Below are 144,179 nucleotides of genomic sequence, written 5' to 3'. Positions count from 1 at the left end.
GAAGACTTGGATCTTAACTCCCTAGAATGTTTTCTTTCCATGTGCCATATATCTTTAGGACAGTTTGAAATAGGTCTCAGTATAGAATTTGGGGGTGTTTTTCCCTATCTGAGTGCTTCCTTGGATACAAAGGCTGGTTAACTGTGCTCTGTCTCTCATTTAAAAATGGCTAAGTGACCATAATGGCCCTTTGGGAATTGTATACAGACTTTTGGTTACTGTAGTCAGAAAGAAATTGTGAAATGTTTAAAAATATTGAAAAATCATAAAACATCAATGTTTTGAAATGAATTTACTTCACTTTCTTCCTATTAAAATAAAAATTCTAGAAAAATTATTCTCAGATATTAATTTTAATGTCATCATTTTATGATAAAATTTAGATTGATAAAGCTGATTTAAAGATTTATGTTTTAAAGGAGAACATGAAAGAACAACATCTAGTTAGGGATAACTGGTCAACTAGTTGACAGGGCCACAACTGCTAATTACAAAACAAAAAATAAAGATATTTGCAATGCAAGTCTTTGAGAAGGGCTTGTATCCAGAAGTTAAAGAAAACTCCTTCAACTCAGTAAGAAAAGTGAAAATCTCTGTATAATAATAAGTATTTGAACAGACACTTCATGAAAAACTAATTCCAAATGGACCAGAACATAAGAAAGGATGCTTATCTTCATTAATCATCATGGAAATGTAGTTAAAATAATTCAATTAGATATACTTGAGAAAAAAATAGAGGCATATCTGGAAAAAGAAAAGAAGAAGAAGAAGAAGACGAAGAAGAAGAGCAAGAGCAGCAAACACTAGAAACCTAGTCCACTTCTTCAGAGTAGGAATTGGGGCAGAAATATTGCTCCTGCTCCTGAGGTACTACAATTTACTCACTGCCTGAAGAAGTCAGAAGCTACAAGAAACCTTGGCTGGGAAAGGACAGAGCTTACAGAACAGGATCTACTGTTTTTCACCTAGACCTAGAGGGCACTCGCTTTCCTCCAAATCAAGAGCTTAATTGAAGAATCAACTGACAAGTCCTCTAGCTTGACTGGAGAGGTCGTTCTACAAGCATATATATAAGTAAAATTTTCCCAGGCTATAGAATTAATATCTATGCACTACACTGTATATAAATTATTCCTCCAAAAAAGTTAGTTAAAAATCATAACATAAGAGTAATTCTCCAGCTGAAGTAACTTTGGGGGCAAGAAAGGAGCCTCCTCTAGGGGACAGCATTCATAAGCCTGAAGAATTTCACTAGGAAATAACAGTGACAGACACAGTAATATAGGGCTAACTGTTTTGGGGTTCCTGCTGGAGACGAAGACTTAAATCTTCGAAGCAGAAGACTTGCATCTTCAAAGCAGAAGGCTTGAATGAAATCTAAGGTTGCTTCGATTTCCCTATTACAAATAAGGGAATCCTATTTTAAAATATACTTTGGGGTGTCTGGGGGCTCAGTGGCTTAATTGTCTGACTCTACATCTCCTCTCAGGTCATGATCTCAGGATCATGGGATCAAGCCCCCTTGTGGGGGCTCTGCGTGGGATTCTCTTCTCCCTCTGTCTCTCCCTCTTGCTTACATGCTCTCTCTCTCTCTGTCTAGAATAAATATATAAATCTTAAAGAATAATACTGTGGAGGGATTCAGATCCCATTTAATATTGTGATGCTAGCAACAAGAGATTCAAAAAGGAAATGGAAATTCAGAGGTTTCTCAGAAACTAATAGAAAGAGGAATTTCTTTCTTTCTTTTTTTGTTTTTTTTTTTTTAAGATTTTATTTATTTACTTGACATAGGGAGACAGAGAGACAGAGAGGGAACACAAGCAGGGAGAGTGGGAGAAGGAGAACAGGCTTTCCTCAGAGCAGGGAGCCCGATGCAGAGCTCAGTCCCAGGACCCTGGGATCATGACCTAAACCAAAGGCAGACACCTAATGACTGAGCCACCCAGATGCCCCAGAAGAGGAATTTCTTAAATCAACTGTAGGCAATGTCTCTAAAATGTTAAGAAGACAGAGTTTTGCATTCTACTCCCTGAGAGATAATATATAGATAAAGCATAAGATTTCTGCTAACTTCTTAAAGGAGAGATTCCTTCTCGTTGATTTTTAGCTCGTGATTTGTGGACTATGCACATCTGGTAGAAATTGATAGTCTAAGCTGAAAACAATATTTTTTCCCCATTTTCCTACCTCTGTGGCTGGCAATAATAATAAGGGAATATTGCTTCTCCTCATTAAATGTTATTGCTCAAGGCAAGTTCTAAACTTGAGTATAGAGCATTTTTGTAATTTTTTTATGTGCTATTATTTTTTTTCTTCAAAAAATAGAACATATGAGCCACTCTGGGTGGACAGCGAGAGGTGATATTTTTTAGCTTTAGAGATTTAAGCATCGATAATTATTCAAGTGACAGACGGCTCAAGCTCAGTTACAACGAAAGGAAAGTAGAAGCCACTAGGTATCTGGTTGACTTGGATAAGATGAGCAGGAAATGAACTTGCAGAGGAGAGTAATTTGGAATTTGGAGTCTTTTTGGTTTTTGTGTGTTTTTTTCTTTTTTCTTTTTCTTTTTTTTTACATTTTAGTTCATAAGGCATGGAAACTTCTCTTTGAAAAATTAATAATAGGAGGCATTATTTTCTTTGGTGTTTTTCATTATAAACTTTGGGTTCATTTTGTAACTATAGTACCGTGGACTTGTAATGACGGTTTATGGGGAGAGAGGCTTGCTTACCCTTCGCTATACTCTTGTGTTCTTGTTCCCATGTTTCCAGTTCTTCATCCCATCCTCTGCCCACCCCCCTTTCTGTTCCCTCTCAGGAAAGGAAAAGATTTACTAATCTGCTTGTTCAGAAACAAAAATATCAGGGTATTAACTGGGCAATACCATGAGAATGCACTTTCTTGTTCATCTGTTTCCTGGAGTAAATCCTACCTAGGCTTATTCCCTTAAAGCAGACTGGTCATTTTCTCCCTATCATTTGGCTAGGTTAGTACATGAGGGTCCCCTCTTGGGCTCAGCCTTTTTTTTTTTTAAGATTTTATTTATTTATCTGACAGACAGAAATCACAAGCAGGCAGAGGCAGGCAGAGAGAGGAGGAAGCAGACTCCCCGCTGAGCAGAGAGCCCGATGTGGGGCTCGATCCCAGGACTCTGGGACCATGACCCGAGCCGAAGGCAGAGGCTTTAACCCACTGAGCCACCCAGGTGCCCCAGGGCTCAGCCTTTTTGAGAGAAAAGGAGATAAAGAGAGTCAGAGGCCTCACTAAAATCTCCATACTTCCAATCTAGTTTATACCAAACAGTCCTGTATTACCTAGTGCTTACACAGATAATTTCCAATGTTGCAAAGAAAGCTTTCCATACACACATTTAGTTTATCAAAATATTGTATTATACACTGATCATCACTTGCACTAAGTACAACCCAGCTGAAGAGAGTCAATGTATATTAACAAACGTAAGGAAATTTGTGGGATGGATTTGAAGAATTTCTGTGACAGAAAGAAAGAGGAAAAGAAAGTATGTTTCCTGTGGCCAGACATACCAGTGGTGATGGATTTGTTAAAATTCTTAAGAGACAGATTGAAGAATTAACTAAAGGCACAAAAAACATTGACTAACAAGGGCTTACAGGACCTGATATATAGTTGTAAAAATGAAAACAGGTGTAAAGTACTTAAACTTGAGGCATTTACAAGATTATCATGGGTAATTCTATCAACACACGTATTTTCACCTTGTGTTCTGACTTTGCTTCTTAATGTGCATTAGAGACTGCTCTAAAGCAATGTGCTTTTCTTTTGACCACTGTTCTTTTCATAGAAACTCCTTAGTCTGACCCCCGTGGCAAAACTGTTAGGGGCAGAATCCCGGATGACTGTTGTAATGCCATCTACAGCCACCAAATCTCACTCTGTCTTCTAGGAATGTTCCCTTAACAATCTTTCCTTTCTGCATCCATGGTACTGGCTTCAACTCCCTTTATTCTGCCTCATGACTCTGGAAAGGTCACCCTCCTCTCCACATGCCCTGAACATTCTGCCCGGAGATAGAGATGCCCCCTGATGATCAGCACAGTCAGCGACTGCTGGAACAATATCCCTGGCCGCAAGGGAGCCACACTGCTCTTGTTCATTACGGTGAACTGTAAAAATAGCTCAGGCCAGCAAACCTCACTGAGACAAACAAGAGGACCTGTCGCGGCAGGTGCAACAAATCGACCAGGAATGTGAGGGTAAAAGGATGAAGAAAAGAAATCGAGAAGCAGAGAGATGGGGGCAAGAGGAACACTGAGGAGGATGTCCAACAGTGCTAAGTTTATTCAAAGCACTAAGGCCATATATATAGTGATACTAGGAGAAGCAATACATCTGTGTGTAGTTAAACAACCATGAGTTCCCATAATAAGTTTCACATTTAACTATAAGCAGCCCTTGTGATGCCCAATGGCTGATGCCAATACAATTGTTCTGTATTGATACAGCCAACCTGAAAGTAATTTATGGGCTGTACTAGGGCAGCAAGGACCAGCAACAAATTTTTGACCCCAACCGAATTGTTCTCATTTGTTTAGCAAGCGTGTGGGAAATCACGTAGGCGAGCGCACAACACATAGCACAGACCCTTTCTCAGGGCTACTCAACTTTGCCCGTCCTAAACCTTTTGCTGGGTTATTCGGACTTTAAAGGAGGCACAAGTCAGGGTCTGGTTTGGTCCTCGTCTCAAGCCTTATTGCGGCCTCCCACAAGGACCATTTCCATGGTTCCTTGCCTTGACTGGAGCTCGGGTGTCTTTAGTCTGCCCTCAGTTCTGTCATCAGTAGCAGGGTCCTGCTCCTCTCTCATCTCTCTCCACAGGCAGGGTGGGTAGAGAACAGAGGATACTTTCTGTTGACTTATTTATTTAAAGTACCCAAGTCAGAAATCTTTGCCCATTTTGCTCACTGATATGCCCCCAGATGCCTAGAAAAGTGCCTAGGACATGGTGGGCACTCAGTGTATACCTGATAATTTTATATATTATTTATATATTAATTACAAAGTATATTTATTGCACAAATATTAATATAAATTTAAATATTTACAATTAATTATTATATATTTATATCTTAATATACACCAATTTATTAATATACTTATATATTATTTATATCAATATGTAAATACATAGAAATAGTTGTATATTATTATGTTATTTATCTATATGTTTATATTAAAAAATGTTTGGAACCTGGAGGCTATTTCTTATTGGCTCATCCTGGAATAAAACACAGAGTAATGACATAAGTAATGGAAGAATTTTTTTTTTTTTTAAAGATTTTTATTTATTTATTTGAGAGAGAGACAGTGAGAGAGAACATGAGCGAGGAGAAGGTCAGAGAGCGAAGCAGACTCCCCATGGAGCTGGGAGCCCGATGTGGGACTCGATCCCGGGACTCCAGGATCATGACCTGAGCCGAAGGCAGTCGTCCAACCAACTGAGCCACCCAGGCGCCCTGGAAGAATTTTTATATTCAATGATCTCTGATCAATACACACAATACACAGGAAGTTTAAATTTTTGATTTGTCTTTGACCATTCAGACCGGTATAACAAAAGACCACAGACTGGATGACTTATGGACAACAGAAATCTATTTTTCACAATTCTGGAGGCTGGAAGTCCAACATCGGGGTGTCAGCATGGTTGGGGAAAGGCCTTCTTGCGGACTGCAGACTGCCTCTCCCTGTGTGCTCATATGGTGAAGGGGGAAGAACTGAGGGATCTCCGAGGGATGTATCATAAGAACTCTGTTCCCATCCACAAAGGCTCCATCCGCATGACTTTAGCATCTCCGTAAGGCCCCATCTCCTCATACCATCACCTTTGGGATTAGGATTTCAAGATACGAATTTGAGGGGACACCACCACCCAGAACATAGCAGTTTCCTAGTGTACTACTTGCAGCCCATGAACCCACTGATGCATATTTGTTCCATTTTGTTCACCTCCCTCTGGATCCTTGCAACAACAAAAGCAAACAGAAGACCTATCCTTCTCTTTGCAATAGAGACCATGTGTCCAAAGACCTGACCTTCTTACCTGTCACTGTCAGATACTTTGTTTCATTTTGTAAAAGATAAAAATGGTAAAGTTTTGTTTTTGATTCTTATAGTAGAAACCATGGGTGTTCTTTTGTAACGTTTTCCAGCAGTTTAAAAGGCAATTACTGGGACATCTGGGTGGTGCAGTCAGTTGAGCCTCCAACTCTTCATTTCAACGAAGGTCATGATCTATAGGTCATGGGATCAACCCCATGTTGAGTTCCATGCTCAAGGAGGAGTCTGCCGGGGCTTCTCTCTCTAACTCTCCCTCTGCCCCTCTCCTATCCATTTTCTTTTTCTCTCAAATAAATAAATAAATCATTTTTTAAAAAGGTGGGGGGCAATTATTTTCCAGACATGACTTTGGGAAGATAACATTCTAGTCACTCTAACTGACCATGAGTATTTAAGTCTTTTGAGTGTTACATTGTCAAATGATTTCAGGCATTAAAGCCCTTAGTACAACTGTAATGCCTTTGTTTTAGCAAAATCATTTTTTTAAAAGATTTTATTTATAAGTAATCTCTATACCCAATGTGGGGCTTTAACTCAGGTCCTGAGGTCTTGACCTGAGCCGAAATCAAGAGTCGGGATGTTCAAGAGTTTCATGCTCTTCCAGCTGAGCCAGTCAGGTGCCCCTAGTATAATTATATTTTTTTAATCACTTGCTTCCTCTTTTGGTATGTAAGCTCCATGAGAGATAGGAGAATCTGACTTGTTCTATATAGTTTCTCTGGTACATTTTATATTGCCTAGAACCTAGAAGCACCAGATTAAGCTAGCCCTGCAAATGGTTAGACAATACTTATATACTGTGTGTATATTTGCACTTTTGGAGTGTTCTTTTTTTTCTTTCTGACTTTATCCCTAAATTCAAAAGGAATTTTAAAATTAGTCTTGGGGTGACTCAGTCAGTAATGCATCTGACTCTTGATTTTGGCTCAAGTTATGTTCTCAGCATTGTGAGATAAAGCCCCATGTCAGACTCTGCGCTGGGCATGTAGCCTGCTTAGATATCTCTCTCCTCCTCCCTTTGTCCCTCCTCCTGCCCCTGTGCACATGTGCACACTCTCTCTTTCTCTCAAAAAAAAAAAAAAAGGTAGTAAAAGATGGTGGATATGAGTTCAAAATTCTAGTAACAATCATAATAACAACATGATGATTTATTGAGTACCAGTTATGTGCTTGGGACAGTTCTGAGCTCTTTCAATCTAATCCTCACTAAAATACTTTGAGGCTAGTACTAAAATTAATAACATTTTGCAGACGAGAAACTAAGAGATGGGGAAATCCAAAGGTGATGCAACTCCTCTATAATTGAGGTGAAGTTTGAACCCAGACTGTCTTGATGTAGATTTTGTGCCTTTTTTTTTTTAAAGATTTTATTTATTTATTTGACAGACAGAGATCACAAGTAGGCAGAGAGAAGGGGGAGGGGAAGCAGGCTCCCTGCTGAGCAGAGAGCCTGATTTGGGGCTTGATTCTAAGACCCTCAGATCATGACCTGAGCCGAAGGCAGAGGCTTAACCCGCTGAGCCACCCAGGCACCCCAATTTTGCGCTTTCAATAGCTGTGTTAGAGTGGACATTAAGTTTACTCTGCTGTGTACTAATAGTGTGAAGTTCAGGTAATCCTCAAGCGTGATTTTCTCAATTTGATATTATAATGTTTAAATAAGACTTGTGGAGAGAATTTGGTGAGATATATAAATGTTTTGGAAAGTGCAAGATGATCTCAATATATATAGAATGACCTATGATAATTATTCAGTTTTACTCAGTCCAGTGTTTCCCTGATCTATTGATCAGAGATTGTTGGATACAAATATCCTTTCATTACTGGTATTAAGTGTGGTTTTCTAATAGCTGAGCCAACAAGAAATAGCTAGAAATGAGAATTACAATTAATAAATGGTTATTAATAATGACTAAGTAGGCATTGGTACCAGAATGGGCACATGCAACAAACTTCACCTCACAACAAGTCTTGGAAAATTAACTTAAAAGTAAGGAATAAATCCTTAATGATACTGGAAAAAAAGGAAGAATGTCATCAGGATAGCTGAGATGTTTATCTATGTCTAAAGGATAGAAATCAGACAGGATTGAATTGTGGAAGGAATTTCGGTACAAAGACAGCACATAAAATGGCGGATCTGGGTGAGATTAGTTATAAAGACTTTTCTAACTCTTAATTAATAAAAATAAAGAAGAAAAGGGAGCCTAAGACAACCATTAGGGTGACTACATAGAGAAGGAATGTAAAGCTGTCTGGCAGGCTGGCTCTGTTACCACACCAGTGTGTGCGTGCGCGCGCGCACACACACACACACACACACACACACAAGCATCCACTTCCAGACTCAAGAAGCCAGTGTGAATAACCGGGTCACAGCCTTACAGGTTCCAGGTGGCTGGCAGCTCTCAAAAGGAATAGCGAAAATCCTCATAGGAATAACAGGAAGATTGTTTACTGGCAGATTCCAATTGTCTCTACTCCAACACTGGAGGCAGGCAACCCTGAATCCGTCTGCAGGCAGGAAAAGAGGAATTCTCAAATGCAAATAGAAGCCTACAATCAAGATGAGCGAAACACCCAGGGGAAAAACAATTTCGTTAAAGAGAGGTGTCAAATAAAACAGCAATAAAAAGGATTAAACAAATAAAAGGAACAGATATTGAAAAGAAAGCAAGGAAAGAGTCAAATAACCATAGGTGATATAATTGCCTTTCCTTGAAATGCAAGAGAAATCAAATGACAGGAAAATTCAAGGGAGGAAACAAATTTGCCACTAAAGGATTTAAAATAATGCCTGGCACATAGTAAGTGCCATGGAAGGATTAGCTGTTTATATGGCAGTGACTAATTGAAAAGGCAAGTTTGAAAAGGAAACAACTATAAAACCTTAGTGTAAAAGCTTTAAAAGAAAAACATAAAATGTTACTGAAGGACATAATAAAGATGTAAATAAATGGAATAATAAACCATGTTTAAGAATGAGAAGAATAAATTACTATAAAGTTATTAAGTCTTCCTGAATTTTTCTATAAACTTAGCGAAACCTCAATCCAAAATCAGAATAGGATTGCTCTGTGAAATTTATAAACTAATGAACCATCATTGTGCACGTGGAGAGCAACGATCCCAATTCTCAGAACTAGGAATTTTAAATATAATCTGAAAAAAATTTTTTTCAGTGCATTCCTGAACTGGCAAAAATAAAAGGAAATGCTCATAGCTTTAACAAAATTAAGCAAAAGTAATAATCCACAGAAGGAAGTAAAGCCTGAAGTTGAGAGCTGCCCTAAGGCTCTCTGTCCAACCAGATAACAGCCTTGAGAAAAAACACCAGACACAAAACGAGTACTCACTCAAGTTCCTTCCTAATGAAAAATCATTATTCAAGCAAGCTGGAGTGTAATTAATGGAAATGAACCCCTCCATACACATGCACCTGGTACATAGAAACTACCCTCTCATTGTGAGGCAGAACAAATTAAAGCAACAACAACAATAAACCACTCCTCTCCTCAGAAAAAGGAACAGCAAACTTTAAGATTTGAACCTTGGAAATGAGGGGAGAGCGGGAAAGTTGAGAATTCTATAACCACAGGGGAGCATGGGTTGCTCAGTTGGTTAAGCATCTGAGTTTGGTTCAGGTCATAATCTCAGATCCTGGGTTGGAGTCCCACATCATGGGGCTCCCTGCTCAGCAGGGTGCCTATTTCTTTTCTCCCTCTGCCTGAGGCTCCCCCTGCTGTTCTCCCTCTCTCTCTGTCAACTAAAGAAATAAAATCTTTAAAAAAAAAAAAAAAAAGATTTCATAACCACAAATCATTCTTCAAAGATGTTTGGATAACATTTAGTTCTCAAAACCTCAACCTGAGAATTTCTTTTAAAGTGATACCATCAGTTGCCTCAGAGAAGCAGAAAACAAAACCGTTATGAGAGAAAGCAACTTGAACACAGATCCCAACTCATAGATAAATTGCTGGGAACTAGAAGTTGTGGGCAAAGTCAAACCCTAGCTCCATGGTTGCTTTCTTGCCTGTCTCATACACGCATGTGCACAAATGAAGACCTGGGCTGACAGAAAACCAGTAGAACAAAAAGCAATAATCTTTAACAGATCAGAGGGTGTTGTTGTTGTTCTTGTTTTCCTGCTTGCTTGGAAAGGTGGAAATATGATTTTTTTTAAAAAGGGGAAATGAAAATAGGGACATGCACAATGAATCAGGAAATACATATTAATCAGGTATATGCTGGGAATTCAAGCGCTCATGGTAACACAATTAAGACAGAGTCTTTGCTTTCAAAGAGGGCATGGTCGAGCTGAAGAAAAAATATATTCATGTTAAAATAACATACAAGTTGGGGTGCCTGGGTGGCTCAGTGGGTTAAGCCTCTGCCTTTGGCTCAGGTCATGATCTTAGGGTCCTGGAATCGAGCTTCACATCAGGCTCTCTGCTCAGCAGGGAGCCTGCTTCCTCCTCTCTCTCTGCCTGCCTGTGCCTACTTGTGATCTCTCTCTATCAAATAAATAAATAAAATCTTTAATTAAAAAAATACAAATCAGTGATAGACCCCCCCAAAAGAGATAGCCCTAGCCACTGTCGCCTGAAAGTCTCAAAAGAATGAGAGGAACCTGAAATGTGCCCTGAAGAAATGGGATTTGCACAGCATCTGAGATGGGGAGGGATATTTCAGAAAGCAGGCGGAATATACAGAACTGGAAATTTGCAAGGGATCTTCAGTGGATAGGCACAGGCTCTTGAACCATTGTCCAAAACTTCCACCAAAAAAAAAAAAAAATAAGAATGACAAAAAATGCTTCTGAAGAAAGAACATTGGCAGCACTCAGGAAGAGAGCAGAATCTCATGTAAATACAGTACTACATGGCAAATTAATTAACTGATCAACTAACTACCATCTATAAAATAAGCACATAATGAAAAAATAACCACTAGCAAACTGTAGATGTAAGCATTTATTGTGTAAGGGGGAAGTATGTTCAATTGGAAGTCAGGGACCTAAAATTCTCTTCCTGAATTGACTACTGGCCAGTGTGAAATTCAAATTATTGAGGATTCTGTGTTTATATTTAAATTGGGGAGGAGGGAGGTCTATAGAGGAGGATGGATTAATTAATGATTTCATTCCCTGAGGGTGGACCACATTCAATTTTATAAACCGAAATGGAACACTGAGTGTGCTCATTCCTCCAACGCTCAGAAGAGGGCGCTCACAATGATGATTTCAGTAAAAGGACAGTAACAACAATTCCCCTTTTAATTTCTCGGTCTGCTTCGTTACTCAAGAAATCCACAGGGTGGCAATAATCCTGAGCTTAAAAGTAAATTCAAAGATGAATTCTAAGAAAAAGGTTTCTTCCGTGGCCCATGTTTATAGATTTCTCTTCCCTGTTTTTTTTGATGTCACCAAGGCCAAAGAAGCTGGGAAAACAAACGCTACACAGAAAGCAGGCTGGGGATGATTTCCACCTGGGAACCAACTACCATCCAGACTTTCTGCTATCCTCACAGTCAAGCAAAGGGAACCTAACCATCCTCACCCTTATTTTGCAGAAGAAAGGACGCAGCAAGAAACAAAGTAAATTATCCAAAGCAACAGAGTAAGTGGTGGTACCGAAATTCAAAAGTTAGTGGCTCTGGTCAAAGTCCATGGTCCTTCCATCACACTTGCTGAGAGTTCTGGAAAAAAAAATCCATTGGACTAACATAAAGTTACCATCCTTCCTTCCTAACCACCTTCATCATTATGTAGAAATGAGATGTTTGCTATTTTCTTTATAACTAAAAGGACTTTTTAAAGATGTGTTTCATATTTTTGTTTTATTTTATTCTTCAAAAGATTTTATTTATTTATTTGACAGACAGAGATCAAAGTAGGCAGAGAGACAGGCAGAGAGAGAGGAGGAAGCAGGCTCCCTGCGGAGCAGAGAACCCAACGTGGGGCTCAATCCCAGGACCCTGGGATCATGACCTGAGCCGAAGGCAGAGGCTTTAACCCACTGAACCACCCAGGCGCCCCAGATTTGTTTCATTTTCAGCATAGGACAAGACAAATAACTTTCCCAGACACTACTAAATAGTAGATTCATTGCTAAAGCAATTTCAGTTCTAAGATTTATTTCAGGACCACTCACATTTATTTCCTGCCACTTAAATGGAGCAGGAACTTTTTTTTTTTAAGTTTTTATTTATTTACTTATTTATTTGTTTGTTTGAGAGAGAGAGAGAGTGTGCGAGCGCACACAAACAGGGGGAGTGGTGGAAGGAGAGGGAGAAACAGCCTTTCTGCTGAGCAGGGAGCCTGATGCAGGGCTTGATCCCAGGACCCTAGGATCATGACCTGAGCCAAAGGCAGATGCTTAACTGACTAAGCCACCCAAGCACCCCAGGAACATTTCTTCATTGGCTGTAATCTTGAGGCACCTTGAGTTAGTAACAGAATTTCATTCAAACTTAAAGAAAAAAAAAGAATGTGTTTTCAATGGAATAAAGGTGCATTTCAAAGATGCCAGGAGCAAGAAGTTTCTTTAGGTGATACAAAAGATTAGAATCATTATCAAATCATTGATCAGAATCATAATGAAATTATTATGTCAAAACTTAAACGCGGGGCGCCTGGGTGGCTCAGTGGGTTAAGCCGCTGCCTTCGGCTCAGGTCATGATCCCAGGGTCCTGGGATCGAGTCCGCATTGGGCTCTCCGCTGAGCGGAGAGCCTGCTTTCCCCTCTCTCTCTCTCTCTCTCTCTCTGCCTGCCTCTCTGCCTACTCTGCCTACTTGTGATCTCTCTCTGTCAAATAAATAAATAAAATCTTTAAAAAAAAAAAAAAACTTAAATGCTTGGTGTTAGTCTCCATAGGAACTATGGCAATTGCTCATACTTACTGTCTCTTTCTCTCCATGTTCTCCAGTATATGATTTTCTTGACATGTCTGGGCTACTGCTTTCAAATAACTGGGCTTTCTCTTCTCTACACTGCATAACTCCTGTATTCACATACCTTCAGCTCCTAGCAGAGACTAGCCCACATCTTTGAATCTGATTCCCAACCTCTGAGAAGAACTTCAACATGGTATGACTATGGTTATAGAGTAAAGCACAGGTAGGGGTGATGATTATCATGGAAGAATGTTCTGAGTGGGTAGATATCACAGAAAATGTATGTTGCAAATGGCTAAATATCTTTGTAAGAAATTAGAAAGGACATCAGGATGAAATTCTAGACTGTATGATATGTCCACATTCTCCCTATGCTGATGGTGAGAACTATCAAATCATAATTTAGGGCAAAGATTCTGATAATTTTTCAGAATATCTAAAGTTAGGCCAAAATTAGAAAATTTCGGTCTTATAATATCTATACCTCTGTCTGCCTATTTAAATGTGAATTGTAGGGGTACCTGGATGGCTCAGTCTCTGGACTCTTAGTTTCAGCTCAGGTCGTGAACTTGCAGTCATGATTTCCTAGTCATGGGATCAAGCCCTGCATTGGGCTCTGAGCTCATCGTGGGATCTGCTTCAAGTTCTCTCTCCCTCTTCCTCCTGCTCAATCTCTCTCTCTCTCTCAAATAAATAAATAAAATCTTTTAAAGAAATGAATTGTAAAAATAAAAATGTGTTTTAATGACAGATCAAGTAGCAATACACTTAAAATCACAAAAGATTAATTTAAATTTGACATACATAAAAATTTTCTGACTAAAGCTGGAGTCACTATAATAGGTTGTCACTTGTAAAGAATACCTCTTTCTGGAAAGTGCTCCTTGAATAATAAAGCAGATCTAGCAAGGATATTTAATATCCCAACCAGGTCAATGGAATTTTAGGCAACATCTTTAAGTTGCTTACAACCAACATTTTTTCTTTTTAGTAAAAAAGAAACTTGAAAGTTACCAATATGTTAGAAATGTTAGCTACTATCAAGAGCTAAAAATTACATGTTGCTTATATCCTACATCAGTGATTTTTAAATTGTAGTGCACTTCAGAATTGTCTGGAGGTCTTGTTAAAACACAAATTGCTGCCTGGTCCACCACCTCCTACCTCTCCAGTTTCTAATTCTTTAGGTCTGGCTAGTGTCTGGGAATTTGGAATTTGCATTTCTAACAAGTTCCCAGATGACACTGAGGTTCCTGGTTCCAGAGACTGCACTTTGAGACCTCCTGCTCTAAACACTCAAGGCAAAGGAATCATTTCTTCCTCTGACCTCCCTCCCTTTTCTTTCATCTTCCTTCCCTCTCTCCCCTCTTTCTCCCTCCCTCCCTTCCTTCCTCCTTTCCTTCCTTCCGTTGTAACCTTATGGTCCTTTTCTATGTTCATTTTAAAAAGTTCAGCAGTGGGGGCTCCTGGGTGGCTCAGTGGGTTAAGCCTTTGCCTTCCGCTCAGGTCATGGTCCCAGGGTCCTGGGATCAAGCCCCTCACCGGGCTCTCTGCCCAGCGGGGAAACTGCTTCCCTCTCTCTCTCTGCCTGCTGCTGTGCCTACTTGTGATCTCTGTCTGTCAAATGAGTAAATAAATATTAAAAAAAAAGTTCTGCAGTGGGGGCACCTGGGTGGCTCACTTAGTTGAGCTTCCAACTCTTGATTTCAGCTCAGGTCATGATCTCAGGGTTGTGAGATTACTCTGGGCAAGGAGGCTGATTAAGATTCTCTCCATCCCTCTCCCTTCATGCCATTCCCCCCATAACCCTCCCGCCCCCCTCCCCTCCTCCCTCAGCCCCTCCCCTTCCCCCGCCCCCAATGGGGAGTGGTCTCTCTCTCTTTAAAAAAAAAAAAAAAAAGTTCAGCTGTGTGATATGTCAAGTGTCAGTCCCGCTCAGACAGCATGATTTGGGGGCTTAGGTGATTAGGAAAAACTAAGGGGGGGATTCTCTTTGGCAATGCATTCATCCTACAGCTAACAAAGGGTCTGGAAAGGTTATATGGAATCTGGAATTTAATTCAGGTCTGTATTTTAGCATCTCAATGGCTGATCATCTTACTGCTCTCTTTATAGCTTTACAGGTTCTCCCCACCCCATTCATATCTGTCTGAGCTAAAGGTGTGCAAGTGCAGAATGTGGTTTAAAATGTGTACAAACTTCATCCAGATTCTTGGAGTTTACCCAGCTGTCTTTATATATAAATATAAATATAAGCTTAATTGAGCTATAATTGGCAAAATTGTGAGATATTTAAAATGTACTTCATATTGTCAATACAGGTAGAGACTGTGAAAGATTCCTCCTGTCTAGTTAATTATCATGTTCATCACCTCACATATCTATATTCTTTTTGTGTATGTGAGAACATTTAAGTTCTACTCTCTTAACAAATTTCAATTATACAGTACAGTATTAGAACTATAGTTGCCACGTTTTACATTAGAGCCTTAGACTTTATTCATTTGTAGCGGAAAGTTTGTATCCCTTTACCAACCTCTCCCTATTTCTTCCACCCTACAGTGCTTGGTAACCATGTTTCTACCTTTTTCTCCTGGGTTGCTTTTTCATTTTGTTGATGGTTTCCTTTGCTGTTCAGAAGTGTTTTAGCTTGATGTACTCTCACTGGTTTATTTTTGCCTTTGCTTTTAGTGTCAAATCCCAAAACTCCTTATCAAGACTAATGTCAAGGAGCTTTGAAAACTTCAAGAACTCATGCACTAAGCTCAGGACAGAAGATCCATTTCTAACTGGCATTTGTCTGGGCTCAGATATTTATACCAAATACAACCAAATGCACTCAAAACCATAAGCAAACAAACAAACAGCAAAATATGTTACTGGCTTCCTTCTTAGGGTCCTGGTTTATCCAAATTGGACATGGGGATAATGGCGGTTGGCAGAGTTAGAGACATGTACACACATTCACAAGTAATATCCCATTTTCTCTCAGAGATGAATGAAAACCCAGAAGCTGGCATCCAGGCTCATATTAGACAACTGAAAACCAAAACTCTAGGTGTCCAATTGTCACATGTCTGTGAAGGATCCTGGTATATTGGAATTGTTACAGAATTTGCTGCCAGGCCATCCAGAGTTTAAAGACTAGGTCGGCTACTTGCCGAGTATGGAATCATATACACAGGTTCTCATAATACCAGTTAAAAGTGAATGTTGAGAACACTATCAGGTAACATATGTTTAAATGTCTGGCACATAGCAGGCATTCCCAACTAATAGCCCCCATATATTAGAGTCCTGCTGTGTGCATGGCAGACCACTGGGCACGTTAGCTTGTCTAGTCCTCACGAGATCCCCTCCATTCATGGTCATTATCATCATCATCATTGTAAAAACCATCATTCGCACGTTGCAAACAAGAAAACAGAATCCCCAGATCACACAGGCCATATTTCAAGGTCAAAGCCTCAGCAGTTTGATACCAGAAGCTTGCCTTGCTACAAAGATGGTTTTTTCTTCTCCCTCTTAGCTTTCTCATTTCGAGTTGCCTGGCTGTGATTAGGAACCAGAGGTTCTCAGTGCAGAGCAACTTAACTTCCTCATTGAGTTGATTTCTAAGCCAAGCCCTCAGTTTTCTTCTCTCTAAGCAATGTTCCCATACCTGATATCTTAACCCATCAAAACCTTGTTGGCAGACCTAATTAGGCAAAAATAAGATGTGGGGGAAAGTTTACTTTTAATAATCTAGCCTCCACTTTTCCCTACATTACTCCAATAATCCTTTAGTCTTTCTGCTATTAGATTCTGTTTCCAGGGGGAAAAAAATCTGACCCTGAACTTCTTCGACATGTTGCTCATCCTCTCTGACTATTCAATACCAAAGAAACACTATTATAGCAGAACCGATCTGTATTGTATTATCAATGATATAAATTATAAAAAGACATTTTCATCCTCCCTTACTCTCCCTTCATAATACAGATACCTTCTCAGTGATAACTGCCACCTCTCCCAGTCAAATCTCATCTAATGTCATTTTCTTCATGACTCTTTGCCTTATTCTCAGATTTTTCTTAGCCTCCAAATCCCCAAAGCACTTTAAGTCACATTTTTTTGTGTTTTGCCTTGCCCAACTTTCTGCATTATACACTACTTGTTTTCTCTTATCCCCCACTAGATTGTGATTTTCTTTTTTTTCTTTTTTGAATTTATTTATTTTTCCTTTTTTATTTTTTTATAGATTTTATTTATTTATCTGAGAAAGAAAATGCATGGGGTGGGGGGCAGAGGACAACGGAGAAGCAGACTCCCTATTGAGCATAGAGCCCCTACCAGACCAGAGTTTGATCCCAGGACCCTGAGATTGCAACCGGACCTGAAGGCAGATGCTTAACCTACTGAGCCACCCAGGCACCCCCAGACTGTGATATTTCTTGAGAGACTGATCATTTATGTATTCATCATGCTTTTGATGCCTTTTTTTAGTCAGTCACTCTGCTGGTGCTGCAGACACTATATGGTAAAGGAGACCAAGAATCAGACTTCCAGGGGCACATGATCTGGCAATCTTAGAATATGGTTAGAGAAGCTGGGGAACATGTCATAAAGAAAGTGAAGTTTGAACACAGTGTTGAAAGAATAACGAAAGCTCTCAGATGCACAGAAAGGGAAGGTGTATTCCAGACAGATGAAATAGTCTGTAAAACATGCACAGAGATGCGACAGCACATAGAAAAAATAAAAAGGATTTCTAAGGGGTGCAATGCATTTATTTACTTAGAAAGGCAGATTGAGCTCAGGAATCCCCCCACAAACCCCTTATCCAACTGTTCTTGACATCACCAATCTATCAAGGTTCTCCTTCATACTGAGCTTAGCTATCTCAGAGTTCTTCTGAGCAAGGTGGTCCAGGTCGTCATTACCATCAACTGAAGTTCTCGAGGTATATGAAATCTACTGACCAAAGCTTCCCTAGCTGAATGTATTAACTTCTATTTCCGGTGACAATCTTCAGTCCATATGACCGATAAGAGCAAAAAGATGTTGGTATTGCTGAAGGTGGGTTAGGGATGGGGAGAGAGGAAGAGTGGTTAAAGGAACAAGAAAAGAACATGCTGAGTCAAGTTCTGAGGCTTCTGTTACATTTTTTCTTCCTCTTACCACTGAAGTGAGTGATAAGAAACAGACTGTTAGCAGGAGAGGGAGGGGAGCACCTTCCTGGGTGGTCTGAGTGCTTACCTTTCATGGCTTTTTTGAAATTTTGTTTCATACTCATTGAATTTTGCTTAGGTACAATGTACCTTGTTCCAGGAATATGTCTGCAAATATTAACGGTAACTTACACTCTTCAGTCCCCGTCCGTGGTCAGCCCATACAATATTCAGCAAAGCTCTTTACTGCCTCCACGGGTGCGTCATCAGAACTGCCCCCTCATTCCTCCATTCACAGAGACTGCAGTATTGGATGGGGCGGAAATACCGGGCATTATTTCCTTATTTTTATGAGCCTCTCCTAAATTATTGAAATCTTTTGTTCTTTTTCACGAGCTACTCCTCAGAGCAATACTGAGAAATAGATCAACGTTGTTCTAATGCTTTAGAAATAGGAAAAAGAGGTCTCAGTTTAGCAGGTTGTTTTCAGAAGGGCTGACAATCAAAAACAGAGGCTTTTTTTAATAACTGGGATCTCTTTTGCAGTTTGGTCATGAGCAAAATAAGGAATTAAAGAGAATAACGTTATTTTCTTAACTATCTTGGAATTTTAGTAAATCTTCATAATGGGTGAGGTGCTGCACAGATTACAAATCTGACATATGTTAAGGTGCTTAAGCAGCACAGTATGTCAAATGTATAACAGCCCATATTTACTATATACAATGTGATGCATATTTTAATTTGGGTGCTTAGACAGAGTAAGAGATTAACTCTCTTTCCTTCTTCGTCACCCTCATTTTGCTCCCTTCCTTACTCTGCCTGTTGACCATAATAATCTGATCATTACGGAGTTGTGATACTGTTTGCTTTTAGGCCTTCCGCTTCATGATGCCCAGCTGAGAAGGGCTCCGATTCTTCTTCCGTGCTGAGATCTGTGGTTTTATCATAGCAATAGGTCGAGTAATAAATTTAAAAAGTAAATCTGATTTGTAATGTCAGAAAAATGTATTTGAATGCATGCAACTGTATTTTTTTTTAAAGATTTTATTTATTTGACAGACAGAGATCACAAATAGGCAGAGAGGCAGGCAGAGAGAGAGGAGGAAGCAGGCCTCTGGCTGAGCAGAGAGCCCAATGTGGGGCTCAATCCCAGGACCTGGGACCATGACCAGAGCCGAAGGCAGAGGCCCCAACCCACTGAGCCACTCAGGCACCCCAGCTGTATTTGAATATATTAAAAAATGTGTCTGAACATACATAGAAACATTGTAAATACATACAAAAGGCATGAAAAGATGAAACCCATGTTTTTAAAATTGTTTTAACTTTTCATTAGCCAATACTTTCAAACATACAGAAAACTGCAATTAAAGCGTACAATTGCAATTAAGGAAGAGAGCCCATGTGCATTTTACCCAATTCCGTCTAGTAACGTTTTACCCCATTTGCTTTATTGTTCTCTTTTTGTCTGGATGATTTGAGGGTAAGTTACATAAATCATGACCTCTTACCCCTAACTTTTCAGTGTGTATTCCCTAAGAATCGTGATAATCTCTTCTAAAACCACAGTTATGTATAACTTCAATACATTTAACATCAATATAATAGTTTTATCACTAAGTCTACTGCCTGAATTAATTTTGCAAATTAACCCAGCTATGCTTTTATAGCATATTTTTTCTCCTCTAGCACACAGATACAATCTAGTGCTGTGTTTGGTTGTCATGTCTCTTTAGTCTTCTTTAATCTGGAATATTTTCACAGCTTTTCTTTGTCTCTCATAACATGGGCATTTTTGAAAAATACAGTCATGCCCTTTAAAAAAAAGATTTTATTTATTTATTTGATACAGAGAGAGAGAGGTCACAAGTAGGCAGAGAGGCAAGCAGAGAGAGAGAGAGAGAGAAAGAGGGAGGAGGAAGCAGGCTCCCCGCTGAGCAGAGAGCCCGATGCGGGGCTCCATCCCAAGACCCTGGGATCATGACCTGAGCCGAAGGCAGAGGCTTTAACCCACTGAACCACCCAGGTACCACCCAGGTGTCCCCCCCCCCACCCTGCCCTGCCCCGGTCACTCCCTTTTTAATGCAATAGTTCTTATTCTGGGTTTATCTGGCATTTCCTCGTTATTAGAGTCAGAGTACACATTTGCAGCTGGAGCACTACCTGGGCGATCCTGTGCCCCTCACAGCGTCCCTTAGCTAGAGACACAAGACCTCCATCTGCCTTCATGCGTGGTAATAGTTCTGCTCACTTGCTCAAGGTGCTGTTCAATTTCTCCACGACATCATTACTCCTTTTTCTCTTCTGACTAAAAAAGGATCTGCGGGTGGACACTTTAAATCCACAGAAATCTCTTGCTCCTCGTCAAATCTCTTTCTCCTCCACAGAGTATCCATGGATGAATCTTAGCTGATGCAGTTTGCACCATGACAATTAGAAAAGGCTGACTTACAACCCCCGCCCATCCTCCACCATCACCAGTCGGTACTTAGCATCGGGTTGTTAAGCAAGCACACTCCCTCTTCTCCATTTATTTGTTTTGATCAGTCTGATTCATGAACTCCTATTTTTTTTCAATGAGTTATATTTCATCATGGTACTTAATTACATAAAACAGATTTAATAGTGGTTATCTCTGATGAGTGGGATACATGGGGAAAACCTTTAAAGAGAGATTTTAACTTTTTACTCTTGCAGTTTATGCTTTTTAACAGAAGTAGTACATATTCCTTTTAAAAAAAAAAAAGATCAAATGGAAAAATAAATAAGTCGTGGGAGGAGATTTTCTTCGGGAACTCTAGAGGCACCATGTTGTGGCCTTGACAAGATGAACCCTCCTCATGTTCTCTTTCTTATATAAGAATCAAACTTAAGAAAGCAAATTTCTGGAATTCAAATTCCAGCTGTAGTAATGAATTTGCACTGATGACTGATGGCCTCTAAAAACCTTATGATTGACTGGTTAGGTGTACAAATGAGCTAGGTAGAACTGGTTTTACAGTGCACTGCATTTCTGCTTAAGAAACGCAGGAAGTGTGAACTGGTGCAGCCATCATGGAAAACAGTATGGAGGATCCTCAAAAAGTTAGAAATAGAACTACCCTAAGATCTGGTAATCCCACTACTGGGTATTTACCTGAGAAATACAAAAACACGAGTTCAAGGGAATGTATGCATCCCTCTGTTTATTGCAGCATTTTTTACAATAGACATTATGGAAATAACCCAAGTGTCCATTGACCGATGAATGGATAAAGAAAATGTGAGAGATATATATATCCTTTATATATATGTATATATATTTTGTATATATATTCCTTGTGTGTATACATGCACACACAATGGAATATTATTCAGCCATAAAAAAAGAATGAAATCTTGCTCTTTGCAATGAGCTGGATGGAGCTAGAGATTATAATGCTAAGTGAAATAAGCCAGTCAGAGAAAGACAAGTACCATATGATTTCACTGACATGTGGAATTTAAGGAACAAAACAAATGAGTAAAGGAAAAACAGAGAGAGAGATAGAGAGAGAGAGAATGAAACCAAGAAACAGACTCTTAACTATAGAGAACAAAGTGAGGATTACCAGAAACATTTTCTGCCTGTCCATTTTAAGAACTGAGTCTCTTGGAAAAAAGATCCTTTGCTTCTAGAACAGCCTCATGTTTGCCCATTGTCCATTGACAGAGCTGGCCTACGATCTGTAATTAGCCTCAGATAAATTGGAGTTTCAAAAAATGGAATAACTGTGTGGGGTGTTAAAAGATAAAATGAGGCCTATTTAACATTTAAAGAGTTTCTTTGAGTAAAAATCAATTCAGGGACACCTGGGTTGCTCAATCAGTTGAGTGTCTGCCTTCAGCTCAGGTTGTAATCCTTGGGTCCTGGGATCTAGTCCTGCATCAGACTCCCTGCTTGGCAGAGAGCCTTCTTCTCCCTCTCCCTCTGCTTGCTGATCACCCTGCTCTCTCTCACTCTGACAAATAAATAACATTTTTAAAAAACAATCCGTTCAAATCAGGCAGAATCAAATCAAAAGTGGTTATGAGCACTCCAGTGACATGTGCTAGGGACAAGACTTTTCTAGAGGAGACAGAAGCAAAGGAAGGAAATTGATTGGCTACAATGTAAGCTGTTCTATTATCTGGGAAAGCCTTGTTGTCTATCTATGATTGGTTGTCCATAGGTTTTAATTTCTCAATCTTGAGGCATTAACAGATTTAGTTTCTGGTTTGCTTATGTAGACTAAGAGACATTTTCATAACCTCAGCCTAATAGCCTCCTTGTTTAATTAATTGATCAATTTCCCTTCTTGGTCATCCTGTCATACATGAGAGATTAACCTAGAATTTGATACTAGTACCACTCTCGGTCTCCAACAAAGACTTGTCTTGTCACGAAACTAGTAGTGTATGATGTCAGGTCCAGGGAAGCATTGTTTCTATTCATCTTACTGTTCATCTTAAGTCTGTCCCTATAAGCACAGCATGACTATCTAATGTTCGTCACTGGTAATGACTGTGACCACATATTTAAGACCCTGTGAGAAGAGAGCACATCAATGATGACTATGAAGAGTATAATCCCAAGAGACTGAAGTATGCTCCTTAGTCAGAGCCCCCATGAACCAAACCAGTTGGTATCAAATAAATCAAAGACTGTACCTCAAAGAGGTCATCTACCTGTTTCAGTGAAGTGGCTGGTCTGTTCATTTCTTGTATTTGCTGTTATCAGAGGTGTTGGTCCAACAGGAAGTATTTACTATGGCACAGATTCCTCCTTGTTCAGACCTCAGAAGTAACCTTATTGTAATCCTTAAAGAACTGTCCGCCTTAAGGTGCTGTTTGATTCTGGGTGGGAATCTTCCTAGTTAACTCTAATATTAGATCTCCAGCTGGTGTGCAGTTCTAAGAATCTGGAGGGGCTCTTTTTAGTTGGGAGATATGCACACAAGAAGTTTGGTTGCCCACTAGAGAGTGACCTGGTATGGTGTTTAAGAGCCTCCCTTCTAGAGAGGTTCTTTGTTCTTAGTGATTCTAAGTTAGAAGGATGGGAGAAAATTGAAAATGTTAGCTCAGAGAGTCATAGACAACTATTTGAAGAAACCGGAAAAACTCAGGATCCAGTCTAATTTATAGGTAAATAAGACAATGAACAAGAATAGAATTTAATACTCACAAAACTATGCTAGCTTTCCATTGAAACATAATTTTTCTCTCTGCCAGTGTGCCTGTTTCTAGTAAAGATAATCCAAATTCTAGAGGGAACGGGCAGGGAGAAAAAAATGTTTCAATTCTACAAAGATATACTTTACCAAATTGCCTGTCATCTAATCAGATTTTTGTCATTTTTCTATCAGGTGGGAAAGGGTAGAAGGCTCCTTCTAGGGTGGTGAAAGTCCTTTTATGTGTGGTTTCCTCTTAGGGTGGGGGCCTCTTTCCCTGCCTGTTCTTCTTTATTCCAAACTATCCTTCATTATTAATTCTTGTTCTGGTTGAATCCAGCTTTTCCATTAAAGTTCTGATAATTCTCACCCAGTTCAGTGGTATGATCTCCAAGCATCAGAAACCTAAATCACGGAGTACTTGTTGAGGCCTTTCCATGAATCATGTAAAGATAAAACCCTGTTACAAAAGTGTCAGTACAAAACAGTAACTGTAAATGACAAAAAAACTTTAAAAATGGCTGTGGTTAAAGATCTGATGAGAGTTATTTGATAAGGAAACATAGTTATTTCCATGGCATACAAGAATTTAAGACAATAATTGGACAATGAATGTACTGATGAACTCCTGTGAACTTCAACTTCTAGAATACCTGTATTAGTAACATATACCCATACACATACAACCTAAGAAAGTTTATGATCAGGCGAGAGTAGGGCTGGAGGAGTTGATTGACGGATACTCAGGCAAGTTCTTGTAGGCGACCCTGCAAGTACGGGAAAAGACAGGGAGCAACTGAGATTAGAAGGAGGATTATGCATACAGGTCCCGGCCAGAAGGAGCAGCCAGGTTACCCAGTTGTAGGGGTCCAGGCCCCAGGAGGACGTGTCTCGCTGCCGTGTTTGGATCCGATCCCTGAGTTCTTTGATCCTGGAGGTAACTATACCTGATTGGTTAACAAAGTAACAACATTCTTCATTTAAGAATTGAAGCGCCTGGGTGGCGCCTGGGTGGCTCAGTGGGTTGAGCCGCTGCCTTCGGCTCAGGTCATGATCTCAGAGTCCTGGGATCGAGTCCCGCGTCGGGCTCTCTGCTCAGCAGGGAGCCTGCTTCCCTCTCTCTCTCTGCCTGCCTCTCTGTCTACTTGTGATTTCTCTCTGTTGGGTTCCACTGGAGATGAAGGCGGGTCCGTTGTCCGACTGGAGGGTTTGGAGCAATCCGAACCTCGGGATGATGTGCTCGATGAGTATTGTAGCCACCAGGTCCACTGTTTCCTGAGCCGTGGGGTATGCCTCGATCCAGCCCACTACCTGGAGCGTAACCCTGGGCTTGGCCTGGGTGAGAGGGGTGGCCGAGTCTGGGCTTCGTCAGTCGTCCTCCAATCCAAGCAGTTGAAAGGCCGGACTTACTGTCTCGGGGGGTCCGCCACGTTGAGGCGCCGAAGATACCCTGAGGTTAGGGCAGTCGGATTTCCAGTGGCCCATCAAATGGCATTGAGGGCAAGGTCGAGTTGGCGACTTTGGATTGGGGCACTGGCGAGCCCAATGTCCCTCGGCCCTGCATTCGAAACAGGCCCCTGGGGGGGTGCGGTTGGTTGCCCCTCTCTGTTGGCTCCCGGAGCCGGCTGGCCGCAAGGCTGCTACCAAAGCTTGGGTCTGCAACTGAACCTTTTGCTGGAATCTGGCTTGTCGTTTAAGCTCAGCCGCCTCCTCACGGGAATTAAAGACCTTAAATGCCATTTTCACCAAGTCAGAAATGGGGGTCTGAGGGCCCTCCTCAGCTTTCTTGAACTTTCTCTGTATATCCGGTGCCGATTGAGATAAAATGAGTAGCCAGTACCGTGGCCCCTGCAGGAGAGGTGGGGTCCAAGCGAGTGTCCTGGACTAAAGCCCCAGTCAATTGGTTAAGAAACATGGTGGGGTTTTCGTCAGGGGCCGGGACAATCTCCCTAATCTTGTCGTAATTAACGGCCTTATTAGAGGCTGCTCGCATGCTGGCTATGAGACATTGGACCATGCGGTCTTGGCGCCAGTGGCCATCTTGGCCATCCTGATAATCCCAACCTGGTTCTACAGCGGGGACCGCCTGGGCTCCAACTGGCATGGCAGCATCAGTGAGCTGGACCTGATCATCGTGTTCCCCGGCAGCAGCCTGGATGCGCTCCCTCTCCTCTGTGGTGAGGGTGGTGGCCTGGACCACATGTAAATCATGCCAGGTGAGGTCATAGGCTTGGGCTAGATATTGGAATTCTTTGATATATTTATCAGGATTGGCCGAAAAGGAGCCCAAACGTTTCTCAATTTGGGAAAGGTCTTGTAGAGAGAAGGGCGGGAGCATGAACTTCCTCAACTCCAGCAACCTCCCATAGGGGGCAGACTAACTCATGGGGTGGGGGGCTTTCGAGCCCTAGTGCGGGTGGAGCCGTACAGACACATTCACGCAGTCAGGCACTCTTCAGATTCAAACAGACTGGACACCCTCCCCTTTGGGTATCCCTGGCTAATGGGAGGTGATCAGTCTCCCCTTCCATTCTTTATGAAAGGAACTAGCTCAAACAGTAGCCCTGCGGCTGTTACAACAGAATTCAATTAAGCACAAAAGATGTTCACCAACAGATTTCAAAAGCGTAAACCTAGTTCCAGCGACCAGCGCTCTGGTATTTTATCCCATTTGGTTAACGGTTACCAAAGACTTTGAAAGCTACCTTAAGAATTACCCATTAAAACTCCAAGACACATAATTAACCATCAGTTCTAGTCATCTCTTTGCTAGCAGATTTTAACAAATAACAAGAGCCTATTTGACCTTCAGTAAACTTTGATTGGAGTTTCCCGTTTGCTGCGGATAAATTTGTCAGGAGTTCCGAAAGGAGTGGGGAAGGAGAGGGGGAGGGGGTAGACGAGGGTGCCGGTTCAGAAATCCTGAACTTAAGAGACCTTGGGGTAAAGGATCACGGTAAGGAGGAGGAGGAGGAAGAACCAGGGGCCCTCTTGTCGGTGGGTGGGTGAAGCTCTCTGGGGGTTCAGAGACAGGAGACAGGGAGGAGAGGTCCGAGTCTTTGGGAGCAGTGGGTGGCAGGGTAGGGGGAGGGGAGCGGGCCAAGAGGACCTGTGAGGTGGAGCAGTGAGAGCAGAGGAAGGGGCGAGAGTGCAGAGTCCAGAAAACCTGGACATAAGGGACCTTGGCCCATTTGCCTTGGTGTCTGCCGAGGTTATTTAGGTCCATGAAAATCTGATAATTAAACGTGCCTTCTGGAGGCTATTGGGACTGATTGTCCAATCGGTATTGTGGCCAAGAGACAGTACAGTAACGTCGTTTTCGCAGATCCTGGTCCAGTTCCAGGGTTTTAAGATTGGCCAGCAGGCCTAAAACACCCCCGGGATGTTTTAGGGTCGAATTTGGATTGGGAGGTCCCCACGATTCGTTGCCGGGCAACCCGAGGGTTGGACGAAGGCGTCCCCTCGTCCACCACTGGGTTGCGGAAAAACTGTGTCGACTGCTGTAGAGGTTAGGACGTCTCCTAGCCTCTCGGAGTCACGGAGGTCACCTGGTGACGCGGCCGCGATTAGGGCAGGGCTTTCCGGAAGGAGGCGCGGAATGAGGGGAAACTCACCACAGCTTCAGAAGTGGCGTTCGGAAAGGCAGGTCCGGTTCGGCCAGGGAAAGGAGAGAGCCTCCCCACTGTGTGGGGGCTCACTCTCCTTCCCGGGTTTCGGCACCAAATGTAAAGTTTTTTCCGGCGAGATAAACACAACACCAGGCAAAGTGGGTGCAAGATTTATTAAAAACGCTCTCCAGCGAAGTTTCAGGGCTCAGGAGAAGGGGAGCCGAGAAAGTTGCACCGGGAGGAGGTGGGCACCCTCCGGCGAGGTTCCGCGACTCTGGAAAGCAGAGTGGCAGAAGTCGCGCCCAAGGCAGGGAGGAGAGGGCTTTTAAAGGGTCTCGGAGGAAGCTCAGGGGTCTTTGGCAAGTTTCCCTTATTTGGATATCCCGCCTGCTCATCGGGATCCCATTGGTCCACTGGAGCCTGGGGCGGGGGGGGGGGGGAGGTGTCTCAGATTCCTGCTTGGGCCTTTGTTCTCCTGTCCAAGTTCAGGTCTTGTGGTGGGAACTTTCGCCATCTTTAGTAAGCCCTTCCTGCCAGCCCAACACCCCAGAATTTTTTTTCTACAAACCTTCTACAGTGTTTTTGCATCCATTTGGGTTTTGTCCTATATTTTTTCATTCTCAGTTTGGAACAACCAGTCATTTCACTTTAGGACAAAATGACTTTCTTTTTCTCTTAACAAAAGCATGTCCTTTACACCTTTCCTTATCCTAAAAGCACATTTTACTTTTCTTACCTACCTTTTATACAGTTTCCTTTCATTCTTATTATTTCTAGTATTTTTAATTACATACACTGATCAGAATTCTTAACCTTTAGAAACCTTCATTTCTAGTGAAAATTAAAAAATAAGCAATTATGGACTGTTTGTTATACCTGTATTCTGTGATTGGGAAATTTATAAATACTTTTCATACTTTCTAGAACTACATTCTTCCTCGTAGTACATTTTTCAGTGTGATACAGGCATTTATACTAACATTAGTTCCTTTTTTTCTTTTTTAAAGATTTTATTTATTTATTTGACAGAGACAGATCACAAGTAGGCAGAGAGGCAGGCAGAGAGAGAGGAGGAAGCAGGCTCCCTGCTGAGCAGAGAGCCCAATGCGGGACTCGATCCCAAGATCTGGGATCATGACCTGAGCCGAAGGCAGCGGCTTAACCCACTGAGCCACCTGGCGCCCTCATTAGCTCCTTTTTAACAAGAAAGCAAAAGTAGATAAACCTAGGTTCGGTAATTAACCTTTCAAAGCTTTATCTTATCTGGAATGATCTAGATAGTCAATGAATATCCATCATTTTACTTAACAGTATCACTTTAAGGTTTCAAGTTACCAAAAAGATTTTGGAAACTATTTTTAAACAATTATGTTTAAATTGCTCATGAAAATTTCGTAAGACACTAAACAGCTATCTTCTTAAGTTACTCTTCTTGCTGACAAGTTCTGTAATGAGATAAAAGAGCTAATTAGACTTTTAGTAAACCTAGGTAGGATAAAAGTTCTATGTCTGCATTGTATTTCATGTTGATAACTCTGAAGACATGCCAGTTTTTACTAAACCAACAAAACAAAGTGGATTCATTTACTGAAGGTTATCCCAGATCACTTGAACTTGAAATATATTTGAGTTATTTTTCATATTTCTGCGAGAATAACTGATGTATATAAGCCCTTAATTTTACTTCAAGCTAAATAAAAAGCTCTTTTACAAATTAATTTTGGCAATACCCTTTAGAGGTAGAAAAATCACAAATATATATATATATATATTATATATATATATATAATACTAGACATAAATATATATATATATATAAAACTAGACATAAAACATATAGATAGACACAAACAGACCTTATAGCTTGTATTTAAAATTTTTTTAGCCACAAGACAGGTGCAGTAGTGCAAAAATCACTGGTTCATAAAAGAAGAGTTCCAAACTGTGTTTCTGGCAGAAGGGATAATTTAAGTTTACCTCCTCGTTTAGCTTAAACTTTGTGCTAATATTTATGAACAAGATTTTTTTTTTTAAATTTTATTTATTTATTTGACAGAGAGAGAGCATAAGCAGAAGTGGCAGGCAGAGGGACAGAGAAAGCATGTTTCCCACAGAGTGGGAAGCCTGATGTAGTGCACGCCAATTCCAGGGTCCTGGGATCATGGCCTGAGCCCAAGGCAGATGTTTAACCAACTGAGCCACCCAGGTGCCCCTATGAACAAGATTTTTAAGATTTTTTTTCATTTGCTCAATTTCTACATAGCTTCTTCTCCACCCCCGACCCCCCACCACCATGGGAATTATCTCCCTGAAGTTTGCAATTCAAAGAGATGGCTCTGGGTTCTTACCAAAGACTAGGTCAAAAATTTACATCTCAAAGGCACGGAGAAAGGATGTGAGTTTTCTCCAAGAAGGTGTTTTATTTCCAATGTCTGGATCTTTTTCAATATCTGCAAGCCTTTTAAGACGAATAGGAAAGGTTTGGGAACTGTTAAAAAGGATTGGTAGGCCTTGAATTGCTTCTAGTGTTGCATTTCTGTTATTTAAAACAAGCACATTTTTTGTTTTTTGTTTTTAGTTTAGTTTAGTTTTGTTTAGTTTAATTCCTCAGATAATTGGGTTGCGACCTGAAAGATTATCAAGGGGCTGACCCACCCATCCAAACTATTTCTTAATACCAAGAAGAAGATTTCCACCTAAGATGAAAAATCAAAAGATTTAGAGCTGCATGTCTTGGAATGTTTTAGTAAATCCTTCCACAGTAGTTTGAGGATGTTTCTTTCCTTCTGAGCACATTGTCTCATGTGAGCTGATGAGAGGAGGGCTTGAAAAGAGTTCCAGTCAGGCTCTAAATATTAGCTTCCAAGTTGACCAGTTTTTGACCACAGAGCTCATTAAAAAAAAATCCTTTCAAATATTTAATTATCAAGTTTTAGCCAGGACAAACAGAAATATTGCTGACTGTACTGAACTCCTTAATTTTTTTTTCTTTTAAGCCAAAGTTATATATTCAAATGATCCAAAAACAAAATCAATAAGCCTTTTTTTAAAATAATTTTTTAAAATTTCTTTTCAGTGTACCAGAATTCATTGTGTATGCACCACACCCAGTGCTCCATGCAATACGTGTTCTCCATAATACCCACCACCAGGCTCACCCAACCCGCCCCCTTTCCCCGCCCCTTCAAAACCCTCAGATTGTTTTTCAGTCCATAGTCTCTTATGGTTCATTTCCCCCTCCAATTTCCCCCCAACTCCCTTCTCCTTTTATGGCTTAATCACAGACATAAGAGGCATCCTCAAAGAGAGTTTAAAAGCCATAGTCCTCTTAACATGCAGAACCACTCACAAAGATGACCAAAAGAAAGGAAGACCTGGGCAATTTTGGTAAGAGCTGCCAAGAGTCAGTAGGACATTTCTGCAAATGGGGTGAAATCCACATTTCATTAAGTATTTCTTTTCTTTTTCTTTTTTTAAATATGTATTTATTTATTTGAGAGAGGGAGAGAGAGAGAGCTCAAGGGCACAAGCAGGGGGAGTGGCAGGCAGAGGAAGAAGCAGGATCCCCACTGAACAGGATTCCAGTGGGGACTCAATCCCAGGACCCTGGCATCATGACCTGAACCAAAGGCAGATGCTTAACTGACTGAGCCACCCAGGTGTCTAAACATATTCTTGGGGCCTCAAACCTGGCTGTTAAGCTGCCTTCACACACAAGAGCTGGCAACATGGATGCCCCAACAGAGACAAAGCCAAGCCAAGTTCTCAGGACAGAAAATGAAACAAACAAGAAAAGAGTAGGGTCCTTGGTAGGGAAAAGATTGATAACTAATGGGCACTGAGGAAGCAAATCACTAGAATCTGAATTTGGAAAGGAAGAGATAAGCGAAGTTTACTTTTCTTTCTTGACCAGGCACTCTGGACAGAGATCCAGAAAGCTGACTTTAGTAAGAATTCTTGCTCTTTGACAGCTTCTGCTAGTTTTCCCGGGATCCCATCTGCAGGTTCCAGAAGGACTGGGGTGTCCCAGCAGGTCCCATCTGGATCATCAGAAACTGTAGGGGAGGGAAAATAATTTTTCCTCTACCCTTCTGAGTTCTTGGCTGAGACTCCTTTTTCTCTAGGGCACCTTATAAATGGGTAAATTTATCTAGGTTAAAAGTCTCCCACTTCCATTGTAATTCAAGACTATCTTTCGTAAGTTTAACCCATTTGTCCAGACAAACTTAAGTTCTGGGTTCATAATTTATGTACTTATAATTAACTGGACTCTTTGGACTTGGAAGCACCTCTCTCTCTCTTTCTCTCTCTCTTTTCCTTAAAAGAAAATTTTATTTACCTGAGGTCTCACACTGGACCAGTCTGGTTTAGGTAAGACCCAATCTGATTTAAGTTGGACCCAATCCAATAAAAGGAATGCTCAAATAAAGTATGGGGGCTCATAATGCAAAATTGTAGAGCTCATATATTTTAGAGGGACTTACTTGTGACCCCCAAATGGAGAAAGAAAGCAGTGATCACAATGAGCTCTGTGTGTGCCTATGCATGTTTACTGATCTTTGCTCCCAGGGGTCAGGGAAAGAGAATCCCACTACTGACACCAGAATTGTAAAAAGATTAACAGAGGCTTATTAATAATTCTGAGAATATGTTTGAACAAAAATTGACTCAAATTGGCCAAACCAGAAATGATTAGGAGCACTCCACCAACAGGAAGTAGGGGAAAGACTTTTGTAGTGAAGACAGAAAACAAAGCCAGGAAATTGATTGGCTGTAGGTTTAGCTGTTGTATTATTTGGGAAAGACTAATTGACTGTTGGTGATTGATTGTCCTTAGGTTTTAATTTCTTAACCTTGAGGCATTACAAGCTTAGATTTTGGTTTGCTTACATAGATTACTAAGGCATTAAAGCCACTTCAGTCTAATGGTCTCCTTGCTTAATTAAATTAACAGGGGATTAGGACAGAAACACAGGGTCCATTGGTAGAAAGAAATTTGAGTTTCTCACTCAAATCAAATCTTCAGCCAAGCCTCCTCATCCTTAGAGGCACCATCTCCCTCTTTTTCCTCTCAGCCTTTTGGTCAGAGTCTTCTGCTCACATTCATCCATGTTGAGGTTGTACCTCTCTTCCCTTCAAATTCTGGCGTATTTATTATTTCCCGAAATCCTTCCCCAAATACAGCACAGCAAATTTTCCGGGAGAAAGTCTTACAGGAGAGAAGTTATCTGGTAATAACTAATAACTCATTTTCTGAGAAGATTGTGTAGAGCTAATGCTATTTGATTCATGGGCACATAAAATAGATCATAAAAGGGTTGAGTTAAGGGGCTATGAGTCAAGAAAAGAGGTGCCAATTGCGTGTGACCTCTACTGAGATGACAGTAGCCTGATGGTGCTCCCTGGGAACTTCAAAACACACCTTAGCTTTTCCTTCCCAAGCACTCATTGTATACCCAATCATGGAATGTGCATCTTCCTCAAAGGCACAATAAAAAAACAGTGAGTGTATCCCCTAAACTATAAACAGCTCTCTTATAAATGTGTTTCTTCTGATGAAGAGGAGGAAGATAGACACTCACTGAATAGTTTCCATGGGACAGGTACTTTTCTAAGACTTTTATATACATTATCTCATTAAATCATCACAACAAGTTTATAAAAGAAGTACTATTATTATCTCCATTTTACAGATAAGAAAACTTAAGTAAGGAGAAATAAAGTTTCCCAAAGTTACACAGCTTGGAAGATTAAAACCCATATTTCCTGGGTTTTAACACCATTCTTAATACTAGCATACAGGTCAATGCTAGCCTCACAGTGGGGTCCACCTTTTTTCAGTCACAGGCTCTCTGTGGGTGCCTCAGTCCATCATACTGATTGCAAATTAAGGTCTATGAAAATTTGGTGAGAGAACCAGGTTTCACTCATCACAGAAGCTTGTTCTCAGGGGGAACTGGAGAAAGGAGAGGTAATCACCTCTTCCTATCTAAATCTCTGAAAAGTGTCTGGCATTCAGAGACTTTTCCTGCCATTTTAATTCCCCATATACTCTTGCCTGGTTTGGGCCAATCAACTGAAGAGGACCAGTTTTCCTAAACTCTACCTCCCTTCTGTGGAAGCAAACAGCTTTTTCTTATTCCTCCTTTCTCACCAGCCTCACCTTTGGGAAGAAGTTTGGAAAATGTTTGATTTCAGTCGGGTTAAGGTTTGCACAGGGAGAGATGCTCATCTTTTCTTCTGGCCACACTTGTGCTAAGTAGATCAGCTCCACTTTTCCTCAGCCTTTGAGGGCAGATTCCTTTGTAACAAAGTCTATAAACTTACTATAAGTATAGTCAGCTTTCCCTAGCTTTCTCACAATACTTAGAGGTTTGCCTACTATATTCTCTGGATTTAAACCCTTGGAACCAACTCTCAAGCACCTTCAACCGCAGCCACTGACACATTTAATTGAGAGGGCTAATGGCCTCCTCAGATTGACCTCCTCGGATATTCCATAGATCATGTTCTTTTCTCAGCTCCCTGCTATCTCAAGATTAGCTTTATCAAGGGGAGAACTTTCTTTTCTCTTGAAATGGAAATTGTCTCTCCTAAAAACACTCTCAGTTTCTGGTGATCATTTCCATCACAAGCTAAATGGACTTCCCTTAGCTCTATCATCTGCTCCAACATGTTAAACCATGCCTCAAATGGCATGTCCAGCTTTGGAGAATAATTTTAACCTTGTATCCAGGATTCTGACAATACTGCTCCTCCATCTTCAAGGAGTGATTTAATTTTTAACATTTTCCTCTGAAATGAAAGTCTTATATTCATGACCCACCAAAGGGTATTCTTGAAATGATTGTTGAGCAGAGTGGTATTTATCCTAATTTTTCATCTTCTGGAAATCAACTGGAAACATTATAATACCCCCTCGCTTTCCTCCTGACCTCACCCCAGAATGGGGAAGTTTCTAAAGATCTTAGGTCTGAGGGGACAAGGGGAATAAATGGTTACCAGAACCCAACCCAGAGAGATTAACTATAAGGGAGGACCACCAGGGTGCCTGGGTGGCTCAGTTGGTTAAATAAGTATCTGGCTTTGGCTCAGGTCATGATCCCAGAGTCCTGGGATCAAGTCCAGCATTGGGCTCCCTGCCTGTGGGGAATCTGTTTCTCCTTCTCTCATGCTCTCTTTCTCTCTCAAATAAATAAGCAAAATATTAAAAAAAAATTAGAGAGGGTCACCAAGTGGGATCTGCTTTCTTTAGTAAAGGGACCCAGTCAACCCACAAGAAAAGATCCTTGGAAGTAAATACCCCAGTTCATTCTCTTCTGATCTCCTCTGATCTCTGATCTCTTGCCCATGTCTCCCAATGACTGGACAAAAATGGAATCTAGGGGCAAAGATGTTAGCCCCTGAAGCACGGAACGGAGAAGAGAAAGGTAGAGAATGGATCTAAGGGACAAACAAAACTATAAGTAATCTTACTTAAAGAGCCTATCCCATCAAAGTTGTAAGAAATTCAGTCATTAGTGGAATTCATACAGAAGTTCATATATTAATCTTCTTTCCCTTCCTGCCTGCCTGCCATCATCCCAGCTAAGACCTTTACTGCGTAGGGCAAACTAGTCTACATTGTATTTGTGGTTGCTGCTGAGATGGGCATTATCTAAACTTGCAAGAATGTCCAACAGCTGGGACTGAATTATAGCATTTATGGGAGTTTTTACCAGAGTTGAGAACACAGAGGAACGTGATACTACTACCCAAATGTGTACACCATGCAGAGAGCCTCCACAATACAAAGCCCTTCCAGAAAGTGCTAGGGGGAGCAGATCCCAGTCCCAGTTACCTACAGTGTGCTACTGTCCCCTTCCCAAGCTTGAGAATCTTCTTGCCGTGGCCCCTGCTTTTGCATAACTTTTTACAAGGACACTAGCTCCTCTTCCACTCAAAACACCTTCACATATTATCTTTAGTGGATTTGGGTTTTTATAAAATAAAGAGAAGGCTTCTTGAGTCAGCTTCTTTCGTCAGTCTTGCAGACTACTACCTACCAAAAATCTTAGCTTTCTTCCTGAAACTAGGAAGAAGAAAACCACAGGGGGGAAAAAATGGTTAGTTAGAATTCTCTCTGAATCTTCTATTGCAACATAAATAACATACAGCTTGACTTATAGAAATCATACTGGAAATTTAAATTGTGTTGGGGTACTATAGAAAGGGAAATTGAGATGAATCCCAACATGTAAGATAGAAACCAGAAAAAGATATGTAAGTGAAGGAAATCAGTATATAAAAAGACAGGAAAATGGCCATAGCCTAGTCACTGAATTCACTCCTCATATTTTCTTTCCCTCTTCTCATTTTGCTTCCATGTGTCTGAGTCTCTGAGTGTGATAGAAATGGAGGGATGTGGGATGATACGAGTAACCACATAGTGATACGGCTTCATGTACCATTTTTAAACAAACTTGCCTCTCTGAATGAATGTCAGGTTACTTTTTGGAGCTGGTAGCCCCACATAATCTATATGGATAAGAGCTAGAGGGAATATCACTGCAGAGCTGAAGAGATGGTTCTGGCTTTAGACCTTGAAAGACCTGAGTATGAATTTCTGTTCTATGATGCACAAGCTCTACGACCACTCTAAGTTTTGATTTCTTCATCTTCATTTGTAAAATTAGGATAATAAGACCAACCTTGCAGAGCTGATGCTAGGGTTAGAGATGATGAATATGAGGCCCTGTTTAGTTCCTAGACCATGATAGATAGCAAATAAATGATGCCTCTTACTAGTATTTGAGCAATTGAGCCCCTGTCACTACTATAGATGACAAATGAAATCCTAAGAATGGCAAAAGGAGGGGCACCCGGGTGGCTCAGTTGGTTAAGCATGTGCCTTTGGCTCAGGTTATGATATCAGGGTCCTGAGGTGGAGCCCCGCAATGGGCTCTCTGCTCAGTGGGGAGTCTGCTTCTCCCTCTCCTTCGGTGCTCTCTCTTGCTCTTTCTCAAGTAAATAAATAAAATCTTCAAAAAAAATGGCAAAGAGAAAGGGTCAGCTGAAGAGAATAAAATGTCTCTAACTAGGAGCTATTTCTCTCTCTCTCTCTCTCTCTCTCTTCTTTTTTCTTTGTTTGAGGAATCCTGATCACAAAACTTGCTCTCAATATGAGTTTGGTCCTCATCTGGAGGAATAGGCATCAGTAATCCCAATTTAGCATTTTCTTGACAGACTTGTATTTCAAACGACACTGTGGCCTATTTCTGAAGGTATGTACAGCTTGCTTAAGAGTTTCAGTCATAATAGAGGTCAAGAAAGTGCCAGCTAATCTTAAGAGACTAGAATACATTGCGATCAGAAACTCAGGTTAAGGTGTGCCTAGTTATACTTGCTGAGCAGCCATAACGCATCTTGTTTTCTGAACTAAAATGAAGGGTCAAGTGATGGGGTGAATTGGGCATTGCCCACCAGAGAAGATTCCCACTCTTGTCAAATCTGGGTTAAAAATAGCAATTAAACACAAGACTGTGGGTCTTTCACAGTAAGTCAAGACTCTCTCCAACTACCAAGCAACCTCCTGCCTATAAAGATTGTTTCTGGAACCTTCCCAAATAGGAACACCTCAAAGTCATTTTGTCACGTGATGGAATTTCTCACCGTCTCAGGGTTAGATGCTATTAAACTGAGTTCCTTCTTGGTACGATTTCACTTGTGTTCTTTTGATTTACTCTTATTAGAGATAACAAAATAGCTGGCTAGCATTCTTATACATTAGTAAAATTCAAATAAATGGTCATTCTTCAATTTTGTAGGCCCCAGTAGTGGGTTCCTTTAGAAGTCAGGTTTCATATGTTAACTTTAGGACAATATTTAATTTCATTATAGTTATAGATTATGAACCTTGGCTCTGAATAAGATCTCCTAAAATTAAGATACAGGAGAATACACAGCAGTAACAGCATAATACATGTCTTTACTATTATCTTGAAGCCATGTTTTGAGCATAGTGGGATTTTTTTTCACAGTGGCAGAGTAATAATAATTATAATACATTTACATACACACATATGCAAACCATCACCCCAACAACCACCAAAACAAAGTAACCTGCTCAGAAAACAAACAAAATCACTCCACTTAATTCCTGCAATCTTGGTTTTAAAAATTAGCCTACCTGAATTTGTGTTTCTTGTAGATATTATATAACTCTTGAGTTTTTTTTTTTTCATTTTCCATGTAAACTCTCACTGTGAGGATTCCTAGTGTGGTGTAACTTTAAATTCAAGAACATCTGCTTTCATCTTTAAAAACTCTTAAATTGCAGGATGCCTGGGTGACTCAGTCGGTTAAGCAACTGACTCTATTTTGGCTTAGGTCAGGATCTTATGGGGTGAGATGGAGCCCTGCTTGGGGCTCCCACCCAGTGGGGAGTCTGCTTAAGATATTCCCTCTTGGGGCGCCTGGGTGGCTCAGTGGGTTAAGCCACTGCCTTCGGCTCAGGTCATGATCCCAGAGTCCTGGGATCGAGTCCCACATCGGGCTCTCTGCTCGGCAGGGAGCCTGCTTCTTCCTCTCTCTCTTTCGGCCTGCCTCTCTGCCTACTTGTGATCTCTGTCTGTCAAATAAATAAATAAAATCTTTAAAAAAAAAAAAAAAAGATATTCCCTCTTCCTCTCCCTTTGTCCCCTCCCTGATCTTGCATGTGCACTCTCTCTCTCTCACACAAAATAAATGAAATCTTCAAAACAATTTATTATTTTTTTATGAATATATAATGTATTATTTGTTTCAGGGGTACAGTCTGTGATTCATCAGTCTGACACAATTCACAGTACTCACCATAAGACATTTCCTCCCCAATGTCCATCATCCAGCCACCCCATTCCTCCCATACCCTTCCACTCCAGCACTCAAAACAATTTTTTAAAAAAACTCTGAAATTGCCGCATCCTTTTTAAGGTTTATTCTTATTTATTTTAAAGATTTTATTTATTTATTTGAGAGAGAGCAAGAGAGATCACAAAGGGAGAGGAAGAAGAAGACTCGCTGTTGAGTAGGTAGCCCAATGCCTGTCTCCATCCCAGGACCCTGAGATCATTTGAGTGGGGAGGCAGATGCTTACCTGACTGAACCACCAAGGCTTCCCTTAAACCAGAACATTCATCGTGTGACTAAATCCTGGAAATCCTTAAGATGAACTGGATGCTGTGACAGCTGGCCTCTTGGTTTTGGGTGTTGTTCCTTCGTGGAATTCAGGCCTGAATCTGTTTTTAGGTGCCTCACCCCACCAGCCAAGTGGTATTTTAGCTTTGGCACTCCAGTTACCCTTTCTCTTTCACTTGTCAGCATAGCTGCATGTGCTGCTGGTGACTTATAAAGGTGACAGGCCTTATCCACAGTGGCGACACAATGAGGGCGTCTTATTGGGATGCTTTCTAAATGATGAAGTCCGCTTCGTCCTCTCCTTTCTGCTGCCAAGACCAAAGACTAAGATCGCTCCACCTCTAACAATGAAACTACTCTCTTATGCGTCGCTTCTTTTCAAGTTAAACGGCATAATAAGTCAAAGAGAAGAAAAAACTGCCTTGTTGAGAGTCAAGAGGTTGAAAACCACTGTCAGTTGTCTAACCAGGAATGCAAATAAAGTAAAGACTCTTTTACTAAAAGAATTTTTGAAAATATATTTCATGTCTCACAAAAACAGCAGTAGGTGGGCGCCTGGGTGGCTCAGTGGGTTAAGCCGCTGCCTTCGGCTCAGGTCATGATCTCAGGGTCCTGGGATCGAGTCCCACATCGGGTTCTCTGCTCAGCAGGGAGCCTGCTTCCTCCTCTCTCTCTCTCTGCCTGCCTCTCTGCCTACTTGTGATCTCTCTCTGTCAAATAAATAAATAAAATCTTTAAAAAAAAAAAAAACAGTAGTAGGTGGATGTGTTTCTGGGAATTTGCAACAAGCTTGTATGTAATTGTAAATCGTAGTAAAATACAATCTAGTTAGGACACAGGTAACCCATCATAATACTGATTTTTGTTCAAACTCAATGGTGACAAAATGACTTTCAGTTACCTCTGTTTGGGGAGGTTCTAAAGACAATGTTTGTGAGCAGGAAGTTGGTGGTGGAATAGAGTCTTGACTTATTGTGAAAGGATGTGTTTAACTGGGATTCTATGACCAGGATTTGACAGGAGCGGGAGGTCTGCTCTGGGGGGTGATGCATACTTTACTCATCACTTGACACTTATAGCTCAGACTCAAATGCCCCAACATCCTCTATTTAGACCAACAGTGACAGGTGCAAACAATTCAGGTGAAGGCAGAATAAAAAGAAGAGGACTAGACGGGGCACCTGGCTGTTTCAGTTGGGAGAGCATGTAACTCTTGATCTTGTGGTTGGGAGTTTGAGCCCCACACTTAGCATAGAGATTACTTGGGGGGGGGGAAGGACTACAAATAGTTTTCTCAGAGTGCAGTGAGATTTCTAGAGATCTAAACACTTGAAAGAGCTAGATATTACTCTGTTTAGTTCCAAGTGTAAAAATAAGTACACATTCATATTATACTAGCAAATATTGCTACTTTATACTGAGTTTTTTCTTCAACATTGTGAACTCATCATATGGAAGTCAAAAGTCTGATGGTACTTAATTCATATTAGTCTTTCCCTCTTGCAGTTTTATTAGGAGCTACTTTTTCCGCTTACCCTTACAAGTTTCCTCATTCTCAGTTTCTATTCCAAAGTTCCCATATTCAGGGAATATCACAATCAAATTGAACAAGTGTCTCCAAAACCAAAATAGGTCACTACAGGAAGCAGTTACAGTTGCTAACAGAGTCTGACCGAGAGGAAGAGTTCATATTAAAAAGGAGAAAAGAAAGAATTTTGAAGAGCAAAAATTGAGGAAGAGATCTATTAAATGCTTTCCCTCTTCTCTTTTCTAGTTAAGGATTTATTTCCCAGAATTATCATATCCACCAAGAAAGGAAGAAAGGAAGGAAGGAAGAAAGAAAGAGAAAGGAAGAAAGGAAGAAGGGGAGGAAGGAAGGAAGGGAGAAAAGAGAAAGAAAGGAAGGAAAGAAGGAAGGGAGGAGGGAGGAAGGAATGGAGCGAAAGAAAAAAGAAACACCCATAAGGCATTAGAGTTCCCAGAGCTGGGATTAGGTATCCAATTAGGTTTAATTTTTGAACAGGAACAAGTAAAGATATAAATGAAAGTACTGAAGAAGATGAAAAGGAATAGGGAAAGTGGATTAGAACAGGAAAAAAAAAAAGTAATCTGCGTAGAAAGAGACAGAAGAAAGCTTTTTCAGGAAGAGGAGAATTATGCATTGTTTTAGAGAGTCAGTTCCAAATGCTATAAACTGAAATTGCACACAGCTGTTTGGTTTCCTCTCCAGGGGTCCTGGAAAGATGAATATCTTCTAGTGGCCAGAGAGCCTTGCACAGCTGATTCTTTCTCTCTCTCTCACTCTCTCTCTCTCTTTTTAAAGTAAGCTCCAAACCCAATGTGTGGCTTGTACACACAATGGGAAGATCCAGAATTGTACGCTTTACTGACTGAGCCAGCCAGGTGCCCATCAGTTGATTCTATTTCTGAGGTGAGTTCAGAGTGTTTACAGATTTCTGTGCATTTCTTACATTCTACCAGATTCCAATTCTTATAAGCTTAATCAAAGAGAAGTTGGGGCGCTGGGGTGGCTCAGTGGGTTAAAGTCTCTGCCTTCAGCTCAGATCATGATCCCAGGGTGCTGGGATGAGCCCCGCATCTGGCTCTCTGCTCGGCAGGGAGCCTGCTTCCCTTCCTCTCTCTGCCTGCCTCTCTGCCTGTTTGTGATCTCTGTCAAAGTCAGTGACACTGTCATACCACTAATCAGAATCATGGAATTATGATTCATGTAAGTTCTTTGGGTATTATGTCATAGGGAAGCTCATGTGAGCCTGACACCCAAACTTATCTTAATGGGTTACCAGAGATGGATGTGTGTTCAGATTTCAAGGCTAGGACATTTTCACAATGGGCTTGTGGAGAATTACTCAGGCTAAACTTCTCCATGTCTAGGAGCACCTGGCTGACTCAGTTACAAGAACATGTGACTTTTGAGTTCAGGGTTGTGAGTTTGAGCCCCATGTTGGATGTAAACATTAGTTAAAAAAAAAAAGAAAGAAAAGAAAAGCTTAAAAAATTAAACTTCTTCTTGTCTAGAATATTTGTACAGCTCAGTGTGGTAGCCACTAGCCTCACTGAGCACTTTAAATGTGGAAAGTCCAAACTGAGAGGTGCTGTAAGTTTAAAATACACATCAGCGTTTAAAAACAGTATCCAAAGGAAAAAAAAAAAAAACGTAAAACAGATAATTAATAACTTTATATTGGTTATGTGTTGAAATGATAATACGTATTTTGGATATATCCGGTTAAGGAAAATGTATTAAAATCAGTTTAATCTGTTTCTTTTTACTTGATTATTGTGGCTGGCAGAAATTTTAAAATTACACATATGTCTCATATTTGGGGCTCAAGTTGTATTTCAGTTATGCAGCTCCTTTAATACAGGGAATATTCTGGTCTTGATTTGCATGATATCTTTTTTTTTTAAATTTGTTTATTTGACAGACAGAGATCACAAGCAGACGGAGAGGCAGGCAGAGAGAGAGAGAGAGGGAAGCAGGCTCCCTGCTGAGCAGAGAGCCCGATGCAGGACTCGATCCCAGGACCCTGAGATCATGACCTGAGCCAAAGGCAGTGGCTTAACCCACTGAGCCACCCAGGCGCCCCGATTTGCATGATATCTTTAGCACCTAATGTGAATGTATAATAACGTGTTGAATGCGTTATTCAACAGTGAGTGAGTGCCAAACAGACTTACAGTCAAGCTATCTCCTCCCCTGGAAGGAGAAGAACATTGCTGAAGACCATGACTAGTCTTTTGCTCTCTAATTTCTGTATTTTTTATTCCAAACAGACCATTTGCCCCCCTCGGTTGTTTTAGCATCCATCAGGTTTAGAAGAGCACTGTTTTTCAATCTCAGATATGCTAATATATCAGTGCTTACATACTTTAAAGCTCTAGTTCTCTGAATGGCTTAAACTCTCCTTAATCTCTGTGAGTCAACTGTATTTTCCTCCCTAGGGTGATATGCTGGATAGTCTCTGGGCAACTCAACATCACCCTTAGCCTCTTCAAAGGCAGTACTGTATTTCCCAGAAGTTCCTTCCCTGTATGGTTCCAGGTTGGAATCTATCAATGAGACTAGTTCAAGATTTAGTTCAAGATCTAGAAGGCAGAATAGAAGGATGTCATTGTTTTCCAGTTAGTTACAGGAAGATGCCTGGACAGACAGAGGTTCAAAGCTGCTTAAAGATAAACTTCTTGAGGAACTCTAGCATCTACGTTGCTGATTAAGGTAGCTGTATAGGGTGGACACGTGTGGACACACGTAAGCTAAGGATGTATAGACCTAAGGGGCTTCTTTCTTGCAGGGGCTCTTTCAAGACTATGAGAGTAATTTTGTATTCATTATTATTATTTTTTTTAAAGATTTTACTTATTTATTTGACAGACAGAAATCACAAGTAGGCAGGCAGAGAGAGAGAGGAGGAAGCAGGCTCCCCACCGAGGAGAGAGCCCAATGCGGGGCTCGATCCCAGAACCCTGGGATCACGACCCGAGCCGAAGGCAGAGGCCTTAACCCACTGAGCCACCCAGGCGCCCCTTATTACTTTTTTCTTAAAGAGAGGTTTGTAAATTGCATAAGCTGTAAGTCTTCCCCAACCCAGCTGTAGTCTTGAGTGGTTGAGAGTCTTCTACTAGAGATCTTATAACTCTAGTGGCATTGGGAGGGTTCCCAAGAACCACTGGCTTTGGGGCTGGATTTGTTATCTTCAGTGGAGTTTCTTGGATTTTCTCTCACCCCCCAACCCTCCAGCTCTTGTGGAAGTTATGGAAGCTCCAAGTTTCTTCATCCTGGAACAGAATGGCTTTTATTTTCATCATCGTTTCTTTCTTCTTCTTCTTTTTCTTCTTCTTTTTTTTTTTTTTTTAGAAATGACATTTTCTTATAAAGGGAATGATAGTGAAAAAAATTATTTAACATTACATTAAAAAACCAGCCAAACAAACAAATAAAACTTTACTGCAAACTTCATTTTGGTCCACAGTGGAGTCTCATAATGTAGCATTTTGTCTGTTAGATAGTGTATGCTTAGTAACTACGTGCTCAGTGAGTGTGTGAATTAATGAGTGAGTGAAGGACCGGAAGACTTTATGTGCATCTGTATCCAAGTTGCTCTTGAGTTATGATAATTAAAATAACATAGCTCTTGGGGTGTCTGGGTGCCTCAGTCGGTTAAATGTCCAACTCTTGATTTTTGCTCTGGTCATGATCTCAGTCAGGGTCATGAGATAGAGCCCCAATTTGGGCTCTGTGCTCAGCATGGAGTGTGCTTGAGATTCTCTCCTTCTTCCCCTCCTCCTCCTGCTTTTGCATGCTCTCTCTCTCCCTAAAATAAATAAATAAAAATCTTAAAACAACAACAACAACACCATAGGTCTTGTTTGTTCTAAATAATCCTCTCTAGATTTACTTAGCACAATACCAAGAATTACCAGCTGCTCACTGCTTTTTTTTGGATGCAAATGATGAGTAGTTTTGGGAGCCATTCCAGCGCAAAATTCTAGGAAGTCCCAGGATGCATTTGTAAGTATTTTTGGATCTTCCAGAGGTTGGAAACCCCACCTGTTAACTAGGAATTATTTTCCAAGGGTGAATATATATACAGGTTTCTCCTGCTATTGTTATGTAGAGTGTTTCCATGAGCCGGAAATGGCTTAAAAACACACACAAAAAAACAAAACAAAACAAAAAAAGGTAAGTAAATTACCATTTATTTATATGAAAAAATTCTTGAGCATTCCCAGACCCAAAAGATAACCTCTCTTGGGCTTTTATGATACCTTAGGACACATCTTGCTAACAGATGCACAAAATAAATCAAGAAAGAACACAGATGCTCAAAGACACAGTTCAAGGCTATGGCAGCTTGATTCTGAGATGCTGAGTGGGCTCCTGGGGAAAGAGCTTGGCAGGGCCATCCTCACGGCTCTGGGTGCACACTGTTCTGTGATGACTTGCCACAAAACGAATGTAGAATGCTATCTTCGATTTTTGCCTTTTTTTTTTTTTAATAGAAGCAAAATCCTCTTTGGATTTCTTTCTGTTAGTTGAAAACTGGTATTAATAGAGGTTTTTTGTGAAAATGAAATGGCCTAATGTGAATTTTTGAAAGGTGGGGCATACGTGCATATATTTTTAAAATGGGCATGAGAATGGGGTTTGAAGAGTTCAAGCCCTCTCTTTTCTTGCGATCCAATTCTACATGGTAAACAGCATTGGTAATAACTTTGTTGGCTAAGAAAGTCAATGGCCAGTCTTTGCCAAAATCAATCATGCTTATCATGTAAAGACTAAAATCTTTAAAATTAATAGATACTTTAATCATGCTAAGTGTTTGACCAGGATTTTAAAAAACGCCCACAATTAACATTACCACATACTCCATATTGAAGTCAAGCTAAAATATGAATTTGACATTTAGGCGTTAATTATTTTGAAAACATATAAGTACATGGGAAAGTTAAAGAATTCCACATTTTGCTATTTTTTTAAAGAATTTATTTTCTTTAATTTGTATTTTTTCATGAATGGATGAAGGAAGTAATAAAACTATAGTTAACACACTTGATAACGGGTGTGTTGATAAGTTTGGAAAATTTTGGTCTTTTTGTTCATTTGTTTTCATTTAGTAAACATTTACTGTGTTCTAGCTCTCTGCTAGCTAGGTACTGTGTTAGCCAGTGGAGATACGATGGTGAATTGCACTTGATAGCACCCCCTTGATGTAGCCACAAAACAGACAATTCCAGGGGAAAACAATAGGTAAATGATTCAGGACACTATGAAATGAAGAAAATGAGCTTTTGTTGGACAAAAGCAGCAGTTAACATATGATGATCTGACACTGGAGTTAACGTATGATAAGCTCATCTCCTTTCCATAGTGCCTTGGAGAAACTTTGGAGGATACACCCTCTGTGACACTGCACATCTAGCCTAAGAGAACTTTCTCAATAAACAGCACCACTAGAATTTTTACCTAGGGTTGCCTGGACCCTCTAGGCAAAGAACGCCAAATACTCCTACTAAATTCCAAATAGGCGCAGGGAACAGGTAATAAAATAGTCCCTCTGGCTACGCGTTTTAGCATCACCCAGTGCATTCTTTAAAGGCCATGCGGACCCTTCAAACTGGGAATATGTTTATTCGGTGCTTTGTTTCTCTGTACCCCTCATCCCTGAAGCTAAGAGGGCTCAGTTGCTTCAGCTTTCACCAGCAAGAGATGCAACCCGAGCAGAAGGTAGGATGTGAATTTATTCTCTAACGTTTGCACTTCAGTTTCCTTACTTGTGGATTATAGATAAAATTATCCGTAAGTTACCGTTTAGGAATAAGCAGCCAAGTAGAGTTATGATTGTTTCATTCCTAAGTGTTGTGTCTGAAATAGTTTCTGGTACTTCATAAACGCTGAATGAATAAATAGAAGGGGTTTAAAAACAAGGTTATGGGGCAGAGAAGCGCCGCGTAATTCGGACCCCTATTTTACTTCGCCCACAGCTCAGTTTCAGGTGTCTAGATGTCGCGAGGAAGGAGCCCCGCGGCCCCGCTCCAACAAAGGGCCAGCAGCGCGTGGTCCCCAGCGAACCCCAGGCTGCAGTGCGAAGCTTACCCCGGCTTCCTCGCCTCTCCAATGCGGCCCCTGCGCTCCCGTCCCGGGCGCATTGGTGGCCTGTAAAGGGCACCGGGCGCCTTTAAATGCTAATGAGAGTCGTGCCCAACTCCAGAGCCAACTTTCCCCACCCTCTTCCCTCGCCCGCCCTTCCCTCCCAGGCCGGCGCGCCGCCTAGAAAAACTTGTGCGGGGCCATTTTTGGGGCAGTAAGATCGAGCGAGGAGCCCAAGACCGAGCGCGCAGCCCGAGAGCTCGAGCCGCCTCCGCCGCGAGACCCCACCTCGGCCGCCGCCGCCCGCGCCGCGAGATCCGCACCGGCCTCCCCGAGAGCGAGCCCCGGCCGCCGCGACCACCAGCCGCGCTAACCGCCGACCAACCGCCACCGAGGTGCCCGAGTGAGAGCAGAGGAGGCGGCATGAGCGAGGCGGGCGAGGCCACCAGCACCACCAGCACCACCACCCTCCCGCAGGCTCCGGCGGAGGCGGCCGCCGCGGCCCCCCAGGACCCCGCGCCCAAGAGCCCGGTGGGCAGCGGCGCGTCCCAGGCCGCGGCCCCAGCGCCCGCCGCCCTTGTCGCAGGAAACCCCGGTGGGGACGCGGCCCCCGCAGCCACGGGCACCGCGGCCCCCGCCTCTTCAGCCCCCGCCGGCGGCGAAGACGCGGAGAAAAAAGTTCTCGGTGAGTCAGGCGGCGGAGGGTGGGGGCTGCTCCGAGTCGGGCCGGCGGCCGCGGGCGGCTGCGCACGTGCGGGCAGCTCCCGGCTGCATTTGCCAGCGGGGCGGCAGCGTGACAGTCGGGGTGCCCGGCGCCGGTGGCCGCAGCCCGCCCGCCCTGCAGAGGCTCCCGGGTGAGCGCGCGGCGCCCTGCGCTCCTGTGTGCCCCGTGCGCGCCTCTCCCGGTCCCGGGCCAGCAGGTTGGGGGCTTCACTTTTGTCACCTAGGCGCGAGCGCTGTCACACACTCCCGCAGTGGCGAATACCTCGGTCCAAAGAGGAAAAGAGCGACGGTACCCAGGGTAGGGATGGATGTGGATGTAAGGGAGGGACAGACACGTGGGACGGGGACTGTGGAGCCCTTGCTTGGGATCTGGGTGAGGGGAGGACTTCCCTCGGGGAAAAGTGGGGGAGAGGGGCACAGGGAGGGCAAGGTGGAGAGGCTTCTTGCTGAGAAGGCTCAGGTGTCTGTCCCGGATGCCCTTCCCACATGGGCACGGGAAAGACGCCATGCTTCTGGCGGCCACATGCCGGCTCGGAGGTGTTGCAATCCTCTCCGGGAAACTTGGGTCTTGATCCCACGTCCTCCCTCTGCCCGCTGCTGCAAAAAAACCATTCCGTGTTTGCCAGTCGCTTACGCGTTTTCTTCTCCCCGGACTGTGGGAATGCGCTTGGGGCAGCAGCTGAAAAAACTTCGTCGATAGGGTGGGTATGACGTTTGTTCAGAATTTCCTTATCTAGGGACTTGTAACTTAGCAAAACAGATGGGAAGATGAGACGTTCGGGTTGGTGGGGCACAGCAGTGGAAAGGGTTTGTGCGGTCATTGTTGGTTTTGTTGCTTATTCAGCCTTCTGGAGGCTGAACGAACTCCCAGTGCAAGGCTTTAAGCAGGTGGGTGGTGAATAAACTGAAGGGTGTGTGCTTATGTCATTCACTCTTTTTTTAAACAGGAAAGTTAGGAGTTGGTGTAGGATGCTTCAGAGCAATTTCCAGTATTTTGGGGTGGGGCATGTTTGATCTCTCTGAGTCTTGCCTACCCAATTTCCTAGGAAGAAAATTGAAGAACTAAGATGAAGAAAGTGTAATACAATTCCATGCCCCGCCTCCCCCCTCCCCCAGACCCGTTTTCTTGTTCTTCCAGGGCTTTTTTTTTTTTTTTTTTTCCAGGGCTTTTGCTCAGTTACTGGGGAACAACATGCTAAATGTAACCTGTGTAGGTTAAGAAACAAAATTGCCCTGGTTTTGCTGGACTGAAAGTTACTCCAGTCTAGTCACTGTTGTATTGAGATATTGTTTCCAACAAGTGTTTCTTGGAACATGTCCATGTACAATGTCTGAGAGAGACAACCTTGGGGTTATGCAAAGGTTAAGGTATTAATATTCACAATTTGTTTTTATATACAGGAACGTTTGCAGGTTTTCACTTGATCCTTGCATCCTTCTGAATCTAAACTAAACTGCTGGATTTCAGATGGAAGCAGTTATCTTTAAAGATGAAAGGAACAGATAAATTAATTGTTTTTTCTTAGCCACCAACTACTCTTAAGCCTCTACCACATCCCAGGTGATCATTCTGGAGTTTTTTCATGTTTCCATTGTAACTCCAACTCTTAAAATGAAGAACAGCCTTCTGCGTGACATTTCAACACTGTTTGTCCCTGTCCAGTGTGTTCTGCCATCTCCTCTTCTTTGCCAGGCAAACACATGGGTGCCTAAAATGTGCCAGGCACAGTGCTGACTGAAATGGAATTCTGGTTTTGGATTCTCTCATTCTACTTCCTGCATACAGTCTTTAACTTCAGTGGATAGCCAGCCATAGCCCAGAGAAAGTAGTTTACTGAGTGAAAGAAAACTAATAAATATCCTGGAAGCCATATGGTCTTCCTCTGTACATGCCCTCCTCCCTGCCTTCTCTCTTTGGGTATGTGAAGTGAGTTTATGGTTATAAAGCAAGAGGTGTGCATGGATGTTGGATCCCATGATGTTGGGAGTATTTGTGGAATTAGGACATTTTAAAAAACTACTTTGAGTAGTAAAAATGGCCTTCAGCTTGGATTGAAGTTAGATTTGAAAATTTCATCTTTTTTCCCATAAACATTGCCTTTCTAATCAAGATCATTCCTTTGACAGTGTTAGACATTAAATACGAAAATGAATCAAACAGTTCCTGTCTTTATATTTTTCCAGGTCATTAATTTTTGGGCAAATGAAAGGAGGCACAAAAAGCCCATTATTTGAAATAATGTATAACTTAAAAGCATATGATTTATCAAAAATGAGCCTCTTCTGTGTACAGTTAGATCTAATACATTTTTTTTCTTTGACCTGTTGCTCTAATTAGAATGCCCTAAAACTGAAGATTCCAATGGTTCAATCTCTGCATTGGAGAGATCTTTGTTACTTGGACATAGAGCTGGAGATTTCTCATCAGTGGTGGGCTGAATGACTTTGGAGGCATAATGAGTTTTCTTTTCTTTCTTTTTTTTTTTTTTTTTACAAAGAGAGCTGACATACTTCTTTAGGCAAATCAATATAGCAAAACTGGACAGCATTTGGCCCACAACAAAGCAAGCACTAATTACTATTTTAGTCTTGAATTTAAAAACCAAATCCTTTTTGTTTATCCTTGGAAATTATCAACTTTGTATCTCAGTGTAGATTGTTGTTACTTTCATTCTCTACTAAACTTTTTTTTTAACCATACTCTTATTGTCATATTTCCTGTTTCATTGAGTCTTGATAACTGCTCTATGTATTTCCTGAACGTAGGCGTTTCCTAGACATTCTGAATTTAGCATTCACAATTGATTCAAAGGAGTCTTCTCAAATCGTGCTTGATGGCTGACAGATGAATCTCTGAAGGACAAGTTATATGACCATAGTATTTGTTTAGATTCTCTTGAATTCTGTTGAAGTCTGGTGTTGTACAGAAGTTGTCCTCATGATGGAAAGTGAAGGTAATCAGGTTAAAGAGGGGGATTTTGTAAAAAAATGCTGAGTTTGACTCTCACCAACTGCAGAGAGTAGGGTAAACAATGAAACAGAAGCCCAAATTCATCCCTCTGGTTTGGAAAGGCCTGTTACATCATGTCTCGGGGTGGTGAGTACAGACTGGGATTGAGACAGCATGGGTTCTATTATTACTCTTGACTCCTCTGATAGGCCCCCAGCTGGCAACTACACGAGATACTTTATATCTTTGTAGATTAGCTACAAAACAGTAGCTTTGTAGGAGCTACCGGATTCACTTACTCAAGTTTGCTTTATATGTCAAAGCTTTATATGTCAAAATGTGAAAGTGCTGTGTTGGAGTCATTGGTACTTACTTAACCTTGTTCATCCGTCTGCCTTATCTTTCACTGTGACCTTCTTTTGCACTTAGAAAAATTTTTCAGCATTGGGGCGCCTGGGTGGTTCAGTGGGTTAAAGCCTCTCCCTTTGGCTTGGGTCATGCTCTCAGGGTACTGGGATCGAGCCCCTGCATCGGGCTCTCCGCTCTGCGGGGAGCCTGCTTCTTCCCTCTCTCTCTGCCTGCCTCTCTGCCTACTTGTATCTCTCTCTGTCAAATAAATAAAATCTTTAAAAAATTTTTTTTCAGCATTAAAACTTGGATCTTAGAGTATTTTTTGTTTTTTGTTTTTTTGTTTTTTTTTTCTTAAATAACGCTTTCCAGTTTTAATGACTACGGAATTGTATAGACTTATGACCACTCTTTATCTTATGACTTTACTGAAAAGTTTAACGAGGAAGAGAGGTTTAGTCTTCTAAAAAGTGTTTTCCTGTGGTAGCTTCCCTTGCTCCATTTTCTTTTCCAAATATATTTTAGATTTAAGCCTTTAATGGTTTCCTCAGGTATGTTTAGGCTTTATATAATGCTATCAAGACCTTAGTGATATGAGCTTTATCTCTTTGTAGGTCAGATACTAATTTATCTGCTTAATCTTATTTTAGCCACCAAAGTCCTTGGCACTGTCAAATGGTTCAACGTCAGAAATGGATATGGATTTATAAATCGGTATGTGTGTATATCTCCGTACATGTTTTAAATGCATGTTTACTTTATGGCACCAGGAGTTTATAAATCTTTACCATACTTTTGAAAAGGCTTATGTAAGTTTGTTTTGTTTTATTTTTAACTGATGACTGGAGTAAGTTTTAAGATTTGTAAGTACTGTCAACATTCTCATTTGTAAGCTACTGGTGTTGAATATTAATTAAAATACATTTCCAGAATACTGATAAGTAACGTTTTATAAAGTTCCGTCATTAAAAGAAAAATGGTGAGGGAGATAAATGAGAAACAGGTAGGGACTTAGGATAATTGGGACCATATCCATAACTTCACAGCTGGAGAAATGGAGTCTTAGACTGGTTAAGCAACTTTCCTAAGGTCACACAACTAGTGAGTAATTGAGCTGGATCTGTAACTCAGGTCTGGCCTGAGTCCTGTGTAGAAAGTGTAGTGTTTTCTTTAAGTGATTGTAGCTTCTAACCACATAAAAACGAGAACACAGCTGTAGGCTGTTGGGAGTATGAGGCTATTTTACATGATATTGTCATTTTTTTTTTTTTTGCCCCTGCCCCCGCCCTTAAAAAATTCCTTAATTTCTTCCTTATCTGATTTGGTGGGGTGGGAGGTGAGTTAGGGCACGAAGGATGGAGGGGTGCTGTTTTAGGTTTCAGTGTAAGGAGAGCCTAGTTCACAGCTGTGCCCTGTCCTTTTAACTGTCTTACTTTGCTTTACTGGGAGGGAAATCGCAGGCTCTGATTACATTCCACGTGATTTAGGATGAAATGAGAGGGAAGGGGTGTTTCTGTAGAATCTGCACATTTGGATCTAAGCACTCTGGTAGTATGGAGGAGTAAGACAGGTATCTTGTAGGTTTGAAAGTTTTTCACAAGGGCTGATTCCAGGCATCTGAGTTAAGTTGAGAGATTAAACAAAAATTTATGTTGTCTTTTTGAAGTCTTGGAATCAAAACCCATAAAAACATCTGTTCTTTTAAGTATTTCCATATACCTAGTACTTTTATTTGTGAATTTTTTTGTCTCCCAACAGAAATGACACCAAAGAAGATGTATTTGTACATCAGGTAAGAGGAATAATAAATGTTACATTTGCTGTGTGAGGGGAGGGGTGTCTGTGATCTGCCCTTGTCTTTTTTCCAAAATGAAGTCCTATAAACTATTATTCTACTCTAAACTCTTACTGTGACTTTTATTTTTTTCAAGGGAGCTCATTTCCACATTTTTAAGATTGGCAGGTAAACTCTTCTATCCCACAATATTAACTGTTTTTAGTTTTTATGTTTGCAGTAATATTCAAATGGAGTAATAATCAGTGAAGACCAGTTTCTAATTTTAAAGCCTTTGAGGCCTTAACAAAATTTTGTTTCCATGTTAGCATCTTATTTTGCTGACTTTGTGGTTCCTCAGTGTTTGGCTGGAACTGATCGGACTTTTGCCTGGGTGGGTCTTGGTTAAAGCCCTTCTACCGGAGGAACTCTGACTTGAGGTAAATAAAAGCACAGTGAAGCAGATGGTTAGAGTGTGTGTATCCAAGACAGGAGAAAACTCCCCAATTCCCAGAATAGTCCTCACTCCTGTTAAAATGAGGCATGGTTGGGGCACCTGGGTGGCTCAGTGGGTTAAAACCTCTACCTTCAGCTCCAGTCATGATCCCAGAGTCCTGGGATCAAGCCCCGCATCCCGCTCTTGCTCAGCAGGGAGCCTGCTTCCTCCTCTCTCTTTGCCTGCCTCTCTGCCTACTTGTGATCTCTCTCTGTCAAATAAATAAATAAAATCTTAAAAAAAAAAAAATGAGGCATGGTTAGCACATCTCCAGGTCAAAAGGTCCACATTCCCTTGGATTCAAAGGAAATGTAGAAAACGGGTAAAATATGGGAACCACAGGCTTCTCTCCTACTGGTATCTTTGTCTCTCCTTACATTCCTGGCCTGGGATGCTATTTATTTCATCATGTATCCTGGACTTGTTTTATAATGTTGGTTCAGAGAAGATATGCCTCCCCTTGTTCTTTTTATATATTTAATTTTCAGTGACTTGTCTCAAATATGTGGGAGCTCTTAGCATATAACAGGAAGGTATAGAGCCAGGTACCAGCACATTGACCTCCAGGGCTGTCAAGTGGCTGTTTTCTGTTTTTGTTTCCTTCTGTTTGGTGTTGTCGGTGGCTTTGAGGTAGGTGTGGTGACGGGAGCCGGGGATATCTAAGATTAAGCTCTCTAGTTGTGGTTTCTCTTGTTTACATTTCTGCTTGACTGGATATGTATCAGTTGTACCTAGATAAAGGTGAATAGATTTTGTTGTTGAGATACAGTGACTTTTGAAATCATAACAGACAAAGTATTGCGTTTAATACCTAGAAGCTAATAAATAGACTTTTTGGGTAAAGAACTCTTGTTTCTGGTGACTGCTGTAGTAGAAGGACCTCCCAAGTTTCTGTACTGGTGGCCAGCATCACTAGCCTGCAAGCATATGACCTGATTCCAGCCCCCATGAGGTTGAGTGTGAGTCACCTCGATGTGTTGAGGCCTGCCCAGTTTAACAGGAAAAAGGGAAGGAGCCAGCAGGGAGGGGCTGTTTTTGGAATGGCTGAATGTTCTAACCGCGGGTGCATGTATCCTGTCCTGAGCTGCCTTTCTTCCTCTGTGGGTGAGGTCTCTGCCCTATTGGCTCATTTTTTTCCCTCCTCCCTCCCACTCGAGTAAGGGAAGGGCTGGATTACACATGCCTAATCGCTTTATAAAATAAGGTTGACCTAGTTCCACAGAAACTCCGAGCCCCTTTAACTATTTAGAGATACCAGCTAAAGAAATGGAAATTCATTGCAGAATTGTTCTCTCCCCTCCACGGACCTGAGATAGGGAGAAAGGGAGGCCTTTTAACAGGCAGGTGTCTCCTGCCGCATAACAACTTCATGAACCTTTTAATGCATCATCAGGGAAATATATGTGTAGGGATGAGTGAGAGATGAATGGTGTGATGGGGAAATACTGAACAAATATACAGTACAGGTACAGGGATATGCATTTCCACCACCCACTCCCCCTATACTTTCCCCACCAGGCTGTATCTTTTAGGTCTTCTGCTAAATCACTAACCAGGCTTGTGTCTTATCCATAAAGTGGTGGGGGTGGCGGGGGTGGGGGGGAAGGGAAGAGGCCAGATTATGATGATTAGTAATGTTTCATTCTTGAGATAATTTTGTGTATTCTGTCAGAAAATGATCCCTCTGGCATTTTTAAATTCCTTTTTTCTATTCTTCATCATCCCTCCTTTCTTCATATGTTTTACAGTTCCTCTTGAAGTTAGCAGTATCTCTTGTCTGTAGAAACCTCTCTACCTGCAATATGTATTTGTGTATTCCTTAAGATTTCATCACAGCAACTACCCCCCCACCTCCAGCTGATGGATGTTCAATCTGAATCTTAGATGCTTAATAGTTTGAGGGAACTAATAGTACCCAGTATCATGATCAGGTTGTAACAGAAGTGTGTGGTAACTAAACACTCTGTTTAATCCATCTATCAAGAAAAATTTCAGAAGATAGCATGAATCCAGAAAATAATGTGTAACATAGTTTTATAATGGCTTTTGTTGGTTTTGGAGATCAGGTTAGTGGGAGAATAATTTAAAAAAGTAATTAATAATACACACAGTAAACTTGAAAGATGAAATCTGTGGCCAGTATTGATGTATACTTCATTTAGAATTTTATGTTCTCTTGACAGACTGCCATCAAGAAGAATAACCCACGGAAATATCTGCGCAGTGTAGGCGATGGAGAGACTGTAGAATTTGATGTGGTTGAAGGAGAGAAGGTGAGAAAATATTGTGGCTGGGTATGGTGTGCAGGCCTGTGCTTTTCTTGCATAATAAATGGTGCCTCAGCTCCTTTTGAATTAACATTCCTTTGGATTTTTGACAGGAAGAAGTGACATTTAAGTAGAAAAAAATGTATTTTAAAGATTTTATTTATTTGACAGACAGAGATCACAAGTAGGCTGAGGCAGCCAGAGAGAAGGGGGGGCGGAATGCAGGCTCCCTGCTGAGCAGAGAGCCCAGTGTGGGGCTCAATCCCAGGACCCTGAGATCATGACCTGAGCTGAAGGCAGGGGCTTAACCCACTGAGCCATCTAGGCGCCCCTAAGTAGAAAATTTTTGATTATTGAATATCATTATAAATGTTCTTTGACTTGTTATAAAAGGGCATTTTAATTTCTCATTTAATAAATGATGAACCCTGTTTAGTTATGGAGGGAGAAGATAATTTTTCAAAATTTAAAGGAAATATTTTGTTTTGCTACCAAATATATACTCAAGTGTAGATGAAAATTTAATCTCTGTACCCAACGTGGGCTCAAACTGACAGCCCCAAGGTCAAGAGTTGCATGCTTTGCCAGCAGAAACAGCCAGGTACTCATAATTTTCATAATATTCAAAATAGATAAAAGTTGCTTTGGGGAGAAAGATTTCTTTTTTATAAGTATAAAATTTTCATACTCTGATTTATAAGCACTTCTGCAGAAATAATACACATTAAAGAATGCTTTATCCTCAATAAAAGAAGATTCAAAAAGTTATTTTAAAGATTTATTTATTTGAGAGAGAGTGTGTGTGTGTGTATATACAGAAGGAGAGGGAGAAGCAGACTCCCAGCTGAGCAGGGAGTCTGATAGGGAGTTCGATCCTAGGACCCTGGGATCATCAGATCATGACCTGAGCCAAAGGCAGACACTTAAGTGGCTGAGCCACCCCAGCATCCCAAGAAGATTCAAATTTTTAAAAAAGATTTCTTTATTTATTTGAGAGAAAGAGAGAGTGTGTGCATGCACACACCTGGGGCTGGGGGCAGGACAGGGAGGGGGAGGGAAAGAATCTCAAGCAAGAGACTCCCCACTGAGTCTGGAGCCCGTTGTGGGGCTCGGTCTCATACCCTGAGAGTGTGTCCTGAGCCCAAACAAGAGTCAGACTCTTGACCAACTGAGCCACTCAGGCACCCCAAAAAAGATTCAAATTTAACGCAATCACTCTGTTTTCTCTTTGGCTTGGATTTTGGAAAGCCAGAAGCATCTCCGTAGACTGTGTAACCGTTTTGGTCAGATCAGGAGCCATACGAGAAGCTAATGGATCATCTTGAAATGTATCTACAGAACTTTTTTTATACTGTTATGTATTTGTTCCAATATTAGTAATGTCCTTTATGCTTTGTTTTTAATCAACAGTCTATTACAGGGGCGCCTGGGTGGCTCAGTGGGTTAAGCCGCTGCCTTCGGCTCGGGTCATGATCGCAGGGTCCTGGGATCGAGCCCCGCATCGGGCTCTCTGCTCAGCCGGGAGCCTGCTTCCTTCTCTCTCTCTCTGCCTGCTTGTGATCTCTCTCTGTCAATAAATAAATAAAATCTTTAAAAAAAAAAAAACAAAACAAACAAACAAAAAAAGCCAGTCTTACAGATATCAGTAAGACAATCTAGAATCAGAAAATATTTTAAAACCATATGTGGGGGGCTCCTGGGTAGCTCAGTGGGTTAAAGCCTCTGCCTTCTGCTCAGGTCATGATCCCAGGGTCCTGGCATCTAGCCCCGCATCAGGCTCTCTGCTCGGCAGGGAGCCTGCTTCCCTCTCTCTCTACCTGTCTCTCTGCCTACTTGTGATCTCTGTCTGTCAAAAAACAAAAAACATGTGGTATAACTGCCATGGTCGCTTGTGACAGCTGAATTAGAAACTGAGAGAATGACTAGTGAAGTACTGTGCAAGTGCTCTTTCCACTTACATGCACATCATTTTGTGGTTCACATTCTTAACAGCTCTCAAACTGTTTTGCTGAAAGAGCAAAAGTTACTGCATTTAATAGAGAAATTTAAATGATTTCTTTACCAATGTGATCCCTAGGCTGTCTTGCAAATCTAGAGTTTCAAGTCATCCACCAGTGAATGCTGACCTGTAGTGATTTCTGTTACCTCACTGAATCCTTAAAAACTGTGTTGCCAGGTTATTTTTACCTTGTATGTTTTCAGAATGTGAGGTTTTACAAATTGATGTAGAGAGCGAAGTAGACTGTTTTGAATCTCTTGTCTGAATTTTTTATGTTTTTGAAGCATTATTTTATCTGCCCATTTGAGAAGGAGAATGTTAGAGGTCTGTTTCAAGGATAATAAGGAGGGCTAAAGTGGCACTACATTTGTGGAAGACTGTGTCTTGCTAAATCAAGGACCCTTTTCTGTTGCTGCCAAGATGGGAGAAGTTTCCCTCTCAAACACTGTGCTGGACAGAGCCATCTGAGCCCATGAATAGCTATTCTCCTAGTGCCTCTTAGAATCATACAGGTTTCAACATTTTTCTTTTTTTCGTTTTTTAAATAAATACGTTTTTTATTTGAGACAGAGAGAGAGAGAGCATGAGGCAGGGGGAGGGGCAGAGAGAGAGGGAGAAGTAGACTCCTCACTCCGGGCTGGATCCCAGGACTCTGGGATAACGACCTGAGCCGAAGGCAGACAACTTAACTAACTGACTGAGCCACCCAGGCATCCGGTTTCAGTATTATTCTAAGAAGATAATTTGTCAGTTATTTTCCTTTGAGGAACATTCTTCCTGGCCTGGCATTATTTCTTTTATAATCATATTATATTTACCAGTTTATGTTCTTAGAGAGGTACATCCTGTCTTGAACTTAGTATAGCCAAACAGGAAGGAAACGTTGAGGTTGTGTGAGCAAAGAAACTACATTCTAATTAGTACACCAAGCACCTTGCTCACCTTTTTAATACCTGGGTGTATTTTTTTGAGGTTCTCATAGGAATTGTGAGTATGTTCTGCCAGTCTTTAACATTCTGACTGTCCCAGGCTGTTTTTTTGCGGGGGGGGGATGGTGTACAGCATCTTTTAATTTTGAGGCCATCTTTGTTTATTTTCTTACTCAGGGTGCAGAAGCAGCCAATGTGACTGGACCGGATGGAGTTCCCGTGGAAGGGAGCCGTTATGCTGCTGATCGGCGCCGTTACAGACGCGGCTACTATGGCAGGCGCCGTGGACCTCCCCGTAATGTATGTTGTCTCTCCTCTTAAATGGTGATGAAAAAAATTTTCATGTCTGAAATTAAGTGTGCATCCTTGGAGCAGATAGATGTATCTTTTCTTAGAGGCACAAAATGATTTTTTTTTTTTTTGGGTGGGAATTTTTTTTTTTTTTATTTGACAGAGAGAGATCACAAGTTGACAGAGAGGCAGGCAGAGAGAGAGAGAGAGAGGAGGAAGCAGTCCCCCGATGCGGGACTCGATCCCAGGACCCTGAGTTCATGACCTGAGCCGAAGGCAGCGGGTTAACCCACTGAGCCACCCAGATGCCCCTGGGTGGGAAATTTTTAATGTCCAGCATTTTTCCATAGCCAAAGGTCTCTTTGGATACCTGCCATGCAGAAGTTGTATCAGTTTGTACGAATTTGGCTGCAAGTAACAGACAATTATCTTTTAACAAGAAGGCTTAATTAAGATAAGCTGTGCCAGGGTTGTCCAAAGGGCTTTCTCTTTATTTGGCTCTTCTATCTGGCCAGAACCTAGTCATGTGGCATTTACTGGCAAAGGGGAATGGGATTTCCATGATTGGTATAAACCTGTTGTTCATCTCTTGGCCCTGGCACTGTTGACCTCTAAGAAAATAAGTGTTTGGCTGGCAAGGGAGAATGACTAGCTTGGGAATAGGCAAAAAAACTCTACTGACCACAGACATACTAATTTGCTTTGACCAAGTAACTATTTTATTTAGCGTAGCATTTCCCCCATTATTTTTAAGTGAAGAAGCAGTAAGTAATTCTCCAAGTTTTAGTTCTTTAGATTGGTACCAATCCAGGTGAAAGGGTTTACAACCAAGTGTTGTCTGCAGCTTCCCTTAGAAGGCTCTATTTAAAGTACTTTCAAGGATCTGAAAAGAAGCCCATTCGTTTGTAGTCATGAGGATCCCATTAAATTTGAGTTATTTTTGATGTTTTAAAAATTATGACGTGGGATTGGCACTACAGAATAAAACTGAAGATGCTTTGTGAGCACTAGATTGTGGCTGTGTATGTTATCCAAGAAAAGCTTTTGAAAAATCTTACCAGAATAAAATGTCTGCAGGATGAGAATGATTTATCCCCATGCTTTGGTAGGTTTACATCCTTCTGCTTACCTTAATGCTTTCCCTCTTCATTCTGTCATCTTAACACCCTGCCCAAATTGGTTTTTATCAGACACTTGTTACTTAGTTTTCTGTTTCTGTATTTTTTTAAATTTTATTTTACTGTTTCTCTAGTTTTTTTGTTCGTTTGTTTGTTTTAAGTTTTTAAATTCCAGTTAGTTAACCTAGAGTGCTGCATAAGTTTCAGGTGGATCATACAGTTGTTCAACACTGCGTACATCCCCAGTGCTCAACCCGACCAGTACCCTCCTTAATCACCATCACCTGTTTCACCCACCCATCACCCCCATCCTCCTGCCTAGTTCTGTTATTTTCTTACACATATTTTGCTTATCCTATTCAATTTTTAGTAAAAACCCATGCAGGGGTAGAGATAGGAGTGAGTTACTGTAACATTCATTACATCGAGTTAACTCTGTCATGTTCATCAGAGTCACAGAACTCTAGTTTTGATGGCAGTTGACCCTTGGATAACACGTGTTTGAATTGTGTGGGTCCACTTAGCTGCCGACTTTTTTGGTGAATACAGTACAGTAATGTAATGTATTTCCCTTATGATTTTCTTAAAAATACTACTTGTTCTTACTTTGCTGTAAGAATACAGTATATCATATATATATATATCCATATAAAGTGGGTATTAATTGACTCTGTTATCATTAGGCTTCCAGGCAACCATAGGCCTTTAGTTAAGTTTTGGGGAAGTTAAAAGTTTTGGGGTTTTTGACTGCATGTGGTTGGCACCCCTGACCTTCACATTGTTCAAGGGCCAACTGTATTTTGATTAGTAGGTTAATCAGAAGTAAAAATGGTAGACAAACCTTTTAGTGAGAAATTTTTGTTTTCTTTCTTTCTTTCTTTTTTTAAGATTTTATTTATTTATTTGTCAGAGAACAAGAGCCCAAGCAGGGGGAGTGGCAGGCAGAGGGAGAAGCAGGCTCCCTGCTGAGCAAGGAGCTAGATGTGAGGCTCTATCCCAGGACCTGGTGATCGTGCCCTGAGCCGATGGCAGCCGCTGAACCGACTGAGCCACCAGGCGTCCCAAGAAATTTTTCTTCAAAGACTTTTCTCCTTAGCTGGAAAGAACTTGTTTGGCAATGGCAGTGCCATTATTCTTATTTTATAAAACTCTTAATGAAAGATTTGGCTGTAATAAATAATGATTTATGCAGTCTCACACTTAACTATTTTGGTGTATATTTTCTATGCTAGTATGTTTTTATATAGCTGGGCATTGTGTCTGATACAGGTTTTACGAAGTGTAGAATGGCGTGATTTCTGAAATTAAACTATAGTTGAGACTTTTCCTCTTTGGGAATTTAGTCGCCCATGTGGTGGTTCTGGAGGGTTCTAAATCTTAAAGAAATGGGTCATTATTTTGTTAGTTTTTAATTTATTCATTTTTGAAAACTATAGTTAAATTTCTCTTGACTACCTTTGGCATTTGCATATCTTTTTCCTTTAAGATTTGAGGTAAATTCTTTGAGGGATATTTGGCTTTTGCTTTTTTTTTTTTAAGATTTTATTTACTTATTTGACAGAGATCACAAGTAGGCAGAGAGGCAGGCAGAGAGAGAGAGGAGGAAGCAGGCTCCCTGCTGAGCAGAGAGCCTGATGCAGGGCTCGATCCCAGAACCCTGGGATCATGACCTGAGCCGAAGGCAGAGGCTTTAACCCACTGAGCCACCCAGGCGCCCCTGGCTGTTTGTTTTTAAATATAAAACATTAGTATTTGATATGGTAGCTTAAATATGGGAAAAAAATATAAGGTCTAGTTTCCTTTTTAATAAGGCCTATATTTAGAAACTGCCCATATCTGTTACTACTATAAAAGTACGATTAAAACTTTATTCCAAAACACATGAAAATAATCATGCCATAAGTCAGTGGTTCTCAAACTTTTTGGTTTTTAGACCCATTTATATGCTTAAATGTTATGGACAATCCCAGAGTTTTTGTTTATGTGTTTATATGTATCAATTAGAGCAGCTATTTAAAAGATATTTAATTGATTTAAAATAAACTCATTACACGTAAATATAAATAACATTTTTAATGAAAACTGTTTTTAAGTTGAGTAAGAAGCGTGATGTTGCTTATATTTTTGCAAATCTCTGATATTTGGTTTAATAGAAGCAGCTGGATTTTCATATCTCGTTCTGCATCTAGTTAGCTAAGAGGTTTTATCTCATTGTAGCTTTTTGGCACCCCTCCACATACCCATGAGAGAATAAGGGGAAAAGGCAAATAGTGTCTTAGTAGTGTTATGAGAATGTTTGCATTTAGTGCCTGTCTCCCACTTGGGAAGGTTTCGAGACCCTGTGCACACTTTGAGAACTGCTGTGGGATGGTTAGACTCTTAGGACAAACCTATTGAGAACACCACAAAGTACTTTTTTTCTTCTTGCTTTGTCCTGACTTCACCCCAGTGGACGGCAAATGTTGGGAAATACTCATTTGGCAGAGCTAATTAGTACCAACCTTGTGGTTGTTTTTTGGGGGGTGGTTGATCAACAGATAGTCAGTGACCAATTCTAATTAGACGACTGCTAAATTCATTATAGATTGCTCTCGCTTCTCTGCTGCTTGGTATTTTATCTGCACAGACCTACTTTGATCTCAATGTTGTTTATCCCCGGTAATCCCACGAAAACCTGGGTTAAATGCATTCTGCCTGTGTAATAGAAGGAATTATTCTTTTGGGGGGGATTTTTTTTTTTCTTTTGGTGATACTCAACCTAAGTGGTATTCTGTGGTTCTGTCCTTGCTGAAACTTCTTCTGAATCTCTGTTTCTTTGCTTGCTAGTACGCTGGGGAGGAGGAGGAGGAAGGGAGCGGCAGCAGTGAAGGATTTGAGCCCCCTGCCACTGACGGGCAGTTCTCTGGGGCCCGGAGTCAGCTGCGCCGCCCCCAGTATCGCCCTCAGTACCGGAGGCGATTCCCGCCTTACCACGTGGGACAGACCTTTGACCGTCGCTCACGGGTCTTTCCCCATCCCAACAGAATGCAGGTAAAATGCACCTGGGACTTGTCTTCAGCAGTCCTCACCCCTCCGTCCTTCCTCTGCCTCCTCTTCCTCCTCCTCCTCCAACGTCAGCCGCCGGGAATCCAACCTTGCCTGTGGCTTCCCGATGCTGCAGAAGCTGGGGCAAGGCCTTTAGTGTCCGTTTCCAGAGCAGCCAGGCTAGTAATGGTGCCACAAGCATAGCCACGGGAGCCATGCCTGTACTTGGGCACCCTGGTGAATAGCGTGTAGGTTAAAGTTAGAGACATAGATGGGTATGCATTAAGAGCTTGAACTCTGAAGTCGGCAGACCTGGATTGGAGTCTTGTCTCTGCTGTGAGAGAATCTGTGAGCTTTCAAGAAAACCAGTTTAATCCTCATCCATTAAATGGGGGTTAATAAGGTACCTCTTCCATGGATTTATGATGATTAAATCAAGGGTAAAGATTTTAGTGCACTGCCTCAGGATAGATCAAATCTCTAAATAAATATTAATATTGTGAGATGGCATTGATTATTAAGAAAACCTAATGTAGACGTGGAGATTGTTGATTAGTTGTTGATTCTCCTTTTTTACTGAAAAATACTGATACAGCTATTGTGAACTTGACCTGTAATTAATAAACTTGTACCAATTTCACAGTCCCCAGGAAATTTGGAAGACTTGGGATAGGATATCATTTTTGCTATCACTCACTATAACGTCTTCCTCTTCGTGTCCTTGTTTTTTGTTTTCTGTTTTTCCACTAAGTGTTTTGACTGAACGCTATGTTCAGTCTGTTCTTTGCTACCCATCTCCTATCCCTTCACGCATGACTGTGTTCTTTCTACATTGCTTCTTGTTATTTCCCTTCCACTCTTTAACAGCTGTCCCTGACGAATGTGCTAAAAATAACGAGTAGACTTGCATATATGGAGAGATTGGGTCCACGAGGCATAGTAGGTTTCTTTAGAGCAGCACTCAGGGCTTCTAGGAAATGAGAACAGGAAGAGTCAGTGAGATTGTAATACACATTTATTTTTAGGGCATTAGTTGTACTTTCCTGAAATTATCTTTCTTAGTATTTAGCACGTCCGTATGTGTCATTTTTTTAAGAACATGCTGGTTCTTTTTTCTGTGTTTTTAAAATAAATCCTATTTCATCTTAGGAATTGAAGATTGAGAGCAGAATGATTCTTCAGTGCTAGGGGCAGCAGCATTTGCACAAGCTGGCTGAAAACGAATTTTGAGAAATGTATGCTTATTCTGATAATTGCATGGAGTTGTTTTAACTTGAGCTGAACCTCTCATCCATTCCATATATGAAATAAAGACTGTGCTTAGACTCCTTCAACATCTTTTCCTTAACAGTCTTTCTAATACTAATCTGCTTAAGGCAATCAGCAGCATCAGATGAAAATCCCTAAAACTCTTCCATACAGCTAGGCTACCTCCAGGCTGTTAGTGTAATGGCTTAAAAGTGTAGAGAGATCTCTAGGGTGTTAAAATTCTTGCAAACATTTTCTACTACATAAATACTGAAATTTATTGGACGCAATAGGGAAAAATGATACTATACAGGACAATAGTGTTTCCCTTATGTACAAAGGACATGTATAGCATGATACATCAGTGACCAAATGACTTCTGTTTTTTTAAAGATAATATTCTAGCTTGATTTTAATTTAATTTGCACTTGGAAGTTAAGTAGAACCGGTTACTGAGCGAAGAGCAGCTATTTGTGGTCTTTGAGAAAAGAAGTGTATGAGGAAAGGGCATATAAATTATTTGGCCTTGACCAGGTGACAGATGTTTGAAATCAGTGCTCATTCAGTCTTCCCTGTAGCTTTATAAAATTGGCAGTGGTTTCCATATTTTTTACTGGTGATGTTACAAATGAAGAGATTTGAGTATTTTTAAAACTGGCAACTTTTACTTAAGGTTGCGTGGGCAAGAAGTTGTAGAGCTTGATTTAAACTCAGTTTCTGCTGATGCTCTTCCCATCTTACCATTCTAGTAAATTCTGATCCTTCATACATGTTAATTGCTCCTTCTGTCTGTTTTTTGTGAATCAAAGTTCCTGGGGGAGAAGCAGCTTGGCTTGTTAAGAGCACTAAAGGGAGGCTTGTGTGGTTAGGACAGCTGTGAGGGAGGCTGCAAGGGGTGGCTGGGAGGGGAGGTTAGGGTAGTGTTTTAGAGCAGCTCCAGCCTGCCTGGTAGACTGGTGAGGACTGCTGACCTGCTCTAGATGGGACAAAAAGCCAGTAAAGGGATATAAACAGGGAAGACACATATTTAAGAGCTCATGGGACTATTTGTGGAAGCTAGACCACAGGAGGCGGGAGTAGGGAGACCAGCTGCTGTAATCTCCCCGTGCAGAGCTGGTCACGGCATGGATAGGAATGCTAGCGGTGGAGGTGTGCTAAGTGGCCAGATTTAGAAAATGTTTTAAACCCAGAAGCGACGGCATTTGATAATGGAGTGAATGTGTGTTGTGAAGAGTAAAGGATACCTCTGTGACTTTTGATTTCTTAAACAAATAGAGTAAGACCGAAGAAAGATCAGGTTTGGAGGAAAGATAGAATTCATCTAGAGATCTCCCCCTACCGTCCCTTCTCCATATTAGTTTTCCTTGGAGATGTGAAGTAGGCAGAAAAGGAAAGCACAGTCAAGAGGGATAACGTGGCTTAAGTTAGGAAGGTGTCATTTTAGATTAGGTGTTTGTCAAAAAGCCTTTGGGGTCATAAATGAAGGGAGGGAATGAGTCTTTCAGGTACTGGGAAAGGCTGATTGGCAGGGACAGAGGCCTAAGGGAGTCCAGGAGTTGTGGGGGGACTAGGTAGAACTTCAGAGTCATAAGGACTTATTAAAAGGCCTGGCCCGGGATGGTATTAACTATCAAATGAGTGTTGGTTGAAAGTTGATCCTTGGACTGAGTCCTGGGGCACAGTGACAATGCAAGACGAGGAAGATGAAGAAGAACCAGATAGGGAGAACATATTTCAAGGAGGAAATGCTGTGTTAAATGCTGTTAAGCATAGGAAGTTGGGCTGAAAAGTGATTACTGGGTTTGGTAACTTGGAGGTTAGTGGTCTGGTAAGAGCAAAAGTCTGGTTAGAATGCATTGAAGAGTACAGAGGCTGAGGAAGAAAAGGTATTAGATTCTCCCTTGAGGTTGGTGTGGCGGTAGCGTTAATGGTTTTCTTTTATGTGTGTGTCTGTAGAGGAACTCAAGTGGGGCAGTAGCTGGAGAAGGATATGGGATCACGGCAAGGTTTTGTTTGCTTTTTGTTTTGACATTTAGTGAATTCTTTCCTGGCCTCCCTAACCCTTCCCTCCCCGACCGCTTACTCCTAAAGCCATGATAGAGGGGCGAGTCAAATGTGCTTTACATTGACTTCCCCACACACACACACGCATAGATGTGCAGCTCATACTGTGTATGTGTGTATCGGTATATATTACCATGTGTGTGTCCCTTGTTTCTGTCTATAGAGATGGCCTGAAAACACAGACTCCTTAATAACACTGAGCGTACCTGATCCCTATTTTTTCATTTCTAAGTACCATGCTCTAATAAAAAGAAGCTCTCTTGGAGAAATGGCTGATTTCAGAGCTGGGCCAGAGAAAGTACAATATGAGCCCGGAACATCTTGTTGTGCCAAAAAGCAAGAAAGTACTCAAAGAATGTTGGAGACATGTCAGAGGGACACGAGCCAGCTTGAAAGGCTTCCCATTGGCCAGTAATGATAGTAACAGATATAACTCATTGAATAAAATAGAAAACCATGAGCCTATACAGATAGAAATACATAAATGAATATGTTGAGGATTTGATGAGGAGGGAAGTACTTACAGACTTTGAAAGTACTTCTCCAAATCCTCATTAAGGACAAAGAGAGAAAGAGTAAATTTACCACGAAGTAGCCTTGGCAGATACGACCTTAACTACTTCTGAAAGTGAACATGGTCAGTAACGGTACAAATTGAAACCATATGGCTTCCAGCAGGATGCAGTGAGAAGAATGCTATATGACTTCTGTGGCTTCTCTGCCAAAGATGCACAAGCTAAATCATGAGGAAACACCAAACAGCCCCATATTGAATAAAATAACTGGCCTGTAATCAAGTGTCAAGGTCATGAAAACCAAGTAAAAATGGAAGAACTGTTCCAGGCAAAGAGACAGCTAAATTCATTGCATGTCCTGCGTGGGTCTTTTTTGCTGTCAAGGACGTTATTGGAACAACTCATGAAGCTTGAATGGGGCCTGGGGATTAGGTTCTGTCCTTCCAACTTTTCTGTAAGTTTGTGATTATTTTTTTAAGCATTGCCAAGTATGGGTGCTATTTTCAGCCTGTTTTGTGTGCCTGGATAAAATGAGGGTGTAGAGAAGAGGGAAAATTATACAGTGAAGGGGAGGAGGGATAGCGAGTCAGAGTTGTTCGAGGTAAGAGAGGAGTTGGCTTTGGACCTCAGCATGGACCAGTCACCCAGGGTTAGGAGAGAGGAGAAAATTACAGCAAACGCAGGTTTGTGGGCAGATTGGAGAATGAAAGAATGTGGAAATTCTTTGCCATCTGCTTCTCTTTTCTTAGTGAAATATGGAGCAGGAAGGGTTGTTAGTGTGGAGGAAAAGAAAGTTGAGATGTGGGTGTATTATAAAGAATTCCAGAGATGTCTCTTGGGTTTTGTTAATGGTTTTTAGTCCTTCCTTTCTCTGGGAGTTCTACAGTAAACTAATTTTATATCCCCAACCTAAAATAAATTTACCATCCAGAAAGTGTAATTTTATTATTTTTTAAAGGGTATACTTCAATAACACAAAGAGATGAAAGGAGGAAAGTAGAGGTGAAGTTGTAGTTAAGAGGTGTGGGAAAACCTTTGAATATAGAAACCATGAATGGTTGAAGGGATACCCTGTTCATAGAATCAGTGGGTCTGAATTGAAAAATGGAAAAGATTCTCATAGGTTAAATGTGGCGTATCATTGTCTTTCTTTTATAATGTAGAGGGTTTTTTTTGTAAGAGATGAATGGGGCACTTCAAAATGTTAAGTTAGTATTATAAAGTAAGGTGATCTGTGATAGGCAAAGGACTGTTCTAGTGGAAATAAGTTTTTCTTTGCTATCATTCATGAAGATCTAAATCAGTAAACAGTTCACTGGTAAAGTTGATGGTTCTTGGCTTTATAATGAAGCCTCTTTTTACTTAAAAAAAATTCTGAATTAACTGTAGGCTCTATGTCTCTTATATCTGGTAGTATGACATTCATTTTCAGCTCTCACTGCCTTCTTGTAGGCTGGTGAGATTGGAGAGATGAAGGAGGGAGTCCCAGAGGGGGCACAGCTTCAGGGACCGGTTCATCGAAATCAAACTTACCGCCCGAGATACCGGAGGTATGTGACGTTTTTCACTAACGACCAGTTGAAGCACTTGTGAGTACGGTGGATGAGAGTGTTGTGGGTCTGTTCTATGGATCTCTTATATATTTAGAAGAAGTGGCTGCATCCTAACTTTTGGGGGAACTCTGCAATAAGCTTTCAGATGGCCGTGGGACATTTCCCCCTAATCTAACAAAGTATTTAGGTGCCTCTGTACCAAATATTATTTGTATTTGTTAACCTTCATTGCTTCTTGGCCTTTTGGCTAAGATCAAGTGTATTTGTTAACTTTCATGTGGTATGAATTAATACTTAATTTTTTATTACATTTAATGATATAAGCAGTAAATTAATTGATCGGTGATTACTGGTAGAGCTACAAATGGAGGAAGGAGTGCATGCCAGGAAAGTATTTGGGATGTTGAATTCAGATAACCAAGGCAGTGTAGGTATTAAGTCAGGCTACAGATCAGATTGTGTTTAAATTCCCATCTTGCTGGCAATTAGGACCTGTGTCTCCTTTCGAGATTCCTGGACACTTCAGACTTATACCAGGTCTCTTAAGATGGAGATTTAAGAATATTTTACAGGGGCGCCTGGGTGGCTCAGTGGGTTAAGCTGCTGCCTTCGGCTCAGGTCATGATCTCAGGGTCCTGGGATCGAGTCCCACATCGGGCTCTCTGCTCAGCAGGGAGCCTGCTTCCCTCTCTCTCTCTCTCTGCCTGCCTCTCCATCTACTTGTGATTTCTCTCTGTCAAATAAATAAATAAAATCTAAAAAAAAAAAAAAGAATATTTTACAATTTTTAAAAGTACGAATGAATCTAAGATAACGGTACCTGGTATATAGTAAGCCCTCAGTGAGCACGAGACATTGTTACTACCAGTGATGTTCATATCAGTGAAGGAGTAGGTTGTTTGTGCTTTATCCCTTGTGAAGACTGAGTTGGGCTAGACTCCTTAAGATCCTTGTAAAGCTCTTTATATCAGAAGCCTTCCTGTTCCTCTCCCTGGTCCTTGATGTGAGTGAAAAAAGTGGATCTTCACTCCTTATCGACATTGACACCATCTTGAGGTTTGGCAATAGGGGTTTATTGAAAGGAGAGTAAGTCTGTCATTTTGAGATAGGATTTGTACCACTGTGTGTCCTTTTTCCTTGCAAGATTCATTCCAGTTTTAGAATAATCACTCCTAATGATTAATTACTAAGGACTTTCAAAAATAAGAGACTTAATGGAGGTGTCTTAAGGAAAACAGAAAGGAGACAGTGGTAATGTCGGCTCCAGCTCTGTTGATCCCTGGCTGTGTGTGAATTTGTGAAAATTACATTTGACCTTTGTCGACCTATAAAAAGCAGCATTCCTTAGGGTTCAACCAAATACTTGCCCTCTCTACACTACTCTTGGTATTCTCACCATAAATCCAGTTTCGACTGCATTGAATCCACCTGGACTCAGTTGGCATTGAAATGAAATATTTAACACCAAATCATCCAGCCCAGGGTCTGGCACATGGTCATATGAGTTTTCCTCCATGTGTAATCCCCGTAGCCTCCACTAAAGTGTTCAGGGAGGGCAGATACCAGACACCACTTTTCTTTATAAATCTTCTTGTCCTTGGGGCCTGGCCAGTGCCTGGTGGGGTCCTGGTATGTGTCCAGTGTAGCTTTGGTCACTACAAATCGGTATTGAGAAGAAAAGGTAAAATAGTAGAAAAACAGGGTTTTTTCACAAAACTCTCGATTCTGTTTGCTGCATTAGCCTGTGTGTAATTCTTGGAATGAATACTGAATCATTGACTTAATCTTTTTTTTTTTTTTTAAAGATTTTATTTATTTGACAGAGATCACAAGTAGGCAGAGAGGCAGGCAGAGAGCCGAAGGCAGAGGCTTTAACCCACTGAGCCACCCAGGCGCCCCTCATTGACTTAATCTTAATTTAATCTTAAAAAATAAAGATTGTACTCAAGGTCCCCTATCCTTCGCACCTGTGCTCTTTCCTTTTGTGTTTTCTGCTGTAGAGGCCCTCCCCGGCCCCGACCTGCCCCAGCTGTTGGTGAGGCTGAAGACAAGGAGAACCAACAAGCAGCCAATGGGCCAAACCAGCCATCTGTTCGCCGTGGATACCGACGCCCGTACAACTACCGGCGTCGCCCCCGTCCTCCTAATGCTCCTTCCCAAGATGGCAAAGAGGTAGATGGAGACAGTCGGAAGGGGTGGGGCCAGGTCGTCCTTTATCATGTCAGACCCTACTTTACCAGCCTAACAGTGGTTTCATAACCTGGTAACTGATGATTAGCATTTTTTATAAAATGTTATTTTTAATAACATTTATAGGAATTTCATATCCAGCACTCTATATCTCATATAGATGATAATATATTTTTAATACAAAATATTTTGCTTAAGACCTTTATCTATATAGTATATGTTATGGAGAGAGAATGGCCTGTACATAACACAAATGAAATATTTGAATTTGGCTAATTAACATTCTCTGAAAGAATTATGCATACTAATGGAGATTCAGAACTAGCATGTTTAAGTCCCTCTGTACAAAGGACAGCTTTTAGGGAGGAGCCTTTCTAAGTATGGATTGAAAACAGTTGGTTATCAGGGACTTTTTGTTGTGGACAGTGGTGGTGCTCTGTTGTCATTTATGGGCCTTTCTTCTGTGGTGCTGGTTTTTGACTCCTACTTAAGAATAGTTAATTTTGCATGGTGATTTACCCTCCTAAGCAGCAAGATGCCAACTTTTGAGGCCTTTTAGTCTTAAACTTTGTCATTGGACAAATTGTCCAATTGTCATGTGGACGGATCGATTCCTGACCTGTGGTTTTGTTTTGTGTTTGAGACCAAGACAGGCGAAGCGCCGTCTGAGAACCCCGCTCCAGCCACCGAGCAGAGCAGTGCTGAGTGATGCCAGGCTCCCCAAGCACCTTCACCATCACCAGGTAGGAGCCCCCAGGCTTCTGGCCTGGACCAGCTCTGTGGCTCCTCTGGGCTCACCTTTTGTCTCCTTGCGGGTTCTGGAGAAAGAGGACTTAATCTTGTAGTGGTTAAATAAGGGATTTGACCTTAATTTGCTAGGCCCTTGGGGGTGTTAACATTCTGAGAGTTAGTGAGAAAATATATATATATGACAATTTTTAATACTAATACCTCTTAAGAAAACTTTGGAAGTTTTACCTTTGTGACACCTACTGGCCAGTTTGAACGAGACTGATTTGCAGAATAAAACGTAGAGTGTTTTTTTCCTTCTCTTTCATAACCAACAGAGTTATTTTGAGGCTGTGCAGTAGACTGTGTGAGGGTCGGGGTTTCTGTACTCTATGCAGGATCTCCTACGCCTTTGCCGGATGCTACCGGGTGGTTTGTTTATCTTCTACCTCGGCAGAGTGGTTTGTTTATCCTTTACCTCGGCAGTGTCTGCTGCTGATAAAACAGGGTGCCAGCTAGACTTACTATGGTTCTGTCGAGATTTAGCCAGAGAACAGGTACGAAGGGCTTGAACAGGGCGTGGTAAAGTGCAGCCTCTGGGTGAAGGTCAATTTGCATCTTTATCGACATCTGCTTTCCTGTTTTCCTGGTGAAGACCTTGGAAACTTGATGTAGCGGGAAATATAACTGGAAAGACTAACCCAATTGTGAAGCCACTCTTAAAGGAATTTAGAAGCCATGATAGTAGTTCTTACTCTGGGTTTTTTACCTGGTAACTCCTGGGACTTAAATTTCTGAGTATTTCTTGGTTATTGCCCTTTTCATTAAATAAAGAATTAGTTTTTAGTTAAAAGAGATTGTTAAACTTGTAACGTTGTGTCAGACATTTGTTATGCTGGCTTTGTTGTATTTTCTCTCTAGGTTCTGTTGGCAGTGTATCAGAATTAAGGTCCCTATTTAAATTTGCTTGCATTAACTGACTTAGAACTGTGTTTCCATCATTTGGCTGCATACTCCTACTTAGTAACATTATTTCTAGGTCTTCTAAGGAAATAAGCCAAAATATAGGGAAACAAATATTTCTACTCCCTGTAACCTAACCTTGGGAAAGTGTTCCGTTTGGGGGTATATTCATGTTAGGAAATACTATGCAGCCACTAAAATGATTATGAAGAATTGGTGATACTGTAGAATCATTTATTTGAAAAGGCTTCATGATGGTAATTTTCTCTTAAATAATTTTATAAAAATATTACTACCATGTGCTGAATGTTCTGGTTTATAAAAGTTTTTACTAAATGTATACTTTACAAATCTATAAATGCAAGGATAGATTCCATTTAGAGCTTCTGAAACACTGTTTTTTGAATTACATTTTGCCTTTTTATTCTTGAACTTTTGGTCATTTTGTCACTCTTGGTTTTAATTTTTTTCCAGGTGACCTAAAGAATTAATGACCATTAAAAAAAATAAAGCAGAAAGCAGAACATGACTTTAACCAACACCAAAGAAACATCCAAGCAATAATGTGGAAGACTAATAACCAAGATGTGGACATTAGAATGTTTACTATTATTCTTTATGAAACAGACAACTACAAAAGGAAAACATCAGCCAATTTTTCTAGCAAGCTGAGATCCCGGGAATGCCTGCACAAAAGACAAGAGAGCAACCTCCCCAGTTTCAGCAACCACTAGGTTTATATTTTTTTCCTGGTTTTTACTGTTTTGGTAATATGAATTGAAAGAAGAAATATTAATACCACGTGGGGAGAACCCCAACCAAAGGAATCTGAAATATATAGTAAATGCTTTTTTTCCCTTTTTTGTTCATTTTGGATGCTGGTGCTAAACTTCCAAGTGTCGTGATTTAAAAAAAGAAATTTTATGCCCTTCTTATTTATTTCTAGGATGAGGGGAGGATAACATTTTTGCTTTCTTATGTGACTCTTTAAAAATGTGCAGTATGAAGTTCCTCAAAAATAAAATTTTTACCCTTGAAAGGAAAAAGGTATATGACTGGAGCATGCTTTCCTATCTTAGCATTTGTTTTGTCTTTTCACACTACTTAAATCACATAATAGTAAACTCAGAACCAAACGTAAAGGTGCCTGAATGCTATTTGATAAATGGAGGCATATGAGCTTGAGACCATGGGATTCCTCCTGGAAGGTACAGCTGGAAAGGAACACGTTCTTGTCTGAGTTCGGCAATAGGCATGCTTCATTCCCTTGCTCTTGCATGATCTTCGCTGAGATGACATGATGGCGTTTAGATTAACAGTTTTCTTTATATAAAGGAAGGAATTTGGAGTTCTGACCTTCTTGAACATCCAGCCTCAGGTTTTCAGCACCAGCTGCCATGTTGTATGTTTACATGTTGTATGTTTACATATTTCAGAAAAGAGGAAGGGGGCCCCTTTCCAACCACGCTAAGAATTTCTTCCCCCAGCAAAGATGGTGCCCTCGAATTGAGAAATGTTACAGTATGTGTCAATGCTATGTGGTTACTTCTCAGATACACTGCACCTTTCATATTTATTTATCCTTTAAATCAGGTACATTTGAGCCCTAGGTTTGTGCCAAGCATTATTCTGGTGATGAGGTGGGAACAAACCAATAAAAGACTCTAGTCCCACTGAGCTTACATTTTAGTAAGCAAATGTTGGGAATGAGTAAACATTAAATAAATGTGAAATTTAAATGTCAGATACCAATAGATATGATAAAAGAAGAAAAACCGTAAAGGGATAAAGATTGTCATAATTGTAGGAGGTTTATTTATTTTAAATGGGGGGCGGTCTCTACATGATAACAATCTATAAATGGATTCATGAGGTGGGAAAGCTATAAGAATATCTAGAGAGAACGTTCCAGACAGAGAGAAAAGATGTAAAGACCGCAGGGAGGGAACGTGTGTGCTTGGCCTGTTTAAGAAATGGCAAGCAAGGGAAAGTGGATTGTTCAAGAACCTTGTATTGCCTTGCAAGTTAAAAAAAAAAAACCCAAAGTTGGTTTTTTGCATAAGGCAAAAATACTCAAAGGTATAAAGTATTTGAAAGTATTTAAATACTTTCAAGTATTTGAAAGTATTTAAAGTATTTTAAGAAGAAATGTCATCTTAGTTCTGATTCCCTCAAGACAACTGTTTTTTGTTTTGATCAGTCTATTTCAGATCTTTTATGTTCATGAGTGTGTGTGTGTGTGTGTGTTTGGCAAACTGATGCACTTCAGGGAAGGGGAAGAGGTTTTAATTGTTATTCTTACAACAAACATTAGATCTGTTTCTAGAATCCTATGGGGGAGTTTACTGCCCAGCTGGTGTTCTAACTGTCCCTCACCCCTTCCTGCTCATTTAAAACAATTTTGTTGTGGTGTCTTTCAGATATTGTTTAAGTGTCCTAACAATATACACTTGGCAGTGACATTTTTTGCCCATGTGATTATCCTTACTGTTACGCATTATCAAGCATAGGTAGAGTCCTCCCCTCATTTGTACTGGCTGCACAACATTTCAGTTATAGAGCTGTCCATAGTTGTGTCAGCCCTCTTTCTGGATATTGAGACCTTTTTAAACATTAAAATTATGAACAGTATTTCACAGTTAAACATCCTTACCTCTAAATTCTATCCATTTGTTTCCAGGTTTACTGTTACTCTTTCTAGAGAAAAAAAAACAATGTCATGATGCATGCAAAGAGTTGGGGTGAAAAATCTTTGGGAGTGGGTATAAGTACAACCCTAAAACACTATAGGTACCAAAGAAAGAATATGAATTGGGTATGATGTGAGGATGGGCCTGAACTAAGTTGGTTTTGTTTTTGTTTTTGTGTTTTTGCTTCTTTTTATAACAAGGGATCAGGGATTTGTATTGCTTTATCAAGATACAGAGGCTGGATGGGTGGGAACCAAGCCGAGATAACTAGAAGGTTGTCATCCTGTCCTCTGATCCCACAGTAGCATAGGTGATGGAACAGCCCCCACAGAGAAACCCTACGCAACTTGATATATTTGCATGCCAACTATGTGCCAACAGTGATGCTTGGTGCTTTTTTATCACAAATAGCTCAATTGAAGCAGTATTCTAAGGGGCTCCTGTGTTTATTGCAAAAGTGCCATTTTTGAAAGTACTTTGGCTCTTTAGTGGAATGGAATGGAAAAAGGTATTTAAACAGGCTAATACTTTGAGATTTTGAGTAATAGAGTTCTTTAAGTCTTAGAGTGGATGCAGATTGAAACTTCTGGGAAGCTAGTACTTGGTTTCAGTTGAAAAGAGAAAATAAATGTAATCTCTTGACTCCACAGAGGAGAGATTTTATATATCATGGCATAGGAACCTTATTAAACAGGAGAAATTTAGAAAGGAAACAAGCCATTAAAAATCTCTAAAAATTAGTTAATCTTGTCCCACAAGGGTGATACTAAATTAGTTTTGTCATTATCTTAGGGTAAAAGTATTTCATTTGACACTCTAGCTCCAGAACCACCCAGATTTTCACAACGGGGATGGAAGGCTGAAATCACGGAGCTGAAATCCATGCTGGTCATGTGACAGGTTGCTTAGCTTGTCCGTGCCTCCCTATACCTCTGGAGTATGCTCAGTATTCTGTTAAGAGAATTATGGAATGGAGGCATGTGACAGAGGAGATGAGAAATCACTTCTATGTTATTACCATAGTATCTTCTCGTGCCTCGATCTCACTGTTTAAAGAGGACTTCATGTGGGGTTCAAAACTTGACTCCTGTGCCTACTGCATGGACATGGCACCAGGGGTAAAAGTCCCTTTCATCAGTTGAGAACAGAACTCAAGTAATAAAAATACTGGCAATAGGGTGTGTGTGTGTGAATTTTTAATTTATTTATTATTTTATTATTATTATTATTTTTTAAAGATTTTATTTATTTGTCAGAGAGAGGGAGAGAGAGCGAGCACAGGCAGACAGAATGGCAGGCAGAGGCAGAGGGAGAAGCAGGCTCCCTGCCGAGCAAGGAGCCCCATGTGGGACTCGATACCAGGATGCTGGGAGCATGATCCAAGCCGAAGGCAGCTGCTTAACCAACTGAGCCACCCAGGCGTCCCTTGTTTTTTATTTTTTAAGATTTAATTTATTAGAGATTGAGAGAATGAGTGGGAGGAGGGCTAGAGGGAGAAGCAGACTCCCTGTGAGCCCCACCCGGGATTTGATCCCAGGAACTCAGGATCGTGAACTGAGATGAAGGCAGATACTTAGCCCACCAAGCCACCCAGGTGCCCTGAATCAGGTTTTTTTTTTTTTTTTAAGATTTTATTTATTTATGTGACAGACAGATTACAAGCAGGCAGAGAGGCAGGCAGAGAGAGGGGAGGAAGCAGGCTCCCCGCTGAGCAGAGAGCCCGATGCGGGACTCGATCCCAGGACTCTGAGATCATGACCTGAGCCGAAGGCAGCGGCTTAACCCACTGAGCCACCCAGGCGCCCCTCAATTGGTGGTTAGAGCGAAGTCATTTCAGAATTATCCTCAGCCTTCCCTCCACTCTAATACACCATTGTCCTTTGTGCGTTACTCTGCCACTGGTCACACCTAGGGATGGGACCGGAGAACTTTATTTCACTGGTTGAGATTCGTAATCTATATCTGTATATAATTACAGGGCAAAGGTTCGTGGAGGCAACAGCCAATGTAGGTTCCAGGTGTGTGGGAACAGCCTTGCACTGTGAGTGTAACTCAGTTAAGTGAGAGGCTGAACGTGGATGGCATACTCTGCCCTCCACTCACTTCGTGTCCGCTTAGAATAGTTTAAGTTGTTAACACTAGAGTTTTTGACAAGCATAGTTTGAGATAACCCCGAAGCTGTTCAAAGTAAAATAGACTAGTAACGGTTAAGAATTGACTGAAGTCATATTCTTTAAAGAGCTGAACTTTCCAGGTCTTTCCCTACCTGTATCTCTGCTTCGCCCTCTCCCCCCTCTTTCTTCATAGACATTCAGTTACTGCTGGTGCTGTGTGCAGTTAATCATTTCCATCTCCCAGATAAGCAGCAATCGGTAGACATCAAGATAGTGGTTGTTAATCATACCAGTACCATCTTCCCTTACAGATACCAGGGCAGTTGAAAGAGAAAACCCAGGAAGACTTTTCCAGTGCCTTTGATTTGCATTTCCTTTCTCAATCTCACTCCTCACAACCCCTGTTTGTATATTTCTAACCTGGAGGGTGCAGGGGGCTTGTTTTTTTCTCCTGCCACCCCTCTCAGGAATAAATTCCCTGAAGTTAATAAGCGGAAAACTCCACCGTGCAGTTTTTCTCATGATACTTTGCTAGTGATTCCATGTGAATTTATTTAAAATTTAGATAGCATCACTACCATTGAGAGCAGTCAGCTCCCTGTTCTTTGAATCATCCATTCTAATAAGTCAATTTGAATCAATTTTTTAAAGTGAGCATGCACCCCGATATATCTATATTTTTTTATATAGACCCCATGTATGTATGTATGTATGAGTATACATGCATAGCATATGTTATAAAAAATAAAGATGAAAGATGAAATACTGGGCAAAAGTTTGTATTAATGTACCAAACGTCTTAACTAAAATATTTTAATAATAGTATGGTGATTTAAAATGTTTCAATATTTGTAAAGGTATTGGCTTACTCTATTTCTTTGTTCAGTGTAACTTGATAGTTGGTTTCCATGGCTCTAATAGCTGAAAAGAATATATGGGCTCGAATGGAAGAGAAGTATTTTGCTGCTGTCATATATAGTTTTTACTGCATCCACCAATTATTGAAAAGTTTTTGTTGAAATTTGCATAGAAAATTTCCATTTACCTGGCATCAAAATACTTTATGTAAACCAGTTAGAAATTGTTATATACCAATATCTTTCAAAATAAATGGAAACTAGATAAAGAGGTTAGTAAATTCTTTTAAGTTTTATAGTATGTAAGTGTGAGAGAATTCATAGATGAGCAGTACTTCACTTCAGCAACAAAAGACGAATAGGAACATTTCCAGAAACCTATTTTGAAACCCCATAGCAAAGGTTATTTAAAAAAAAAAATCCATTTTTGCTCACTGTGGACACTTTTACTCATTGTAAAGAAAATCACTTTTGCTTTGAAGATGTTAATTTTTTTTCTAAAACTATCTGCTAGGGGGCACCTGCCAGTACGGATCACAGAAAAGATAGCAAATCTAGGAGACCCGCCTTTATAGAAAAGGAAAATGGATAACATTTTAAATGTGACAATTCTCCTAAGTACTTTGATGGTTGTTAAAACAGTAAGCACCTGAATAGGACAATTTTTTCCCTTTATTTTCCTTTATTTTTTTTTTAACTTGTAATTTTTTTGAGTAGAGCTGACATACAATGTCACATCAGCGTTGGGCGTACAGCATAGTGATTCAACTTCTTTGTGCTATGCTCACTCTAGGACAAATGGTTTTCAGGATTACTCCCCTTTGCTTTCCAAAGTATTGCTATGTTTATACTACTTAATGGTTTTGGTGCTACAGGATATCATAGTTTGTATTATGTTTAATCTACCTGAACAAATACATCTTGCAAATGACCAACTCCTTTGTTGCATGTGATTGCCATTCTTTTCCCCAGGAACCCCCATCTTCCATTTGTGATATGTGGACCCCCTGACAGAGTGTACCATTGTCACTTTTATATGAAAACAGTGAATTTTAATGAAAGTTCATTTTTACACATTTCAAGGGAAAAGTACAAACATATCTTTGTACTTTTCTCTTATTTATATAACTCTCACTCAAGTAACCTCAGTACCAAGCATTGTACATATATTATCTTCTACCTTTACTGTAAGACATACTACTTTGCTTTTACTGGCCAAAAACCAGTGGCTCTGAAAAATTAGGATACCTGCATTTGTCAAGAGTAATTAATATGAGCTGCTGTAACAACCAATCTTAAATTTCAGTCACTTAATATAATTTTTTTTTTCTTGCAGGCATATTTGGTTAGGTGGCTCTCCTGGGCAGGTTTCCTCCCAGGAGCTACTTAAGAATAGTCTCATTCCAGGCTGTGGCTCTGTCCTCTTTAATATGTGGTTCCAGCATTTCTTGCTGTCATCCAGCCAGAAGATGGGGCAATGAGACAGAGTCTGCTTCAGACCATGTGGGACATATCACTACTGCTCTTGTCCATGGGCAAGAGCTAGTTACATGACTGTACCTAGGTGTAAGGGGGCTGAGCAAGCCCTTAATAGCACCTGGAGAGAAGACATAGGTTAAGTGAACAGAACCCACCACAGTCTGCCACGATTCCAAAGTATGAAGTGTTAAGAGGCAAATCTGGTCTTCAATCATGGTCTGATTGGCTATAGGATCTGTGTTTTTCTCTTTTGCCCCATAACAGTGCAAGGCAAAGGAAAGACCTACAAAAAGACTAATTGGTTCTTTATGCTGCACATGGTGGGTGCATAGTCATGATGAAACCAGGTCCTCAGCTTTGCTCACTCATAAACTTTCTATTTTTAGCTCACCGAGGATTGTTTAGTGCTAGGTTTACCAAACAGGATTTGTTAGAAATGACATCTTAATAACCTAAACTTTTCCTGGGTTTATTGATAATTTTTCTCCTCCCTATTCTAGGGTGAATTACAGTGGTATAGGACACAAAAAGATCAAACGAGGGATAAATTGACAAGAGAATGGGGGAAAGGGCAAATAAAGCTGGAGTCAAAACAGAGGCAGAGTTCAGTCTGTTAGCCAGGAAAACTTATTCAGAGCAGAGTGGGCAATGAATCTGGCTCAAGATAGGTAGCAAATATGGTTCTAGGATGGAAACATAAATAGCTATGAGGTGCACTACATCTGTGAGAAGAATTAAATCATTTGCTTCAAAAACATGTACAACCACAATACATATGTAAACCAGAAGAAAATATAACCCAACTCATGGACCATTGATTCATCCATTTATCATTTCATGAATACCTACTGAGTGACTGTTATGTGTCAGATGCTGTTTCAGCTCTGGTGATACATCTGTGAATAAATCAAAATTCTGTGCCTATAGTTAGGGAAGAAAGATGATAAATAAATAACTTTTTAGTGTGTTGGGGGCTGACAAGTCCTAAGAGGAAATTCAGTAAGGGTGATAGATGAACCAAGCAGGAGTGGAGGAGAACGTGGAGGAGAACCAAGCTTCACTGACCAGATGACATGGGAACAAAGAACCAAAGGGGTGGGGTTGGTGCTTAACTGTGCTAAAATCTGGAATGTTCCAGAAGCACTAAGTGGCAAGGGCACTGGTCTGGAAACATCTTTAGAGCTTTTGAAAGACATTAGGAAGCCAGGGAGGTGCAGTCAGAGAGATACTGTAGTACTGTGATATTTCCGTGCAGTAACAATGACAGTACAACATGTTCACATCATCTGATCAAGGCATATTTTCCCCTAGGCTATGTTGAACGCACTTGACAGATTTTGCTCTTTGGTTTTCTTTTTCTATGCTCTATTCAGACCACTGCATTATTATTATAACAAAAATGAGTTCTTAATAAGATTTGGATTTCCTATTCCTATTCCTATCTGCAGTGCATTTCTTATTTTATTTTATTTATTTGACACAGAGAGAGAGATCACAAGTAGGCAGAGAAGCAGGCAAAGAGAGAGAGAGGGAAGCAGGCTCCCCGCTGAGCAGAGAGCCTGATGGATCTCTTTCTTCTATATAAATTGTGGTTTGTGCTCTCGGGAAGAATATAGCCTAATAGAAGAAACAGATCCTAGGACCCTGAGATCACGACCTGAGCCGAAGACAGAGGTTTTAACCCACTGAGCCGCCCATGTGCCCCTGCAGTGCATTTCTTAATCATGTCTTAGAGACTGTAGTTATTTATAAATATATTTTTAAAGATTTTATTTATTTATTTGATAGAGAGAGATCACAAGTAGGCAGAGAGGCAGGCAGAGAGAGAGAGAGAGAGGAGGAAGCAGGCTCCCTGCTGAGCAGAGAGCCCGATGCGGGGCTCGATCCCAGGACCCTGAGATCATGACCTGAGCCGAAGGCAGCGGCTTAACCCCCTGAGCCACCCAGGTGCCCCTTATTTATAAATATTTTAGGGTTGATTTTTACTAATAGTGTTCAGATGTTTGAGTACAAACATGTATTTAATAAAGCATTTAACTTGGAAAGAGAAGATCTTGGTTCAATTCCTGACCCTGAAGCATACTTTCTGTAACCACAGATAAGCCACAATCACTGAGTCTCAATTACCCTGCAGTACAATAAAGAAACACATGTTCTTCACAATATCTCTCCTCTGTGCCTCATAAAGCTGTTCTAGGTAGGGATCAAAAAAATGATCAGTCTGGAAGTATGTTGAGACTTCAGTTTAAGACCATTGCTTTCTCTGATCCATTTCCCATATTTGATAACCTTGTGCCAGGTATTTCACTAGGGTCTAGCTACAGTGATAAATTGTGGTCTGTGCTCTAGGGGAGAATATAGCCTAATAGAAGAAACAGACAAACTTCTACCAGGGAGAACCACTCTGGGTGCTGAGAAGTTGGAGAAGGGCAGACAGTCTATGTGAGAGAGAATTCAAAGTGAAGGTCAGAGACACTTCTTAGAGGTGAGCGGAACCCTAAAGAACGGGGAGGAATTGTTAGGAACATTAGGAGAGGAAGGGCATTGCAGGTATGTGGAACTGAACATGCAAATGCTTGTAGAGTCAGAGGACTTAGTACTTCTCATTTACCTTTTCTTATTGTAGGGAATATGGATGTATGACTGGAAGATATTGAAACATGGAAAGAGAAAGGCATTTATGGACATCATTAAAAGATTTAATTAATTAAATCATTAAAAGATTTAATTCTGTAATAGTTTAAAGATTCCAGAGGGGAGGAGGTGTTCTGCGGCAAGACTTGCTTCTTGGAGATATTATTCTGGTGGCAATATAAAAGATGAGAGGATCGTGAGACTGAGAGATGGGGACCAGTTAGAAGACTTACAGAGATTCAGGCAAAAGAAGAGGGGATAAACCAGACAACAGAAAAGGGGAAGGAGGGATGCTAGAATTGTATAAGGTAGAAGAACTTTCTTTGATGCCGTTTGATGGGGTGGAATGGAGTGAAAAGAGTGATAAGCCATGCAGCATTTCTTCAATGTACTGATAAGCCTCAAAAGCTGCAAAAAGAAAAAAAAAAAAAAAGATTTGAAGCATATCTCCCCCTTAGGGAGACAGGTAACTTCTTGGAAAATCATATCCAGATAGTGTTTGCAACTAATTAGTATCAATCTTTAAGAATTATTTAATGGTATGTACTAAAATCCTGTTCTTTTGGGGCGCCTGGGTGGCTCTGCCTTAGGCTCAGGTCATGATCCCAGGGTCTTGGGATCAAGTCTCACTCCTGTCAGGCTCCCTGCTCTGTGGGGAGCCTGCTTCTCCCTCTTCCTCTGCCCCTCCTCCCTGCTTGTACACACTCTCTCTCTCCCTTTCTATGTCTCAAATAAATAAAATCTAAAAAAAACCAAAAAACAAAAAAACCCACAAAAAATCAGAGATAAAATCCTGTTCTTTTTACTGTTATCAATGAGGGACATAGAAAAGAAAATTAAGTAGGTTATACACCCATTATGAACTCACAACCCAAAGATCAACAGTTGCACATTCTACCAACTGAGCCAGCCTGGTCCCTCAGGAGAGATGTAGAAATTTTTTAATAGTTTTTTTTTTTTTTTTTATCAACTTGTAGTTGACCGTGTCTCAATAATATAGTCAGAAAACTGTAAGTCAGAGGTTGATTCAGGATTATCTTTAATGTTTTGCCTGAAGGGGACTGAAATAAACAAGATGAAATTAAAAAGATATAAATGTAACCCATCATAGATTGCACAGAGGTTAATAATAATCTAGACTGTTACTATCATAGTATCAGATAATAATATGGCCATTAATATTTATATAGTGCTTTTGATTTTTGAATATTTTCAAGTGTATTTTCTTACATGAACTACTCAACAACTTGATGAGATCAACATTTTTCACCTCCATTTTACAAATAAATAAATTGGGGGTTTGGTGAAGCTAAGTCACATTTTTTATTTAGTATGAGGAATAATGTTCTGGTAGTCAGAGCTTCCATGGATGGAATGAGGGGCCCTCATACTCCTCATACTGAGGAAGTTTAGACAGAACTAGTCAGTTCCTGCCAGACATGGCGTCCTGTGAGAAAGGCATCAGTGGGCAAGAATTTGGGGCAGAGGAGTTTTTTGTGTTTAAGAGTTAGGGAATCATGGGATGCAAAACTTGACAAAAGCTTGGAGCTAACTTTACTCCATCCTCTTCATTTCCTGAGTGAGAGGACTGACACCCAGAAAAGTCAACCTGTCCAAGTTGGCGCAAGCCGTGGAAACTCGCTGTAGGTCACTGATCTCTAAGCTACACTCAATGATTCTATGAGAATCTTGGGAATCTCACAAGGGAAGGAAGGGAAGAAAGAAATGAGTGGAGCATATGGTTGGCATAAAGCCTCAAACCATCACATTTTCTCCCATGGGGAATATGAATATTCTTTCCCAGAATAAAAGTAGTTGGCAAGTGAGAGAGTTCTTTTGTGGTCAGCAACCCTTCACTGATCTCTCACTATTTGCAGGACTATAAAGAGGTATGAGATATGGGCCTTATGCTAAAATCTTGTCCAAGCAAGTTGTGGTAGGCAGAGTAATACCCCCTACCCCAGACAGTTCATAATCTAATCCTCGAGAGTTGTGATTATGTTATCTTACACAACAGAAGGGACTCTACAGCTGTGACTAAGATTATAGACTTTTTAGATGGGAAATTATCCTGTGGGCCCAATCTAAACATCACAGGAGTCCCTACAACTACAGAACTTTCCAAGCTGTGGTCAGAGACCGAGAGATAATGACAGAATAGGGGTCAGAGAAACACACAGGTGATGTGGGACGGACTAGACTGGTCACTGCTGGCTCCGCTGAGAAATGTGGGAGGTCTAGAAGCTGGGAAAGCCAAGGAAACAAGATTTTCTCTAAGTCTCCAGAAAGGAACACAGCCCTGCCAATACCTTGGTTTTAGCCTAGAGGGATAAGCGCTGGACTTCTGACCTAGAACTGTAAAATAATAATTTCGTATTGTTTTAGCCACTGGATTTGTGGTAATTTGTTACCTCAGCAACAGGAGAAGAAACAATGTATGCATGCAAAGTTAAATACACATCATCCACATTCCCTGGGACATAGCAACCTAGGTTAAATGTGAGGCCAGACTGATAGGGCTAGCCCATGTTCTTTTGTCTTTGTCTTTAGTTAGTTGCAAGACCTCAGTATTATTTCAAAAAAGCAGTTCCTCGGCTGGCCCTGGGAGCCCTCAGGGCAGCGGAATACCTCATAAATTTTTTGCGTGGAGTCTCCCAGTTTCCTTCTCTGCCTTTGATTCACCCTGCTGATGTCTACTGTTCTCTTGAGGCCTGAGGAGCCTGAGGAGCCCCAGTTAGGTGCCAGGCATGGGACTGGGGTTCTATCGCTGACTCCATTTACAACCTCCCACCAGGATTGCCTGTTTCCCTGTGTTAGCCTTCCAGGTCTCCTTCAGCTTCCTGCCGCCCTCCTGTGGTGAAGCTGGGCTGCCTTTTCAGACCAAGTCTGAAAACTGTCTGCCTCTTGTCTGTGCCTTTGAGACAGTTCCAAAGCAACGCTACCCAAGGTCTAATGCCGTCTGTTGTTGCTTTGTGCAGTAACTCTACCACTTACTGTTCCAGTCTCCTTCAGTTGTAAGTCCCGCCCCGGGTCTCTTTTCTCCTTGTAATTAATGATTTCCCGGGGGTTTCTCCATGCCTCCTATAAATAGATTTCAGGAGTATCCACTGCACCAGATTGCAAGTGGGGATCCCTCACAATTGCAGGAATCGTACAAGAGAGAATGTGCTAAGTAATACGGAAATGGATGGCTGTTGCAGGAGTTCCAAGGAGAGCAGAATCTAGCAAAGTCTGGTCTGGAGTAAACTGCAGGATGGAGAGGTCCCCGTGGGTATTCAGGGTGAATTCCTACCGTTCAACACTTCACTTGAGCAGCGCAGATAATGAGCACTGAAACCAACAATTATGAAGTAATTGTGATGCAGAAATAACCAGCTGGCAGGAATGGCTGGAGGGGAACATTGCTGAAAATGAGTCAGAGGGCCAGACATTTGAGAAAGAGGCAATAATTGAAATTATAAGGGAATGAACACTTGGAGAGTACAAAAAAAAACCACACAGATATCTAGTTACTTTATTTATTTATGAGTATAAGCATGGGACCTCCTGTTTATACCTTAACTAGCACTGTATCTAGAATGTACTTAGGTGTTTCTGTGTCTCAGCGTCACTATTTCCAGAATTTTCTCTATTTCAGAAAGTTAAAAAATGTCCATCTTTTGTTTGAACTGCTCAATAAAATTGGAGAGTGAATTCTGACCTCTTTCACTTGGTTGTATTTTGCTTAAAAAAAAATCCCTATATATGGGGCACCTGGGTGGCTCAGTGGGTTAAAGCCTCTGCCTTGGGCTCAGGTCATGATCCCAGGGTCCTGGGACTGAGCCCCACATCGGGCTCTCTGCTCAGCAGGGAGCCTGCTTCCTCCTCTCTCTTTCTCTTCCTGCCTCTCAGCCTACTTGTGATCTCTGTCTGTCAAATAAATAAATAAAATCTTTAAAAAAAAATCCCTATGTCCTAGAAGTGATAACTTCTATCACTGTAATGGTTCCTTCACAGTAATGGGATTTTTAAATAAAATTTTATAAATTAGAATGGGGATGTAGCAGTCTAGTAGGGTGCTGCATAAATTAAAAATATAAGCCATCTGCAGCCTCTGCCTCAGGAGATTCTTATGCTTGGGAAAGCAGATCGGAGACTGCATAATAACTAATAGTAATAATAATGGCAATAATAATATTGCTCAGATCAGTTCAATTGGCTTTTTAAAATCAATCATGACCTAAAGGATGGGAAGAAAAGTTGGCTGATGAGATTCCATCCTTTTTATCTAAAGAAAATTAATGTAATATTCATATACCATAAAGTTATGCATTACCCATTTTAAATGTACAGTTCAGTGACCTTGAGTACAGTTCATCCGATTTTAAAAGAGCTCTGAAGGAAGAAAAATTTCCATAGAGAAGCTTCTAGCTCCACATTACATTGCACCTGAAGTCTTTCTGTTTTAAATAGGTGTTTCTTTCTGTTTGGTATGCTATCAGTGCTGAGCAAACTGGTCACCTATTTAAGGTATCTGTGACCCGCATTTCTTTGAGAGAACTTGTGTTAAGTGTTGGGTATCTGCTTTGGAATTCTTTCAGCCATGTATTTTCTGTGGTGTTTCCTCTGATTGTAAATTCCATGTGGGCAGGTAATATGGCTGCTTTCGTTTATGCTATATCCTTAGAGGAGAACCCAGGATGTATTTAGAAAGTATATGCTAATGAATGGTTACCTACTACTGATACTTTTATTTCCAATATTCCTTAGCGATTCCCCAGCAAAGGCTTGAAGTTGCCAGTATTTCAGGAGAGGACTCACCGAGCTAAATCCTGATCAACTAGGGACCTTTCAGAGCATTCATGAAGGTTGCTGCTAAAAAGTCGGACATGAGGTGGCGCTGTTGCGCTTTATAATGACTTCCTCTTTTTCACCAGGACTGACGTCTCCTTTATATCTGACCATGCGGCAATCACTAAAGGAGGAACTCAGTAAGTAGATCAGTAACAAGTGCAGCTTTTACAGTTTCAGCAGAGGTTTCCTGCTGGCTAGTGTGTGGTGAGTCCCGGAAACCTCAGTGCCCACAGACTTCCCTTTGTGGGGAGCCCGCCCAGACTCCATCCTTTGCTGGCAGCCACGCCCCACCAGTGGGAAGGAGGGACTGAAAATCATTTCCTTGAGGCTGGCACACCTTGTCGTACCCAAACTGATCATTTTTTCTCCCCTCTGGCTGGGCCAGTTGCATCTGAGAGCAGAGCGGCCGGAGAAGGGACACGGTAGTGGACGGGGATTGGGGGGCAGGAAGGGTGGGAGCTGGATGCCAGTGATGCAGCAGGGGTGGACCTGGACACTTGGAAAGAAAAGAGGGAGGCCCAGAGTGGGACGGTTGTGAAGGGAAGTTCCAATTTTATGTGAACGAACAATAGTCATTACGTGAGTGAACATGTATTTCTTTGGAAGGAACATCTTGTGGGTTTTGACTTTTATGTATTTATGACTACACAGTATGATATGCTGTTGGTGACCGAATTTCTCTAATTTGTCTTCTCTTTTTCTGTGCCTCTTTTCCTTCTCCCTATCCCTCAACCCGGTCCCCATTTTGTCTCCTTTCCTCCCCTTTCATTTCGGGACCGTGGACTCATTTAGTTAGGAATCCACTTGCCATGTGAGTTTCTCATACATTTCAGACCAAGCTTTCTTCCTGATAGTTAGTGAGAGCCATCAGCAGTTGTGGAAATCAAACACTAGAGCTCTTGTAGGGTGCAGCACACACATACTGAAATGCACCTGGAGGTGTCCTTCACCTGAATGAACCTCCTCAGCACTCCTCACCCCTGCAAGGGGCCAACCTGGTCTCTAGTGAGAGGAACAGGTGCCCCATGAACAACCTGGGTTTGAGTTCTGTGCGTCCAGTTATATATGGATTTTTAAAAATAAATTCAGAACAGCACTGTAAATGCATTTTCTCTTCCTTAGGATTTTTAAGTGTTTTCTCTAGCTTACTTTATTATCAGAATACAGTATGTAATACATATAATCTACAAAGTTAGTGTTGCTCGACTGTTTATGTTATTGGTAAGGCTTCCAGTCAACAGGCTATTAGTAGTTAAGTTTTGGGGGAGTCAAAAGCTATATGCTTATTAGCTGCTGCTCGGAGGATCGGTGTCCCTAAACCCTGCATTGTTGAAGGGTCAACTGTACAGGCAGACTTCAGAGATATTGCGGGTTTGGTCTCAGACCACTGATATAAAGTGAGTATTGTAATAGAGGGAGTCAAATGAAATGTTTGATTTCAGTGCAAACAAAAGTTATGTTTATACTGTACTGTAGTCCATTAAGTGTGCAATAGAATTATGTGTAAAATTAAAAAAAAGTGCATCCCTTAATTAGAATACTTTATTGCTCAGGCATCAGTTGGTTGAATTTTGCTTTCTTGTGCTGCAAAGATACTGTGTTTTTTATGGTCATTTAAAGTGCCAGGCTCTTGTTTTCCTCTCAGATCATGATCTCAGAGTCTTGAGATAGAGCCCGGTACCATGCTCCATACTCAAGTGTGGAGTCTGCTTAAGGCTCTCTTTCCTGGACCCCTGGGTGGCTCAGTTGGTTAAGTGTCTGCCTTCAGCTCAGGTCATGATCTCAGAGTTGTAGGTCCCTCAGGTGGGAGCCTGCTTCTCCCTCTGCCCACTCCTCCCCCTGCTTGTGATCTTTCTCTCTCTTTGACAATAAACAAAATTTAAAAAAAAATTATCAGGGGCATCTGGGTGGCTCAATCACTTGGGTACCTGCCTTTGGTTTGGTCATGATTCCCAGGTCCTAGGATCCAGTCCCACATCAGGCTCCCTGTTCAGCCGGGAGCCTGCTTTCTCCCTCTCCTCCCCACCTGTGCTCTCTCTCACTATCTCTGTCACAATCTCTGTCTCTCTCTCTCATATAAATAAATAAAATCTAAAAAAAATTATCATTATTAAAAAAAAAAGACTTTCTTTCTCTAGGGGTGCCTGGGTGGCTCAGTGGGTCAAGCATCTGCCTTGGGCTCAGGTTGTGATCCTGGGGTCCTTGGATGGGGATCCAGCCCTGCCTCATGCTCCCTGCCAAGCAGGGAATCTGTTTATCCCTCTCTCTCTACCCCTTCCCACTGCTCGTGCTCTCTCTCTCATGTGTATGCTCTCTCTCTCTCTCAAAGAAATAAATAAAATCTTGGGACACCTGGGTGGCTCAGTCGATTAAGCATCTGCCTTTGGCTGAGGTCATGATCCCAGGGTCCTGGGATAGAGTCCCACATCAGGGACCTTGCTCATCAGGGAGCCTGCTTCTGCCTCTGCCTGCTGCTCCCCCTGCTTGTGAGCATTCTCTCTCTTTCTCTCTCTGACAAACAAATAAATAAAATCTTAAAACAATAAAAAAAATGAAATCTTAAAAAAAACTCTTTCCCTCCCCCTTGTAATACAAAGAAATAAGTCTTTTTAAAAATACTTTACTGCTAAAAACATGTTTAACTGTTATCTGAGCTTTCATCAAGTCCTAATCACTGATTGCAGACCACGGTAACAAATAAAGTAATAATTCAAAAAGTTTAAAATGTTATGAGAATAACCAAAATGTGACACAGAAACACAAGGTGAGCAAATGTTGAAAAAAAAATGCAAGGTTGCCACAAACCTGCAATTTATAGAAAACACAGTACCTGTGAAGCATGAGGAAGCGAAATTCAGTAGGACTGCACACAACCGTTTTGCTTTAGAGAGAATTATGCACTTTTTTTTTTTAATTATGCACTTTTTTATCACTGTATTAGTTTGCTGGGGCAGCTCTAATGAGGTACACAAGCTGAGTGGCTTGAGCAACAGAAATTCAGAGTCTTATAGTTCTGGAGGCTAGAAGTCTGAAATCAAGCTGTTGGAGGGGTTGGTTCTTTCTGAGCACCAGGAGGGAAAAAGCTGTCCCAGGCCTTTTTCTTTGGCTTGTAGATGGCTGTTTTTTTGTTCGTATGGCTTCCCTCCTGCATATATGTTTTCAAATTTCCTCCTTTTTTTTTTTTTAAAAAAGATTTTATTTATTTATTTGACAGATAGAGATCACAAGTAGGCAAAGAGGCAGGTGGAGAGAAAGAGAGAGAGGAGGAATCAGGCTCCCTGCTGAGCAGAAAGCCCGATGCGGGGCTCAATTCCAGGATGCTGGGATCATGACCTGAGCGGAAGGCAGAGGCTTTAACCCACTGAGCCACCCAGGTGCCCCAAATTTCCTCCTTTTAACAGGATACTAGTTATCCTGGATTAGGGCCCCCTTGAATGACCTCCTTTTATCTCAATTACCTCTGCCAAGACTATTTTCAAATAACTTCACATTCTGTGGTACTGGAAGCTAGGACTTCAACATCTGAATTTTGGGGTGGCACATTTCAACTCATAATAGTACCTCGTTCTTGAATTATGTATACATTCAAAGTTAGTCGAGTGCATCTATTTCAGGTGTCTTCTGCAGAAACTTTGTTTTTCCACCTTTCCCAACCAGCTCCTGCAGGCATGTGCTTCAAACTCCTCTGGGGAGTTTTGTGATTCTGCAGCTCTGTTTTAAACTGAGCATGTTAGTTTCCTTTTTAAATTTTATTTTTTAAAGAAGAGAGAGAGAGAGAATGTGTGCTGAGCAGAGGGTGGGGTGAGGGGAAGGGCAGGACAGAGGGAGAGGGAGAAGGAGAGAGAGAATTTTAAGCAGGAAGCCTGACACCAGGCTCGATCCTGCGACCCTGACATCGAGACTTGAGCCCCAAATCAAGAGTCAGACGCTTAACCGATGGAGCCACCCAGGCGCCCCAAGCAGGTTAGTTTCCTATTGTTGCTGTAATGAATCAGCACACATTTGTTGGTTTCAACCAACCCAGATTTTTATCTTACAGTTCTGGAAGTCAGAAGTCTCAAGTGGGTAGACAGGCTTGCATTCCTTCTGGAGGCTCAGGGCAGAGGCCTTTTCCTTGCCTTTCTTCAGCTTCTAAAGACTGCTTACATTGCTTGGCTTGTGATGCTTCCACCTGCAAAGCCATTTCAAGTCATTCTCACATTCCCTATGCCGGCAGTGACACCTGTGCCTTTTTCTTCCACATTCAGGGTCTTTGTGGTGACATCAATCTCACTGGATAACCCAGAATAATCGCCGTGTTTCAAGGTCAGTTGCCTAATTCTGTCTGCAATCTCTATTCCCTTTTGCTATTTTGACACTCTTAAAAAACTAATATATTCATAGTTCTGGAGAATTGGACATAGATGTCTTTGATGGTTACCTGCCAGCCACACTGAGCTTTCAATGACTGGGTTCCATTTATTCGGTTTATTGTCCTATTTTCACTCTGGGGGAATCAATGTTTTGCTTGCTATGTGTAGCAGAGAACTACATATCCCTGTTATAGAGACAACCAGCATCCTGCCTAATGATAGAACTAAAGATGTGTTCCCATTGAGCAGAGAGCTGGGCACCCTGTTACTTCCTATCTAACACTGTCAGAAACCACTTCCCAGCCCTACTGTAATTTTAGCATTACAATTAAATTCTTTATACCCAATTTATTTGTGTAGGTTATTTTTCTCTAAATATTTTTCTTTTGGATCTAATGCTATTTTAATTTTTTAATTTGTTAAAGATTTAAATATTTTAAAGATTTAAAATTTGTTAAAGATTAAAGATAAAGATTTATTTATTTATTTTAGAGGGACAGAGTAAGAGGGGAGTGCTGAGGGAGAGAGAGAATCCAGGTGCACTTCTCCCAGGTGGGCTGCCTGATGAGGGGCTTGATCCCACAACCCTGAGATCATGACCTGAGCTGAAATCAAGAGTCGGACTCTTTTTTTTTTTTTTTTAAGAATTTATTTATTTATTTGATAGACAGAGATCACAAGTAGGCAGAGAGGCAGGCAGAGAGAGGGGCCAGGGGAAGCAGGCTCCCTGTCTAGCAGACAGCCTGATGCGGGGCTCGATCCCAGGACTCTGGGATCATGACCCGAGCCGAAGGCAGAGGCTCAACCCACTGAGCCACCCAGGCGCCCCAAGAGTTGGACTCTTAACTGGCTGATCTACCCCGGCGCCCCCCCCCCAAGTATTATTGGTGAAGTTAGCAATTTTTTTTCATTAAACAAACATATGAATTTTGGTATGTGTTATACACTGGTCTAGATGGAAAGGACACAGTAATGAAAAAAGAAAGTAGACGGAGGCCTGAAATTCTTGTTCCATAAAGGTGTCTCTCTCTCTCGCTTCATTCTTGGCCTTCCTGCCAGCCTAGGTTTAGCCAGTCTCAATGCCCACCATACTTCTGACTTCAGATGCCCTCTGCCTGATTCTTGGCTGTGCTAATGAACGGCCTAAAGAAGCTGACCATGCCCTCCAGGAAATTACCAGCTGGTTGGGAAGAAACAGATAACAGGCGAACCGATTAAGCACTGAGTAAGCAGCTTGGGTACTCAGTACTCTATATTAGCATATCATCTATTGGACACAGTTTCTTTCTTTCTTTCTTTTTTTTTTTTTTTGGACACAGTTTCTAACAGGGAAAATGAAAGTAGAAGGGAATGAGCCCACACCCACCCACCCATGAAGCAGTTACTTTCACCAACAACCGTGTAGGATGCAAAGAGTCTGGTCCGGAATGCAGGGACCTGAAATCTGTTTTAACTCTGGCACTCTTTTCGTGCTCACTTTTTTATGATTTACCTCAGTGTCATTCATTATCTCCCATTTCCCCCCCTACCCCTTAGCGAATGAAGGGTTAATGTAGACTGGGAAACCTCAGGGGAATCTTCCTGGGTTGGAAAAATGAATCTCTTATTTTTGAAATTCTCACCATTTCTTTCAGTTTCCACCAGGATAATAATGAGGGGATAGGTTAGAATTTAGCTGGGGAGACAGTCACTCTGGGCAAGAAAGGAAAGTGGGGGTGGGGTGAAGGGGTTCCCACCCATCCCCTGATTTCAGCCTCTTTTCCTGAGCTGACTACTCTTACCTCCTCAGCTCAGGTGGCCTTCACTACTTGCTCCTGCCTAGAACACCCACTGAGCTGGGCAGGGTAGATCCCAGTGAATGTGACTTTGGAAGGTTGAGTTTTCAAGGAACAGAAGGATCTCCCGATGCTCCTGCCTTCGTTAGCCCTCATCAGTCTCTGTCATGTCCCAACTTCTAAGAATTGTCTCCACCCCATAACTCAATCTGTTTTCTCCATTATAATTGCAATCTTTCTGGCAGTAGCCATCTAACCATATAGCTAATTTTTAATAATGCCCGTGGTCAAATCAACTTGAAGGTAGTGATAACATTTTTCACAACATTTATTGTCAAGAAGTAGAAATGAAAAGGAAGCCTGTTTTAATTTTCCTGCTGTAGCTGTTAATCTCCTATAGCCCCACATAGTAAACTGTCCCATTTGTATATATTTAGCATGGTTTTTAACATTGTCAGGTAACAAAAGTCAGAAATATGGTGCTATTTCTAGAACACTGGCCTAAATTAAATTTACTATATGCACATAATTCTAGGCAATGTTAGAATTCTACTAAGAACACATTGTAGCAGAAGCTAAAGGTTAAGAAGAAACTGTATCAAAATATACATTATGGCCATAGGTAAATCTCAGTAATGAACATATAATACTCATTTTAAGCCGGTTTGCTTTTTGGAGAAAGCTTCAGAATTATTAACTTTTGTCTCAACAGTTTTGAATGATTTAAGCAAACATATCGTGTTGGGTAAATGCAGAGTGTTGTGTTGAAGAACTCCAGGAGACAAAATGTATGTTTATATTCATATTATGCTGTTAACTGAATGATGAAAAACATTTGTGAAAGGTGATAATTGGAGTTTGGAGAAACTGATCCTAAGCATGTTTTTCTTTGCTCTTTTTTGAAAATATTTTAAAAATTTATTTGAATTTATTTTAAAATGTATTTATTTAAAAGAGAGAGAGAGAGCATGAGCAGGGCAGGAGTAGAGGAGAGAAAGGGAGAAGCCAGCTCCCCACCGAGCAGGGAGCCCAATGCAGGACTCGATCCCAGGACCCTGGGATCATGACCTGAGCTCAAGGGAGATGCTTAACTGACTGAGCCACCCAGATGCCCCCTAAGCACATTTTTCTGATGGTACTCAGCTATTAGGGCCAGTCGTATGTCAAAGCCTCCCCTACCCCTACCCCAGTTTGTATCCTTTGGGTCAGCTTTTCCAAATCCCTCTTTAGTCAGTTGGGTCTGGCTTGGCTCAGGCAAGAAAAGCTCCTGTTGGCTCTTGCCACCATGCTCAGTTGGGGCCCCAGTGTAGTGCTCCTTCTGGCTGGTTGGAGGCTAAGGCAGCAGGAAAGGGCTTGTTGAGCTGAGTAGTAGAGGTGACAGGCTTGCTTATAGTTCAAGGAAGGAGGAGGAAGTCTAAGAAAATGCTAAATATTTATCTTTATTGCCTTGTTTTTCATCAGATTTGTAAGCAGATTCCACAAATCCAGCCAGTCTTGTCTGTAGCTGTCCTGCTTCCTACCTCTGTGGTTTCTTCCTACAGGTTTCAATACTTGGTCCCTTTAGTTGTTCCAGGGGACTGATGTCTTATTATGAGTCAAAATGAGTTCTGGCAGAGGAAGAAGAAGGAAATAAAGCATCCACTAGAGTGTTCTTAAAGCCCTGTAGTACCTGCAATGAAAACACAGCTGGAATGTGAAGTCTCTAGTCTTCAACCTTGGACATATAGGGCATAGATTTCCACAGGCTGGTCCAGACATATACACAACCCAAGATCCAGCAGGCAGAAGAAACCATGAAAGTATGTGCGCATTAGGAATTCTAAAAACTAGTATCCTTTTCCTCATCCTTGCTCCTACAAAACTTAACTGAATGACAAGGGGTCAAATTTCCAGCCAGCCTTATGAAGGGTGGAAAATGGTAGCAAAAGAGAACCAGGGGGAGATTGAAGACACACAATAGAAGTCTTAGCTTAAGTTCTCATTGACTGTTGAAAGACATCTCTCTTGTGTGACTGAGTTTCCTCATTGGTAAGTTGAGGAGGCAAGTTTTTCCTGTTGCTTTTAGAGGGCTCTGCTGCTTGTTCAGCATTCTGTGGCATTTCTGGAGCGTGTGTTGCCCTCCATAGCATGCTCCTCAGGCAGAATAAGAGTGGAAGGCAGGGCTGCTCTTTTGTTACTTTAGTGGGGAGGTATGACTATAGCAGCCCAGAAGGCCCAGCAGTGGTTACTTCCTTTACAGCATGGAAATAGAATGGCTTGTTGATACTGAAAGTTGAACCTGTTTTATTTGCATCTGTTCTTGAAGCCCAAGCATCTCATGTATCACCACCAGGTGACTCGGGTTTCACTGGCTGTGCTTCTCATCCTCACCCACATTCCATTCATAGGATGGTCCAATCTAGAATTCTAGATCAGGAGCATTCACATCTGATTAGATCTCTGATTTATCTTATGACCTTGGGCCAGTCACCTTAGCACTCAGACCTTAGTTTCCATGGATGAAGTTGTTAAGAGAGCTGTAGGGTATTCGGAAGTGGCTTTCTATTATAAAAATGAAGAGGGACACCAGGGTGGCTCAGTCAGTTAAGTGTCTGTCTTTGGCTCAGGTAACGATCAGAGGTTTCTGGATCAAGTCCCGTGTCAGGCTCCCTGCTCATTCAGGAGTCTGCCTCTCCCTCTCGGTCTGCCACTCCCCTAGTTCATGTTCTCTCCCTCTCTCTCTCTCTGTGTGTCAAATAAATAAATAAATAAATAAAATCTTAAATAAAAACAAATAAATAAGAATGGAAATATTCCAATTCTGTAGGACTGAGGAAAAAGAAATACTAAGTAAACCAAATGTGATCTTATAATGATCTATAAAGAAATACCCCTTCAACAACACTGCTTTTATCTTTCCAAGTCTGCTTTTCTTTGGCTGATATTAAAATTGACTATTTTTAAGTCACTGAGTTAGCATTGGCTGGGGAATGGAGTCAAGCCGACTTAAAAATGGAAGCATGAGCTCATGTTAACTACAAACAGATGGCCCATAAAGATCTGATAGTATCAGCATGGACCCAGGTTGTGGGTTTATAGATATTCAGATAGCATATGAGATAAGTCCCTCACAAAAAGAAATTCACTGAACCTTGGGATAGAACTCTTTGTGCTAGATGGAAATCCTTATTATTTTTACTCTGAGTTATAGGATTTAACAGTGATATCGGGGTTGCTCCTTTGTGGCTTTTGTTTAAACTTTAGTAAAACATATTTTGGGTGTCCAGGGAGAAGTGTACTCCATAGATTACATGTGCAGAAGCATCTAGGTGGATAGAAATTTAGAGATATCATTCTTTGAATACCATCTCCAGTCCCACCAATACAGGGAAATCTGAGAAGCTAGGTGAACTCAGGCTCATCCAAGAAAATAAACTGAGTTCTGACAGTAAGAGCTACAGAATGCAATGTTCTGTGGTCTGTGCATTTATCCAAACATGAGAAGGAACAGTAGTGGCCTTTTAGTATGCTACGGTATTAGATATAGATAGGATGTCTGGCCAGTCTCTATGAGGTAGATATTGTCCAACCTGTTCTAGAATGAATTTTCTCAGAGACAGAACATTCTGTGATAGCACCACGTCAGACACAAATTCTGGCTTAATTTTAGAGGCCACAGAACTGTGAATGTTAGCATTGACAGCAAATGAGACTTGTCCACTGAAAACTACAAAATATCATTGAGGGAAATTAAAGATCTAAATAAGTGGAAAGACATCTTGTGTTCTTAGTAGGCAGACTTAATATTAAGATGGCAGTACTCCCCAAGTTGATTTATATAGTCAATGTATTCTCTACCAAAATTCCAGAAGGCCTTTTTTACAGAAATGGCCAAGTGGATTCTAGAAGTAACGTTGGAATGTAAGGATCTTACAATATCCAAAACAACCATCGAAAAGAACAAACTTGGATGACACATATTTAATGATTTTAAAACTCACTGGAAAGCTAAGTAATTAAGACTGTATACTATTGGTATAAGGATAGACATATAGACAGATTTAAGAGTCTTGAAATAAACTCAGACCTATGGCCATTTGATTTACTACACAGTGCTGAAACAGTTTATTGTGCAGACACATTGGATATTCATATGCAACACTAAGACACTGAAACTGTGCTGAAACAACTGGATATCCACATGCAAAGGAATGAAATGGAATGCTTACTTCACAACATATGTAGAAGTTGACTCCAAATAGGTCTTAGACCCAAATGTGAGAACTAAAACCATTATTCAGCCACAAGAAAGAATGAAGTACTGATTTATAGCTACAGCATGGATGTGATGGTTAAGAAATGGAGTTCAGATGGTGGAGAAGCAGGGGGACCTGGGGCTTTCCTCATCCCTCAACATAGCAGTACTGAGGTCTGGTCACTTGGAACACTCAGGAAACCCATCTAAGGATTGGAAGAAGGATTTCCGTAGTTGGAGGGAAATGACGTGGCAGGTGTGAGGTGTGTGGAACTGAATTGGGAGACAGAAAAGCTGCCATGCTGCGGAGGTGAAGAACCCCTTTCTGCAGGGAGAGAAAATGGAGAGAGGGAGAGACAGGTTGAGAGAGTGTGGCATCAGGTGTGCACAAGAAGAAAACTTCTCAGACCCAGAGTGTCATGGTTAATTTTATATGTCTATTTGACTGGGCTGTTGAGTGTCCAGATAGCTGGGGAATGTTATTTCTGGGTGTGTCTGTGAGGATGTTTCTGGAAAGGATTAGCATTCGAATCAGCAGACTGAGTAAAGACCTGCCCTCATCAGTGTGGGTGGGCATTATCATATTTGGGGCAAATATGGTGGAGGAAGGGTGACTTCCTCTCTCTTGAGATGGGACTTCTGTCTTGTCCTGCCCTCCAACATTGGAGCTCCTGGTTCTCTGGCCTTTATGCTCTGGGACTTACACCAGTGGCCCCCAGTTCTCAGAACTTCAGCCTCATAATGAATTGTACCACCAGCTTTCCTGACTTTCCAGCTTGCAGACTGTGGGACTACTTGGCCTGCATAACTACATGAGCCAATTCCAATAATAAATCTCCTCTTACATATCTGCATATCCGTGTATATTTATCTATCTACATCTATATATCTTATTGGTTCAATTCTCCAGAGAACCATACAATGGGTGACTTTAAAAACATGGTAAGTGAAAGGAACCAGACACAAAGCTACAGATTGGATGATTCAGTTCATATGAAATGTTCAAAATAGGCACATACACAGAGACAGCAAGTAGGTGAGTGATTGCCAGGGGCTAGGGGAGTGGGCATTGGGGTCTAACTGCTATTGGTACAGATTTCTTTTGGGGGATGATGAAAATATTCTAAAATTATAAAGCAGTGATGGTTGTACAACTTTGTGAACATAAAAACCACTGAATTGTATACTTTAAGAAAGATGAGTTTTATGGTTATATGAATTATATCTTGGTCAAAAAGAAAGCAATACTGAAGGTAATTCTAATTTTGCAAAAAAAAAAAAAAAGGGAGAGAGAGCGAGAGAGAAAAGAAAAGAGCAAAGATTTTCAAGGCTCTGCTAGAAAGATGGCATAATGTAAGAAAACAAATTCCAAAGCCACACAACCTGGAAATTCCAAATCCCTGTTACTAGCTGTGTGATCAGGAGCAAGTTACTTAATCTTTCTGTGACCCAGTTTCTTCATCTGTATGTGAAGTGCTTAGAACGGCACCTAATACATGGGGAGCACTGTATGAACGTTTGTCATTGTATCTACATGCCATCAAATGCACTAGGCTGGAGCGGGAAGCTGTGCTAACCCATAAATGACCATTAAGGAGGGGCACAGCAGGGCAAAGTCCAAAGCAGATGGCTTCACTTGGTTTATTGTTTGAACGCTGCTCTGTGTTGACTCATGGAAAGAAATGGAGTTTAGTGGGAGAGGAGGGAGAGAGAGTATGGGTCCAGGATGCAGTATCTATATTTAACTTTTCCTGGCTCCTGAAAAAGATCTAAAACTATGTCAGGAGAGACATTCAGAGGAGGGAACCCGAGAAAGGTATGGTGAAAAGTACTTTAAAAATTTTTGTTGTTCAATTTAGATAAATATTAGGCAAAAATTTTGAGGGTTTTCCTCTGGATTTAGATAATAAACAGGATCTTTGTTCTTCCCTTCCTGTCTCTACTGGGATGTTGTTACCTCTTTTGTTACAAAATAAAATCAAACAGCTGTTTCAAGATTTTATTTATTTATTTATTTAGAATGTGGAGGGGAGGGGCAGAGAGAGAGGCAAGGAGAGAGAATCTCAAGCAGACTCTGTGCTGAGTGCAGAGCCTGTTGTGGGACTCGATTTGATAACCCTAAGATCATGAGCTGAGCCGAAATCATGAGTTGGATGCTTAGCGGACTGAGCCACCCAGGCACCCCCAAGCATATCTTTAAAGTTCATGCCACTCCCACATTTTTATTCCCAAGACAATCAAGAAGCCAGGGCCGTGTCAAGTATTTCTAACAATATTCACGTCCCTTTGTTTTAAACTGCTTTCTGCATCCTTGTACGGTGTATTTACTCTTCCTAAGTTTTCTGTAGATCTGATTCTTTCTGTCAACATGTAGCAAAGAAGGACTAGATTACGCAGCCATATTGAAGGGATGGTATAAGGTATTAGATTTCTTACTTAAAAGGATAGAGAAAAACTCAGTTGTCCATCTTTCCTTTGGTTTTACACTTCTGAATTCTCTTCTATGTGAATATATGTTACAGAGCTTCAGATCATAATTTTGATTTCTTGGATACTAAATAAATAATTCTAATGCCTTATATTTTTACTTTATATGTTTCATGATGCTTTGTATACAAACTTCTGACAAAGAGATGTTAATTGGCTTATGTAAGGCCACACTCAAGATGGGGCTAACCCAGGGCGGTAACTGAGATCTTATATCCCCTTTGCCTGTATGAGCAGAGGATCCTTTTTTTTTTTTTTTTTTTAAATATTTTATCCATTTATTTGAGAGGAAGAGAGCACTCATACACAGAGGTAGAGGGAGAGGGAGAAGCAGAATCCCTGCTGAGCAGAAAGCCCTATGCGAGGCTCAATCCCAGGACTCTAGGATCATTACCTGTGCTGAAGGCAGATGCTTAACTGAGCCACCCAGGTGCCCTGAGGATACTCTCTTTTCATTCTACATTTCTCCCAGAACTTTCTATTAATAAATAATCTAGGGATGCCTGGGTGGCGCAGTCGGTTGGACGACTGCCTTCGGCTCAGGGCGTGATCCTGGAGTCCCGGGATCGAGTCCCGCATCGGGCTCCCAGCTCCATGGGGAGTCCGCTTCGCTCTCTGACCTTCTCCTCGCTCGTGCTCTCTCTCACTGTCTCCCTCTCTCAACTAAATAAATAAAATCTTTAAAAAAAAAAAAAATAATCTAGGTGAAGGGTCACCTGGGTGGCTCAGTTGGTTGGACGACTGCCTTGGCTCAGGTCATGATCCTGGAGTCCCAGGATCGAGTCCCACATCAGGCTCCCAGCTCCACAGGCAGTCTGCTTCTCTCTCTGACCTTCTCCTCGCTCATGCTCTCTCTCACTGTCTCTCTCTCAAATAAATAAATAAAATCTTTTAAAAAAAAAAGAAAAAAAAAGAAATAATCTAGGTGAGAAAAATATGACCAGTGCTAGGGCAGAAGGCAGCTGAAGCCAAGGTGAAGATTAATGCCAGAGCCTCATTATACTTGTTATTATATATCCATGCTAATATAGAAATAGTATTATTTAATGTTCATATGATCCCAGGTTTTTCTCCAAAGGGCATCTCATATATGCATTAATCTGTCTTCCTAAAAATTATTGGCATCAATATATGAGAGAAGAAAAAGTATGATCGACAAATGATGGAACAATGAGTAGAATTGGCCTGAAATCTCTGAAATACCAAAGACTTAACAGTAGCTTAACCCTATTTCCCAATCATTTACTATCGAAAAGTTCTAACTGTGGGCTGCAAGGGTACTTCAGACGAAAGAGCCCTAGGCCTGTGGGGGAAGGGGGAAAGGGGTAACATGATAATTCTACCTTAGACCTCTGAAATCCATTAGCTTTCCTTTAGTCTAAAATTTTAAGTCCTGTTGTATGTTTTATCTTATTTGTCTTGCCAGAACGTCTCTGATTAGGTGGTTCAAGGATTATGATCCATTATTTTATGGATTAGAAGTTAAAACCCAGGGATGTGATAAAACTTGCCCAAAATGATAGAGTCAGAGAGAGACAGAGATAATGTTAAAACATGGATGCCAATTTAGAACTTTATTAAACTAGGGCCTGATAAATTTTAAATCTGACTACATTACTTTACCCACTAACTTAAAAAGTCATTTATTAAAAACTTCAGCTGAATATAAAATTGAGCATAAAATTAATGAACTTGAACATAAAATTAATATATTTATAGCAGTCCATTGTCCAGTTATATGAAAATTTGACATCCCTCTTTGTATTCATTAGGGTTTTCCAGAAAAAATAGAATGAACAGAACATTTATGTGTCATCTATGTATGTAGCTATCATCCACTGAGATTTATTTTAAAGACTTTGTGGATAGTTGGCAAGTCCAAAATCTTCAGGGTAGGTGAGCAGGCTGGAGACACAGTGAAGATATGCAGTTTAAGTGCAGTATGGTGGCAGAATTTCCTCCTCTTTTGAGGAGGTCAAAGACCTTCAACGGATTGGGTGAGGCATACCCAAATTATGGAGGGTAATCTCCTTTACTCAAATTTCACTGACTTAAATGTTAATCTCATTTAAAAATTCCTTCACAGAAAGATCAATGTTTGATGAATTATCTTGGTACCATGGCCTAGCCAAGCTGACACATAAAATTAACCATCATACTCTTCTTGATGAAAATTTTTATTTCTACTTTTTAAAATTTTTTTATTGTAGAAAATTTCAAAATTATACAAAAGCAAATAGGTAGGATGGTAAGATGACTTCTTATGTATTTAATAACCCCAATTTAATTATTTTCAACACCTGGCCAACCATGTTTCATATTTATCTCTGCACACTTCCATTGCTTAAATCCTGGGATTATTTTGAAGCACATGCCTATTTCTGCTTTCAAAAGAAATAAGTAACAGTACAATAATTTTTTTTTGCATGTTCAGACTCATCTTCCATTAAAAAAAATCCTCTTAAGGGATGCCTGGCTGGCTCAGCTGGTGAAGTGTGTGACTCTTGGTCTTAGGGTTGTGAGTTTGAGCTCGATGTTGGGTGTAGAGATTACCTGCTTCTCCCTCTGCCTTTGCCTGCCTCTCTGTCTGCCTGTGCTCGCTCTCTTTCCCTCTCTCTCTGACAAATAAATAAATAAAATCTTTTAAAAAAAAAATCTTAAAAAAAATCCTTTTATAATTAATTCAGGGAGAGAAATTCCTGGGTCAAAATTATGAATGTCATTAAGGCTCTTTTCTTACATGTTGCCAAATTTGTTTCCATAACTATAGAAATTTAGATTCCCTGTGGTTCTTCAGAGTATCAGAATTCTCTTTCATTTTTTTTTCTTAAGCGGATAGGCAAAAATAATTGCCTCTTGTTTTTACTTGAATGAGTATTATTTAATTACTAGTTAAGGTAAACATCTTTGATCTTACATTACCCTTCTTCCATATTTGTTAAATATTAATATTTTAGTTTGGTGTGTTGAATTTCTTTCTTTTTTTTTTTAATTTATTTTCAGCATAACAGTATTCATTATTTTTTCACCACACCCAGTGCTCCATGCAATCTGTGCCCTCTATAATACTCACCACCTGGTACCCCAACCTCCACCCCCCAACCACTTCAAACCCCTCTGATTGTTTTTCAGAGTCCATAGTCTCTCATGATTCACCTCCCCTTCTAATTTCCCCCAACTCCCTTCTCGTCTCTAACTCCCCATGTCCTCCATGCTATTTGTTATGCTCCACAAATAAGTGAAACCATATGATAATTGACTCTCTCTGCTTGACTTATTTCACTCAGCATAATCTCTTCCAGTCCCGTCCATGTTGCTACAAAAGTTGGGTATGCATCCTTTCTGATGGAGGCATAATACTCCATAGTGTATATGGACCACATTTTCCTTATCCATTTGTCCATTGAAGGGCATCTTGGTTCTTTCCACAGTTTGGCGACCGTGGCCATTGCTGCTATAAACATTGGGGTACAGATGGCCCTTCTTTTCACGACATCTGTATCTTTGGGGTAAATACCCAGTAGTGCAATGGCAGGGACATAGGGAAGTTCTATTTTTATTTTCTTGAGGAATCTCCACACTGTTCTCCAAAGAGGCTGCACCAACTTGCATTCCCACCAACAGTGGAAGAGGGTTCCCCTTTCTCCACATCCCCTCCAACACATGCTGTTTCCTGTTTTGTTAGTTTTGGCCATTCTAACTGGTGTAAGGTGGTATCTCAATGTGGTTTTAATTTGAATCTCCCTGAGGGCTAGTGATGATGAACATTTTTTTCATGTGTCTGATAGCCATTTGTATGTCTTCATTGGAGAAGTGTCTGTTCATATCTTCTGCCCATTTTTTGATATGATTGCCTGTTTCATGTGTGTTGAATTTGAGGAGTTCATTCTAGATCCTGGATATCAACCTTTTGTCTGTACTGTCATTTGCAAATATCTTCTCCCATTCCGTGGGTTGCCTCTTTGTTTTTTTGACTGTTTCCTTTGCTGTGCAGAAGCTTTTGATTTTGATGAAGTCCCAAAAGTTTATTTTTGCTTTAGTTTCCTTTGCCTTTGGGGTGTGTTGATTTTCTTTTGTTTTTCACTTTTCATGACCATTTATTTATTGTCATCTTAGTAATTTTCTTACTATAGTTACTAAGTTATATAGAATTTCCTTGTTTTTATTCATTGGTTGATCCTTTCTTTGTGAGTTTTTTTCCCTATTGGAAGGTGTCTTCTCACTCTCTCTCTATTTAAAAATATTTAATTATTTGAGAGAGAGCGAGCACACAAGCAGGGGAAGGAAGAAAGACAAGTGGACTCTGGGCTGAGCCTGGAGCCTAGTGGGGGCTCAATTCCATGGGGGAGGGGTCACTACTGGAGCTGAAATCCCAACTGCGCCGCTCAACCAATTGAGCCACTCAGGCGCCCTAGGAGTCTTTTCTTTTAGACTTATCAAATCCTCACCAATCCAATATAACTTACACTGTTATTTTTTGTTTCTTAAAACATATAATCATTTTTACAACTAAAATTTAATTTTGCATAGGAATGAAGTAAGGATGGAAATTATAATTGCCAAACGAGTAACCATAATATGCATATTATGCATAATCCACATAATGATAATCAATCTTAATAGTTCTCAACCTAGCTGTAATTTAGTATCTCCTGGGAAACAGTCCCTTTTTTCAGCGGTGATAGAAATCATAATTATGGGATTCATAATCATCACAATCTCTTCCAAGATCCACATATATAAATGTTTTGATAATAGGTGTTTTGTTTTCTTATTCAGAGCTATGGATGGTTACTTATAGGTACAGCTACTCCCCAGCCTGGGAGATAGGTGAAGGAGGGAGGAAGGGAGGAGAGACTGCGACGGATTGACTGTTTGTCATGGGTTGGGCACCATACTAGACTTTTTACATAACGTATCCCGTAGAGCTCTCAAATGCCTTGACAGATATTATGGTCTCTCCTTATAAGTGGAAAAACAGGCTCAGAAAGGTGACAATGACTTATATGCAGTTATGATGAATGGTGGACCTGAGATTCAAATAGTCTGATTCCAAATCTCCTTCTCTTACCACGATCCCATAGGGAATTATAGGCAGGGTGGGATAGGGATGAAACTTGAGAGTTTCTGGGCCTTCTGTGATATGGGTCAGAAGAAGCCAGTCTGAAGGAGTCTTCAGAATTTGAGAGGCAAGGCGGTAGAGCTGCGTGAGGGGACTTGCTGCTTGCCCCGCCCCTTTACTGGTGGGATTCATTTCTTGCTGCTCTCTGTGGTTCTTCCGCTGCCTCAGGAGAGAAAGAGGCGTCCTGCTCCCTAAATGAGGAAGGGAAGGCATGGCAAGTTCTGGTGTTATGTCTCTGAATGCTTGATGAATAACCTATCAAGCCAGACCAGGACCTCAGACCTCCGACTCTGTTATCATAGCACCAGCTCTTTGCTGATTCCACGTCTCCTAATTTCCAAAATGCTCAGCTCTGCAGCATGCGGACCCACTCCTGAAGAGGGACTCTGCTGTTTGCTTCTTGAGGTGCCAAATGACATTCCCAGAGGCATCTTTTTCATCTTGCCAGGCCTTTGTTGTTATTTACCTAGGATTACCTTCTATGTATAGAATCTTCAGAGGGACACACCCTGATGGCCTTGAGGTAAACGGCAGTTGAGCTGATTTCCTGATTGTGAAATCCCCTGCCCATTTTTCTCCCAGCCTGCCTGGGTCTGGGACTCCTTTATTAGACTATGAGAAAGTGTGTGTGTGTGTGTGTGTGTGTGTGTGTGTGTGCGCGCGCGCGCACACACACACGTGTTCCTTCAGTCTTTCACAAAATGTCTTCCTTCTGTCCTGTTCAGTGTGGCTCTCCTCTCTGCCAGAGGGCAATGTACTAGGATAGGCTGGGGAAGTGGCAGAGCAACAAAGGACTTCTCATTTATGGGGGAAATTGCCAAGATTTTAAAAGTACCAGAAGTCTCCCCACCACCCTGAAAGAAAAGTCTAGCAGAGTGAGGGGGACTGATCCTTGGAAACACACTGTGACTGAAGACAGTTGAAGAGAGGTGTTGAGAGAAGCCCCCAGCAGGTGTCTTCTGGTGTGTCCATCAGGTAGGACAAAGGGGACGCAGGTGGAACAGAAGCGATTCTGTGTTTGGGGCGGGCGGTAGTTGTGTGTCCTTGGCTTTTCCCTGATTGAGAAGCCTTATCCTGGACTGGGGAAATGGTTGTTTATTAGTGATCTCGGGAACAGAAAGCAGTCAGTGTGAGAATATCTAATTTGAAATATTTATGTTATTTCTGGGCTTTTGAGGTTCAAACATGGTAGATGGAGAATAATGGAATCAAGAATGTGCAAAATAGAATGATCCTTATAATAAAAATAAAATGTCTTGAATTTGTACAACACCTCAAAGGAAATAAAATGTAATCTCTGTAATCATATTTAAAATCTGATGGGGCATGTAGGGTTACTGTAATTCTTACCTAGATGTTAGGGAGCCTGTCTTGCAATCACATTGCTCCTCTATAAAGCAAATTTTTTGGGCTATACCAGGATGGAAGTTAAGCTTTCTTGTCTCTACCTGTGTAGCACATGCTTTAGGAATTCCTGTAGATATGTAAAAATAAGAAAAGTTGATAACACTCAAGCTCATTGTTAAAAGAAGGTCAGGACCTTTTTTTTTTTTTTTTTAAAGATTTTATTTATTTATTTGACAGAGGGAGATCACAAGTAGGCAGAGAGGCAGGCAGAGAGAGAGGAAGGGAAGCAGGCTCCCCGCTGAGCAGAGCGCCCTATGTGGGGCTTGATCCCAGGACCCTGGGATCATGACCTGAACCGAAGGCAGAGGCTTTAACCCACTGAGCCACCAGGTGCCCCAGAACCTTGGTTTAAACAAGACCAGGATTCCCAGACACACAGAAGACTCTCTTCCAACCATTTGTAAGTGCATTTCAAACTCCGGGTTTCTAGGAAAGCATGGGAGGCTGAAGATCAGAACAACCACAGTCCTTCAGCATCTGAGAACGGGAGAACAAGGGATTCCTTCTGGGTAGCCTCCTCCTCTCTTTGTCTCATCCACACTATGTGGTATCATGCTGCACAAGGCAAGTTACCTACACTGGTCAGGTTTTCTGGATTGCAAGAGGGTCTTTCAATGTGCCTTTCTCTTTACTCTTTGTCCTCTGACCAGTGTGCTTCAAGAGAAAGGTGGAGGCTTGGGTGCTGCGTGGTGATTCTGCCCCTGAGGCCAGTGCCCTGTCTCCTGGGAGTTCTAGCCCCTTCCTGACCCTCATGCTCTCAGTGAAAGATTGCTAGTTCTGGAAGCTAGACCCTTTTTCTCAAAAAGCAGAAGGTAGAAAAAGGATTGAGATGAGATCCAGGAATGTGAGCAAACAAAGAAAATGATCCAGGATTCTATGATCTGGTGAGTCCTGGGAAAAGTCTCTGATACCACTTTTATTTTCTGAATACGTTTTGAAGACAGACATGCAGACATTGTCTGTGCCCCTTTAAGATCTTGGAGAGCTACTCACCTGCCCTTCCCAAATTATGTTGTATTTGTTGGTAAAGTTTGGTTTCAGCATTATTCTTTCTTTGATTCTCTTGGATTCTGACATAATTCTTTTTTGACACTGCTGGTCTTGTCCATTTGAATGACAAGTACAGATGCGTAGTAAAGTAGTTTAAGGAATATTGGGTCTGTAATTAAAAGACTGGGGCATGAAACCTTGCTGGGTCATTTACTTGCTTTTTTGTGTTAAAGGTTTTATGCATTTATTTGACAGAAAGAAAGAGAGCACATGAGCAGGGGGAGCATTGGGCAGAGGGAGAAGCAGATTCCCTGATGAGCAAGGAACCAGATATGGGCCTTGATCCTAGGACTCTGGGATTGTGACCGGAGCCAAAGGCAGATGTTTAACCGACTAAGCCATCCAGGCACCCCTGTTTTATCTTTTTTTTTTTTTTAACCCTGGCTTATTCAAAACATGATCTTGCTGAACTGCGGTTTCCTCATTTCTGAGAAAATGCCTAACATATACCTGGGACATTGTAGTTGCTCAGCATATGTTTATTAGAGCTGAAAATAGGAAGGACAGCTTGCTTTTCAGAATGTTCAAGATTAAGTCATTTTGGAATCCTGTAGATAGAGCTGAGAAGTTCTTTTCTATCTCATTTCCAATTTAAGATGTTCATTCCAGGGGCACCTGGGTGGCTCAGTGGGTTAAGCCTCTGCCTTTGGCTCAGGTCATGATCCCAGAGTCCTGGGGTCAAGCCCCATATCTGGCTCTCTGCTCAGCGGGGAGCATGCTTCTCCCTGTCTCTCTCTGCCTGCCTCTCTGCCTACTTGTGATCTCTCTCTGTCAGATAAATAAATATTAAAAAAAAATCTCGTGGCAAATTACAACCTAAATATTAAAAAAAAAAGATGTTCATTCCAGTAAATGGTTTTTGGTTTTGGTTTTGTTTTGTTTTGCTAGACAGCTCAAGGGTGGGGATGAAGGGGGAGGGGAAGAGAAGGTGAGTGAGGTAGAAAGTGGGCTGCCTCAGTCTGGGGGCTGCCACTTCCATATATTTTACCCTCCTCACCTGAGGCCTTTGAGCTGTCTGCCTCATAGCCCACAGCTATTAATAGCTACCTTACCCAGCGTGGCATCCATCTGGGCGGATGGGTTGCTTGTCTTCATTAAAAACATGGCTGGTAGACCCACTTGTGTTGACACACAGATGAAAAGTTTGAGGGTGAGGCTGGTGTAACATTAATCATATCTTATGGGAACGGGGCCAGGTGTTATACAGAGGTCAGCTGAGGAATTTCTCATAACACGTAGGCAGATGGAATACAGAAGAATGGATCTAATTCTTAAAGTCTATTTGTAGATGTATTTTGGTAAGAATTTCTTCTGGACACTTCTGAGTAAATTGCTGACTATATCTGGGAGATTATATTGTGCTCACTGGATAGAAGTGTTGCTAGTAGGAGTTGTTCTTCTTGCAAATAGAACTGTGTTTGTGTATAATGAAGCAGGTACAAATATGTGGCATAGTGTTATGATTGCATTGTGCCTACGTATAAGAGTTTGGAGAGTTTGGGGCGCCTGTTGTGGCTCAGTGGGTTAAAGCCTCTGCCTTCGGCTCAGGTCGTGATCCCAGGGTCCTGGGATAGAGCCCTGCATCAGGCTCTCTGCTCAGCGGGGAGCCTGCTTCCCCCTCTCTCTGCCTGCCTCTTTGCCTACATGTGATCTCTGTCTGTCAAATAAATAAATAAAATCTTTAAAAAAAAAGAGTTTGGAGAGTTTATGTTCATAGTTAGCTTAATTTCAGTTATAACCATTCACTTGTCTGGTCTCCAGATGGTAATCTTGCAAAGATTTGGGCTGAACTTTACCCCCCATTTCACTCTCATTTTCTTCCTATCGAATCTCCTTCTTCGTTGTGCTGTTTCCTCTTCTAGATTCTCAATTCAAGAAGGGAGCGGAACTTTGCAGTATGCCAACAGAAAGCCAGAAGTGGTTGAGAAGAAAGAAAATAAGGAATGATAACCACAAATGAGGCGATAATATTGTTTTAATTGGAGCCCTACCTGAAGAGATTTGGCACTGTTAGATGTAGGTATATGTAAACTATAGGCAAGCTGTGTACATATTTTCCAACCATTAAATGGAATTATCAGAATAAACAATTTCCCAACTTTACTGGATCCTTGATTCTAATGACTTGAATCTAGTAATACAGGGCATAGGGAGAGAACTGTGGGATAATGTTTCATATATGTAAGGACTTCTTCCTTCTCTTACAGTCTAGGTAAGAGAAGGAGTAGCCAACATACATTTTTTCTTTTCAAAGATTTATTTTAGTTTTATTTTTTAAAAGATTTTATTTATTTATTTGACACAGAGAGAGAGATCACAAGTAGGCAGAGCAACAGGCAGAGAGAGGGGGAAGTAGTTTCCCTGCTGAGCAGAGAAGCTGATGTGGGGCTCGATCCTAGGACCCTGAGATCACGACCTGCGCCGGAGGCAGAGGCCCAACCCACTGAGCCACCCAGGTGCCCCTCAAAGATTTTATTTTTAACTAATTTCTACACCCAACATAGGCTCAAACTCACAACCTTGAGATCAAGAGTCACATGCTCTGTGGACTGAGCCAGCAGGGTGCCCCTACATCTTTGTCTTAACACAAGGAGAAAACTGTCTAGACGTAATCAAAGGGGATCGAGTATTAGCCACATGCACATAAATGTTGGTCAAGAACACTGATAAGTTAGAATCTAACCAAGAGGAAGAGTCATCCTAGAAGGTTCTGGCATGAAGGCACGTCTTTTCTCAGGTTGACACGGGGCAGGCAAAGTGGTGTGGTAACTGAATATTTTGCTGCAGAGAGGAAACTGATGTGGAGAAGGATATTGTTGCTACAAGTGAATATGAACATCTTCTAATAGAAGTGCTTTGGTGGGCTCTAAAGGTGGTAAGGCTTCCTGTGTAGGCTTCCATGCCCCTGGGGGCGGGAATGCCTGGTGTGTTTACCTTAAAAATTCTAGACTCATTTTGTATATTCCATATGTCCGTAGCCAAACTATAACAGTTGGAAAGAGCTTATTGTACAAATGCCTGGAAAGAAGTCTACGAGTGGCCCTCACCATAGCACCCCCTCCCCGCCTCCTGCCACGTTTGTTTCCCTGCTCCAGCATCCAATTACATTGGGCTTCTAGTTGTTAACTACACCCAGGTTCTTCAAAGTGTCCTTGCCCAAATAAAATTACACAAATGAACCTTGTTCGGGAAATGTCATAGAAGGTCATAGTGTATCCAGATGACCACCCTGTGCTCTGTAATAAGTGTGACATGCCGGTGCAAGGGGATAAGCATGATTTATTTGAGTCACTGGGTGTGGGTGGGCATGTTTGGCCGCATGCCTGTAGTTGTGTTTGGCCTGCCATGCGCCATTCTAGCAGGATGCGTGTGCACGCAGGCCTTTACATTTCTTCCTGCTGTAGGTAGCAGTGGGTGTGTAGTTTGGTTTCTGGGCGGAGCTTGCAAGTTGGAGCTGGCTGCCGACCGACTTTTTTTTCTACTTGTACTGTGGTTAAGAGAGATTATGTTCACGGACACTCCTGGGAGAACCAAACTCGTTAAACTGGCTGCTCCCTAAATGAACACAGTTACATCTGATAGTGCACTAAAGGGAAGTAAGAGCAAAGGAGAACAAGAATGAGAATGGCGGTGAGAAATTTCCAAGCAGCTTTGGAGTTCTCCTGACCGTGCTAATGTCTTGTCATTTAAGATCCTCTCCTTCTCTACCATCTCAAAGCTCCCTGATTCCTGCCCTAGCACCAGTGCTATGTGGTCTTGTGGGATGTGGAAACTTTCCCAAATGCCTTTCACCTTGCCTTCTTGGGTTATAAACTAGAAGAAGACGGACATTGTTATCTTCTAATTCACCGACTTTGTAGATCTCTTGTTCTGCACAAGCCCACAAGCTGCCTCTCCTCTCCCAGGTCTTCCTCTTGCCTACTCCTCTGTATATATGAGCTTCTGTCAACCAGCCACACACCTGTCTTTCTTCTGAGTTATAAGAAAATTGTCTACTTCTCATCTCACAGTACAAGCTCATGGAGCTCCAAGAAGAGTGAGAATGGGGGCGAGGCTGAAACTGGAAAACTTTATGTATGTGTTTCAGGCACTAAGAGACTCTGCCTCAATAAGTCGTATTGTGGTTCCTAGTATCAACAATAAAGCACAACATGTGATAGAAAACCACATATATGGTATAGAGCACATATGTACAATATAGTGTTCTGTAATTCTGATTTGTAAAATTTTTCTTATTAGCAAATCACTATAAAACTAGATCACATACGGGGCGCCTGGGTGGCTCAGTGGGTTAAAGCCTCTGCCTTCGTCTTGGGTCATGATCTCAGGGTCCTGAGATTGAGCCCTGCGTCAGGCTCTCTGCTCAGCAGGGAGCCTGCTTCCCCCCCGCCCCTGCCTGCCTCTCTGCCTACTTGTGATCTGTGTCTGTCAAATAAATAAATAAAAATCTTAAAAAAAAAAAAAAACTAGATCACATACTTAGGATGACTTGGACAGTTTAAAAAAATCACTTTTTTTTTTCAGATTAGTCAGAATTAATTGGAACCAGGGAAGACTTTTGTTAACCAAAAGCAAAATAAAGTTTGCAGACATCTATAATATATCTATCTACAAGTTTACATATATGTGTGTATGTGTGTGTATACATATGTATGTATAGACACCAGTTCTCTTCAGAAAGAGCGAACTGGGTTTTAGGAGATGTAATTTCATATATATGTTGACCATACAGTTAAAAGTGATGCACCTGAAGAATCTGTGGCCCAGTAAGCAAGAAGCTAGTTTCCTTGGATGACAGTTGGGAACTGAATAAAAGGAGAAGGATGCGGTGGGAGAAAGATTTTTATGGTATATCACTTTAGTTTTTTTTTTTTTTTTAGTTTCGAAACTTATGAATATATAAACATAATATATATAATATATATAAAATATATATATAAAATATATATATATATATATTTTTAAAGAGAGAGACACAGAAGATGGCTTGGTTCTGAAACTCCCTTTAATCTACATACTAGTAGGAATGAATGCCTGTGTCTGTCTAAATATAATGACCAGAGGAAGATCCAATTAAAAAATAAGGGATACACACACAAAAAATTAAACCTGCTTACGAGTAGGGGACGTAGATCAATCCTGCCGACCACAAATGCTCACACAGGTGCTGGGAACGGTGAATTTGAGCACTGGAGCAGGGGTCTTGGGTAGCAGGGGAAACTTTAAAATACTTTGAGAAACAATGGCATGAAGAGATAAGGCCAGATTAGGGCTATATTTGCTGTATAGTAAGAAAGACAAAAATGCTAGGAAAAAACAAAGTTCTTCACACTTCAATATCAGGTAGATGGACAGAGATGAATGGATGACTCAAAAAGTTCCAGGTAGCCATGTACTTAATACCTAATGATTTTTAAAAATTTTTTTAAAATATTTTATTCATTTATTTGATAGACAGAGACACAGAGAGAGGGGGAACACAAGCAGGGGGAGTGGGAGAGGGTGAAGCAGCCTCCTGGCAGAGCAGGGAGCCCAATGTGTGGGGCTTGATCCCACGATTCTGGGATAATGACCTGACCTGAAGGCAGAAGCTTAATGACTGAGCCACCCAGTAGCTCCCCTAATGACCTTTTGAGGGGCCTTAAAATTATCTGCATGCTCCGTTTTATTTTTTTCAGAATAACTCCATTCTTGGGAATTATTCTCAGTGGTGCTCTGTGCATTCTCTGAGGGCCAAGCAAAGGAGTGGACAGCTGTGTGGCCTGGGAGATGAGAGGGGCATGGCACGAATACTGCTGGAATGCAGTCTCAGTGACAAGCTGTGTGGTAAGGGCAGTCACCAGAGATGCCTATCTTCTGATTCCAGGATGACAGAGACTAAGGTCTGCATAGATTCCAGAAGGAAGATGAGTTGACTACTAGTAGAAATGAAGACAGTGTCCATAAAGGAATGGGCACTAGGGGTCATTGTCTTTGAAGAGGGTCAAGTGCCAAACAGAGATCCAGAGGCTACATCCTTCATCCTACATCACCTCAGCAGGAAAAATGAGAGATAAGACACAGAGCACACTTGATAGACTGAGATGTGGGGACACTGGGGTTTCTGATTAGAGAGCTGCTCCCAATAATGGTTCCATTGTATGGAAGTGAAGGGGAAGAAGGAAGGGATGGTCATTTCATGAATGAGGAGCTGAGGACTGGTGGGTAGGGGAAGTTGTGTGGATGTGGGATTGGGGTTCTTCTGCAATCTCTCCTCTCCCTGCTTGATTTCCTGCCCAGTTGTCCGGGAGCAGCAGTACGAGATTATCATCATCCCAACCATCCTGGTTGGCATCTTCCTTATCCTTCTTGCCGTCATCCTGTGGCTTTTTATCAGAGGTCAAAGAGCTCAACAACAGTCTCCTGGAATCCGAGGTAAAACTCAAACTGGGGCTGGGAGGAGGGCCAGGGAAGATAGAGATTACAAAAAGGAAGACCCAAGTCTCAGTAAGCCCAAGTCTAGAAGGTGAGGTCCTTGCTACGGTAGAGGAAGTATGGGTCCTGTCTCGTGGAGTTGAGGAAAGGTGAGCTCTTCTCTAGGAATTCATGAGTAGAAACTCTGGAATGCTTGTTAGTTGAAACAACAGTGGGCAGAAGAGACTTCATGTGACTGGTTTCTATCTTCTTTGTCCTATTGCTCTATCAAATATTCGGCCATGTAAGCGTCTACTTATTGGGGAGGAAGTTTAGTAGGTAAAGCCCTAGGCTTTTTTTAAAAACCAGCCTTGAAGGATGATATTTTACTCTGTAATACATCCCAGCTCTGCTCTGTGTTCTGGACTGTACAATGAGAAGGGGTGGCCTTTACAGCAGTCTTTGGAGCATTAAGTAGGAGACAATGTCCTGTTCTGAAGTACCACTGAGTGTATAATGAAAGTGAATTAGTTTACATGAAACTAGGGGTAAAAAGAAGAAAAAAATATCCTGACAGGGATCAGAAATTGTTTGGTGGCTGATCCCCATTACCTCTCTGAAGGGGAATTGGGTGATGGGCATTGATGTCATGAACACTGGGTATTATAAGCAACTAATGAATCACCAGATTCTACCCTTAAAACTAATAATGCACTATATGTGAACTAAATTGAATTTAAATAAAAATTTAAGAAATTAACCCACTTCTCTTCTAATTCATTTACAGAAAAACTCTCAGAGAAGTGGTCTAACTTCACTCCCATGACTTCTACTTGTCACATTCTCTTTCGAACATACTAAAATAAGGCTTTTATCCCCACCACTCCACCAAAACAGTTCTTTCTGAGATTGCCAATGACAGCTATAACTGAGTCCTCTTCTCAACCTGTCAAAAGCATTTGGAACAAATTTGCACCTTCTCCTTCTTGAAACACTCTTCTCTTTTTAAATCTACAGTCACTCCCTTAATGGTCTCATTTTCAGTCTTATGGATTCAAACACTTTCTCTCTTCTAATTGTAGTCCCCCCAAACTTCAGATTCCTATGTTCAACAATTAATTTCACAGTTTGGATCCAATACACATCTCGTATGTAATATGTCCCACAGCAAAGGTCGTGAAATTCCCTCAGAAATGTCCTCTGATTTTCTATGTGTTCAGTCTAAAATCTTGCAGATGTCCTTGACTCCTTTATCTCTCATACTTTGTATCCAATGCATAAGCAAATCCTGTTAACTCTTATCTTCAAAAGAAATGCAAGCCTCTCTCATGTCTCATAGATGATTGCAATACACTTCTAACTGGTTTCCCTCATTCTCTCCCTATCCCTTCATCCACTGTTCTCCACAGAGCAGTAGAATGATTCTTTTAAAGCCTAAATCAGTCCTGGCCATTCTCTGCTTGGAATAAAATGTAATATTTTTTAGAATAAAAAAAGACAAAATTCTTTCAATGGCCTTTAGAATCTGGGCCCACTCAGGCCTCATCTCTTGTAATTCTCCAATTATCCCACATGGCTCAAGCTGTACTAATTTCATTCCTCTTCCTCAGATATGCCAAGCGTGTTTCTTCCTCAATACATCTGCTCTTCCTGTTCCCTCTGTCTGTAATATCCTTCCTGATACCAGTGTGGTTTGGTCTCTAATTGCTTCCAGGCACTTCTCAAATGTCATCCTATCAGAAAGGCCTGTCCTGGCCTTGAAATATAAAATAGCATCACAGATAGCCTCTGATTCTCCTGTTTTCCTTTATAGCACTCATCCTCTGGTATGATATTATCTACTTCCTCTAGCCTACCACAAGAAAGTAATCATAAGAATCTGGACTTTGCCTATTCCCAGCACCTAGAATAGTTCCTGGCATGCAGGATGTGATACCTGTCACATAAATGGATAGATTAATGAGTGAATGGTGGTTTAATGAGCATTTCTCTTTCCAACGGAGAAAAATTGACTAAGAAAAGGGGAAAGTACCAGAAGATTTTTTTTTTTTTTTTTTTTTTTTTTGGCTAAGACTCTAGGAAATACGCAATAATTTGACTTTGGGGACATCTTAAGGGAGGAAGAATAACCATGACTTTGAGTTGATTGACTTAAGCATTAGTCCCTAGTGATAGTTACCACCACTTTATAGATATCAGCGGTTTGAGTACCTATTCAGGAACGTCCTTAATTGTTTCTATACTAATGCCGAGCTGTAATCCTGAGAAAGGTAGAAAGAAAATGACTTTACCACTTTTCAGAGGTCCATCTTCAGTTGTCTTAGAAGTAGTAGGGTTATTATAAATGTTTTCCAAGGTTCGTGTTGATGCTGGTTCACACAAGGTAACACCACATCGCGTAGAGAGAAAATTGCTAAAGGAACTTCCTTGTCATCTGCCTGTGTGTTTCAGGCTCTGCTCTCCTGGAGCCCCTAGGGTAGGGTAAAGGTGACTAGTATCATCTCTTTGTTCTAGGAATTGGCCCTGTGCCTCCATCTAGGGGCCTAAGCTGGGAGGCGGCAGGGCATGGAGGAAGTGTGTTTGTGCCACTTAAGGAGACCTCGGTGGAGAGCCTCCTACGGACTACCACTCATGCTTTGGCTAAGCTGCAGGTGCCCCGGGAGCAACTCTCTGAAGTTCTGGAGCAGATCCACAATGGTAGTTGTGGAACCATCTATCGAACCAAGATGTACACGGGGGACCCTGCTAAGCCAAAGAGTGTTGTCCTCAAGGCTTTGGAAGGTAAGAGGAGAAGTGTTTGACTTCCCTATCTCTTTTTTACTTTCCCACAGTGAGCCCCCAGCCCTGAATGCTGACAAGCTTATGGACATTAGGATGTTAATCAACGGGGGCACCTGGGTGGCTCAGTGGGTTGAAGCCTCTGCCTTCGGCTCAGGTCATGATCCCAGGGTCCTGGGATAGAGCCCCGCATTGGACTCTCTGCTCAGCGGGGAGCCTGCTTCCTCCTCTCTCTGCCTGCCTGTCTGCCTCCTTGTGATCTCTGTCTGTCAAATAAATAAATAAAATCTTAAAAAAAAAAGATGTTAATCAATGGATAGCTGTGATCACAGTTATGTGCGGAGGAAGAAAAAATAGAAAGTGAAACTGGAGGCAGAACTATTTTTCTTGGGGTCTTTCCCTAGCTCAGTGTTGCCTATTGAGGCTGCTGGAACTGATTTTTTCATACTGAATATTAGTGCATGAAGATTTTGAGGTGGTTCCTTCATTTGTCTGCACTATCACTTTCCCTAATATTGTTTCCTTCCTTCCTTCCTTCCCCCCTTCCTTTCTCTCTCTTTATATGGACCAGTAGTAATGGATACATAAAACAGAACAAGAATAGGCTAAGCAAGAATGCTAATCGAAAGGCCTAGGCAGTGATAATATTTGAATGTGAACACTTGTCTATTTAGGCAGATGAAAGTCTATCCAGTTCTAAAGCCTATGATTCTGTTTGCTTTGACAAAAAAATCATGACATTGAGAATTGTCTTCTAATTAGTTCCCCTTTTTCTTTACCTTTTGTCAGTATTTCTTCTCCTATGGAGTCTTGAAAATTACCATCGTCTTCCCTCATACCTCCCATTGTATTGATCATGTTCTGACTACTTCCCATGGCTCATCTGTCCTTCACAGAACCGACTGGGCTCCAGGAGGTACAGGATTTCTTAGGGCGAGTCCAATTCTATCAGTACCTGGGGAAGCACAGGAACCTGGTGCAGCTGGAAGGCTGCTGCACGGAGAAGCTGCCGCTCTATATGGTGCTGGAGGATGTGGCCCAAGGGGACCTGCTCAGCTTTCTCTGGACCTGTCGGCGGGTAAGCAGCAAGGTAGAGGTGTTGGGAAGGAAAGGCTTGACCTGGCTGATGAGCTGTTCACATGTCAAGTAGCCTGGCCAATGATAAAGCAGAAAGATCTTATAGCAACATAATAGTGATTGAGTATTACCATCCAATAGAACTTTTTACCATGACAGAAAAATTATCTTCTCTGTTCAAAATGGTAGCCACTAATCACATTTGAAGCCCCTTAAATGTGGCTGATGTGGCTGAGAGACTGAATTTTTAAAATTTTATTTAATTTTAAATGATAAACACTTAAATAGCCACATGTGGCTAATTGCTATCATATTGGATAGTGCAGACTTGCAGTATGAACTTTGCACTTTATATCCTACGAGCTATGTGACTTTGGGCAAGCCTGAATTTTCTGCACCTGTAAAATGGGAATAATAATAAGTTATTAAAGTTAACAGAAATTATGTATGTAAAAACTATTGTTAGTATGGATTGTAATTTTACTGCTGTTTTAGTCTTAAATGTGTCTTCTGTTCTATACCATCACTCCAATGTGCCAGGGTCGACAAGGAGAAATCCAGCCTGAAAGTTACTGTACTTCATATTCATATTTAAATTTGTATTTAAACAAATTTAAATGTTCAGAAATTTCCAGAGTAAAGTGCAAGTCCTTTTCCTTGCAGTTTTTCTGCTTCTCTACATATTCCTCTATCTGAAGTACTGCATGTTTTCCTAGTTAGTTCCTCACAAGTTTAATATTAACCAAGCCTCCTCCAAAGACTGATTACTTTACTACTAAATGTGTATGATAAATGGACCCTGTTAATACCTTACATCTGGTGGTGCAAATAGGACAATGTGCAAGTCTTGAGGCATTAAAACCTTTGTAAGAGGTTATTCGTCTGTAACTTGTTCTCTGCTCTAACTTTGCTATTCTGTTTTAAAAACGATTATGCTTCTCTATTTTAGACCATCTACACATGCTTCTCGCATTACACCAAATGTTTCCCCTTTCTTTTTTTTACTTTTTTGCATAGTCATTGTCCGCTCATCCTTCAGATCTTTTTTTGTCACCATCATCTGCTCTCATGGAGCTTATAGATATGTAACCATATGTTTATATATGGTTATATACTTTGAGTTCCAGAAGGCAGCAGATGTGTTAAATTACTCACTCTTGTGTTCTGAGTTCCTAAGATGGAACCTGGCACATAGTAGGCATTCAGTAATGTGCTGAGTTAATGTGCTTAATTAATCACACACATAACACAGTGCCCCAGGAAAACTGTTGCTTTATCCAGGGGACAGTCTTATGCATATCAGACTTTCTTAACTGCTATTCTGTTATTCCTTCCTTCTGTTGTTTACCTACACTCTTTATTGTTTATCTAGGTTGATATATCATTGTACTTCTTTGCGTATCTGAGAATCTCTCATATTAACCTCTCCTTGAATCTTCATCCTTATGTTTTTGTATCTTTTCCTTAGCCTTGACATCTGAATTTAAGAATATCTCTGCCCTTATTTTATTTTTTCAAATCTGTTCATGTCATTTTGATATCATGTTTTTTCTTTGTCTCTTTAGGATGTAATGACCATGGATGGCCTTCTCTATGATCTCACAGAAAAACAAGTCTATCACATTGGGAGGCAGGTCCTCCTGGCTTTGGTAAGGCTCAGCAAAGTGACAACAGTTGGTATGGATTTTTCTTGTTAGCCCGATATTTGACATCATATTTCTCATATTTATATTTCCAAATGGTATAGATGATTAAGAAAACCGGATGGAAGTTAAGGGGCAGAAACTCAAGCACTGATAAATTGTTTTCAGTTCTTTCTTTATGAAATTATTTAGATAATATACCACAGGATTGGTAATTCTAGGCAGAAAGTCATAGGGTTTGTAGAAGGAACAGGAAGGATTTTAAAAGGTGGTCAACAACCAGGGCCAAGAACTATATGCTTGACACTCTTACTTCCCCGTATATACCAATATTAAGATATGTAAAATGAAAAAAAAAGATATGTAAAATGGCAAATAGTGAGTGAATTGGGAAGAGAAACCAAATGGGTGAAACACTACAGAGCTAAAAGAAGTGCACAATTTTATGCCTGAAAAACAAGAAAGACAAGTTCAGAACATGTTTGGCTGGAGACATGCTTTGACGCTGAATGTGATAGGAAATACACATACTTTAAAAAGAACAACAAACAAATGGAAAAGAAGAAATAAAAAGGGGCAACAGTGAGATCAAGCTTTCATTCTAAACCAACTTAATTAAATAAAGAGGTAAGAGAAAAATAGGGTTTAAAGGGTTTAAGAGAAAAAATAATGTACCTTTACCAGAATTAGGAAATTTAGATGATTATTTCTATGAAGTTATTTAGATAACTGTGCTTAAAATTAGCATTTACTATACAGAAAATCAGGCTCTGTGAAACTACTATTTTAGGTAGTTGATGTATCTTGCCTCCTTGAGGTGTGAAATGTATCAGGGATCTAAATGGAATCTGGGAAAGTTATAAAAGAAGCCGTGAGGTGAGAAGGAGGAGTAGTTAGCAGCGGAAGTCCCCATGGCATAGGAGAGAGCACATCGTAGAAATGAATATTATCCACAGAGGTTGGAGGGCCTAGTTAGTACGCTCCCCTGATAAAGTTAGGGTGTCAGGATATAGCCTATCTCATATTCTGAGCCACAGTTGCAGTGGTTCCCCAAAGGGATGCACTGATCATGGGTCTGGGTTACTAGTTACAAGGCATTGTCATACTATTTTTTTTTCTCTGACTTGGACAACCTCAAAGCCACTACATTCTTTAATTATTCTCATGACAGTATAATCTCTTTGTCCTAAAACCTCACCTCACCAGGGACAGAAAGCTGCTAGGTACTGTTTCCTTTAACATCAGTGTCTGGAAATGACCATCTTAACCTTTTATGTATGCATGTATGTATGTATGCATGTTATTCTTGTTTAGCAATCATAGACCTCAATCTCTAGCTCTTTGGTCATGTATAGCTTTTCAGGTTCTTACGCCTTGAATAGCCTCCTGTTTGGGGAAATGATTGCAGCAAATCCATGCCAACCAGGCGCAATGGCTTTCAAATGCTTTGGCTGTGCTAGAATCATTTTGATACTTCTTAAAAATAGAGATTACCAGGTCCTTCTTCCTAGATTTTGGTTAGGTAAACCTGGGCCAAAAATCATATGTTTTAAAAAAGCTGTCAGGAAATTCTGATTTGTAGGCTGGCTAGAGAATTATTAGCAGAATTTGTAGTACTTCCTATGAATTAGAATACCCGGTTCTGGTCACTACCACTTGAAACTGCGTGACCTTATGTAATCATTTAGATTTATCTGAAAGATACTTCCCTAACTCATCTGACCTACTTATTTTAGGGGCAGAATGAGATGATATAAAGCTCTGTATAAATTCAATATTATGACACTCAATTTCACTTTATATGTATTACCTTATTTGCAGGACTGCTGCTAGATACTTGAAACCTGTTTCCTTTTCCAGGATCTAGCTGGAACCCAGCCAAGAGAAATGTAAACTCAGGCAGGGGTCAGACCTTGACACAGAATGAGTGATCATATGGTCCAAACCCAGTATTAATGCTATTTGGATTGTTTGCTCAGTTTGGTCATCCTAACCATAATGCAAAAATGTCTGATCCATTATGGTGATTTGGAAGTGATCTGTCATTATCAACAAGACTTGTTTAAAGTTGAAAAGTCCTTGTCTTTTATTTATTTTTATTTTTTTCCAATTTATTTATTTTCAGAAAAATATTATTCATTATTTTTTCACCACACCCAGTGCTCCATGCAAGCAGTGTCCTTGTCTTTTTGAGGATTCCTAGGACTGCTTCTCCTTGTCTTTGACTAGAGCCATGACCTCAGACAGCTGATCCATCTTTGATCTTATGCTGACAGGAATTTCTCCAGGATAAGCATCTGTTCCATGGGGATGTAGCAGCTAGGAATATCCTGATCCAAAGTGATCTTACTGCCAAACTCTGTGGACTGGGCCTGGCTTATGAAGTCCATGCCCGAGGGGCCATTCCAGCTACTCACTCTGTGCCTCTCAAGTGGCTTGCCCCAGAACGGCTTCTGCTGAGACCAGCTGGCATCAGAGGAGATGTGTACGGTTTGTTCCTGCCCCTGCCCTTTGGACTTCTTCCCTTCTTGACCTAGGTGTCCTCCAGTTCCTGACCATGACTACATCTGTTGTCAATTATGTCTACCTGTGAAATCTCTATTAAGAAGTCAGACAGACTCTCCAGGAGAAATGTGTGTTTTGTGACAGAGCTCATACTTGGCATCTGACTGCAATCTTTTCTACTGCCTTTTAAAGTATTCCTTCTGTATTAGATTAGCAGTTTTAATTAGGAAAGAGAAAAGAAATGTGAAAAGGTTCTTCATACCAATATCCAAGGACTTAATCTAGTAGAGCCCTCTTTTCTGAAGGAGGTGGGTCCACTTAATCAAAAGTTCCTTTAAACCAGGAATTATCAAAATGAAAAGAAAATACATATTTATTGATTGATCTTTTGAGGGAAGGCCAAAACCTTTTTTAGAGAATTGATCTGCTAAATGAAGTTATATATTGTATTTTGTGTATAAATAGCATCCATAACACATTAGTTTTGAGGTTCAGCTTGGGATGATTCTGAGTGAAAAATCTGAAAAAAAAAATGGTAAAGCAATTTGACTGCTGCTGATTATTATTTTTTTTCAATTTTCTACTGTTGGCTCACCCACACAATTTGGACACCCTTTCTTTTTAGCAGTGTATTTTTATAGTATACTTTCAAAGCATTAAGCCTAGTTTTCAGGAGCTAATACTTCTTTGCATTTATATTTAATTGGTTACATAATTACATTGATATATCTGATGGTATAGTACTGTAAAGAATAACAATTGACTTTAGGTAACCATATAATTCAGCAGCTTGGAGAAGCACCTAGATGTAACATATAATATCTTACTAGCATGAATGTCATGAGAAGCAGAGGAAATTTAGAACATCAGTTAATATGGTGAGTCAATTAAGAGATTTCCATTGCTGCTTCACTGACATCTGCTTTTCAGTAGAGATCTGGGAATAATAAGCGTACCTGGGAAATATTGCTTGTTTAATGGTGATATTATAGAATCGTGAAATTAACATGTCTCATGTCATATTGCTCTGACAAATATCTATTTCTGATATGTGTAAGCTTGTTCTGTTAATATTTTTCCTAGGTTTGGGCAGTTAGATCTATGGAGGAAATAGTAGATAAATGATAAACCTCACTGGGATTTGTGCTAAGAATAAAGGCTAGAATTTCAGCAGGGATGAATGGAAAGGATGAAAAAGACGCAGAAAGTAGTTTCTTTATGTTTGGGTAGATGTGTTTGTGTATTTGCATAAACACACACACCCACAATTTAGCAATTGATAATAAACATCCATTAATGTGAAATATAGAAGAAAGGAGACATACAACCACTCTGCAAAGAGATTAGACTTGGGGATTGCGGATGGGGATTGAACAGAAATACTTTTTAATGATTTCTAATTACTTTATGTTATGAGACACCTTCAGTTCCTCTATGTTGCCTTTATATGGTTCTTACGAAGGCCCTGATAGTTTAAGTACTCTCTTTAGGAAAGGAAAAAATAGAAATTAAGTAAATGGCTTTGTTTCTTTCACAGCTGGTCCTTTGGGATCCTGCTTTATGAGATGGTGACTCTAGGTAAGGAGGGTCCCTAAAGTACTGCCTGTATGCAAATATAAAGTATGTTTATTGGGATGGGGGATGACATATGCTATGGGAAGAGGTTTCAGTATGATCTCTGAGGTTTGAACTGGGCTGACATGAAATCCCTTTACTCCTTTTAACTTTATTTGCTTTTGTTTTCTTTCTTTCCCTCGACACTTTACCAATTCCAAAAGAGGTTTGAAAATCCAAAGAATAATTCCAACAATAACTTGCATGAACATAAATATGTTGTCCTTAAATTTATTAACCCATTTGCTAGAGAAAATGCAGTACTCTCCCACATTTGGAGAGTGGAGGGCAGGTCTCATTTCTCACTTCTCTCTGTTACTTTTATAAAGACTCAACATTTCCCTAAATTACTAGTTTTTTTCCCCTCCTAAACACTTCTTTTTAAACCCCCAAACTCTCTACACTACATTCTTACTTGATCACCGGGGAGCAACTATATTGTATCTAACATTTTTCCTTTGGCTCTACCATTTGCAGGCAGTTAGCCCAGGTGGATAAAGAGTCATGTTATAGTTCATATTATAGAGGACCTAAAGTTCCCTTGCTACTCTCATTTTTTCCCATACCAACAGGGGCACCACCATATCCTGAAGTCCCTCCTACGAGCATCTTACAATATCTCCAAAGAAGGAAGATCATGAAGAGACCCAGTAGTTGCACACATACCATGTAAGTGGCTTTTAGGGTCTACTCTTCTCTCATTACAACTAATTTTTGATCATCATCAACTGCACCCTTTCAAAGTGGCTCAGATAATCCCTAGCTGCCCTTTATGTGCTAATATACAGCTTAATAGACTACATACAAACCTAGGTAGTAACACACATCTGCTCATATGTCATATACATATATATGTATATGTGTGTGTATACACACATGCACACACAGTATTGAGGCAACGACTGAAGACTATATTAGGAATCTAAGCTGATAAAGTTTAGTTCTTCCAGAAGCTTCTAAAATAGGTAAGAAGTGGACCAGATCCAATGTAAATACAGTAGTGTTTTGCTTGTCTAAATGTCAGTGTCAGAGACTGCCAGTCTCGGTTCTGATAGAGCTGCCATAAAATCCATTGCTCTACAGTTACTCACTGGCTCTTATTTAGTATTTAACTTTTAAAAAATATTGACTATTTTTCCAGTTCTGAGCACATTAGAAGCCAACAAGAAGAAGGTGGGTAGGAAGAAATTAGAAAGATGGGAGAAGGAGTATCTAATAATGTCAGCAGAAGGGGAACAGCTGATGAGTCAGTGCAGAGGCAGAAAATGGAAAAATTAAAAAGTAAATTGGAAGGGGAGGTGAACCATGAGAGACTATGGACTCTGAAAAACAATCTGAGGGTTTTGAAGGGGCGGGGGGTGGGAGGTTGGGGGAACCAGGTGGTGGGTATTAGAGAGGGCACGGATTGCATGGAGCACTGGGTGTGATGCAAAAACAACGAATATTGTTAGGCTGAAAAAAATAAATAAATTAAAAAAAAGTATACACAGAGTTTTATAACCTATAATTTACAAAAAGGGAATTTTATAGAATATAAGAAAAGGTTAAAATATTTGTAAGTAGTCAGGGGAGAATATATTACTATAAGTTTCTGATAAAATTATTGCTATTTTTAAAATTCTTCAGCATTGAAAGGGTAAATTTCCATCACCAGAGTTCCTTACCAATAAAGTTACTGTATCGAGCAGATTATAAATGTTAAATATCAAAACTGTATACACACACACACATACACACACACAAGCATGAATACAGTATAACATACTATCTGGGTATACTGGAATGATTATTGAAAAATATTTCTTATAGGTTTTTTTTCTATGTGTAAAAATATGTCCTTTATATTGGGAGGAGGGACAACCAATAAAGTAATTGGGGGAAGGGACAACCAATAAAGTATCTGATGTTGAAGAATTTAATATGTGGATGTCTAAAACAACCTGAAAATCAAGATAAAGTGGGAGGCAACATAAAGAAGGATTAAGCTCAGACTCACATCATAGGGTCAAAAAGACCATGTTCACTCCTAGTCCTGCTACTTTACTGAACATTGTTTACTTATCTTAAAATAGGTATAATGATAATCCTACCTCAAAGTTACTGTGAGGTTAAAATAAAATAATGCATTTCAAGTTCTACTACCATGCCTTATAAATAAAATAAGTAAGTTCTTGCTAAATGTTTCCAAGTGTTATTAAATTAGCATCTTTTACACAGTCTCATTGTACAACAACAAAGAGTATGGGAGACTCAGTGTGAGCTGAGGCTTATCATGGAAGGTTGCCTAGAAGAATTGAGATCTAAAACAAACCTGTAGGAAATGATGACCATCAACAGGATGCTCAAGGAACTGGGCATTAACATGAGCAAAGACAGAGTTAGATGGGGTGAAGAAAGATGGGGGGTTAACATCTAAGGGATAGCAAGACACTGACTTGTGTGGAGGAGAGGTGTTCAGTTAGGCAATTTAGGTCTCTGAGGAAGAGAAGCTAGCTGGTAGGATGTCAGTTTTACATAGCAGACAGTGGGACACCACTGTGGGTCCCTGAGAAGGATAAGACATGACAAGAAGTGCTTGATAACAGACTACATTATTAATTCTTTGTAAACTGGATTGAAGAAAAGACAGCTTAAAGGTGGGTAAGTACTTTAGATTAAGGCAATTTCTTGGAGAAACAAAGTAATAAAGGAGGTCAATGACCTGGATTAATGAAAGGAAACATCTAATTAATTAGATTATTCAAAATTTGTGTGAATCATATTATTCCATAGCTTCTTATTTTGTTGGCTGTGAGGTAACTTGTACTGGGAGATACCTTATAGCTATGGTCTGGAATGCTACAAGTTAGTAACATCTAAAGGATAAGAACACTTCAGTTCTCAGAGTTTTGGGCAATAGAATGAAAAAAAAAAAACAATGACAACACTGTTCTGTCATACTGATTCTAGTTTGAGAAAACTTCATTCGTTCTTCCTATAAAAAGAACTCTGATAAGAAGCTGGTATTAAGCGATTTAATACTAAGAGGAGGAGAAGGAATATTATTCTCCAGGGAGAACAGGAGAGCACAATGAGAAGGAGATGAAAACTGCAGAGTTTGTTGCTTTTGTTGTTAAGGTTTGTAAGGAGAAGAGACACGTTCCTCAAACATCTGCCTTGTCAAGGAAGCCAGTTTCTCTTATTTCCCTTTCAGGTATGGTCTTATGAAGTCTTGCTGGCGCTGGAATGAGGAGAGCCGCCCCTCACTGAGAGAGCTGCGCTCACGCGTAGAAATCGCCACTCGAATTGCAGATGACAAAGCTGTGTTGCAAGTACCTGAGTTAGTGGTGCCTGAACTGTATGCAGCTGTGGCAGGAATCAGTGTGGACAGCCTCTCCTACAGCTACAGCATCCTCTAAAGATCCTGGGGAAAGAAACATTTATGGGTGATCACATGCTATTGGGATGGATTCATCCAAGAATGGAGAATAGCTTTCTAGTGGGACATAAAGGGAGAAATAGGATATTCCCCTACATATTTCCCTAGATACCTGAAATGATGCTACATGAGGCTCTACACTCCATTTACCCTGGAGACTGAGAAGGAGAGTTTCATTTCTGCTGTCCCAACCCTGAAGTCCCAACCCTGGAGACCCATGGTAGATGAGGTGGATGGTCCCATTACAAAGCAAGTCTTAGAGATCTACAATGTTTGTCTGGCAAATGCACAAATAAGCTGGTCCTCCCACCACAGGCTGATGTCCACTTGAAGCACGCTTTTATCTAGATTATTTTAGGGTCCAGAGAAGTTGGAGTCAACTGAGGGAATAGAGAGTCAATAAAGAAGATGATGAAAAAGAAAATCAAAGGTTCTCTTTGTTCAAGAGTACAGATATGGACCAGGGTCATCCTTCAAACAGAGGGTGGAGGAAGAAGATGAAGTTCCTCAGCCCTGATCTGTTCATGTAGGACTGGAGGAGGACCACGAAAGAAAACTTCCAAGTTTCTTTGTGGGTATAGATAAGGGAGAGATGGCTTCTTTTGATCTACGAGACAAGTGAACTCTGCTGGTACTACTTTTAACTAGAAGCTGGAGGGGTCCTTTCATGATTAACAACATTCACCAGTTATTGTTCATCAGACTAGCTTCCTGGTCCCCATAAAACTAGGGAAACTGAGCCAAGAGAGTCCATTAGGCTGTTAGGAATACACAGTTGACCCTTGAACAACATAGGTTTAAACTATGTGGGTCCACTTATACATGGAGTTTTTTTCTTGATAAATACAGTGCAGGCTTATAAATGTATTTCTCTTCCTTATGATTTTTTTCTAGCTTACTTTATTATAAGAATACAGTATGTAATCTATAGAACATACAAAATATGTGTTGACTGTTTTTGGTAAGTTTTCTGGTCAACAGTGGCTATTACTAGTTAAGTTTTGGGGGAGTCAAAAGTCATATACAGATTTCTGACTGTGCAGGGGTCGGCACACTTAATTGCTGTGTTGTTCAATGTACTATGTACTATATGTGTGTTTAATAAGTAAGAAATGTGAAAGCCAAGAAAGAATGCTTAGTTGTCCAGAAGGTCTTTGAAAGGATTATAAAAGGGTGCAATCTGAGACAGAAGGATAGTAGTTTCTGATTCAATCATTTATTGATGTACTGTGAAGTTTATTTAGTTAAATTAATATTTATTGAGTAAAGGAGGATTTTTCTTGTACACAGCTACCAAAATCTCTACAATAGGGAGGATAAAAGTAAATAAATTAAAAAAGTAAATAAATGGAAGTTAATGTCAACAGAAAAATTCAAGAGACAATCTACATTGTCAGAAAACTGATTCCTCATTTGTGAAATGGGAATAATACCTACTCATAAGGTTGTTGTGAGGACTGAATAAGAATATACATTTGTAGAGGATTGGGCTCATATGTGCTCAATAAATGGTATTTTCCTTTCTTTTTCCATTCCTGTCCTAGAATCTTTCATCTCTTTTTCATATAAAATCTGCTGTAGCCAGAAAGAGAAGCTCAATGTGTCAATCACACTGCACAAAAGGACATACTGAAGGATAGTATGGTACAAGTACCACGTGACTAAAATCATGAGCTCATCATTTTTGTATGAGTTTCTAGATGATGCTAGTAGCCTCAAACAATTTAAAAATGCTGAAAATAACAGGGTGATGACAATGTATTTGAACATGTGATCTATGGTTTTAAAGAACACTCTGGGTGCTTCGGGAGGGACACTGAAGGCTACTGTAGGAAAGATGATTGGCAGTTGACAATTCTGTAGAAGTTGGAATCCTTATGAGGTCATGATTAGTCATCCAACTGAATAATGATTCTTGCCCCTGCAGAATACCACATGACTAGTAAGGATGCAAGTGAGTGTTAAGTTGCAGTAAGGAGAAGGGAGGTAGAGGGCTTGGCACGTAATGATAAAGTCCTATGGAGCCTCATTGTTGTCACTTGCCTGTTCATCTAAGTCAAATTTGCAAAATATTTATGTATTAATTCAACTATTTAAAAAAAGGTGAGTGCTAGGTCCAACTGTGCAAGGCACTGTTCTAGGTGTTTGATAAAACCGAGAGCTTTCGATTACAGTCTAGAAAGTAAGAGACTTTAGGTATATCTTTGTGTGGGTATAATTACAAATTGTAAGTGCTATGAAGAAAACCTATAGGATAGTAGAAAGAAATGTAAAATGACTTCCTGAAGAAATGGCATTCAAACGCAAACCTTAGGGGCAGGTAGGTAAACCTGACAAAGAGTGAGGAGAAGAGCCATCTGGAAGGGGAGTGGGGCTATAAGTATGTATGTATATCTGGGGCAAGGAAAAAGGCAGGATTTGTTTGAGGAACTGCAAGTAGGCGGTGGATGGGGGCATAGTGAGGTTAGGAGGAAAGTGGTGCATAATTCATCAGAGCACTGCTCTTTCATACTGTATGTTAATAGTTGTTTTGGTAGGAGGGGAAGCAGCAGACAATTCCTATTTAAAATTTTTACCCTTAATTTTATTTGTATTTCTGAATACAGGTTTAGAAAAACGGATAAATAATTGTTTATTCTAAGAAAACTGGGTTTTCCCCCTCACTTGGCTAGGCTTCCTCCAAAAGGGGTTTTATATTTCTGGCATTTTATCTGGACAGCCAATCCAGGCATTTCTGAGCTAATGAGTGAAAAAGAGAATTAGAATATTTACCATTCAATTAACTTGAATCTGGGCTAGGATTTGTTTTATTGTTTTGATTCCTCTCTCCTTCTTGTTTTTCCAATTTATGTTTTATTGTTTAAAAAAGCCTCTAACATCTTCCTTATCCATTTGTCCATTGAAGGGCATCTTGGTTCTCTCCATAGTTTGGCGACTGTGGCCATTGCTGCTATAAACATTGGGGTACAGATGGCCCTTCTTTTCACGACATCTGTATCTTTGGGGTAAATACCCAGGAGTGCAATGGCAGGGTCATAGGGAAGTTCTATTTTTAATTTCTTGAGGAATCTCTACACTGTTCTCCAAAGAGGCTGCACCAACTTGCATTTGTACCAAGAGTGTAAGAGGGTTCCCCTTTCTCCACATCCTCTCCAACACATGTTGTTTCCTGTTTTGTTAATTTTGGCCATTCTAACTGGTGTAAGGTGATATCTCAATGTGGTTTTAATTTGAATCTCCCTGAGGGCTAATGATGATGAACATTTTTTCATGTGTCTGATAGCCATTTGTACGTCTTGATGGGAAAAGTCTCTGTTCATATCTTCTGCCCATTTTTTGATATGTTTGCCTGTTTCGTGTGTGTTGAGTTTGAGGAGTTCATTATAGATCCTGAATATCAACCTTTTGTCTGTACTGTCATTTGCAAATATCTTCTCCCATTCCGTGGGTTTCCTCTTTGTTTTTTTGACTGTTTTCTTTGCTGTGCAGAAGCTTTTGATTTTGATGAAGTCCCAAAAGTTTATTTTCGCTTTTGTTTCCTTTGCCTTTGGAGACATATCTTGAAAGAAGTTGCTGTGGCTGATATCGAAGAGATTACTGCCTATGTTCTCCTCTAGGATTCTGATGGATTCCTGTTTCATGTTGAGGTCTTTTATCCATTTTGAGTTTATCTTTGTGTACGGTGTAAGAGAATGGTCGAGTTTCATTCTTCTACATATAGCTGTCCAGTTTTCCCAGCACCATTTATTGAAGAGACTGTCTTTTTTCCACTGTATATTTTTTCCTGTTTTGTCGAAGATTAATTGACCATAGAGTTGAGGGTCCATATCTGGGCACTCTACTCTGTTCCACTGGTCTATGTGTCTGTTTTTATGCCAGTACCATGCTGTCTTGGTGATCACAGCTTTGTAATAAAGCTTGAAATCAGGTAGCGTGATGCCCCCAGCTTTATTTTTGTTTTTCAACATTTCCTTAGCGATTCGGGGTCTCTTCTGATTCCATACAAATTTTTGGATTATTTGCTCCAGCTCTTTGAAGAATACTGGTGGAATTTTGATCGGAATGGCATTAAAAGCATATATTGCTCTAGGCAGTATAGACCATATACACTATGGAGTATTATGCCTCCATCAGAAAGGATGAATACCCAACTTTTGTAGCAACATGGACAGGACTGGAAGAGATTATGCTGAGTGAAATAAGTCGAGCAGAGAGAGTCAATTATCATATGGTTTCATTTATTTGTGGAGCATAACAAATATCATGGAGGACAAGGGGTGTTAGAGAGGAGAAGGGAGTTCGGGGAAATTGGAAGGGGAGGTGAATCATGAGAGACTAAGGACTCTGAAAAACAATCTGAGGGGTTTGAAGTGGCGGGGGTGTGGGAGGTTGGGGTACCAGGTGGTGGGTATTATAGAGGGCATGGATTGCATGGAGCACTGGGTGTGGTGAAAAAATAATGAATACTGTTTTTCTGAAAATAAATAAATTGAAAAAATTAAAAAAAATAAAAAAATAAAAAAGCCTCTAACAGCCAGGAACTGACCAAACGCCCACCTAGATACAGAGTCTAATTTACCCCAAAGACACAGATGTCGTGAAAAGAAGGGCCATCTGTACCCCAATGTTTATAGCAGCAATGGCCATGGTTGCCAAACTATGGAAAGAACCAAGATGCCCTTCAACGGATGAATGGATAAGGCAGATGTGGTCCATATACACTATGGAGTATTATGCCTCCATCAGAAAGGATGAATACCCAACTTTTGTAGCAACATGGATGGGACTGGAAGAGATTATGCTGAGTGAAATAAGTCAAGCAGAGAGAGTCAATTATCACATGGTTTCACTTATTTGTGGAGCATAACAAATAGCATGGAGGACATGGGGAGTTAGAGACGAGAAGGGAGTTGGGGGAAATAGGAAGGGGAGGTGAATCATGAGAGACTATGGACTCTGAAAAACAATCTGAGGGGTTTGAAGTGGCAGGGCAGGTGTGAAGTTGGGGTACCAGGTGGTGGGTATTATAGAGGGCACGGATTGCATGGAGCACTGGGTGTGGTGAAAAAATAATGAATACTGTTTTTCTGAAAATAAATAAATTGGAAAAAAAACCAGAGTCTAATTGAAAGTTGAAAATGTAGTTTAACTTAGAATAGTCTGAACCAGTAGTTTCAAATGACGCTCATGCAGAACACTAGTGTTTTTCAGGGTGGATTAAGGTGTTATTAAAATTGAATAACTTTTTTTTTACCATTTTTAAAGAAAAAGTAAGGTAATGGATAGAATTTTCTTAACCTTGCTGTAATAATTTTTATTAAATTTTTGCTTTATCATAGCTCATTTAAAAAAGTATGGCAAATACAATGGAAACTGGGAGGATAGCCTATTATCCTTAATTTAGAGACTGTTTTTTTTCTTGTTTTGGAAATAAGAGTTAGTGGTCATGCTATGTGTTGGAAGCATATGATATTGTCATATACTGGAAAAAATATTAGTCTGAATACTGGAATTAAATATATCTTCATGTCATAATAATCTAGCAATAGTGCCTACCACATAGGAACATAGATCTGAGAAACAACGGTATGAAACTTTTGGTGTTTCTGCGTAATGGTATTTCTCTTATTAAAAATGTAATACCACTAAGTGTTTGAAAAGACATTTAATAATGTTCAAAATCCATAGAGAAGTCTATTTTATTTTTTTAAAGATTTTATTTATTGATTGATACATTTATTTATTTATTTGAGAGTTTTATTTATTTGAAAGCAAGAGACCGCAAGCATGTTTGCAGCAGAGGAGGCATAAAGGGAGAGGGATAAGCAGTCTCTGTGCTGATTGTGGAGCCCCACGCAGGGCTCCATGTGGGGCTCAATCCCATGACCCTGAAACCATGACCTGACCTGAAATTGGGTCAGAGGTTTAAGTGACTGAGCTACTTAGGCACCCCAAGAAGTCTGTTTTAGAATAGAGAAGAGAAAGGTGGGTGAATGGCATAAAGGCTGAAATAGACCATTTCATTCTGACATTAAAAGTTTTTTGATTACCTTAGAATGTTGTTTTAGATTATGTAATATTCTTGATTTATTACTCTGACCCATTTAATGGAATGAGATAGCCCTGGAAGCTTTTGTTCTGTAAATACAAATTCAAACTATTCAAAAGCTACTGATAAAGAAAACAAATGAAAACAACAACAACCAACAACAACACCTCTCCTCTTTAGTGGTTATCTCAGGAAATTCAGGACATAATTGTGAAAATTTTAAGTAAGAATGATTTGATAATTTTAAATAGGCAAAAGGCAAAAGAAATGTGTGAGGACAGAGCAGACTCGAGAGATCAAAAGAAGAGAGAATCTGAGATGCAGGAAAAATCAGAACATTTTAAAAATTAACACTTCTAAGAAATAATCATCTCTGACCATAGCCCTCTGACTTGATACATCACTGTGAAGCTGAAGGCAGTAAAGTTAAAATATCAGGGGAAAATCATTATTCTATCAATGAATATTGTGTATTTGATTAAATCATTAAGCCTTAATTTTGGCTGGAGTTGGAAATAAAATGTGTATTTCTTAACTACTTCAGAAGGATATTTTAAAGCTAATCACAGATAGGTTGCTTTGGCAAAGGCAGAAATAGTTCTTTATTTGGCTTCATTTAAGCTGCCCAAACATTTGTTTTCATAAATAAACTCTGGTGATCCTGGTAAGTATGCTCTAATTTGAACCCTACAGCAACTGAGATTGAGATTTCTCAGTGTTTGAAAAATATTTTCACTATTTCCAGCCCAAGTAAAAGTGTATGAATTGGTTCTTAGGTAACTTCACTGTCCAACATAGTAGTCAAAACACACATGTAGCTAGTTAAATATTAATGTAAGTTCATACAAATGAAATAAAATTTACACTTCCTGGTCTCAGCACTCATATTTTAAGTGCTCAAGAGCCATTCAGAACATTTCCACATCTCTGTTGTATAACATCCAAGAAAAGACCACAAACCACAAAAACTTTATCACTCTGCAATACTTACCAGATAGAAGAGAGAGTGAGGCTTATTTTTTTCATATAGATAAAGGATTAAATACACAATATTTTCACATTTCATCCTAAAAAGAGATAGGGTTAGAGAGGATTAGTCTCTACCTCAGAAGGGGATAAAGACAGTAATTGGCCTATAGATAAATATCTTAACACTGTGCATTCCACACTCACTGCTTACATCGTAGTAAGTTCTGGTACCGGTAGCTCGCTCTCTTACATAAGCATGAACATGAACACTGGCATGTGTGCCAGAAATCTGAAGGAAATGCACTAGGGAATCTAAAGATATTGAATGAGTCTCCCTTCCAAAAACAAACCAGATGGATTACTTCTTATATTTTCAGAGCTACTATGGGATATTGTAGCCAAATTTCTGTGGGTTATTCTTGTAGTAAGTACACTGACCAACTCATCCCTGTTTGCCTGGGACTCTGCTGGTTTTAAAACTGAAAGTTCCACATCCCAGGGAACTCCCCAATCCTGGTCGAACTGGAACAGTCACCTTAGTGGTAAGGGATAGTGCTTTATGTTTTTTGAATGTTTTCCATAATGGCAGAACAATCTTTATATATTAATATTTATTCAATAGTCAATATAGATTGCTCTATTGACAGTTATAGAAGTGTTAATATAGACTCCACATAATCTGGCCCAGTCTGCCTTTCGAGTTATTCTACTTGCATGAACCTTATCTTTTAACTATAGTGATTTCTTCGCTTTCCCAAATCACACACTTTCATAACACTGTGCCTTTCCTAAGGCTGTTTTCTGCCTGGAATTCTTTCCCTCCCTTTGAACATATACACATATACTGAACTTATTCAGTGAGATCTAATTCAAAATGTACCCCTTGTCACAAACCTTCCTTGATACTTCCCTTTCTACAGTTTCCCCCATTCCCCAATAAAATGACTTGCTGCTTCTGCTGTCCTACCAGCATTTTAAAAATATTCTTTCTTTCCTTTACTTAACAATTGATAATTTATTAAAATGGCTGATTTAAGCATCTGCAATGGTGACTTCAACCTCACCTCCCAGCTCAATAATGATGGATGTAATCTGCTTAACAATTTCAGGAGGACTGTGCAAATCAAGGAGCATCCTGTGGATCCTCAGCTGAAAATGATCCCAAGTCTTAGAAGTTTTTCTTGTAGTGATTCTCAAAGCCTTGCAGGCATCTGAACTGGTCCTTTCACTTTGAGATTCTTTTCCTCAAGTCAGCACATACCTTCTCCAAAAATTTGTCTTGTGGCTGGTTAGAATAATTCTTTTTAAAAAATTTTTTTTCATTTATTTATTTTCAGCATAACAGTATCATTATTTTTTCACCACACCCAGTGCTCCATGCAATCCGTGCCCTCTATAATACCCATCACCTGGTACCCCGACCTCCCACCGCCCCGCCACTTCAAACTCCTCAGATTGATTCTTAAGTGAATTGCTACCTCTGATTCTATGGGTATCTTCCTAGTGTTTTTTAAAAAAGTCATGGCTGCAGTGTGGCTTCCTGACTGACTTGTTCCTCTGTGAGAGGGGAACAGTGGTGAGTCAAGAGCAGGATATCCAAAGCTCCACTGATGCTGTGACTGCATCTTCCTCAAGGAACTAAAAGTATTCTTTCTTCTAACATTTGCTTCATTATGTTAACATTTTTCTACTGTTTGCTTTCTTCTTTGGACTAAAAGTGTAAAGGGCTCTATCATTACCAGTGTCCATGCATTTCTGGCACATAAGAAATACCTGTTTTGGACCGCCTGGGTGGCTCAGGGGGTTAAAGCCTCCGCCTTCGGCTCAGGTTATGATCCCAGGGTCCTAGGATAGAGCCCCGCATCCGGCTCTGTGCTTGGCCGGGAGCCTGCTTCCCTTCCTCTCTCTCTGCCTGTCTCTCTGCCTACTTGTGATCTCTGTCAAATAAATAAATAAAATAAAAAAAAATGCCTGTTAAAATCATGAGGTGTTTTATAAATTTTAAAGCTTATTATATATTTATTATCTCATTTGGTCTTCTCAACAATTCTGGAGGTTCACAAAGTCGATTGTAGGACATTGTAGGATATTCATTTGGCTGGTAAACAAAAACAGATGTAGACAGTGAATAAGTAACCAAGGTTAGTAGATGGTGTAGTATGTGGTGGGAATGAATCCAGGTCTTCTGACTGCCACTCTTCTAAATCTTGCTGAAGGTTAAAGGTCACCCAACAGAATTACTCTGCTGGTAAAAATGAAAAAAGGGTGATCAATAATATTTCAAAAGTAGATTTTGTATAAAAGTTCACCTAGTCTTTCTACTTCCCCTTCAAAACCCATTCCACATCGCAGCGTTTCGTCATCTCCCCAATTTAATTCTTTCTGGTAAGAAACGGGGGTTGGGGCGCCTGAGAGGCTGAGTCCGTTGGGCCTCTGCCTTCCGCTCAAGTCATGATGGGGGGTGGGGAGTCCACAATGGAGCCCCACATGGGGCTTCCTGCTCAGCGGGGAGTCTGCTTCTCTCTCTGCCCCTCTCCCTGCTCACACACTCTCTCTCAAATAAATAAAATCTTAAAAAAAGAAAAAAAAAATAAACGCGGGCTAAATCATTTGATCTTAAGTCATACTGTCAAACTCCATAGGCTACTAAAGATTAACCCTTACTGAAAGATTAAAGTTTTACTATTAAGAGGAACTCTTAATGCCGTGACTGTCAGAGATCTTCAGTTCCAATGTACTTTTCAAATTTCAGACCTCTTGTCTGATGGATTCTTTCTACTTCATCTCTATCTCAGGCTTCCAGCTGCCGGATAACTAGCAGTCACTGCCCAAAGGGGAAAGCTCCGGTTAGGAATCTAACTGGAGGCAAGGGTGATATTCCAGGTCAACCATTCTGATTCTGGGCTTTATCTTTCTCCTTCCACTAGTTAAAGGGGACCAAGGCCACACCCACCTCGTGAGGACAGGATGCCGCGAGAATTAGAGACCCGAAAAGTAAGCGACTTGAAAACCTTAATTCTAAACCCATAAAAAACGCGCTCACATTTTCACACTTCTGTGTTTTACTAATATAATCTGACCTACTTAATTTTGGGGGGAAAAAATGTTCTTCCAACCTCAGTAAAGCGAAATTCCTCTCGCCCTGGCGCCTCCAAGCCTCTAGAATGGGAAAGTGCCTTCCCTCTTTCCTTTGGTGACCTGGGACCCGAAAGGCGCGCCCGCAGTGACGCATTAATCCCGGGCGATGACGTCACTACCAGGCGCCCGGCGGCAAGTTGGCCGGGCCTTGGGCTGGCTTTAGGGGGCAAAAATGTCTATGGCCAGCGATTTCTACCTGCGCTACTATGTAGGGCACAAGGGCAAGTTTGGACACGAGTTTCTGGAGTTCGAGTTTCGGCCAGACGGTGAGCAGAGGAGGGGTGCTGCGGCCGCAGTCTAGCGCGGTGCGCGGCTAGGGAAAGCGGGGCGGAGAGGACGCGGAGAAGGCGGGTGGAGTGAACCCGTTTCAGTGGGCTTGCAGGTATACAGTGGGGACTGAGGTCACTGCTAGCGCCAAAGTAAATCCGAACCGAAGACTATCAGAAGCATAAGTTGGTGTAAGTGAATTCGGAAAATCTAATCCTGCCAGATCCTGGAAACTTGAACATAGGGTAATCAGAATCCTATTTTCAGCACACCGTCTGGTTTACTTTACGTCATCCTTGAACACTTTAAAGAACGTCCCACCCCGCTGTTGCGCAATGGATGCTTAAAGTCTTCCGGTGACCGGTAATTTTCGGACTCCCATTCAATCATTGTATTCATGCAGGCGCTCTATGTAAGGGCACGTGTCTAGGAGAAGGAATGAGACCTACTCTGCAGGAGGGAGCTCCGCGTGTAGAAAAATAAGTGTAGGGTGCTTAAATATAGTCGTTCCCCATAGGATGCAATAAGAATAAAAAGGGAAAATAGGGGTACATGTAGGAGTCAAAGAAAGCTTCCTAGGGAAGGTAGCAGTTGAAATTGTAGCTGGTGCACAGGGATGCTCTGGGGTTCCCAAACACCGTACTGGGGGCTCACAGCTGACAAAATCCAAAGGAAGAAAATCTACTGGTGGTGAGAATAGAAAGGAATTTATTTCAGAGAGGCCAGCATCGGGAAGACAGTGGACTGGCATCTCAAAGACTGTCTCCAAAATGCCAAAAATAGGTGGCAAAAAAAATGTGGGGCAAAGGTGGGTTTGAGATCATCATAATGTAAGTAGCGAAAGTCCTCTTTCAAGGTGAGCCTTGAAATGAGAATAGGTATTTTCTTGGCCTTCGAGGGGAAAAAAATGATTCAGACTGCTGAAAGCATCATGAGCAAAGGGAGAGGTTGAACTGTGTGCTGACAGATAGGTGCAGCATATTCTATCATTTGAGAGCCCAAATTCTCTTTAGAGAGTTACTGTAGACTGAACTCTGCTTAGAATAAGGACAGTTCACCTGCATAGACTTTTGAGAGCTTTGTGAGCATTCTTTGAGTGTGTGTTATGTGCAGGGCAACACATGAGTACAAAAATTGAGGGTACAATAATGAGTAAGTCTCTTTAATTTCTCTGAAGGAGTTATGTCTGGGTGATGCAGACATGAACCTAGTCATAAAAACAGTGTGGATGTTAACTGGTGTATTAAACTTTGGACAAAGTTCTGTGAAAGTGAAAAAAAAAAGTAGAGAAGCATCACATATTAGGCCAACTTTTATCTAGAAGCAGTACATAGTTCGTGTGCATCTTAGTCACAGTGCTAAAATAGTGGCATTGCTGTATTGTATACATATATTAATTTGAAGGAAGTAATTAAAAGAACATTTTGAAGTATTGGGGAAAACATGAGTATTGGAAGAAGGTAGACCTAGAGATGAATCTTTTTGACCCTGAGCAAGTTACTTAACTTTGTTCTCTCAAGTGTGAGTAGATGAGAGAATAAAACATTTTAAGGGTTGTTTTACCGATTAAATTAATTTTCTGGGTAAATCACTTAGGGCCAATACAGATATATAACATAGGCTTTAAAAGAAATGTTAGTTCCTTTTCAGGTTCCGTGTCTAGTTCATGACATAGCTTAAGCAAATGTGCCTTAAAAATGACCTTCCTGTTATACTAAATTATATTGAAGGTATGAAATACTTAAAAATTATGTTGAATATTTAAAAATTCTATTGAAAGCATGAAAGTTTTGAAAATGTGACTGACTTCAGTTGTAGCTAACTTCTTACCAACAAATATTTGAGGGTTTACAGGTCTAGCTAACATTGATCTTATGCTAAAAGGTGGAAATATTAATAAAAGTAGTACTGTAAAACAGTCTTTACCTTTGAAATTGCTTACAATGTCATATCTTTATTATTTTTTTTTAGCAATTTTTGCTGTTATAGAGTGAATTTTTTTCCACTCCCCACAGGAAAGCTTAGATATGCCAACAACAGCAATTACAAAAATGATGTCATGATCAGAAAGGAGGTAAGTTCTTTTCAGTTGTTTTATTTTTTTACATTTAGACCATTTTCTTCATGTCTTAAGAATTTACAAAAGTACATCTAAGGTTGTATTGCTGTAAAGAAGCCAATTTATAGATAGAAAAAGGAGTCCATTTAAATTAGTTCTAAATGTAGCATGTGTAACGCCAAAGAAGCAATCTGAATATATTAAGTTGTCCCACCTTTGAACATATAATTTAATTCATTTCCTCCTTAGGTTTGTCTTTTTATCCCAATCCCTGCTTAAATTAATTGATAATCAAGATTATTTATTTATTAAAAAAAAAAAGATTTTATTTATTTATTTATTTATTTGAGAGAATGAGAGAGGGAGAGGGAAAACACGAGAAGGGGGAGGGTCAGAGGGTAAACCAGTTTCCCTGCTGAGCAGGTAGCCTGAGGTGGGACTTAATCTTGGGACTCCAGGATCATGACCTGGGCCGAAGGCAGTCACTTAACCAGCTGAACCATCCAGGTGCCCAATAATCAAGATTTAAACACTGTATGAATTTTAAATGAAAGGCTCAATAGTTAGGGGTAAGAAAAAGTTCAGAGCAGTAACTGTTTGCCTCATAGATTTTCTGTTATCATTGTTAACTATTCAGAGGTATTGAATCCCATGTTATAAAGGCAAAATCCAGGGTTTTAAAAGGGGACTATTTAAGTTATCTTTTTTTTTTTTTTTTTTAAATTTGGAGATAAATACATATTAAAGGAAAGGGAAAGCGAGTTAATAGAATCTTAAGGATGAGTGATTCTCTCCCATCTTGTATTTTGGGATCAGTATTAGATTTTTCTGTGGCAGTCTCTTTGAATATTTAGGGTTTGTAACTTTGTATGTTATTTCATTCTGAATTGTGGGAAGTAATATACATTGCAGAATTTTTATTGTAATTTATTCTCAGGCTTATGTGCACAAGAGTGTAATGGAGGAACTGAAGAGGATTATTGATGACAGTGAAATTACAAAAGAAGATGATGCATTGTGGCCTCCCCCTGACAGAGTTGGCCGACAGGTTTGTATTCAGTGGTTCTTCATGTGCACACATGTTAGAAATTGGTGATGTAATTTTTATGTTTCTCCTTATTTATTTAGCATAGATCCTCACTGATTCTTTGGTTTTCCATTTAGTAGGCACCCAATTAAATACTCTTTGATTTTATTTTACTTTGTTTCATTTTCTGTACTGCCTCTGAATAGGAAAGGAGTCAGTACAGAGCTCTAAATTTAGACTTCTCTCTGACCAGTCTTCTCTGTAGCCTCACCAGTTAAAGTTAGGATGTTTTCCTGTTATGGATAATTGCTATTGAATATTAATTACTTCTATTAGGAATAACTACAGCTGTTTGTGAAATTCAAGAGAGGATTCTTATTGACTGTAGAATTCACCTTCTTGGTTTTCATAATGTTGAGAACTCTTTACTTGCACCCTATGCCTCAGAGAAGGATTTGATTGGTTTCTCTGTTCAAACTGACCATTACTTTTGCCTCCTATTCCCTATGGAGTAATTAATATTTCTCAAAGGGCTTCTGGAGAAGTTTGAAGGCTTAATTTCACTTTGTAGAGAGACAGTTTGATTGGGTTTTTTCAACTCTTAAAGAAATGAGATATATCTCCTGGAGGAAGAAACACTTAATTTCACTTTTGTATATTCCTGAGGATTATACTTAATATCCCCTTTGACTAGGCGAAAATGTGGAGAAATCAAATAAATGGTGACGTTCTGTAGCAGTCACTTAACTCCTCTTCTGTTTAAGGAAGCATTTAGGAAAGCAAAGGTAGAGTTAACAGAATTTATGTTCTGCATTGTAAACACTTCTAAAAAGTAAATTTAAATCTCGGTTTGTTTGATGCAATAGGTACATACGTACTAAAAAACAGATACCACAGCAGTAAACCTTTTTATCTCTTTTAGACTCAGGGAGAACCCAGTATTTTCATCTAGGTTTTGATATGTTCATATGTCTTAGTGGGGAGGGATAAGTATGTTCCAGAAATCATCTATTGGATCTTTGAGTCAAAGATTTTTTGATCCTTTGAGAGCGTTAGTCTCTGTTTTGTGTGTGCCAAAAACTGTACGTAATTAGGTCTTGTAATGAAGTACAGAGCTAAGATCATCTTTATTGGCATTTGTTATTTAACTCGGTAAATCACTGTAGACATAGCCTCTTAATTATTGGTTTTAGATTTGCAGATAAAATCTAGAAAACAATTTCTACAATAATTATAGCACACTAAGAATGTCTACAGTGTGTCATATTTGTTTTACTAGGTCTTAATTTTCTTTTTTTTAATATTTTATTTATTTATTTGACAGAGATCACAAGAAGGCAGAGAGGCAGGCAGAGAGAGAGGGGAAAGCAGGCTCCCTGCTAGCAGAGAGCCCAACTCGGGGCTCGATCCTAGGACTCTGAGATCATGACCTGGGCCGAAGGCAGAGGCTAACCCATTGAGCCACCCAGGTGCCCCTAGGTCTTAATTTTCAGTGCTTTGTGAAGTCAAACCATGATGAGTCTTTCAGTCTTAACAGCCGAGGACTCAAATACTAATACCTTTGCTTACTCATGGTTGTAAATACATCATTGTTTTTTCCCTATGCTTTATGCGTCTGGTATTGTGCATTTATAAAATACTCTGAGAAGGATGCCTTAGGGCTTACCGAGTATGTTTATAAAGTCCTTAATGGCAGGGTCTCCTACCTAGTAGAAGCCAAAGCGATGCTGTTAGTATTACACATTTTATTTATAAAGTCTGATAGAAAGATTAAATGTGCTTGTATTTAGGTTTATACCCATATTTATACAATTGTGCTTCAAAGTTGTATCTTTAGTTTTTACTGATTTAAGAAATATTTGTGTGTACTCTTACATATATCATTCATATTTATGGTGTCTTCTTTCTGAGATTTCTGGAAAGCTATTCTTGGTTGATCCTAATACTGGGGACTCCTGAGCAGTTGATGAGGTTTTTATTTTATAGACATAGTTTATGTCTAGCATTCTTTTCCATTTGTTTCCGTCTCCTTTTCTTTCCTTTTTTTTTTTTTTTTTTTCTCCTCTGTGACTGCAGGAAAACTTGCAGCTAAATTGGGACCTCTTGGTAACAAGGACTAGACACTGTTGAGGTGGAGTTTTACATTAACTACAGCAATCTATTTTATTTTTTTTCAGGAGCTGGAAATTGTAATTGGAGATGAACACATTTCTTTTACCACATCCAAAATAGGTTCTCTTATTGATGTAAATCAGTCAAAGTAAGTATGCTAAAGTATTTTAACTAAATTGATGTAATTTAGGGATGTCTGTATGGCTCAGTCAGTTAAGCGTCTGCCTTCGGCTCAGGTCATGATCCCAGGGTCTTGGGATTGAATCCCACATCCAGCTCCCTGCTCAGTGGGGTAGAGGGGAGCCTGCTCCCTCTGCCTGCTGCTCCCCTGCTTGTGCTCTTTCTTTGACAAATAAATAAAATCTAAAAAAATAAATCGACATAATTGATTTGAGAGACTCATTTTAGAACAGTAGCCAGTTTTCTAGGATTATTTCAGTGGCCACTTAATCGGTTTATTCTGCAGATATAATTCTGACTTTTATGTCATTAAAGACTTACTGTCAAAGTGATTAGCAGTTTATTTTTCTGATTGTCAAAAAAAATTTAATCTGACAACTGCATAACAGTGAGCAAATTTTAATAGCTATTTTTGGTAAAAATCTGGGTAGGGTTTCATAAAATTTAAAAGAAATCCTTATTGGATTATATCAGCCTCATTAGCCTAATATCATGTCATTCTCCTCCTTGAGTTTAATGTGTGAAAGAAATTGAAGAAAATCAATATAAGCTTTTAGCTTCTTCTGTCTTCCCAAGTTTGTTTCCTTTGGGCCTTTGTAGGACATACTATTGTTTTTGCCCCCCAAATTTCTGTGCTTCCACTTCTTTCTCGTATGCCTCAAAATGTTTTCTTAGTGCTCTTTCTTCTGTCATCCTAAATTGTAAGAACTTACTTGTTTGCTTTTCTGGTTTGAATGTGAATTCCGTGAGAACCTTGCTATGTCACCAAAGTTAGCACAGTGCCTGGCACACAAGAAGTGCTTTGTAAATATTTATTAGAGGAAGGAAAAAAGGAATGAATGCATAGTAACTATTGGATACAAAAGACTGTGTTTCTAAAAGACCAGTCAGATACTTTTGAATTATCAACCTGATTTTCCCACAGTTGATGAGGATGTGGTGTTCATACCCTAACTGGGATTTAAAATTGGTACAGGGTTTTTTGGGAAGCAGTTTGATAATTATGCATCAAAAACTGCTAACATTTCATTTTTAAAAATTTATTTTATTTTTATTTAAATTAAATTAATTAACATATAATATATTATTAGTTTCAGAGGTAGACTGATTCATCAGTCTTCTATAATACCCAGTGTTCATTCCATCATGAAGCTGCTAACATTTTAAATTCACGGTTGCTGGGGTGGGGGAGGTGTAACTGGGTGATGGACATTGGGGAGGATGTGTGTTATAAAGAGGGAAAAATAATGTTAAAAAGGGCACAGGGAATGATTTTAGGTATGAAAATAGAGAAATGCCAAAATATTTATAGTTATCCTGTGAGGAATGACATTTTATAGTATTATGAGTATTATTTTTTTCTATCTTTATAATTTTACCTGCTTTTTACATTCTTACTATGTATAGCTATTTTTTTATAAGGAAATAAATACTAATATAAAATTATTATTACTGGTGAAGAGATTTATATATTTTTTAGAAAAGACAAATGGTGATCAGTATGTTCATTTTAGTTGCAGCAGATCCTTCCTTTCTCCTGAATTCCTTTGTTTTGGTGTGTGTTTTGTTTTCGGGAATTGACTTTAAAATTATGTGTTTCATCTTAGGAACAAAAAAGTAACTTTTACCTTTTTAAATTTTAGGGATCCTGAAGGCCTTCGAGTATTTTACTATTTGGTGCAGGACCTGAAATGTTTAGTTTTTAGTCTTATTGGATTACATTTCAAGATTAAACCAATCTAAATTGTATGTTTTTGAAGCTGTTTTTATATTTAATTAAGGGATGGGTTTGTCAGATACACTCTTGGGATTTTTATAAATGTGAAGGTTTTTTTTTTTTTGTATGCCAACTAATAATAAGAAAATACATAAACAGGCTTAATGGTTATTCTCATCTTGGGTCCAAGTGGTCTGGATAGTTCTCACACATGAAATTCTGTAAATAAAAGCAACCTTTTGTTGAAAGTTTGCTGTAATAAAACATATCAAAGCCTGGATGGAGAGTGGGTTTTTTGTTTTCTCTTTTTTCAGAAGGCTAAATCTCTTTATTCACTTTAAGGTAATAAAGAATTGTTCTAGTAGGTACATCCTATGGTAGAAGTTCTTTCAGGCAGAAATGTGATGCCACATTTTCATCGTTTAAAGGCAATTGCAGATGTCTTCTTACCTAATGGTCTGTAATTTTTTTGGTGCCTATAGAAGTTGTTTACAGAAGATTCTGGATTTTTCACATGTATCCCAAACCCCTCAGGAATTCTTAAAATTTAAATATTTTTGGTATAATCAGTAATTGTCTAAAGAGTTATGAGTCAGGTCAGCACCCCAGTTGAAATACATCTTCTATTATACCCTTATTCCTTATTTCACAGTAGATTTTTGTCTATAAGATATTTCGGAATATATTTTGTGTTTCTGTAGGAATTAAATGAGTTCTCAGCATTACAAGTTATTTAAAATCGAGACTTTAATGCATGTGTGTGTGTATCTGCACTATTAAGAGCATGGCTCAATTTATGATTCTCAGTTTTCCTGCAATCTCTTTCATTAACTTCCTCTGCTAGTAACTATGCCCCTGGGATTGTTAATTCCCCATCTGAACCCCCAGTCTTTAAAAGTGTGCAGTCCTAGTAGTGATAATTCACTTGCCCTGGGATGTCAGGACTGACCTTATTAGGAAGAATTGATCTCTGAAGGTTTGCCAGTATTCCTGAGCTCGGTTCTAGAGTGGGTCTGTCCAATAAACTTCTTTGACATAATAGAGATGTTCTGTATCTGTCGACCAATAAGGTAGCCACTAACTACTACATGTGGCAACTTAAGTACTTGAGATATGGCTAGTATAACTGAATTTATAGTCCTATTAAACTTTTTTCAAGATTTTATTATGAAAAATTTCAAGCATAGAAGTTATAAGAATGTAAAATGAATACCCATCTGTCAATTCAGGTTCTTTAATTAACTATTTTTACTGAAGTAAGTCTATTCTAGATCATGTCCTATTAATTTTTCACATAAGAATAAAATGGTGTAATTGCTGTT

The 144,179-nt window shown here is 40.4% G+C and overlaps 2 protein-coding genes and 2 pseudogenes across 6 annotated transcripts; 3 read left to right on the top strand and 1 right to left on the bottom strand.

Annotated features, from left to right (window-relative positions):
- The first annotated feature begins 45,950 nt into the window (after positions 1-45,950).
- On the top strand, positions 45,951-71,734 carry YBX3 (Y-box binding protein 3). 2 transcript variants are annotated; one of them, XM_044229086.1, is made up of 10 exons: positions 45,951-46,381; positions 50,368-50,431; positions 51,476-51,509; positions 54,171-54,260; positions 57,360-57,482; positions 61,418-61,621; positions 66,895-66,992; positions 68,996-69,167; positions 69,829-69,928; positions 71,352-71,734. In XM_044229086.1, the coding sequence occupies exons 1-9, from the start codon at positions 46,120-46,122 to the stop codon at positions 69,892-69,894; spliced, it is 1,113 nt and encodes a 370-aa protein (XP_044085021.1). In that variant the 5' UTR covers positions 45,951-46,119; the 3' UTR covers positions 69,895-69,928; positions 71,352-71,734. The 2 variants fall into 2 exon arrangements, with proteins under 2 accessions (XP_044085021.1, XP_044085022.1); XM_044229087.1 differs by lacking the exon at positions 61,418-61,621 and having other exon boundaries at positions 45,960-46,381.
- A 14,074-nt stretch (positions 71,735-85,808) lies between these two features.
- STYK1 (serine/threonine/tyrosine kinase 1) lies at positions 85,809-125,763 on the top strand. Of its 4 annotated transcripts, XM_044227450.1 has the most exons (12): positions 85,809-85,906; positions 89,732-89,789; positions 107,774-107,927; positions 111,590-111,737; positions 112,191-112,325; positions 114,819-115,085; positions 115,979-116,160; positions 117,725-117,808; positions 120,079-120,287; positions 121,845-121,885; positions 122,494-122,590; positions 125,115-125,763. In XM_044227450.1, the coding sequence occupies exons 4-12, from the start codon at positions 111,692-111,694 to the stop codon at positions 125,317-125,319; spliced, it is 1,266 nt and encodes a 421-aa protein (XP_044083385.1). In that variant the 5' UTR covers positions 85,809-85,906; positions 89,732-89,789; positions 107,774-107,927; positions 111,590-111,691; the 3' UTR covers positions 125,320-125,763. The 4 variants fall into 4 exon arrangements, with proteins under 4 accessions (XP_044083385.1, XP_044083383.1, XP_044083386.1 ...); XM_044227448.1 differs by lacking the exons at positions 85,809-85,906; positions 89,732-89,789 and adding an exon at positions 104,093-104,429; XM_044227451.1 differs by lacking the exons at positions 85,809-85,906; positions 89,732-89,789 and adding an exon at positions 105,185-105,261.
- A 7,626-nt stretch (positions 125,764-133,389) lies between these two features.
- LOC122891512 lies at positions 133,390-133,880 on the bottom strand (annotated as a pseudogene).
- A 1,713-nt stretch (positions 133,881-135,593) lies between these two features.
- Positions 135,594-143,135, top strand: LOC122891511 (annotated as a pseudogene).
- Positions 143,136-144,179: the final 1,044 nt, after the last annotated feature.

This window comes from Neovison vison, chromosome 12 (genome assembly GCF_020171115.1).
Source record: "Neovison vison isolate M4711 chromosome 12, ASM_NN_V1, whole genome shotgun sequence".
NCBI classification, from domain to species: Eukaryota; Metazoa; Chordata; class Mammalia; order Carnivora; family Mustelidae; genus Neogale; species Neogale vison.
The sequence above is the reverse complement of the archived record's forward strand: the minus strand, read 5'-3'. Positions and strand labels throughout refer to the sequence as shown.

Bases quoted from the DNA above. Each gene is read 5' to 3' on its own strand.
- YBX3 (XM_044229086.1), top strand. From the start codon at position 46,120: ATGAGCGAGGCGGGCGAGGCCACCAGCACCACCAGCACCACCACCCTC. The intron at 50,432-51,475 runs GTATGTGTGTAT...GTCTCCCAACAG, and splicing joins GGATATGGATTTATAAATCG to AAATGACACCAAAGAAGATG. The intron at 51,510-54,170 runs GTAAGAGGAATA...TTCTCTTGACAG, and splicing joins AAGATGTATTTGTACATCAG to ACTGCCATCAAGAAGAATAA.
- STYK1 (XM_044227450.1), top strand. From the start codon at position 111,692: ATGGCACGAATACTGCTGGAATGCAGTCTCAGTGACAAGCTGTGTG. The intron at 120,288-121,844 runs GTACGGTTTGTT...TTTCTTTCACAG, and splicing joins GCTGGCATCAGAGGAGATGT to CTGGTCCTTTGGGATCCTGC. The intron at 121,886-122,493 runs GTAAGGAGGGTC...CCATACCAACAG, and splicing joins TTATGAGATGGTGACTCTAG to GGGCACCACCATATCCTGAA.